This window comes from Schistocerca serialis, chromosome 7, assembly GCF_023864345.2.
Source record: "Schistocerca serialis cubense isolate TAMUIC-IGC-003099 chromosome 7, iqSchSeri2.2, whole genome shotgun sequence".
NCBI classification, from domain to species: domain Eukaryota; kingdom Metazoa; phylum Arthropoda; class Insecta; order Orthoptera; family Acrididae; genus Schistocerca; species Schistocerca serialis.
Window position 1 is genome coordinate 62,767,882 of NC_064644.1, and position 144,179 is coordinate 62,912,060.

General features: G+C 39.8%; 1 protein-coding gene across 2 annotated transcripts; it reads right to left on the minus strand.

The window, feature by feature from the left end:
* Window positions 1-39,819: 39,819 nt before the first annotated feature.
* Window positions 39,820-100,447, minus strand: LOC126412268 (dolichol kinase). Of its 2 annotated transcripts, none has more exons than XM_050081774.1 (8): window positions 99,969-100,447; window positions 99,601-99,858; window positions 87,896-88,116; window positions 83,693-83,881; window positions 50,799-51,008; window positions 42,705-42,966; window positions 41,992-42,069; window positions 39,820-40,395 (listed from the first exon to the last, which is right to left on the minus strand). In XM_050081774.1, exons 2-8 carry the CDS (start codon window positions 99,797-99,799, stop codon window positions 40,259-40,261), a joined length of 1,296 nt encoding a protein of 431 aa, XP_049937731.1. In that variant the 5' UTR covers window positions 99,800-99,858; window positions 99,969-100,447; the 3' UTR covers window positions 39,820-40,258. The 2 variants fall into 2 exon arrangements, with proteins under 2 accessions (XP_049937731.1, XP_049937730.1); XM_050081773.1 differs by having other exon boundaries at window positions 39,821-40,395; window positions 99,601-99,842.
* Window positions 100,448-144,179: the final 43,732 nt, after the last annotated feature.

The following is a 144,179-nucleotide window of genomic DNA, read 5'->3' on the forward strand; positions in this document are numbered from 1 at the left end:
CATAAAGACTTCCTCTTGTTCCCCTTTTCAGTTATTTTTAAAAACTGTGTACACAAATATTTGTTTTAGATTAATGATTAGCTCTGTTCCCGTGAGTCACTGTGCTTTATTGTTGACAGTTATGATAAATGTTTTTTCAGGTGCCTCAACATTGTTGGTTACATTCCTCACAGCGTCATATCATCTCCGTACAGTATGTTCTATTAATTTTCATCTGTTGCTTGAGCAAGCTAGATCCTGTGTATTTATGCGTATTTTCCTGGCTCATTTCATTTAAAATCAACCAAAATAAAGAAATCTCGTTGCCATCATGTCACAGATACTTGTGAAAATTTGGTGTAAGAAAGTACATAAATAGAAAGTTATAAAATAATTTTTTTCAGATTTTTAAGATCAAAACTGTAGTCAGGGGGCCATTTGGAAATGTCTAGCATTTTCTCCATCTGGCATCCATACGAAAGGTAGGTTGAAAGTTTTTAACTACTATAACTCCCTTATTTATAAAACAATTTTATTCAATTTTGTGTCATTAGAAAGATAAAAGGACCAACTATATCACTAAACTATAGAAATGCTGCAACTGTGCATATAAATGTGTGCAAATCTGTAATTAAAGTAATTTTTCAATTTTTTACAAACTTCATGAATTTTTTTTCGGCAAAATCACAAGCTTCACCATTTTAAATTTTGTCTCAAAGAATTCCTATTGTCATGCATTTCAACATTAAAAAAATCAGAAGGGTGTTTGTTCTGTTTAATCATTTAAAACAGAAAGGACATAAATAATAATACATACATTTCATTTTGTGACTCTTACCTAGTGGTCACAAATGATGATCAGTTCTCATAACACACATTCATAAAATTCTAAAAAGCATTCATTCTTTCGAACAAGTTTTCAATAGACAATATTATGTCTGATTCAAAAGTATATAAACAATGAGTACTTGTGCTTGCCCTAGGAGCAGGAAAAGTCATTAAAATGTTTTCATAAGGTATCCAGCAAACATCAGTGTGAAGTGGCCATGAATAACTTGAGGAAGGGCCCTTGGACTCATGAACTTCACTTCTGCATCTCTGTGTTCTTCACTTATCTCTAAAATTTTTCCAAGCCACCACTGGTTATCGTAGATAGCTGCAACAAATGTTTCTTCTTTAATTGTGTTAGAGGCAGTGTTTCAAATTCCGAGAGGAACTTGACTGAATTTAGTAGATCATGAAACACGCTTTATTAGCAACTTGTTTTCATTCAGTGGTTTGAAAAAATGATTCACTCTTGTCCCAAGAATGGTAGAACCAGTCTCATATCGTTTTTGTAACATTTTTGTGAACTTTGTTATCTCCTCTGTTGTAACATAAAAGGTTTCTGTTCCTTGAACATGAGTTTTGGTAAATGTAAACAGATCTTTTGGACTTAAAATGTGACTGTCATATGGACGCTGTAAACTTGCTCTTGTTGCTAAACATTTAATAGTACTATTGAGGTGTAGCGCCGTATAATGATCCTGCCTTGGAGGCGGTTAAGTGGGAGATGTGTCTCAGAGGTGGATAGTGACAGATGGTGACACGAGACTGGACGCGCATGTAGTTTATGTATCAGCCGATAGAGGACAATATTGGATAGGGGGACTGTGATTTTAGTTTCAGTTGTGCCCACTAGAGTGCACTAAAGTAATAGAATGTTTTTCATAGACTGTCCTAGTATTTTCATAAAGTGTTATTATGTCTTTTTGTGTATATAAAATGTTATAAATTTGTTTTAGCAGTATGAATGATGCATGAGTGTGGTTCAAGGTTAATATGAAGATAATTGTTTAACGAGTTATGTAGTAGGTTTTAGTGTGGGAACATTTTGAAGAAGTATGGATATGGAGAAAGGGGATTTTTGCAGAATAGATTTGTAAAGTAAGTTTAAGGTAAAGGGAAAGTTAATTCAAGTATAAATAACAATAGTAAATAACTTTATGCATAAGCAAAACTTCAGTATATTAGATAATTATGTTGGTAAAAAATGCAATCATTAGGTTTACTATTTTGCGATTGGTTACTGATGAAAAGCGTGGACTGACGTGGGAGAACGTTTTTTTGCTATTAGCTGTTGAGTAAACTGACCAATGGTAAAGCAATATTCTTCGCGCGCCTTTCTCTGCTGGTAGAGAAGACTTAGAGTATTCGAGGAAAGACTGGGAGCCTAGCTATGAAACAGTTCGGACGTGTGTAGTAGTAGTTCTGATGGAAACGATAAGTTGCCGGATCTAGCAGTGTTTCATACATCAAAAGGGTGGTAAAGTGACTGCATAATTATTCCGATGGGTGTGTAGAAATTTCGGAATTTTTAAATGAATTTGGTGACGAGAAAAGACATAAATTCCACGTGGCTTATTGAGCAGGTCGGTGGCTAAATACTGTGACTGCATTTGGTACCAACAGACTTAATATTTGGCGAGCATTATCAATCAAAAACAATCAGTATTTTTGTAGCTATTACGTTTTCGGGAAATGCAACACCATAAACTTGCTAATGTAAGTGAAAGGGATTGTGAGTGACTGTGTTAAGACTAGCATGGCCTTGGCAGTGATACTTGTTCACCTAAGTTTCAGAATATATTAATTGAGGACAAAATTTCCAACTTTTCATTTGAGTGAAAACTTTCTTCCAAAACATTGATTAGTGACTTTAATTGCAGCCTGGTTCACGTCGAAGTACAGTAGGTTTCGCTCGGCTTTCCTACTGATGATCTGCTGAGACAATGTTCACAGGTAGGTGCAGGTCCGTTGTAAAGGGACGGAAAGAACCGCGCCGCCGCACGTGGTGCATTGGTGCCGGGAAACACTAAAGCCGTAGTAGGGAGTTGCAAGAAAGAAGATGATATGCAACAGCTGCAGGAGCTACGGGAGCGCAGCGAAGCAGCAGATGGAATCTTAGCGGTGATGGCAAGCAGTACAATGGGGCAGCGCGGACAACCTACATGACGAGCGGGGGCCCGCAAACGGCAGCTGCAGGGGATCAGACTAGCAGTTTCAACACGCCGAAGCTGCAGCATTCGACAAAAGATAAGTCAACTTTGATACATCTGTTGTGTTTGTGTGCTGAAAGACTGAGAAATATGGCAAGTGATAAAGATTTGGTGAATAGGGTGAAGGAGGAAGAACTTTCATTCAGTGTTAGTGCTTCACACACTAGCACACCTGAACAGAGAGAAGGGGTAGATGTTAAAATAAAAGGGGATTTTTTTGATGATATTTCTATGCTATTTACAGACAGTGGAATTGAGTCTTCTTCAAGTATGTCTGTAAATGTAACTAGTGGGGATAATACTAATCCCAAAAGTGGCATTAAGCATGAACTCAGTAACAATCAGTTGTGTGATGATAGTGTTAGTAATGTTACTGAATCAAATGTGGATAACGTGTCAAATGTGGACACCAAATTTGGTATAGTTACGGTGGAACAAGGTAAACAAGAAACAGTGATGCCAAAAATGGAACTACGAAGTATGCAGGAAATGTTTGCCGCTTTAATGGGCTCTATACAAGGACAATCTAATGTGGCTGAAAAAATTAATAGTAAACTCAAAAAACTTGACAGTGGTTTTAGTGAACAAATTAGTAAACTTAATAGTGGGTTTAATGAAAAACTTGAAAAGCAGACTGCTGTTTTAAAAGAAATGTGGGAACATAAATTGAAGTCATTAGAAAATAAAGTAGATGACAAAATTTCTCGAGTTGAGAATAATTGCAAAAGATCTGTTAGCATTGTAAAAGGTGAATGTGTTACGTAGTTTGTGGTCAGATAAACAAAAAATAGGTTTTATTACGTCAAAATTCTTAGGAGAGGCCAGAACTTGGGGGGTTATTGCTACTGCTATTGCTACTGAACAGTACGATACTTTGGATAAATTTAAAGAGGCATTTTTGAAAGAATATTGGAGTAAGCAAAAACAGATGGAGTTATTAAATAGCTTCTGGGCTGAGGAAAACTTTAATCCCAGAAGGGAAAGTGTAAAAAAGTTCGCTTTAAACTGGATGACAAATTTGTCATACTTAAACAACAAAATCGAAGCAGAGCAAATTGTTATGGGTTTGGAAGGTAAACTGCCTGTGCACTGATGGAACAAATTTATTTCAGCGCCGAGGGATGATGTGCATAAGTTCTTTAGTCATTTGGGGAGGGTTGAGAAGTTATTGCATGAGGAGGAATATGCAGATCGTAATGACAGACCACCAAATGATGCAGGACCGTGACATAATGTAAACATTAACAGAATTGGCGTGTTCTGTGGAAATGGCAGGGGCAGAGGTGCCGGGAGGTGGCACTATCCTGCAAATGATAGGCGAAGTAATGGGGAACAGGTGCACGATTATCGATCATATTCTCCAGTGCGAGAGAATAATGTTGCACAAAGGCAGCAGCAGAGAGGGTAAATGTTAGAAAGGATACCAAATTACAGAATCCGTCAAACTAAATGCCGTCTGTGAAAGGGCTATCATTTCCCAGACAGGAAGTAGTAGTTCAAGCCCGCTAGCAAAACCTTTTGTATGTGTTAATAGGGACCAGACAGGGACTGTAAGGGAGAAGGTAGTAGCAACAGATGAAACAAGCTACGTAAAAATCTGTACGTTTAATGGAGGTTTAGAGGATTTTTTAGATAGACATAAACAAGATAAACACTGTATTGCAGACGAGAGGGATGGTATATTAGTGGACGTTGTGACAGAATCCGATTGGCAAGAAAGTGGTTAGCAACCAAGTTGGAGTCAAGTCATGTTCTGAGGAAGAAGAAAGTACAGAGGCTGCAGAATTACAGGAAATTAGTGACGCCAGTGTGGAGGAAATATTAGCGTCTATAAATGACGACTTTTGTGAGGCAATTAGGGAGAAGCAGGAGGATTGTGACCAAAATGGGGGTCGACCAGTTAATAGTGGAGATAAGGAAGAGAAGAGAGGCTATTATGGAGAATAGTGAAGCGCCAGAAGGGAGTTTTGAGTTGTCACTAGTGGATAGAATACTTAGTATGGGGGAGAAAAGTGGTGAAGCTGATTCTGCAAAAAGCTGTGTAATTTCCGGAAACAGGCAAGGTTTTGATAGAAGAGAGGTTGTGAACGACTTGTTGGAGGAGGGTGCTGATACTAGCAAGGAAAGGAAAGTACTGAGTCAACCAATAATTAGTCTGCAAGTGTGTGATGAAGAGGTGCAGTGTTTAGCAGATACAGGTAGTGATGTATGTGCTGTGAGTAAAGGTTGGTTAGAATCATTGCAAAAAGGTAATGATCTAGTAATTATGCCAGTAATGGGGGTACAGATTATTGTAGCTACTGGAAAAGTGAAAAACCTGTTAGACATGAAGTTCTGTTGCCAGTGAAAATAAATGGGGTGGAAGTATTCCATAACTTCCTTATAATTTCTGATCTGTGTATAAAAATGTTGATTGGTGTAGATTTCTTTAACCATTGCAAAGGGAGATTAAATTTTAAAGAAAGTGTGATAATTTTTGAAATAAATGGGAAAGATATGGTTGCGCCATTTTTTCGAAAAGACTACGAGATTATTGAAGAAGTAGCCAGTATACCAGTTAGGTATTGTAGAAGGACAGAGGATTTGAGGGACTACAATGAGTATGGAGATGATGTGAAGGTGGACCCCGAGGAAATGAGGGTGGTACAAGAAGCAATAGAACAAAAAGTGAAAGAGGTGCCAGTCTTCCTCTTCTGATCATTCTGAGCTGAATCTATCTTCTGTGATATTCTTCTCTATCAGGGAAGGTGTGTTTGTAGGTGTAAGATGGAGTCATGGGATTAAGATGAAGTAAGTTTTGTGGTGAGAGAGATGGGGGTCAGCTTGTGATTGAAGGCTGAGTGACATGTACAAATATGAGAGTAACCGGACGTGACAAGGGCAATTAGTAAAGGAGATCTAGGTGAAGAATATTTTTTACTTGTGGAGTATGAATGAATGTGGAGAATTTAGGTATATTTTGTAAACACAATTCTTGATTTCTGTTACACAGTGGTGAAACTATGAGGAAGAAGTGATGAAAAGAGACACTACATAAAAAGTGGTAACTATGTAGTATAAAATGTTTATAAATAATTGCTTTATAGGAAATGTGTTTTTTACCATTAAATATTTTCAAGTTGAGTGAAAGCAAACAGAAAAAAATTAATGTAACCTTTGCTTGCAATGGTAACTAGTTCTTTTAAATTCATCAAGTTTTTGCAAAAGAAGTAAATTTTAGAAAAGATTTTCGAATAGATTTGATCTTGCTGATTTGAGTAAGCAATGCTCTGTTAATTTACTTTCATTGGAATTCAAGTTAAACTAAATAGTAACAAAATGTAAATAATCTCCTATACTATAAGTAATTGTATATTAGGATGTATGTAAAGGAAGTAGGCTTAAACGGAAGTATGGTTTCAGGGACAGCAATACATGTAAACCATGGAGGGACCAATAAGTGGAGAACAGAGGTGTGTTATGGACGCTACAATGCAAGGTGCCATACTCAAAATTCACAGAAAAGTGTGTGATAAAGAGGCAATAGTTATGTGCAGTTTTTTTAAGGTAGGACAAAATACTATTAGGGCTATTAAATAGTAGGCCACCAACTGCAGTGCCTGAAAAGACATTCAAAAAGTAAACATAAAAAAGTTATTAAAAAAGTTAGGAATGTTTTTGAGAGATTTGCAAAAAATGTTTTCAAATAAGAAAGGATTATTATCAAAGAAATTAAAGATTTTAGACTAGGTTAGTTATAGACTGCCAAGTCCGAAGTAAGACATTTGTGATTTTAGACTGTAAGAATGAGAATATTTTGGTGAAATATTTTGTAATTTTAAGTCAGGATCGATATTAGTATAATTTTACAATTTTTTGGAATAAAATTTTATAATCATAGGGGGTGTGAGGCGTAGCACCGTATAACGATCCTGCCTTGGAGGTGGTTAAGTGGGAGATGTGTTTCAGAGCTGGGTAGTGACAGATGGTGACGCGAGACTGGACGTGAACGTAGTTTATGTATCAGCCGATAGAGGACAATATTGCATAGGGGGACTGTGATTTTAGTTTAGATTGTGCCCACTAGAGTGCACCAAAGTAATAGAATGTTTTTCATAGACTGTCCTAGTATTTTCATAAAGTGTTATTATGTCTTTCTGTGTATGTAAAATGTTATAAATGTGTTTTAGCTGTATGAATGATGCGTGAGTGTGGTTTAAGGGTAATATGAAGATCATTGTTTAACGAGTTATGTAGTAGGTTTTAGTGTGGGAACATTTTGAAGAAGTATGGAAATGGACAATGGGGATTTTTGTAGAACAGATTTGTAAAGTAAGTTTATGGTAAAGGAAAAGTTAATTCAAGTATAAATAACAATAGTAAATAACTTTATGCATAAGCAAAACTTCAGCATATTAGATAATTACGTTGGTAAAAAGTGCAGTCATTAGGTTTAATATTTTTCGATTGGGTATTGATGAAAAGCGTGGACTGACGCGGAAGAGTGTTGTTTTGCTATTGGCTGTTGAGTAAACTGACCAATGGTAAAGCAATATTCTTCTCGCGCCTTTCTCTGCTGGTAGAGAAGACTTAGAGTATTCAAGGGAAGAGTGGGAGCCTAGCTATGAAACAGTTTGGACGTGTGTAGTAGTAGTTCCGATGGAAACAATAAGTTGCCGGATCTAGCAGTGTTCCGTACATCAAAAGTGCGGTAAAGGGACGGCATAATTATTCCGATGGGTGTGTAGAAATTTCGGAATTTTTAAGTGAATTTGGTGACGAGAAAAGACATAAATTCCATGTGGCTTATTGAGCAGGTCGGTGGCTATAAACTGTGACTGCATGTGGTACTGACAGACTTAATATTTGGCGAGCATTATCAATCAAAAACAATCAGTATTTTTGTAGCTATTATGTTTTTGGGAAATGCAACACCATAAACTTGCTAACGTGAGTGAAATGGATCGTGAGTGACTGTGTTAAGACTAGCACGGGCTTGGCAGTGATACTTGTTCACCTAAGTTTCAGAATATATTAATTGAGGACAAAATTTCCAACCTTTCATTTGAGTGAAAACTTTCTTCCAAAACGTTGATTAGTGACTTTAATTGCAGCCTGGTTCACGTCGAAGTACAGTAGGTTTCGCTCGGCTTTCCTACTGATGATCTGCTGAGACAATGTTCACAGGTAGGTGCAGGTCCGTTGTAAAGGGACGGAAAGAACCGCGCCGCCGCACTACCAACTCCATCACATGCATTTTTGCCATGACTGGTGGCGAAGAAATTCCATTCTGCAGTTACTCCATGATCTTGCCTGTGATGGCACAAATTTAAAAAGTTCTTAAAGTTTATATATTGTACAGGACTGCCCTCACTGAAGTACATAACATGTTGGACGTGTGGTAATTTTTCCAATACATAAGTGGCAGCAGTTTTCTGGATAACATAGAATGTGTTTGTATCATGCTGCAAACAGTCACTTGTACAACACAATGACATTGACTTAATGCAATCATCTGTTTCAAAGTACACCACAAAAGAATGAAGGGTGACTTGAATGTTCCGCCAGTGAAATCCTTGTGCAGCATCCTGAAGCAAACGGGTATAGTTCTCTGCAAAATCAACTATGATGATGCATGTAGTATCAGGGAGGGTTTCTTTGCTTGATTTAAAGTAGTGACTCTGAGATTTTGATACATAATGATGTTAAGTTTTGAAGTTTGTGTATGAAATATTCAACAAATTCATTGGTCATCTTCATTAATGTCTTCAATGTAGGTCGATCAGTTTGCATCCATTGTTTGAATATGATATTTTTACAATCTTGTAAGGACTCCAGCTCCATTAAAAAATTGCGCAGATCATATTCGTCATGACACTGAGAACAGCGATGCAGCATGCACTATTCGTTTTCCAGATAGCACACAAGTTTCTGTAGAAGTTCAGTGTATGGTTCTTTCACATGTGCAGCATGCATTAACAGTTTTATGGTTTGGTGCTACGTGCATACATCTATGTTGTGCATACCACAACTGTTTACAATAACACATTCTTTTGGCCTAAGTTCACAAAATTTAGTAAAACCAATTTTATCTTCAGGATATTTTTCTCTGAAAGCTAAGTATACATCTTTCAGATTATGTAAAATTAGTCTTTTTGTCTTATTCTCTCTTTTGCCATTTTCTCAATGGACAGACAGTCTTTTTTATTAGCAGAAATGCAACTTACTTTTCCCACTTTATAACTCCCTTTTGACAAAATACCTTCTTCTTTTAGCAATACCCTTGATTTCTTTACCATGTATTTGGTAGTGTTAAAAAACATTTGGGTTTTTCCTTTACTCCGTGCAGCTGATGCTAAGGTAAGTATTTGTAGTTTTTCTTTGACAGAACTTCTGATGAATTTCTCTTTAAGTTTTTGCATTAAAATATTACAGTCTCTACATTCAGCACTGCCAGTTTCTTCAGACACATTTTTCACTGGATCACGTAGCACTTCCGATGCTGTTTCCTGGAATTTTAAAGCTAAGCGATGAGACTTGGATCGAACCTATTCTGGATGCCTGTCTTGTGCTCCGTTGGTAATCTTAAATGGTGAAATTTCAAGTAATTCACAACTTTCATTAAGTTTTTGAAGGACTGTAGATGGATCTGCTGTATATTCTTGATCTTCAACTTCACATTCATCCATCCCTGGAAGGTTATCCCCCATAGGAGATAAAATGTCCTTACAGCATGTTATGCACAGCTTGGTACCTGGGATAAGCCCAAGGGTTTTATATTTCCTTGCCATGGTTAAAGAAATAGGTTTCAAAGATTTCTTAGCAGTCTTTTACTATGCTTCTTAAAAGGGTCACAGCAAATTGTCTGTCTTCAAATGTTCCCAAATAGAGTCTTTTGTGAGAAGAACAAACACTCTCAATATTTTCATAGGTGCTTCTTAACTTCAATAATTCAGTATCAGCTTGATTCAGGCTTGACATGTCTATTAAATCAAGCTCTTCACTGCAACTACTTTTCTTCTGACACACAACTGCTGACACAAAACTTAAAAACATTTGTTTTCCATTGTGATTTTTAATCAACTATGTATGTTGCAGAAAAGAACTGGATGGTTTGAAACTTTTTCGTGTTCTCTAATTAGGCACACAGCCTGTGCTGCATGTGAGTGTTGCTACTAGGCTGAAGTTTTCTTTGTTGTTTCATGTATTGTTGATTAGCTATTTGGAGCAATTAATTATTACATTATTGAAAAATTATAAGATCTAACAATAGAGGACAAACACCCTTATAATTTTTTTATGTTGAAAAGTATGGCAGTAGGAATTATTTGAAACAAAAATTCAGATGGTGAAACTTGTGATCAACTGGAAAGAAAAATAATAATAATAATAATAATTCCTGAAATTTGCAAAAAAATTGGTGAGAAATTACATTAATTGCAAATTTGCAAACATTTGTTGCTTAGACATAGCACTTTAATAATTTTCATATTATAGCTCTGTTATTTTACTTTCCAATGACACCAAATTCAATAAAATTGATTCATAAATAAAAAAGTTATAGTGGTTACAAACTTACAAGGCACTTCGTTTCTCAACGCCAGTTGGTAGAAGGGGCCCACATTTCAAAATGGTCTCCTAATTACAATTTTGGCCAAAAAATTCCAGAAATATATTTTAACCCTAATTCATTATGTACATTCTTACACCAAATTTTCAGAAAAATCTGTGACATAAGGGCGACGGCCACTGGGTGATTTCACATGAAATTACCCTCCTGGCAATCTGTTGACATCTTGAGGTGTCGGGTATTCTGCCCAATATCAGCATCGTTCTTGCATGATATTTCAACAATATGACTTGTCATCCATCAGGTGCTACCTGAGACTATTCATCAAGTAAGATGGGTCCAATATTTATACCTATGCTCTTCCCCCTCCGTCGTTGGTTCTGGGTGTTCCATCTGCTGTCTCCTTCCACTAGCAGTGTCCCTAGTGTTCTCTCTTTGGTCTGGAGCACCCTTCTGTAGGCTGGTATCCCACTTTTGTTCTGCTGTGGTTACCCCTGTTCTCTCTATAGTCCACTCCCACTAGAAATATGCTTAGGCATTCTGTCTTTGGTCCAGTGCACCAGGCCAAGTGCTGGTGTTTCATCTTCAGTCTCATGCATCTGTCTGCATGCTGGCATTCAATTTTCAGTCCTATGCAATTCTAGGTGTTCCCTTTGCAGTCCGTTCCCACTGGAAGTGCCCTGCAACATCCCATCTTCAATCTAGTATGCCAGGTGACCTATATGGGATTCATTTCTCATATTCACACTCTCAGTTCTCATTTATGTGGAGTTCTGCTGCTGCTCCCATTGTATTTTCAGCAACTCCAGTTCAAGATCCCTGGCTCTATTGAGTTTGGTTGGTACTCAGTGTCACACTTCTTCAGGTTATTCATCACCTTTATCTCTATAGTCTCTTTTAAAACACTGTCCCAAGATCTGTGGGTCTGTGCCAGAACCCTCATTTCATCATAGTTGGTGGAAAGACTGCATTCCAACCAGTGCTTGGCAATGGATGATTTAATTGCCCATGTTAGTTGAAAGTGCCTCTGATGTTCTTTGCATCTGATGTCCACTGTTCTCATTGTTTGGTCAGTGCACAACATGCCACATTGGCAAGATATGTTATAAATTCCTGGTTTTCATAATCCCAGATCATCTTTGATATTTGCCAGTAGCCCTCTTATTTTGATAGATGGACAGAATTAGAGCTGTTGATAAAACATCAATATATTGATGTTTTTTTGAAAAATATATCGATAAATATCAACTTTATTTTGTATCCCAATATATCAATATTCGAATGGCAATATCGGGTGCTGAGATTTTTATTTTATATTCATATATGTAGCTGGGGCTCTGTTGGCTGTGGTTTTCCTCATGGTATGTACTTGGCCCCCTTCTCTTCCTCGTCTCCATGAATGACCTTCCCTTGTGTACTAGCTTTAAAACTCATTTTACTCTTTTCACTAATGACACCTCCATCCTTGCCAACTAAACTCCCAACCACACTCTTGAGGAATTGGCCAATATTGTCAATAATGAAGTACTTAATTGGTTTGAAAATGATGGGTTATCACTTAATGTTAACAAGATCCAGGTTGTTCATTTCCAAGTAAGAAAAAAGTGGAGTAGCAATTAATAATTAAATGTAATGGTAGAGAATTACAACAAATTGAGTCATCCAAGTTTGTAGGTGTACACACTGACAGCATTCTAAAATGGTCAGAATATATTTGACAACTTCTCAAAAAACTCAGCTGAGCAGCATTCGCTATTCATATTATTTCCACTGTCTGTGACCGAGAAACCACAAAAATTGTTTATTTTAGTTACTCCCATGCACTATTGTTGAATGGCATAGTAGTTTTCTAGGGTAATCAGCCACTCCCCCCCCCCCCCCCCCCAAAAAAAAAATATTCATAGCCCAAAAGAGAGTTATTAGGATAATCGGGGGAGTTCAGCCTAGACATTCTCATAGAAACCTGTTTAGAAAATTAGGGATACTGACAACTGCATGTCAATATATCCACTCCCTGTTACGTTTCATTGGTAGAAATGAGCAACTATACAAAATGAATGATTCATACCATACCCACAATACCAGGAGAAAGATGGACCTCCATAATGAATTAAAAAACCTTAGTATTGTACAAGATGGAGTCCATTACATGAGCTGCAAGGTGTTCAATGCACTCTCACCATCACAGAAATCACTTGTCCACATGCTTACCAAGTTTAAACAACCCAAACACTATCCAATAGATGCTTCTTTTTATTCGGTTGAAGAATATTTCAGTTGTTTTAACTCTAATTGACTTTTCTTTTATTTAAAGCTGATTTACTCTTATGCATTATGATAGTTGGAATCATTGTCAACATTACTATCTTTTATGCAGCTATTAAGATCTACCTTTGTTATAACTTTTGTAAGTGTAATTTTGTCTGTAACCATTAATGTGTACGTTGTCTTATATGTATATCTTCCCTTGCAAGATGGGTTTTTGTGTGTTCTTTTTTATAATTTGTAATAATCTGACACCTCCTGCATCCATGCAGATGCCTCCCTGTATTGGATTTATGGGATCTAAATAAATAAATAAAACTTCTCTTCTTCAGCAATAATTTTCTTGCCATTATGTTTTGTATCTTCTCTACTTTGGCCATCATCAGTTATTTTGCTGCCCAAATAGCAAATTTCATCTTTTTCCTAATTTAATTCCCTCAGTAACACATGATTTAATTTAACTGCATTCCATTACCTTTGTTGATGTCCATCCTACTTTCAAGAAACTGTCCATTCTGCTCAGCTATTCTTCCTAGTCCTTTGCTATCTTTGATACAATTGCAATGTAATCAGCAAACCTCAAAGTTTTTATTTCTTCTCCCTGGACTTTATTTCCTACTACAAATTTTTCTTTGGTTTCCTTTACTGTTTGCTCAACGTACAGATTGAGTAACATCGGGGATAGGCTACAACCCTGTCTCACTCCCTTCTCAACCACTGCTTTCTTTTCATGCCCCTAGACTCACATAACTGACATCTGGTTTCTGTACAAGTTGTCAATAGCCTTTCACTCCCTGTGTTTTACTAATTCTACCTTCAGAATTTCAAAGAGAGTATTCCAGTCAGCATTGTCAGAAGCTTTCTCTAAATCTACAAATTCTATAAACGTAGGTTTGCCTGTCCTTAAACTATCTTCTAAGAGAATTTGTAGGGTCAGTATTGCCTCACATGTTCTTACATTTCTCTGGAATCCAAATTGATGCCCTGGGGTTAGCTTTTGGCAGTTTTTCTTTCTTCTGTAAAGAAGTTGTGTTAGTGTTTTGCAACCATGACTTATTAAACTGATAGTTTGGTAATATTCACACCTGTCAGCACCTGCTTTCTTTGGAATTGGAATTATTAGATTCTTCTTGAAATCTGAGGGTATTTTGCCTGCCTCATACAACTTGCACACCAGATGGAAGAGTTTTGTCATGGCTGGTTCTCTCAAGGCTATCAGTAGTTCTGATGAAATGTTGTCTACTCCCAGGGCCTTGTCTTGACTTAGGTCTTTCAGAGCTCTGTCAAATTCTTCTCACAGTAGCCTGTCTCCAATCTCATCTTCATTTACGTTCTCTTATGTTTCTATAATACACACACCAAAAAAAGTTTTGCATCACCCCGGTTGTCAGAACATCTGAAGGTAGATATTGACTGTGGATATTGTATCACAGTCCCTTTGACTGTTCAGGGATGTCACTAAATCCACCCAAAGATGTAGACAGCCATGCATGAGCAGTGCCTATTAGACGGAGGGGGTCCAACAGCCGATCAGTTACAGTCATTCCATCAGGAGGGAGGTATGCGGCTCATATTGTCTGTAGTTCAACCATGTCTAGACAGTCAATACCATGGTTCGATCATGTCCGCATTGTTACTTTGTGCCAGGAAGGGCTCTCAACAAGGGAAGTGTCCAGGCGTCTCGGAGTGAACCAAAGTGATGTTTTTCGGACATGGAGGAGATACAGAGGCCAGGAACTGTCAATGACATGCCTCGGTCAGGCTGCCCAAGAGCTACTACTGCAGTGGATGACTTCTACCTATGGATAATGGCTCGGAGGAACACTGACAACAACGCTAACAAGTTGAATAATTCTTTTCGTGCAGCCACAGGACATTGTATTATGACTCAAACTGTGCGCAACTTCATTCCCAACATCCATGGCGAGGTCCATCTTTTCAACCATGACACCATGCAGTGCGGTACAGATGGGCCCAACAGCATGCCGATTGGACCACTCAGGATTGGTATCACATTCTCTTCACTGATGAGTGTCGCATATGCCTTCAATCAGACAATCATCGGGGACACGTTTGGAGGCAACCCAGTCAGGCTGAATGCCTTAGACTCACTGTCCACTGAGTGCAGCAAGGTGGAGTTTCCCTGCTGTTTTGGCGTGGCAGTATGTGGGACCAACGTATGCCATTGGTGGTCGTGGAAGACACCGTAATGTCTGTAGGCCATACAACATGTGAAAGCCATTCTCCAACTGATAGTGCAACTACATTGGCAGCATACTGGTGAGACATTCGTCTTCATGGATGACAATTCGCGCACCCATCATGCGTATCTTGCGAATGACTTCCTTCAGGATTACAACATCGCTTGACTAAAGTGGCCAGAATGTTCTCCAGACATGAACCCTATCGAACATGCCTGGGATAGATTGAAAAGGGCTATTTATGGACAATGTGACCCACCAACCACTCTGAGGGATCTACGACGAATTGCCGTTGAGGAGTGGGACAATCTGGACCAACAGTGCCATCCTGAACTTGTGGATAGTATGCCATGACAAATACAGGTAGGCATCAATGCAAGAGGACATGCTACTGGGTATTGGAGGTACCGGTGTGTACAGCAATCTGGACCACCACCTCTGAAGGTCTTGCTGTATGGCGGTACAACATGCAATGTGTGGTTTTCATGAGCAATAAAAGGGTGGAAATGATATTTACACTACTGGCCATTAAAATTGCTGCACCAAGAAGAAATGCAGATGATAAATGGGTATTCATTAGACAAATATATTACACTAGAACTGACATGTCATTACAGTTTCATGCAATTTGGGTGTATAGATTCTGAGAAATCAGTACCCAGAACAGCCGCCTCTGGCCGTAATAGCGGCCTTGATATGCCTGGGCATTGAGTCAATCAGAGCTTGGATGGCGTGTACAGGTACAGCTGCCTATGCAGCTTTAACCCGATACCACAGTTCATCAAGAGTAGTGCCTGGCGTATTGTGATGAGCCAGTTGCTCGGCCACCATTGACCAAACGTTTTCAATTGGTGAGAGATCTGGAGAATGTGCTGGCCAGGGCAGCAGTCGAACATTACAGGACCCGCAACATGCGGTTGTGCATTATCCTGCTGAAATGCAACGTCCATTGTTCAAAGTGCCGTTAATGCAAACAAGAGGTGACCGAGACGTGTAACCAATGGCACCCCATATCATCACGCCGGGTGATATGCCAGTATGACGAATACACACTTCCAATGTGCGTTCACCGCGGTGTCGCCAAACACAGGTGCGATCATCATGATGCTGTAAACAGAACCTGGATTCATCCGATTAAATGACGTTTTGCCATTTGTGCACCCAGGTTCGTCGTTGAGTACACCATCGCAAGTGCTCCTGTCTGTGATGCAGCATCAAGGCTAACTGCAGCCATGGTCTCCAAGCTGATAGTCCATGCTGCTGCAAACGTCGTCGGAACTGTTCGTGCAGATGGTTGTTGTCTTGCAAACGTCCCCATCTGTTGACTCAGGGATCAAGATGTGGCTGCACGATCCGTTACAGTCATGCAGGTAAGATGCCTGTCATCTCGACTGCTATTGATACAAGCCCATTGGGATCCAGCACGGCATTCCGTATTACCCTCCTGAACCCACTGATTCCATATTCTGCTAACAGTCATTGGCTCTTGACCAATGCGAGCAGCAATGTCGCAATATGATAAACCGCAATCGCATTAGGCTACAATCGGACCTTCATCAAAGTCAGAAATATGATGGTACGCATTTCTACTCCTTACACGAAGCATCACAGCAACGTTCCCCTAGGCAGTGCCGGTCAACTGCTGTTTGTGTATGAGAAATCGATTGGAAACTTTCCTCATGTCAGCACATTGTAGGTGTCGCCACCACCTCCAACCTTGTGTGAATACTCTGAAAAGCTAATCATTTGCATATCACAGCATCTTCTTCTTGTCGGTTAAATTTCGCATCTGTATCACGTCATCCTCGTGGTGTAGCAATTTTAATGGCCAGTAGTGTATGTTGATCTCTATTCCAATTTTCTGTACAGATCTATCTTTCACCTAGTGATATATGCTACTAAATCCTTACATTTATCCTCTGACCATTCCTGCTTAGTGATTTTGCACTTCCTGTCAATCTCATTTTTTAGACATTTGTATTCCTTTCACCTGCTTCATTTACTGCATTTTTATATTTTCTCCTTCTATCAGTTAAATTCAATATCTCCTGCTTTATCCAAGGATTTCTACTTGGCTTGTTTTTCTACCTACTTGATCCTCTGCTGGCCTCACTATTCCACCTCTCAATGCTACACATTCATGTTCTATTGTATCCCTGTCTTCTATCCTTGTCAATCATTGCCTAATGCTCCCTCGAAAACTTCCAACAGCCTCTGGTTCTTTCAACTTAACCATATCCCATCTCCTTAATTTCCCACTTCTTTGGAATTCCTTCAGTTTTAATTTTAATTACCTTCATTACCAGTCCTTTGGCATTCGCCAGCCATGGCTGGACAGGAAATGCCAATTTAACAATAACATTACCACATTAAAATTAATAAAAAATGCAGTTTAAACTATGATACTAAAATGGGTACTATAAAACATATATTTAAGAAGTAAAATTTAATTGAATAGACAAAAAATCTACTCACCGAGTTGCAGCAGAACAGGCACGTAAAAGAAGGTTATAATTAAGAAAAATTTCAGAGCAAGTGGATCTTTCTTCCAGCATAAGGGTTGAAGGGGAAGGAAGAGGGGTAAAGGAAATGACTGGAGAAGTCTATAGAAAGGGGTAGAATTCAGAAAAGTCATCCAGAACTGCGGGTCATGGGAGACTTAGCGTATGGGATGAGAAGTTTCCTTCCCTTCTCATCTGGTTCTGACAAGGCGTGTGCTCTGTGGACCAGTGTCTTCAGTACTCTGCCCTCCTGCACTGAGTGGTGACATCAGCTGGCTTGCAGGTATAAATTAGTGTGTATACGTCTGCAATACACATTGTGGCCAAATGAGCCACTTGCTCTTCTTTTGACAAGTACATCTAGAAATGGGAACGGTCCTCCTCCTCCAGTTCCATGGTGAACTTAGTATTTTGGGTGAAGTGAGTTCAGCTGTTCCAGAAATTCATTGAGCCTATTGCCACCATGAGGCCAGATCACAAAGGTATCATTCGCATACCTGAAGAAGCATGTGGGTTTTTATTTAGCCATCAAATGCCTCCTCTTCAAATCTTTCCATGAGCATATTGGCAACCACTGGACACAGAGGGATGCCCATGGCTACACCTTCTGTCTGCTCTGAATATTGGCCCCCATACAGAAAATAAGTTGAGGTCGGTATATGCCTGAACAGGTCCAGCAGACCTGTAATCAGTCTTATGAGCATTTCACTGGCACCCTAGTGAACAGGGATACCACATCAAAAGTCACCATTATAATCAGATTATGTGCTGTTTAGTTGCCTGAGGCATTGCAAGAAGTCCCCAGAGTTGTGAATGTGGTGAATACATTTCCCCAAATACGGAAACAGCAGTTTCTTCCAGTACTTGGCTGTTGGGTACATTGATGTGCTAATGTTGCTGACAACTGGGTGCAGTGGCATGCTGTCTTTGAGTACTTTTGTCAGCTCATAATAGTCTTCGTGGAACTAGCACTTACATTTGTAGTTTTTAATGGGCTTGTCAGGCATACCACTTTCCCTCAATATAGCACTCGCCTTCTTATCCACTCTGTTTGTAGGGTCACTTTCCAAAAGTCTGTATGCAGGGTCCTCCAGAAGTTGACATACTTTCTCACCATAATCATCCTACTTCAAAATGACTATAGAGTTCCCTTTGTCTGCTAGCAACACCATGATGTTGCTCTCTTCCCAGAACCTCTAGAGTGCAAGCCACTCATTACTTGAGATGTTCAGTTTTGGAGGCTTTGTCATGGTGAGTGCCCTGTATGTCTCCAGTGAATTTATTCTGCCACATTTGGTTCCACTGTACTGATGAAACCGGAAATGGGCGCATTTTTAGGAGTTGTCGCAAAGCTGAGCCCCCCTGCTGAGCACCGTCTACATGGTGTCACAAAATTGCTTGCCACTTAGGTTAATCGCAGTGCAAGTGTCTGCCATCTTACATGTTTTTTTACTCATGTGGTCAAACTACACAGCTTGGCATACTGAGGCATTCTTCTCGGTGCACTCCATTAGAGACCAAGAGGCACTTTTTATCCCGTCTCAAATGTCAGTTGCTAAGGATGCTTATGTGCAAATGAAGGTGTAAAAGCTCCCTGACTACCACATCTAGCCTGTGGCACATATATCGAATCCTGTCTCTCACAAGTGTCATGCTCCCCTGATGTTTTATCTCATTTGCCACTCTGGAGTTGATATGATGAAAACTATCTACTCAGAATCCTTCACTTCCTCTGTTGAAGCTTGTCCAGCTTCTTGATGTTTTGGTGTATCTCCTCCCTGTAGAGTCCTTTGCTGTGATTCTTTGGGCTTTCCCAGTGATCTGTTGACATCGTGAGGTGTTTGGTATTCTGCCATGTATCAGCATCATTCTTGAATGACATTTCAACAGTGTGAATTGTTATCTTCACCAGGTGCTACCTGAGACTGCTCATTGAGTGGAACAGACCTGCACTCTTCCCCATCCATCATCAGTTCTAGGCATTCCATCTGTGGCCTGCTCTCGTTTGCAGGATTCTTCTGCATTCCCTCTTTGGTCCAGAGTGCCTGCCTGGGGGCTGGAATTCTGTTTTCAGTCTGCTACAGTTCCAGCTTTCTCCCTGTGGTCCATTACCACTAGAAGCATTATTAGGCATTCCATCTTTCGTCTGGAGCTCAGGCCAAGCACTGGTGTTTCAAGCTGGAACCACACCAGACCAAGAACAGAACGTCAGAATGCAGATGGGTGCATAGGTTTGAAGACAAAGCAATTGGTGCTTGTCAGTGTGGCACGTCGGACGTTGGTCAAACAACTAGAACAGTGGACATCTGATAGAAAGAACAGAGGCACACCCAACTAAGATACATGACTAAATCAGCCATTGCTGAGCACTGCCGGAAATCAGTCATTCCATGTACTGTGATGGCACAGACCACCAGGTACTGGGCCTAAGACTGAAATCAAGACTATGAAATAAAACCTGTTGTACAGCCAAATGGCAGTTACATCTTTCAGAAAGTTTTATATGACTCTGGCTCCATTCAAAAGTAAAATCATTAATCCTATATATTCTTCTACATCTATGCGTACATCTTCAGTTCAGCTGCACGATGAATTTTGTTATATGCCTTGGATAGGTCAAGCTAAACTCCAGACACTTAAAAAATGTTCGGGGGCTGCACATTGGATTCCGTTAAATCTTAAATTGCTACTTATTTTGATTTTTCTTTTGGCTGTCCATACTGAAGTAATTACATTCTCTTTGTAGTAGATGAGTGCAGGGACTTGACTGTTCAGTATGAAATGTAAATTAAATCACCAGCAGCTGTCTCTTTTACATTTAATTTCTATATACAACTAGTTCCAGTGTTCCATCACACAACCGACAAAAGCTGTCGCATTTTCTGCTTCTTCCTCAATACACGGGAATGACTGAAGCTGAAGCATACAGATCCAAGCCATGACCTGTACCCAGCACATTTGAATCACATGCGATTTAGCCAGAGTGCTGATTTTCTTGAGCATTTGGCATCACACTGTTTTGGGGCCATGCTGCAGGCTGCAATAATGTGCTTTTACTGCAAAAGAAAGCAATGGGAAACATTACTTCAAGCGAAAAAACAGACCACTGTAGACCAATTTTCACCAGGTTAGGAGTTCTGACTGTTTACAGCCAGTATATATTGAACTGCCTCTTCCACATAAAGAGAGACCATGATATCTACAGAAAGAGAAATGAAGTTCACAAAGACAGTATCGACATGCCAAGGTGTCAATTAGCAAAGACACAAAACAGCTTCCCAATGGTGGCCCTAAAACTGTTTAATGCTCTACCTGATGACATTCAGTCTTTATCATGGGAGCAGTTTAAAGCTACTATTTTGTGTAAGTTAAAAGAGCAACTCTTCTACAATATTGGAGAATTCTTCTCTGGTAATAGCATAGTGTTTACTTGAGCTGCAGCTCAGTTCCATGACTCCAACAGCAACAATTATATTTAATTTCATTATATACTTCTATCTGTTTTGTTGTTGTGATATTATTGTAATTTAATTTATAACGTAAATTTGTCTTGTGGTATTAAATTACTATCATAGTAGAGTTGTATTCCTGTATTTTGATAATGTTGTATCTTGATGCTGTCTGTCCAGCTGTGGCTGGTGAATGACATAGAATTGGTAATAAAGGTAATAATAACATCCTCACACATGTAAGACCTGTAACAGAATATAATGACATCAAAGGAATGTTACACGGCCCAGAAAAATGGTGTTTAAATAACACTGCATGATGCAGATCCTGAACAGACATACAATAAACTTGACAACAGAATCAGTGGGAGGCCACAAACTCAGACACAGTCAGAGACACTGATACAAATGTAGACACAGAAAATGATACAAACACAATGACAACATTAGACACCGACTCATACACAAGGAGTGTAACACTTACAATAGATAAATAAGACAATTATAAAAGAGGTAGACATAGCACGTGATTGGTTCATGTATTGCAACTGCATTTTAAATGTGATAACTAAATAACGTAAAGGAAAATAACTAATATAAGCAATGAAACAATCATCTCACATCTAAGTAATAAGGGGAGGGGAGGCTCAAAGTTTAAGTTTCGAGGCTTCCCTCCTGCCGCCTGTGGCACTGGTCAAGGGAAAAAGCGTCATGCACACAAAGATACAACATAACAGCACACATGCAACATGTAGAACTACATCTAGTTATAATAACACAAGCAGTGCAAAGGGTATGTGCTACATAAGCACTTAAAAGATGTAATAAGTTGTACTAATTTCTTAGACAGTAGAAACAAGCACACAGAGTTACTCACAATGTACCTCAATTAGCAATGTAAGAAGACATAATTTTGTACACTACTTCAGATGAAACAGACTCTATGTTTTTCCCAAGGCCCTCCCAACTAGAATATCAACACGAAGTATAATCTGTATGTTGTCTTTTGTTTTAACTGTTAAAAAAAATGCAGATTGTCCCTTTCCTATCTTTCTATTATTTTCTTCTAAATTGCTAACATTTCTTATTTGAACACTCCATTTCCTACACGCAATTTAATTTTCTTTTAATGCGTTACCGTCACCCTTGTTTTATTGCTCAAAACAAATTTTGCTAGTAATATGGAACAATGTACTGTTACATGTAAACTTGTATTATGTACTACTGGCTTTTTAAAACATCAGGCAGCAGGTCTTAAAATATGCAGCAAATGAAATGAAATTAATACACCATCTCAAACCCTTCACCAACATTAATTGAGAGGAATCCAGTCTAGTGTGCAGTCATAACAGGAGCCAGTATTAAATAATGTGTCTGTAGATCTCTGGTTTACATGACAATATCCAATCTTTCATCAACCAATAACTGTCAGAACAACATTCAAGTTTTTTCATGAAAGCCAATGGTCTGTTAAGCATGAGCGAAAGCCTGACTACAGATACTGGTCTGTAAACGTTAAAATCACACACACTACCTTAAGCATTTTAAGTTGGTCGGGAACTATAATTTCTTGGGATCAACATTTCACAATCTCCAATTGTAGTACAATTATTTCCACTGCAAAGAATTTGTCAAATTATGATTACATGACAGACTAGCTAATCAAACAGGAGTGTTTGATTAGCTGTCATGTAATCATAATTTGACAAATTCTTTGCTTTTACCTTTTAAGTAACTTTTGCCAGCTCCATCTTAGTTATCAATTTCAATAAGCTTTCAGTTTCTGTGACTATAGACTGATTACTCCTTTAGGTATTATTTCCATACTTCAATTTCTACTGAATCTCTGTAGTTATTATTCAGGATATTGGCAATATGTCTCTTACCTCTGATGATTTTATTGCACACATTCATATTTTTTATTTAGTTTGTTCTATGTTTATGGTTTTTTTTTACACTTGGTGCTGATAATGTCTCAAGCATTTTTTTTACTTTATTTGTTGATATTTAAGCACTCACCTTTATTGATTTAATATACCAACAAAAATAATCAATTTTTGAAAATGTAATATAGCTGAATTAGACAAAAAAAATCTACTCACCAAGCAGTGGCAGGAGAAAGCAGAAATAAAACTTTAAGAAACATACAAGCTTTCAGAGCCAGTGGCTTCTTTTTATGGCAGAAGGGTTGAAGGGGAAGAAAGAAGGAAGATGGGAAAGGGCTGGTGAGGTTTAGGTAATGGGGAGAGTTACGTAAAAGTTGCCCGAAATGCTGGATCAGGAGAGACTTACCAGATGGGATGCAAAAGAAAGACTGATCAATCAGTATTATTGATTTGGATTTTGCTTGACTTAACAAATGTGTATACTATTGCTTCCTGTGTGCTTTGAATGTTCCAATACTTCTGTTTTATTCCTCATATGTAGCACTCTGTTCTACTAAGTCCTTTGTCATCCACTGTTTATTTTCAAGTAGTTTTCTTTTCTCGAAGTTCATAGAAATGCTGCTTTGACTCATTCCACATCATTACGAAATATCGTATTCATGATCCATGGAACTAGTATTAATCTAATCTAATCTAAATGAGGTAATGTGCTAAAGTACATTGAAAAGCATTGTACAATTCACTTGTCTACTGGGATTAAAGACTATTCATTTCTCAAAATTGCTTTTAATACATTGATGTTTTGTTAGTTGAAAGACCTGAGATCTCATCCTTTAATTTTTGTTTTCTGTTTACGAGTTTCCTGTTATGCATATTCTGTCACATTGTGCCACTGATATTGATGTCCAATTGAATCTTAATGAAACAAATAATCTTCTATTTCCATCCACTCACAAAAAGCTCATACATTATTAATATCCATAGAGCAAGATTATCAGATTATTTTATGGAAACTTAGGACACCAAGGTAAAAAAAAAAAAAAAAAAAATGTAAAACATTTCACATACCAACATGGTGGCGAGTGAGTGACGTGCGTTAGCTTGGCTCGCAAGTTTACGTGAAATCTGAAGGTGTTTTAAGCAGTTAGGCTAGTGTACATATACTAAAGCCGTATATCTACTGCCGAGTGTCGTATTTTACATCACATACTGAGCACCAATTACACGGAATCGCACTAAAAATGGAAAATCGCTGAACAACGCGCAGTGCAGCCAACGGCCAGGCCGGCGACAGTGCAGGCGTGGAGTCTACACCGGGAGCTGCGGCCGCTCCGCCCGGGATCGCTGACATCGCCGCACTCGTGAAGGCTGAGGTGAGTGCCGCGCTGCAGGCTAAGGAGACGCTCGGGCTCGTTGTTCAAACCATCACTGATGCTGTCACTGCAGCAGTGACGGACAAAATACAGAAAACTCTGGAGGCGAATGCGAGCGAGATCCGTGCACTGGACACATCGTTAAAAGCAAGTGAGGAGAAAGCACGACTGCTCGAACAGAAATTGATCGAGAAGACGGACGAGCTCGAACAATATCAGAGACGCAATAATCTCAGACTGTTCGGCATTCCAGAGAGCAGCAGGGAGAACACAGATGAACTTGTGATAAACCTTGTCCAAGAAAAGCTAGGCGTGCAGGTGACTCTGAGTGACATTGACAGAAGTCATAGAGTGGGTCGTAAGTCGCCAGGTTCTACAAAACCAAGACCTATAATAGTGAAATTTATGTCGTATAGGAAGAGATCTGAAATCTTCAGAGCAAAGAAGAATCTCGCCAAGTCGGGTCTGACAGTACGCGAGGATCTGACCTCTGAAAGACTAAACATTTTGAAGAGCGCAATTTCGAAATTTGGGCTACATAATGTATGGACAAATGACGGCAGGATAATGGTTAAGACCGAAAACGGAAAGAAAACAATTTGCAGTGTTAATGAACTCGAAAGCCTGTGCTTTAGAAGCTAAATCATGTCTAATCTTGCTGCCACTAACCTGTATGTTTATACTGTTTACACTGTCAACCATATCGTAACTAATGTATTATCAAATTGTTCGTTTCTCTAAATAGCTATTTTTTTTTACCTCTAATTATTTTTTCTCGTGTAATATTTGTTATTATTTGTATTATCAACTTTTCGTTTCTCCACATAAGTATTTTCATTTTTAATTGTTTTTCTCATGTAATTTTGTTAATTATTGCATAAGGTAGTCTCACTTCCATCCTTAATTAGCAACCCACCATCATACTTTAGTTGTTATCCTCATAAGTGCAATTAATATCACACTCTGTCATAACGTGCAGATTACTCCCGTTGTATTTAGCGAAATTCCTTCCCCTGCCAGCCCACGGCTACTTCCATAACCGTTGCAGACCTCGCTGACCTTGGCCGCAGATCCCGTTGCCTCCCCGGGGACCTACCCCCTCCCCCTCCCGGCCGCTTTCACTGCACAGAACTGAGAGGACACTCCCTCACCCCCCTCCTTCACACGCCTTCCGCATTCCTCATGCCAGACCCTCTTGTCACCGCCAACCACGACCCGCAAACATCGGTCGGCAGCCTCCTTGGGCAATCAACACCCGAACGCACCAAGCTGCATATTGTACATGCAAATGTCCAGTCTCTGCCAGCTCACTTCGAGTTCAAATATATATTTCAAACTGCTGATGTACACGTAATACTTTTGTCAGAGACTTGGCTCAAACCAAGTATTCCTACAACTTCCGTAAACCTAGACGGCTATATCTTTCTCAGGCACGACAGATGCAACAGACGAGGGGGCGGAGTAGGGGCGTACATACGCTCTGATTTGTCACCTACAGTACTACACACATCCGACAACAATGTAGATAAACAAGTGGAATATATGTTCATAGAGATCAAATCACTTAACAGAAAGTGCTTAATATGTGTCCTTTACAAACCTCCTAAAGTAGGTGGGTTCGCCTGCTTCGAAACTGCCCTCTCTAGTCTCGAATCGTCATATGAACATGTAATTATAGCTGGTGACACTAACATTAATTTTCTGTGCAATAGTCCTTCCACTGGGAAATTTAAGAGGATGCTTTCTTCCTCAAATATGACGCTACTTCAGCTGGCACCTACTCATCACGCGACTACCAGTCACACTTTCATAGATATATTCGCAACGAAATCCCCGAACAGAATAATCCGCACCTCTCAAATATCTGCGCCTGGCATGTCTGCCCATGACATCATTTCCATGACGTATTCACTAGAATGCCCTAGAAAGAAACAAAAACTGTCTACATACCGAGACCTCAAACGAATAAATTTGCCTGAACTTGAAACTGAGGCACAAGAAATAGTTTGGGGGATGACCTCTACTCCCCTCATGGACATAAACGACAAACTCCACGATTTCACTAACAAAATTACTCAACTATATGACAAATATGCTCCAATAAAGACCAGAAAAGCAAAAAGGCAACCTGCACCTTGGCTGACTGATGAACTAAAACAGCTCATGAATCTCAGAGATGCTGCACATCGAGCATACAAGATACACCCTACACCTGAAAATCACGCTGTATACAAGCAGAAACGAAACAAAGTCAGTCAAGCGGTGAGAAACGCTAAGCTCAGACATGCCCGTACATTAGCTGACAATAGATGTAGACCAGCTATCCTGTGGAAAAATCTCCGTAGTCTCGGTTTAGGCAAAATAAAAGTTGCAGAAAATCCCATGGTCCCAGCTGAAGAACTAAACCGATTCTTCACATTACCTGCAACCAAAATTGATCCGCAAAAAAAACAGGGAATCATTGATTACTTCATTGGGATGAACGACTGCAGCAAAGAAAAATTCTATCTACAGCACGTCACTTGCAGTACTGTCAAGAAAGCCATAATGCGGATTAGATCAGCATCTACTGGACATGATGGTATCACTATCCAGATGGTAAAACTTATTATTGACCAACTACTGCCCTCTATAACAGACATTTTCAACGATTCATTAATCACAAGTGTTTTCCCTGAGGCCTGGAAACTGGGACAAATTAAGCCACTGCCTAAAAAGGACATCGCCACAGCAGCCTCTGACTACCACCCCATCTGCCTTCTTCCTGCACTATCAAAGGCCTTAGAATATATAGTTCATGACCAGCTCACCAACTACCTAACTACTAACAACCTATTAGACGAATACCAATCAGGTTTCCGTAAACATCGAAGCACAACATCCGCTCTGATAAAGGTAACAGATGACCTGAAACTTGCCATGGACAGACAAGAAGCGACTATCATTTGTTTCTTAGATTTCAGCAAAGCATTTGATACTGTCGACTTCGACATCTTACTAGCCAAACTTAGCGGTCTAAATTTCTCACCAAGCGCAGTGCAATGGTTTCGCTCATACATGACGTCTCGTCAGCAACGCGTCCTGTCTGGGGATATAAAATCACAATGGCGGCAGGTAGTGTCAGGCGTTCCCCAAGGCTCAGTATTAGGTCCTATACTCTTCTCTCTTTATGTCAAAGATGTGTCATCGGTCCTGACCTATTGCAAATACCATATGTATGCTGATGACCTTCAGTTGTATCTAAGTGCGAAACCAAGCAATCTCAAGAAAGCTATTGAAAATTTCAATACTGACCTCAATGCACTGTCAAAATGGGCACAGGACATAGGTCTAAAACTAAACCCATCTAAAACCCAAGCAGTACTTGTTGGTCACTCTAAGCTTATTAGCCCAAAACATCGGGAATCCGTACCACCTCTTATCCTAAATGGAACAATTATTAACTTCTCGCCCTCAGCAAAGAGTTTGGGAGTAATAATAGATGAAAATCTAAATTGGACAGAGCACGTAACTGCAGTGTGCAAAAAAGCATCAGCATCCCTTCATGTCCTACAAAAATATAAAAAACTCTTCCCTTTCTATCTGAAAAAGAAATTAGTACAAACACTTATACTCCCAATCATTGACTACAGCGATATTATCCTACAAGGCCTCTCTCAGGAAAATTCCCGACGTCTAGAACTGGTCACGAATGCCTGCGTCCGATATATCTGTGACGTTCGACTTTTTGATCACATTTCACCAGCATATGCAAAATTGTCCTGGCTGCGTGCAGACAAACGCAGAGATTTCCATACACTCTGTCTCATCTACTGCCTTATAAATGTACACTGTCCCTCATATCTCTCCTCGTCCCTAACACTCATGTCGGAACAACATGACAGAAACACACATTCCCATCATAATAAAATCCTCTCCGTTCCACTGCATCGCTCAGTCACCTTCTCCAAGTCCTTTACAGTAGCGGGAACCCGACTCTGGAATAACCTCCCTCGTTATGTTAGAGAACTTAAAAACATGACCGGCTTCAAAAAACAATTAATGACGTATCTACTTAAGCAACAGTAATGCCTTCCTCTGTACATGAGTGCACTTCACCTCATTACTTCCCTCTCTCCCTCTCCTTAAACCTCCCTTACCCGAAACTCACTATACTAGTAAACATCTACTTTACACACCAAAATATTAATGTACATCTGCACAAACCTTCATTACTATTGCGAATCTTTCTCATGTTTGTCATTATTATTTGATTTTTTTTTACTGTTATTATTATTGCTTTCACCATAATCTGTATGTATAGCACCTGATGTAAAAATACTGCCAGCATTTACTTTATTAGGTCTTAGTCATGTTTATCATTATTATTTGATTTTTTGTTTTACTGTTATTATTATTGCTTTTATCATAATCTGTATGTATAGCAACTGTTGTAAAAATACTTCCGCATTTACTTTATTAGGTCTTAGTCACTAGTCTTTATTCATATTGTCACTAGAGTAAGCTAATTTTCTCATTTAAACTATGTTCATGATGTTACTCTGATGTGTGAAATGCTGCATGTGTGGAACACTGGTCTGATGTAAGAGAGGGCCTGATGGCCCTAATCTGATCAGGTTAAATAAATAAATAAATAAATAAATAAATAATTGTAGGACATTACTGGTCAGTACAAAAATGATGTAAAGTTTGAACTTAAATTCTATTTACATATACTCACAAGCATACACATTTATATTTTCTTAAAATCCTGACATGTAGTGTTCAATGTGATCATCAACAGCAATGATTTATACTTCTCTCAACTCATCTTGCACAACACATGTAGCCTGTTTGAAATACCATATAACTGAAGTTTTTAAAATTATGCTTCACAAAAACATTGTCATTGATTGAATTAATAGCTAATCTGTTCCTTTCATCTGTCCACTGCACACTTATTAATGAAAATACTCTCAACATTAGCATTTTTAGTTTAGTTTAGTTTATTAGCATCCTTTGCGTCACTTACATGATACAGAATTGACATAACACTATACAGCATAGGTGCAGCACAATTCTATTAATTAATATGAAATTAACACTTTACAGTGTATTAAAGAACTTATACAATGAACTAATGAAGTGGTATTACACATGTTCTCTGAATAAGTAAATAATAATTTGACATGCATGCACTGCACTTTGGTGAACACATTCATCACATCGCTTACACTTAAAAGAATACACAAAAAAATAAAAAATTTATAATGAGAATAGGATGATTTAAATAATATTGAAGAAAATACAAGTGTTTGTTAGTGATTTAGGGATTCAAAATATTCCTCTACATGATAAAAATATTTCTTTAACAGGCAATTCTTTTAATTCTGACTTAAATTTTCCATCATCATTATTCCCTTGATGCAAATTGGCAGAGTACAAAATGGCTTTATTCTGTAATAGGACACATTTTTTGGGTTTTTATTTTTCTTGCTCTTTCCACATGCAGATTCTTGCTGATACATGTATTATAGTGTTGGAAATCTGAATTTATATGTAAACTACTCAAGTGTGTTCTTACATACAGTACACTTTTGAATATGTACAAATATGGTACTGTAAGTATTTCTAACTAAATGAATAAGGGTCTGCAGTGTGTTTGTGGAGAGCTGTGTGCAATAATTCTAACAGATCTTTTCTGTAATTTAAAAATGTCTTTTAATTGAGATTTTGTAACATCCCACAACATTATTCTATAAGATACAATAAAATGGAAATTAAAAAATACTCTATTCTTGCACATTCTGTGCTACAGTTCTAATGCTACAAATTATTTTCAGTGCAAAACATGCAGAACTGAGTTTTTGGGATATGTAAATGACATGGTCTTCCCAACATTGTGTGCAGGAATTGGGGGGAAAAATCCTCAACTAGTTTCAGCAGTTCAGAGTGGCACTAAAATATCTAATCCACTTATCTATAAGGGCAATTTCCCAAGTTCAGAGCTATGCCAGCACAAAAGCTGGTTCACACTACACACTTTATCACAACATTTTACATCCTCTATTACAATTCCTTTATCACTCAGGAATTGCACACACTTTTGTACATCATCTGTGCATACTTTATCATTTAAGTTCACTAAAGCATTTGAGTTCTTAAAATGTCACACACCATTTGTCTAAGTAGTCTAGGCATTCACCAGAAAACGAAGTAGCCATCTGCTCAAAACTGTCAACTTTTTATCAAGGCTCTCCTCCCTAACATTTATCAATGTTTTTTCATCTCTAGTGGCATGAAATTACTTTCTAATCTGTTCTGAAGAAGGTGAGTTGTTAGAACAGAAGTCCTGGTTGCAGTGTGCAAATAAATGTGCACTGCCATGCACTGAGTCTCTCTCAAATAAATTGCATTCTTAGGTGACATGATACAATAATGATTTCTCAGATTTATGAACAGTAATTTCATTCTTTTCTTAATAAATATATTGCTGGAAGTTTGTATGAGGTCCAGTAGAATGAAAATTTGTCAGCGACAACGTTTTTTGCCACGTACAACAGTTTCACACCTATTATGGTATTTTATCTTTTGTTTCTGAATACTTTTATCTTTTCATTATGCCTCTATAAACTCAAGAATGTTCACAGTGCAGATCCACCTTACTTTCACTGATTCTCTCAGTGGTAGCACCATATTCAGGTTCATCAAGTTGCGGAGTTCCTTAAAGATGATGAACAGTGTTAGGTGTTTGTGTCATCTTCCCGGCAATGTCGCATGATTCGGCATATCCACCAATCCTGCTAGGAGATTTCCAGGATGAAGGAACTGGCATGCCACTGTGTTTACTGGCCTTGTATGTTCAATGATGATGTACAGGTGGGGCAGTTGTCAGGCACACTGGTCAGCTCCACTGCAGTTCTCGCCATTACCAGCTCAGAGGCAGCAGTACGACAGAGTTCACGCCAACTCCTTGGGACTCCTTTATCCACTTCATCTATGTCCTCCACCTCTAGCAGACAACCACAGTGGTAGTCTTGGAGAGGATCTTTAGAACAGAGGGTGCACCCGTGCACGCTGGTGACCTAGAAGTCCCCAATTCACAGTGTCAAAATTCAAAAAAGGTTTGCACCCACAATGAATTTTAGCATCTTACCACACCCCTCAGCCTCAAACAGGCTGGCAGAATGGTCCATGCCAAAGTGCGACATATACCGGTATGTCCTCCAGGGATGCCTCCACACGACATTTCCAGATCTCCTGTGCCTACTACTGAAAACACGAAGCAAATGCAATGACATTATTCTGAGTGGGTGCCCCGGAGGGGCCATGCATGTCTGAGCAGAATCTGTAATGGACCCAGGGTCCATGGCAAAACAGCAAGGGTGTCAAGTGTTATTGGTGGCTACAAAATGTAGGATGCTATATCGGCACCACAACCAGCTCTGGTTGCAGCATCCTAGCCAGTAGCCTCCATTATCAGGAAGCACTTCACTCTCCCATTGTAGCTTTCTCCAGCTGCAGATGACATGGGTGGCCACCTGGCCCTCTCTTACTACAAGCTACGGGACACACAGACATCGATCCAGCTTTAATCAGAGTTGAATCACTGGATCTGCCACATGCTGCAGGGATGCCTCCATTCTCAGAAGACTGAGCCTACACAAGAAACTCCACATACAACACCACTGTCACCAGCAGCCCTGGATGTCTTCCAGGAACCTTTGATCTTGACATCACCCAGTCTCTGGCCATTTCTGCTGCCTCTTCCTCCTTCATACTGGCCGGACAAGTACTGGAATTACCTGCCAGTGCAACAGGATGGAGGGAGTGGGTGGGTAGGTTAAGTAACCCTACCGAATGTATATTGGAAGGTATGGACATAGCAAAATGTGTAAAATCACCTATGTCTCCTTCTGTAATGGGCAGAAATATGACACCCCAGTGATGATTTTCCTGCTATCTGATTCACCTCCATCTGTGGACCAACTGCCGTGACTGTTTACTATGTCCATAGTGCTACAAAACAAACATTTTGGTTTCCATGACTGTTAGGTTTAATGGTACTTTGACTACTAAACACCTTCATATTGGCTAAGTAGTAATTGGACTTTCTGACACTTAACTAATCAGGAACTGTCTAGCTTTTATTTCTATTGTGGCTCAGAGGAACAGTCTGCTGAGAACTTCTATTGCTTGGTTTGTCAACACACACACAATTTTAATTTGTTGTTAAAGAAGCTACTTGTGTTCAACAAATGTTGTAACAACTTCCATTAGACTTTACAAAGATAATGAAAAATCCAGAATCGAAATAGGAGTCAGGCAACAGGTGTTATATCAAAACTATTGTCATTAGGCCATTTAAGTAGGTATAATATGCAACTTGTCACTTTTTGAATTTGATACAGTTTAACTAGTTTGTGAGACACTGTGGGCTCATGTGTTACAACAATACTACTGGACTGTGCAGCTACACTCTAAGGTTACCATTATTGTAATGGCTCACGGTATCCATGACAAATTCATTTCACTTTCAGACATCCCAGCACAACTACAACAATTTACAACTACAATTCCGACTGTTCCTTGATCCAAGCTCGTCCTGTATTTGCCATGCACCCTTTGAGATTGCAGCCCACCCCATACTTTCCCGAGGCCTTCTAACCTAAAAAACCGCCCAGTCCACACCACACAGCCTCCGCTACCCGTGTAGCCGCCAGCAGGTGTCCAATAATCTGGATTCTCATTTAACAAAAGAGTTAAATTATCTCTTCCCTCCCACTCTTAATGACTTCATGATCATGGAATGTAACAATACCAGAGAAAGAAAGTTGCTACTCACCATGTAGTGGAGATGCTGAGTCGCGATAGGCACAATAAAAAGATACACACACACACACACACACACACACACACACACACACACTAACAAACTTGCACATACGTCTGCAGTCTCAGAGAGCTGAAACTGTCAGTGATATTATCTGTCCATTTGGTTTTCAGAAGGGGCCTGTAACAGATCTCAAAAGAATTCACACACTCCCTTTCAATTCCCCAAAGTCCAGTTCTCATACCCATTCATTGCCCTGTCCAAACATACTTTTAATAAACTTTTGATGTTTCTTACACTGTATCATGCCTCAACTTCTGAAGTTAATATCTTCTTTTTATTGAAGTCATACCTCTAACAGTGATATTCCACTACCTACTTGACTTACACAGTATCCTAGCCCCTCCTTATTCAACCTTGCTCCCAACTGCTTGCCCCATAGCTTGTATCCCTGCAACATACCTAGATGTGAGACCTTTTCCATACACTCTCCCACTACCACCCATTCCAGTCCTGCCACAGGTATCTCCTACCCAGTCATGTGAACTACCAATGTAGACACAACCACTGTACGGCATTCTACATGGGCCTGCCAATAGCAAGCTGTCTGTCCATATGAGTGGCGACCACTAACTGGCAAGGGAGAGCTGGACAACCCAGTTGCTGAGCAGGCCATTCTACATGGTGGGCCTGGTTTCAACAACTGCTTCACAGGCTGTGCCACCTGGATTCTTCCCACCAAAACAAGATTTTCTGAACTGTGCACATGGTAAATCTCTATGGAACTTACCTTTCATTTCCAGGAAGCCCCCTTGCGTCAACCATCACCACTCCCTGATCTCCACCTGCCGGTATCCAGCCGTAAACATTCCTATCCCAACAGCATACCTGTGCAGTCCTTACCCCCCCCCCTCCCCCCCCCCCCACAGCCCCCCTCCCCCCCGTCCCCCCCCCCACACCCCCCCCCCTCCCCCCCCTCCCCCCCCCCCACACCTCTACTTCTCTCCTCGCACCTTTGCAGGCCCAAATCTTTCTCACCACAGTCTAAATATTTCCGTGATAGTATCCATGGCTTTAAAACTTCATTGTGGTCAAGAGCACTTTTAACACAGTTCCTTAAAGATAAAGGCCCTTTAATACCACACGCATTAAATTTCTCAAAAATATTGTTAAATGGTGAAAAATTGTAGTACTAGTAGTAGTAGCAGCAGCAGCAGCAGCAGCAGCACACGACAGCATGGTGTCACACACACACACACACACACACACACACACACACACTTGACTGCAGTTGTGGTTGTGTGTGTGTGTGTGTGTGTGTGTGCGCGCGTGCGTGTCCTATTTTTAATGAAGGCCTTGCTGGCTGGCAGCTTATTTGTGACAGTCTTTTTGTTGTGCCTGTCTGCAACTCACCATCTCCGCTATATGGTGATTAGCAACTTTCCGTTTCATAATATTGTTACATTTATGTAAGTTTGCTGTATAAATCAGCTTTTATATGTTTCACAGATTTTGAAAGTGAAATTATAGTAATTTGATTACAATAACATGTTTCAGGGATAAATTTTCACAAGCATCTGAGTTTTTTTTTTAAAAAAAAAAAAAAAAAAAAAAAAAAAAAAAAAAAAAAAAAAAAAAAAAAAAAAAAGAAAAAAAAAAAAAAGTAACACTAATCACTTTGATTATGGTTTTGGTCACTATGATTACGGTTTTGGCTGGGTATACTAGGAGCTGGAGATTATAAGACAAATCAACTTTTGATGTGTGTTGTACTTTTCTTAAAAGAAAGTTTTTATGTTCCCTAAAAAATATGCACTTAACGAAGTTATGCTATTTCTAAAATGACTGATTTAACTGCAGAGCTTACCTTATTTTTTTGGAAAAAGCTGGTAGTTAGATGAGCTGGGAAATGTTCTTCCACAAAGCAGAACCAAGCCACCCGCCATCTGAAGTATGAATTATGTTTGACCTAAATAAACTGTTTCTGATGTTACAAAATTAGATTGTTTTCTTTCATGTACTAGGCTTGGAAAAATTTTATAGTCCTTAGTCTGTACCTCCAATCTCTTAAATTTCATCCCAAGTCAGGCACATTTCTCCAACGAACCCAATTTCTGGGAAGTCTTGACAACATAAATATGAATCAGATGTATAGCTTTTACTGTTGCTATGAAAACTAGCACAGTAATAGCTGTCAAACTTCAAAATGCCATTACTCATTGTGACCCACACATTATTGTAGGTAAGTGTCCTCAAACCCAGATAATGGAGCTATAGTTCAATTCTTTCATCTTGGCGGCTCGCGCATGCCTGACCAGACGCGGGAGATTGCTGCGTTGCCAGTTGCACACGACGCATGCGCCAATAGAAGCAGTGCCATAGTATAGCATAGCTCCCAAACTTACGTTTAGGGGGGAGCACGCAGCTCATGAAGTAAAGCCACCACGGCCGCATTAACCCTTTCGCTGCTACAAAGACGTGCTCCCTGCCTTCCGCGCTGTGCGCGATTTTGTCACTGCACTGCTCGCCTGTGCAGGAACATCGTGTTACGACTGCTTTGACACTCTTATCAATCGATTCCACAAAAACTATTTGGCCCAAAAATTAGATTTTTACACATCATCTTGACTGATGCCTTCCCCCATAAATGACTTAATTTTGTTTCGATGTTCAACACAGTTATTATGCAGCATTAAATATAGTAAACCATTGCACGAAATTTTGAAGAGTTTGCAGAGGTAAAAGTCCATAGGGTATACTTTCCGTATGGTCGATTTTAGTTGCCACAATGTTGAGAATGAAATGTGGACAAGATACCTAAATTTCATACAAAATTTACTGTATAACAGTAGCTCATTTAAGTACCACATAGGTGTCGTATGTAATATTGAGAAATATTACGTCTTTCGCGACTGTAATAAAAGTTTTATTTACACTGAGCACGTTTGGCTTTATTTTAAAGCACTTCAATCAATCAAAAGGAAGTAGACAAAATACATTAAACAAAACTGTGGACTTACAAAAACATTAGGACTTGAATATACCGTCTATCAGTGAAGTGCTCTGAGCTATGTCAAATATAATTTTTGTGTGTGGCACACACAAACATCATTTATTTGCTAAAACACTGATCTGCCAACACAAACGTTGAATATTGTGTTACCGCAGCACAAAACTACGAAAGGTGACTTGGCAATGGAGGAGACAAAATACTGTCCACTGAAGATGCTTCAAAAGAGAGAAACGCGTCTGGTCTAAATAAGCCCCTTATTACAGTTGCAGAAGAGGAATATATTTCAGTACCATTGGTAAAACTGCGACTGTAGAACAAAAACGAGAAAGAGAGCATGAGTACCATTGTGTATGTGCCATACCTTTCCTTGATTGAAGTGCTTTAAAATAAAGCCAAACGTGTCCGGTGTAAATAATACTTTTATTACAGTCGCGAAAGACGGAATATTTCTCAATATTACATACGACACCAATGTCATACTTAAATTAAATGAGATATTGTTATACAGTAAATTTTGTATGAAATTTAGGTATCTTGTCCACATTTCATTCTCAACATTGTGGCAACTAAAATCGACCATACGGAAAGTATATGCTATGGACTTCTACCTCTGCAAACTCTTCAAAATTTTGTGCAATGATTTACTACATTTAATGCTGCATAATAACTGTGTTGAACATTGAAACAAAATTAAGTCATTTATGGGGGGAAGGTATCAGTCAAGAAGACGTGTAAAAATCAAATTTTTGGGCCAAATAGTTTTTGTGAAATCAAACGATAAGTGTGTCAAAGCAGTGGGAACACTATGTGTCTGCACAGGCGAGCAGTGCAGTGATGACAAAATCGCGCACAGCGTGGAATGCGGCGAGCACGTGTCTGCAGCAGCGAAAGGGTTAATGAAGAGACAAAGCACTAGAAATTTAAAAAATTGCATTCAAACGAATATAATTCGTGAAGTAAGGCCCTTCGATATTGTTTTTAAATAATGAAAATATTAAGCAGTGCACAAGGTTTGAAATCATAACCTTTCGCGTAGCAGCCCAACACCTTAACCGTTACGCTAACGTACCTCGTCTGACTATACTACTCCATGAGGTTTATAACACGTCACGCAAAATACTGACAAACACTGTTGGTATGACTATGAATTACTCACGCTTCGTCGAAGTACAATAGGAAATAAACAATTATCGCTGTTCTTTATTGCGAAAAAGCGGTTCGTGAGAGTGATACAAACACCTTTCCTTGCTATCGCCTGAATTAGGAGTCTTATTGCTTGTTTGTTTTAATTAATTAATAGAATATGAAGCAATTGGTATAAAGAATGCTTTTTCCAAACTTTCTATAAAAGAATGTCTGCTATCAAGACATTGCTTTTGTTCCATTACTTTATTTATGACTGAACGTTTCTAAAACTGAAGACACTCGTCCATGCTCTGCACTGCAGTCGAGATGTGGCAACGTCGTTCTCTGTTCATTGGCTGACTGTTTTGTGACGTCAGATGCGCAGAACGAACCTAAACTTGGCCGCCAACATAAATGACGCGCACTTTAGTAAACATTATGTTTGCCATTAAGGCCATCTCACAACAAACAGACAGTTTAATAGTTTCTTATAACTGTAGTATTTTTTACTTCAATTTCACAAGAAGTCCACTGATTTTCGCACACTGCTTTCCAAGACATCAAAAATTTAATTTAATTACTTTATCTCTGATACAGTAGCAACAATGGGGGAATTACTGTCTTTTGCTGTAAAATAGGTTTTCTCCTCGTTTAACATTTCATCATTACATTTTTTGTGGCAGTTTCCTCCTCGATAACAGTGTCTGCTGGTTAATTTTGTACAGTAATAATTTTTCTGCAAAATGTCTTGTCTTCTGCTACTTACTTGCCATTTCCTAGTCCTAGAAAGAAATGGCAATCTTTACTTAATGTAGGTTACATGAGAACTTTTATTGAACAATCTCCTGCAATGTGATGTTACATCCCCCTCAGAGCCATTACAAAACCTAAAGAATGACTAATGTGAATCCTTCGTTACTGTTGCAACTTTTGCATTACAATGCTTTTTTTGTAAAAAACAAAAAAAATTAGAAGTCAACAGAAACAATACTATTAACATTCACATGTAACTGTATTCAACTGGAACCTGTTATCCACTTGGTATGCTGCCATCACAGTAGATAACAAAAACTAGTAGGAGGGTCACTGATGGATGTGTTCTACTGTGTTAGTGTGATGATCACTGACTGTGATAGCTGGTTATAGTCTAGTTAGTCAAAGAAATTTTCATCACCAATGCTTGGTCAGGAATGAGGAGAACGAATGAAATGGTGATGCACATTTCTTTAGTATCAGCTGCTGTTTCAAAGTCCTAGGTTAAATCACAAATCTGTGCATAGTCTATTACCTATAGAGGAGACAGGATGCTTCTGGTGATTAACCCCTCAGATATGATACAAAACACACACACACACACACACACACACACACACACACTACACTTAGTTGCATTAAAACTGTTACTTCTTTGGCAACAGAAAATGTGAATGAATTTTACCCGTTGTGGATGGTTTTGAACTCCCTGACTGTTCCTTTATAGGGTGTAGAAAAATTTCCGCTACCAGTCACAATAAAAGGTTATCTATTTGTCATACGAGTTTCAGATTTCCCCTATCCTCAGGTGTTTATACATTCATGTACATGTTTATATTGAAAGCAGCGTTTGTGGAAAATATATCTGTAGTTACATGAAGATGAAGCATCATTTTTATGATGCTTCATCTTCATGAAAGATGAAGCGTCTTCAGGTAAGTACAGATATTTTCCACAAATGCTGCCTCGCCACTTACAATTGTCCCACTTGTATCTGTTTAGTCACCAGCAAATAATTTTTTGTATTTATACATTGATCTCCAGTAATATTAACGTGTACATGAATGTATGAACACCTGAGGATGGGCGCAAGCCTGAAACCGGTTGTGTGACAAATAAATAACCTTTTATTGGTTGGTTGGGTTGGATTGTTTTGAGGGAGGAGACCAGACAGCGAGGTCATTGGTCTCATCGGATTAGGGAATGACGGGGAAGGAAGTCGGCTGTGCCCTTTCAAAAGAACCATCCCGGCATTTGCCTGGAGCGATTTAGGAAATCACAGAAAAACTAAATCAGGATGGCTGGACACGGGAACTGTCGTCGTCCTGAATGCAAGTCCAGTGTGCTAACCACTGCGCCACCTCGTTCGGTAAACCTTTAATTGTGACAGGTAATGGAAATTTTTCTACACCCTAAACAGAAAACACGCCTTTGCATGTACAAAATTGTAAATTTCATGGAGTAGTTCAAAAAAACTCTTGGGGTCTTTAAACCAACAGAATGATCAGAACATTTGTGACAAATTACAGTGGTACTATCAAAATCAGAACAAAATGGATTCAGCAGAATATGGTTGTTACCTACAAGGCTTTGCAGCCTCTGTGTCAAACTGACGCTCCCATAACAGAGTACCCACAACCCTGCTTCCTATTCTATTGACTGCATGTCAAGAGGTACACATGCAACCAGTGCCAAGATGCCATTACGATTGTGATTTCCAATATTTTGTCTCCAGAATTCCCAAATATGTGATCATTCTACAGAATGATAGCGAGAAATATTAAACAATACTGGAAAGGTTCAAATATCAGAATAAAATTTATTGGCATGAAGCTATGATGTGGATACAGTGATTTTTCAGTCCCAACAAATGAAGATATAGGTGGTTGAAAATTTATCTTGTCATAAATCTCATTACAACTCTGTAAGAGAAAATGAGAGAAATGCGAGTCTTGAAAGTGTCATTTAATAACTTAAAAATACACTAACAAGTAATATGCAACAAATCTACATTTTCTAAAAAAAACTGTTTTTATGTAGTAACATGAAGGCACTTTAAAAATCTATAAATTATCATTATAAATATAAAAATACAGATTTGTATACGTAGCTCTGAAATTAATTTCCTCTATTGCAGTTACATTAATGTGTAAGATTGTAGACCTATATTCTTTGGCATACAGATATCCTCCGTTTCTCTATCTTTTTTGTTACATAAGTGAATGGAGCTATTATCAGTACTTCAGATCTTATGTGTTCTATAGGAATGAGCACAGCCAGTCACAAAGTTTGCAGTTTCTATTTCGTACCACCATTACAGTTCAAGAATGCAATACATAAATAGTGGAAGCACTAAATTGTCCACCTGATCTGTTTTTGCCTCAAGAAGGGATGTCAATACCACTGACATTACCAGCTTTGAAACAGATGCTACACTTGCATCAAGGTAACCTGGAACAAGACATTTTCAAAAGAGTTAGTTTACTCATGAACACAATGTCAATGTCTACAGTAGAACCCAACCTTTAACATGCAAGATACATCAGCTCAAGACTTACTAAGCAATAATTCTTTTCACACTGTGTAACAAAGTAAATGAGGGATGAATGAAGCAGAGGCCACAGATATTCCTAATGCAGAGGCCACAGATATTCCTAATATAAAGGAACCTATGTACAAAAGTGATTATAAACCACCATCACCCACAACTGCCACCTCACAGTTAATTTCTAGCTCAGTGGTGAATTTCTGGGGTTCGATTCCTCATCAAACCTAAGAATTTTATCTGTAGCTTATTACTTCTTTCACTTCTTATAATGATCGAAAATGTGAAAAATGCCAAACTGCAGCGTGGTTCAGAATCCACATTGAGCTGTAGGTCCCCTTATAACTGGCTGGGTCAGTCAGTTCAAAAATGGGAGGAAAGCAATGGTATACCACCTCGAACAGGACCAGGAATAGTAAAGGTTGGGTTGTTTACGAGAGGAGACGAAACAGCGAGGTCACCGGTCTCATTGGATCAAGGAAGGATGGGGAAAGAAGGCGGCCATGCCCTTTCGAAGGAAGCATCCCAGCATTTGCCTGAAGCGATTTAGTGAAATCGCGGAAAACCTAAATCAAGATGGCTGGTTGCGGGATTGAACTGTCGTTCTCCCAAACGAGTCCAGTGTGCTAACCACTGCGTTACTTCGCTCAGTCATGGCTAGTAAAGCACTGAAGTGTTCAAAACAAGCTTCAGACTGATGACTACTTCACTTTTAAACTATGTTATAAGCCGGGATTAAGTACTGATTCACCACCATGAAACAAACTGCAAATAACCTAGTCTTGAATGGAAACATCTGGAATTTGATGAAATGATGTTTTGGGACTCACAAGGCCAGTTATTTGTGATTATTAAGGACGACAATGTACTGTTAAAAGTGAGTGGTGTTCATACATGCTTCAAAACTAAGTGGAATCAGTGATAAGAATAAAATAACATGGTGTTCTTGGCAAAGGTTCCAATGCACAGCATCACCTGGCCCCATACTGAGAAACAAACACAATGATCATCAATAATCTGGGTAGAGCAGAGAGGAAGGGGGGGGGGGGGGGGGAGGGGGAGGGAGGGAGGGAGGGAGGGAGGGAGGGAGAGAGAGAGAGAGAGAGAGAAAAGCTGCCACATCCATCTTACAGTCCTGACCTTGTGCTGCTTGATATCCAACTATTCAACCAACACAATTTTATTACTTGTTCAGACACAGCAAAAAGATGAAACAAGCTGTACATGAGTAGTTAGAAACAAAAATTAAGAATTCTTCACCAATATCATTACAAAGCTCAGACTGATGATGATTATAATGGAAATTAGGGTAATGTTTAAATTAATTGTTTAGTTAGTTAATTCTCACTGAATATTTCTTTCTGCTTTCAAAATAAAATACCAACTGTCCCTTATACCTTTTGTGAATTCAAAAACCACCTCCTCTGCAAATGTACATTCATTATTTGCAAAGATACACTTACACACAAATTATGGGCACGAAATCACCAGCTGCAACTTACCCAATGCCATCAAACACCCACTCAAAAAAATCTGGCTCAATATACAAGCAACAGTTCCTTCAATTGTTTTCACCGAATCTGTAAAAGAAATTACATATGCTGTATAAGAGACCAGAAGGTGTGTGTTTCAATACTGACTTCTCCCAATAAAAAATAAAAAATCCACGTTGCTTCTTTCCGAAGAAGCCAATTATAATATCTACGATCATCATTACAACTGTGAATGTACCCACCCATGTAATAAACAATGCATTAATAAAGCTATTTGCACTACTGTCAAATTCGCTGTTATTTTCACAATATTATGAAAAGAATAGTTGGTACACACAATGTAGCGGAGATGCTGAGTCGCAGGTAGGCACGACAAAAAGACTGTCACAAACTAGCTTCCGGCCAGCAAGGCCTTTGTCAAAAATAAACAGACTGACAGACGGACACACACACACACACACACACACACACACACACACACACACGAGACCAGTGTCTGGCAGCTGAAGCCGGTCTTGTTTGCTGAAAGCTCATACTGTGACAGTCTTTCTGTTCTCCTTACCTGCGACTCAGGATCTCTGTGCTATGATGAGTAATAACTATCCTTTTCATAATATTGTTACATTCCATCCTGGATTTTCCATTATTTGATTTTGCTGTTATTTTCCATATTGATAATATAATTATTAATTATATTAGTAAGTGTGATGGGTGACACTCACTTGGCCACCTGTGACGACCTATCCAGGAACCAAATGCAGATGCAGCTGTATCTCCTATTCCAACAGCTAGAAGACCTGCTAGAAAGGATGATGGCAAATAGTTACTGACAGCAGCAGGGTGTAGCCACAATGGAAGTGACACACCCGTCAGCAGGTACATAGGTGTCAGTGCTCCACCACCAGCATCTTTCTCATCTGCAAACAGTTCAAAACCTTGCTGCAGGCCAACATGTAGTGGTGGTATATGCAAAAGACGCATTGCCTGGAAATAGCATTCAGTGTTAGTAATGTGCACATAATATTTTTCTGTATGTGTAAATGAATTTTCATTATTATTTATGAACAACATAAATATGCACTTTTGTCAGTTCACAATTTTGAGTACCACAAAACAAAGTTAAAAAATTCTTATTATAATAAAAAATTTTGTTTGTAGTGGGTAGAAAGAATGTAAAATAAATATGAGTAATAGCTTGGAACTTTTACACTGAGAAATTTAAAATTTGAGGCACTTTGAAGTTAATATTAAAGTCAGTACAAATAAATTATGGGATTTTTCTGCTTTTATTTTATGTGGTGCGATGTCACATTTATATATTACTGGCCATCCTGGATTTCAGTACATGCTGATAAGATATTTGAAACCATAAAATCATAGGTAGAGACCTTCAAAACTGTTCCTCTTTTGTAACCCAAAAATTTTGTCCAACTTTAATATTTATGGTTTGGTCAACTAGAATGCATGAAACTACATGTCTTTTCTCTCTGCAAAAACTAGCTGCCAGCTCAGATACTATCAAGATTTTTAGAGCAACATGTGCTAAAGCACAGTCTTTTGCAGTATATCACTTTGGTAATGCCTATAAGGCTTCATCAACTTCACATTATCAGTTTTAATATAGTAGGTATAAAACTTTCACATATTCCTAATACTTTCAAGGAAGACTTCCAAGCCAATAAGCCTGCTTATCACTAGTACTATAATTCTCTAATATTTAAATACATTAATTTGGAAAAAATTCTATTACAATAGAGCATTTTTAGTGCGTGCACAAAGGCTTGCTTCTAGTTTCATTTTTCTGGTTCTAGTCTGAACTAAGCCTCCTCTCTTTCCTTGCTGATTTAAGTGCATGTTGTGTCCAGCAAAATTACTCATTCCATAACTACTTATGTCCAGTAACTTTACGTTCAGAAATCTGGTACTAAAGATTTTTAATCTTTTATTAGGTAATCTAATTTCTCTGTTTGCACAAGACCGATGTGGTAGGTTATATGCGAGAGGCACAGTCATTACATCATCATTTGTGTAATATGAAATTTGCAGTACTGTGGTAAGTTCCCTCTTCATTTCTGTAGGTGTCATTTGCACCTCTAGTAGAGCTTCTCTACTTGAAGCTGGCATTACAATGTTTGCTCTTCATAGATCTTAGTGTAACACTTTCCTCAGCTGCCTCAGCAACCTTTTTGGAGACTTATTCCCAATATAACTCAGAATGACCTTGCTCAAGTTTTATTACACTGGCTACTCTTTTATTTTCTCAAGTTCTCCAGGTACTGTTTCTTTGTGGGATCATGTGGATCATCTTATTTTCGAAGAACAGTGGTTTCTTAATATTAATTATTTTCATAACTTTGGTGGTAATGATTTCTTTCAGACTATGTGTGGATATTGACATTCCTATGTGAAATTCTGCAAGTGTTCCGTTTGATTTTAGTCCTTTTGTTTGCTGACATGTTTTTACTAAATTCTGTTAGTTTTACACTGTTTCAATTTATCTTTTTCTGTGCAGCATACTCACTTGTATTTCAGAATACATTACTAAGGAGACACCTAAGGCAATAATTAACATTTTTACAGTTTCTTTGACAATCTGTGTTTATTATCCAATTTTATTTGGTTACTTCAGCGTCTTTGCCCCTTTACTGTTGAAATGGCTCTGAGCACTATGGGACTCAACTTCTAAGATCATCAATCCCCGAGAACTTAGACCTACTTAAACCTAACTAACCTTAGGACATCACACACATCCATGCCCGAGGCAGGATTCAAACCTGCGACTGTAGTGGTCTCGCGGTTCCAGACTGTAGCACCTAGAACCGCTCGGCCACCCCTTTACTGTGCATATCTACTTAAGGAAATAACTTATTTTTGGATACAAGAACAATCAATTTATAAAAATTGTAATATGAGTTTTGTCAATTTTACTGAACAGTCATTTATCTTCGGATTTTCTTGCATTTGGTGCTTAAATATAAGGTAGTATAATATTTTTCCCACTAATAAGTGGACCCCTTATGAAAATATATTGATGCAGTACATATAAACATTTAAGCCAGTCCAAAGCTGTGTGTGCATCATGAATGTTTACTGCACGTAGTGGCCACAATATGTATGCAGCGGGATGTAGGTGTAGCTGAATGGGGCAGTAATGTGTCACCAATTTTGCTGTATTACCCACAAAACTTGAGCATCTTTCAAATGTGTTCACAAGGAATAGCAGTCATGACATGGAAATAAGAGGAAATTATGAAAAACTCCAAAACACTGATACACAGGGACTGCAGATGACTTTAGTGAGAGCTGAAACCATTTTGGTACTACTAATTAGTATCTGGAAGTAGACACACAGTATTGGAGGCTATTAGTCACTTACAGAAAGTCATTAAGTGTGTTATGGCAATGAAAATCTTGCACCACCTCTTATCAATACATGGAGTATCAGTTCCTTGAACTACAGATGTTAAATCCTACCATGCAGCACTCAATTATTATCCACAGGACAATCTGGAATGGTCTTTTCATTATAAACAAGATGGTGCCACCTCTTTGTTAGGCACCATCTGTAATAGCTGGTTTGATAAAAGAAGAGTAAAACAACATACCAAACTAAATAAGCCTCTCTGGTCTCAGACAGTGAGGAATGGTAGCCAGACTATTAATAACTAGCTGAGAGACTGCGAACCACCATGACGGAGAAGTAGATAAAAAATACAGAATCTTGCCATAACTTATTTTGGGTGTTCTACAGTGAGGCTGGAAGTTTTATTAGATGCAAAAGGTATTAATGAGAATGGTATGAGATGCACATAATAATGTGCATCCTCAATAAAGAGAGAGACAAGCCTGAGCAAAAGTGGGTGTGGCTGACCAGCCCAGCGAAGTAACAGCAGACATTGATGTTGCTGGCCACAGACAGTGTGCGAGCCAGCACTGACAAAGCACGTGCCGGGTCAGCGTCTGGTAGAATTCCCAGAAGTTGCTGTCCAACACTACCTGGTGGCTGCCTCTGGGTGCTGCCAAAGAATGCCGCAATTTCAGTTCCTTATCAATATAAAGTTGCGATAACACTGTATGTAGTACTTATTAGGCAAAAACAATGTTACATTCGGAAAAATAAACATTATTTAAAACAAGAGTGCTTTTCATTGGATGATAAATGACCAAGTCATGACAAAAGTAAGTGGCATGTTTCAACATTTATTTTTGATACTTTCATAGCAAAACTGTCATAGTTGTACTCAAGATGTCATTCGGTGATGCATTTCATGTGGTAGTGAATGATGTACAAAAAGTTTGATATAATTGCAATTATAGTTAACTGATATTAGGTAAATGGACAGCAAATTACAACAGGAAATTTTAGAATACCTTAGACATTAGTAATATTAAACGTTTATCGATCAAAAACTGGATGAGTGCTCCCAGAATGAGATTCTCACTCTGCAGCGGAGTGTGTGCTGATATGAAATTTCCTGGCAGATTAAAACTGTGTGCCCGACCAAGACTCGAACTCGGGACCTTTGCCTTTCGCGGGCAAGTGCTCTACCATCTGAGCTACCGAAGCACGACTCACGCCCGGTACTCACAGCTTTACTTCTGCCAGTATCTCGTCTCCTACCTTCCAAACTTTACAGGAACTCTCCTGTGAACCTTGCAGAACTAGCACTCCTGAAAGAAAGGATATAGCGGAGACATGGCTTAGCCACAGCCTGGGGGATGTTTCCAGAATGAGATTCTCACTCTGCAGCGGAGTGTGCGCTGATATGAAACTTCCTGGCAGATTAAAACTGTGTGCCCGACCGAGACTCGAACTCGGGACCTTTGTTGGAAGGTAGGAGACGAGATACTGGCAGAAGTAAAGCTGTGAGTACCGGGCGTGAGTCGTGCTTCGGTAGCTCAGATGGTAGAGCGCTTGCCCGCGAAAGACAAAGGTCCCGAGTTCGAGTCTCGGTCGGGCACACAGTTTTAATCTGCCAGGAAGTTTGGATGAGTGCTATTTGCTAGAATCAGATTTTTTAATCTTAGATGTAGTTGGCTGGTTTGAGGGATAAAGGGACCGAACTACAGGGTCATCAGTCCCTTGTTCCAGATGCAAACAAGGCTCACGGTAAAACAACTCTCAAAGTATGTTTGGGAAAGTAAATGGGGGGAAAATGAATGTGGAACCACACCTAAAAAGAAAACAAATGGTACGAACAAAAAACAGGGAAAACATACACCATAGGGAAAAGTAGGAAGATTGTGTTAAAACTGAAGAGCAGATGGTCTGGGCTGGCTGATCGCACAAATAAAAAGACGATGAGCCAGCCATTCTGTAACACCTTAAAATGTTCACCCCAAACAGAGATGATTTACTGGTGGCCTGTTTGGGCAGGCGGTCCACAATTTCATTGCCTGGGGTCCTAATGAAGGTCACTAGGTGTCCACTGTTGCAGAGGGCATAAAGAGACTACTGGATTAACAGTACCAAAGGATGCCTATGGAAGCACTGGCTGAGAGCTTGTAGGCTGCTCAAGGAGTCACCACAAATGACAAAGGACTCACCAGAGCAGGAGCGGATGTGATTAAGAGCACAATAGATGGCAACCAACTCTGCAGTGAAAACGCTGCAGCCGTCCAGCAAGGAGTTGTTTGCAATGGCCAATGTGAGAGTAAGTGTAACCAACAAGACCGTCAACCACTGATCCATCGGTGTAGATTATTTCTGAGCCCTTGAACTAGCCAAGAAGAGATAAAATGCCGATGGAAGGCCTCAGGTGGAACTGAGCCTTTGGGGCCTTGCAATAGGTCCAGCCAAAGCCGTGGCCGAGGTATGGACCATGGAGGTGTACGGAAGTAGACCAGCGGGGAAGGTGGTAAGGGGGAAGCACCAAGTTCATGAAGAAGGGACCGGGTATGGATGGCAAAGGGAAGTCAAATTCTAGGCTGCCGTTGCAGGAGATGGAGCGCCGTGTTGGGGAAAAGAAGACAATAATTTGGATGGCGAGGCGAATTATGTTGTGTGGGCGGTATAATTTGCGAGCAATAGCTGCCGATGGAGCCGCAATGGAGGAATGCCAGCTTCCACAAGTAGGCTGTTCACGGGTCTAGATCGGAAGGACACCCATCATGAGGCGAACTCCACAGTGATGGATGGGATCTAGTAGACTCAGTGTAGAGGGGGGGCTGCCGAACCATATACCATGCTCCTGTAATCAGTATGGGACTGTACGAGGCCTTCGCACAGCTGCAGCAGTGTACGACGATCAGGACCCCAGTTGGTGTTGCTCAGGCATCGAATAAGATTAAGGTGCTGCCAGCACTTGTCCTTAAGCTGATTAAGATGGGGAAGCCAACTTAAGCGGGCGTTGAAGACCAGTCCCAGAAGCTGTAAGTCTCCACTACATCTAGTAGTTAGTCATCAAGATAAAGTTCTGGATGGGAGTGGGCAGTACGACGACAACAGAAGTGCATCACTCATGTTTTGGCGGCCGAAAACTGAAAGCCGTGAGTGAGGGCCCACAACTGCGCCTTCTGTATAGCTCCCTGCAGATGGCGTTCAGCTGCAACAGTAGAAGAGCTGCTGAACAAAATACAAAAATCGTAAGTGTATAGGACAATCCTACTGCTAATGTGAGACCATTGACGGCAATTAAAAAAGAGTGGGACACTCAGGACAGAGGCCTGCAGGACCCCATTCTCTTGTACATGGGATGCACTGATGTGAACTCTGATAGTGTTCTGCGACAAAAAGTTCTGTATAAAATAAATCGGGAGTAGGCCCTGAAGACCCCACTCACGCAGAGTAGCGAGGATGTGGTGTCGCCAAGTGGTATCAAAGGCTTTCATGAGATCAAAAGAGATAGCAATGAGTTATCGCCACGAAAAGGCTGATCGAATGGCAGACTCCAGGTACACCAAACTGTCGATGGTGGAGCATCCTTGGTGAAAACCACCCTGGGATGGAGACAGAAGGTCCTGAGACTGGAGCCAATACAACCGCCAGCTCACCATATGTTCAAACAGCTTGCACAGTATGTTGGGGAGGCTGATGGGACAATAGCTGTCAACGTCAAGTGAATTCTTCCTGGGCTTTATGACAGGAATGATTACACCTTCCCGCCATTGCAATGGGAATTCGCCATCACTCCAAATGTGGTTAAAGACAGCAAGGAGGTGGCGTTGGGAATCTGCTGACTAATGTTTTAGCATTTGTGAATGGATGCGATCTGGGCCAGGGGATGTGTCAGGATAGTTGGCAAAGGCACTGAGAAATTCCCACTCACTGAAGGGAGCATTATAAGGCTCAGGGTGGCTTGGAGCAAATGAGAGGAGTTGTCACTTCACCCTTTGTTTGACGAGACGAAAGGTGGGGTGGTAATTCTCCAACGCAGAGATGTGAGCATAATGCTCAGCAAGACTCTCTGCAATTACATAGGGATCGGCAGATGTGGCTCCTTGTTTGAGAATTCCAGGTACACCTGCTGGGTTCTGATAGCCACAAAGTCGGCAGAGCTTGGTCCAAACATGCAAGTGGGAGGTTCGTGTGCCATTGGTGGGGACATAGTATTCCCAACACTCTTGCTTCGTTTGTTTGATGAGGAGGCAAACCTGCGCTCGGAGCCACTTGAAGGCAATAATTAGATGTAGAATGAATATTCAACGAACACTATTAAATCTAGGGACAAACGGTTATCAGTGGAAAGAGCAGGATAAAATTTTCAGAAATCAATAGGCTCATGCTTATTTTTAATTATCTCTTAAGTGAATATAAATGTAGTTACATATGACAATAGAAATGTAATAAATTATTGTTGAAGCTGGTAGGCTTTGAAAGCGGCACACTGTGAGGTCGATAGTTTTGATGTAGGTTATAAGGCATAGTTTTTATCTTCATTATACTGTACTTGTGTAGTAAATGTAAAGGGTTTGAAGTCAGAGTGGGGATGTGTCTATATAGTGTTGGGTGTGCAGAGTGAGAACTATAGGTTACTCAAGTGAAATTCTCATGCTATTTGAGGTGATAAGTTTAGTAGGTGCCACAGAGCCAGACACTGGGTGGCTAGAATGCTGCAGTGTTGAACTTTGTAGAATGCAGTGCAGAAGCGCAAGTTTTGGATTCAGAGAAAAACAGTATGCAATGCATGTGGCACAGTGCCCCTTTACTATCTGTGTGGTACATCATGTCGAACTTAGCAAAACTTTCATGCAATGTCCCCAATCTTTAGTGATTTGGAATCAACAATCAGTACTCTGACCTTTACTGGCTAATTAGTGTTAATCTTGAAGCTCAATTTACAGTGCTGAAATCTGTGGAATTATTTGACAGAAGAATGCAGCTTGGATCTGAAAGATAACTTGACTCTAGCACAATCGTATACTCCACTACAAACACATGTGCTCATCCGGGACAGGAGGTTACTAATATTTATTGCTGAATTCTGCTGATCAAAGTAACATTGAGCAAATTCTAGTATGTAGCCTAACATTAGTGATCTCCCACTTCTTACATTTTAATAATAACTGGTATTAGAAGCAGAAATTTTGAACTTGATTGAAACAAAGTGCAGCTATGTGTTGTCGCTATGCTGAACAACCAACAGACAAACAATTTGGAGGCCACATATCATATTAGCATTCCTTAGTGCTGATAGGAAGCATTTATTGTAGGAAGCATTTATTGCAGGTGGAACTACGTCAATCATACAGCTCCTTATTAGCAACTTTCTGCAGATGTCTAATCAGTAATGACTATTAATAGATATATTTTCAAACACTACTGTCACTATAACTAAAAAATTCTCCATCTGGAAAAATATTTCAAAAATACATACCTCTAACATGACGAAGAGTGCCAACACAATGCCACTTGCTAAGTACAGGAGGCAGTATGTTCCAATAAGACCTGGTACATACACAGCAACAACCAAAATATGGAAGGACTTCCTGGTAGCTGTCGAAGCATGTTTACCAGCTTGTATTTGAACTGCTATTGCAGCCACCGCTACAGCGCAGCATGCAATCCAGTAGCATACCATCAGTATCTGTCTGACAGTTCCATCAGCTATTATTAGATCACAAATATTTGTACTATAGATACAGTGACACTGTACAAAAGTTTATCTAGTACTATAGCTCCAGCATACATCACACGTTAAAAACATTTTTAAGTTTACAGCAGACTTATGCAAGGAAAGCTATTAAATTGAATGCAAATATTTGTAACAAACCAGCTGTGAATGTTGACAAAATTGGTGACATTTCTGTAAGTTGTAAAACAAGAATTCAATTTATGAATGCCTCCTTTCCTGAAATTACACATAATTTTGGTTGCCATATCTTCTTTCAACACACAGAGTCAGGTTCATCACAAACAGCAGTTATAAAATAAAAAATCAGAATCCAGCTTTTTTTTAAAGATAATGGTTGAGTTTGTATGAGAGTTACTTATGATGGCTTACAAAAGCAGCTGGAAAGTAACTTGGTTTTGTGATTAAAAAGGGTGAAAACCTTTCCTTTACCGACCCAAACACCAGAAATATTTGTTATTTACTGTTTAAAATTTCTGGAAGGTTCTTGAAATTTCCTATGTTTATAATGTTTACATATTCTGGAGTAATACTGTTCATATAAATTTTTGCAGCACTTTCTATCCAGGAAACAGTTCTGTTCTCTACTTACATTTGCGTCTGCAATAAACATGCTTTCAGCACATTCAGTTTCATACTTGAATGATGGATCTGCTTTTGGTTTTGCGCTTGACTGCAGCTGCTATGTGACAATGGTCGGTGGAGGCATGAGGTATTTCAAAATGTCTACATTGCTCTGACTCCAATTACACAAGATAAAATTCATCGCCTGCACACACAGGAACCAAAATACACATAGCACACTGTTCCCAAAGTTCATTTATTCAGGAGATCAACAGATCTCATATGGCAGAAAGGATTTGAAAGAGTTGCCAAATACAAAGGGTGCAATGACAAGATGTGGTGGCAAATGTGTACTTTTCCTAGGATGGCACAGACCAACAGTGGTTCAAGAATAATGAAGGTAAGCTCTACAGCTGCAACATATTCCAGCACTAGCTGAAGAGAACATTTGGTAACAATCAACTACAAATCTGCTTAGCATGAAGGATAAGGATAACAACATGAGGAAATAAACAGTCATCCTTACAGCATATTTTGTCCCTGTGCCACATTGTGATTACAAGTATGACAGAAGCCAACAAACCTCACATTTAATTAGAGGAGTCACAGAAGATATGTACCAAGTGCTTATTGTAAAGGATGTTACAACAGAGGAATTCCGTAAGTTGTGCCAGCACATTGAGGAAATACAAGAGAAATAAGTCCAACTTCCAAATGTGGTCTATGCTGAATGTAGTAGACGGTCATGGCCTCGACTCTCATACAGCAAATACCAACTCCGCCAGCAGTCTAACACTCCATGAAGAATCGTCTTTCCCAATTTGGAGTTACAATGCGTGTGTCAAATGAAAACCCAACATCTGACCAATTTAAGTACAACCAACTCCACTGTTTAGTGTAATGCCTCAAAGAAGAATAAACATTTGGAGGACAGAGTGCAACTTGCCAGTATATTTTTACTGTGGATGCCTTGGGCACATTGTATGTTTCTATCTACAGAGAAAGAAGATGAGGGTTTGAAAACAATTATGTTGCAAGCTGTCAACCATTACAACAGTCCTACACAAGCCAGTCAATTGCAGCCAATCATAGTCTTTTCTTTGTCATTTGATCCGGCTCGCCACAAATTCCTTTCCTGTGCTAACCTCTTCATCTCAGAGTAGCACTTGCAACCTACGTCCTCAATTATTTGCTTGACGTATTCCAATTTCTGTCTTCCTCTACAGTTTTTGCCCTCTAGTACCATGGAAGTCATTCCCTCATGTCTTAGCAGATGTCCTATCATCCTGTCCCTTCTCCTTATCAGTGTTTTCCAAATATTCCTTTCCTCTCCGATTCTGCGTAGAACCTCCTCATTCCTTACCTTATCAGTCCACCTAATTTTCAACATTCATCTATAGCACCACATCTCAAATGCTTCAATTCTCTTCTGTTCCGGTTTTCCCACAGTCCATGTTTCACTACCATACAATGCTGTACTCCAGACGTACATCCTCAGAAATTTCTTCCTCAAATTAAGGCTGGTATTTGATATTAGTAGACTTCTCTTGGCCAAAAATGTCTTTTTTGCCATAGCTAGTCTGCTTTTGATGTCCTTCTTGCTCCGTCCGTCATTGGTTATTTTACTGCCTAGGTAGCAGACTTCCTTAACTTCATGACTTTGTGACCATCAATCCTGATGTTAAGTTTCTCGCTGTTCTCATTTCTACTACTTCTCATTACCTTCGTCTTTCTCCGATTTACTCTCAAACCATACTGTGTACTCATTAGACTGTTCATTCCATTCAGCAGATCATTTAATTCTTCTTCACTTTCACTCAGGATAGCAATGTCATCAGCGAATCGTATCATTGATTTACTTTCACCTTGTATTTTAATTCCACTCCTGAACCTTTCTTGTATTTCCATCATTGTTTCCTCAATGTGCAGATTGAAGAGTACGGGCGAAAGGCTACAGCCTTGTCTTACACCCTTCTTAATACGAGCACTTCGTTCTTGATCGTCCACTCTTATTATTCCCTCTTGGTTGTTGTACATATTGTATATGACCCGTCTCTCCCTATAGCTTACCCCTACTTTTTTCAGAATCTCGAACAGCTTGCACCATTTTATATTGTTGAACGCTTTTTCCAGGTCGACAAATCTTATGAAAGTGTCTTTATTTAGCCTTGCTTCCATTATTAGCTGTAACGTCAGAATTGCCTCTCTCCTCCCTTTACTTTTCCTAAAGCCAAACTGATCGTCACCTAGTGCATTCTCAATTTTCTTTTCCATTCTTCTGTATATTATTCTTGTAAGCAGCTTCGATGCATGAGCTGTTAAGTTGATTGTGCGATAATTCTCGCACTTGTCAGATCTTGCCGTATTCAGAATTGTGTGGATGATGCTTTTCTGAAAGTCACATGGTATATCACCAGACTCATATATTCTACACACCAATGTGAATAGTCGTTTTGTTGCCACTTCCCCCAATGATTTTATCTATCCCTTCTGCCTTATTTGAGCGTAAGTCCTCCAAAGCTCTTTTAAATTTCAATTCTAATACTGGATCCCCTATCTCTTCTAAATTGACTCCTGTTTCTTCTTCTTCTATCACATCAGACAAATCTTCACCCTCATAGAGGCTTTCAATGTATTCTTTCCACCTATCTGCTCTCTCCTCTGCATTTATAGTCTATGTGTAGGATTAAGACCATGACCTTACTCTGATCAAGGTCACACCCCAACACACTGCAGCCGTTCCCCAGTCACTGTACAGAAGCACCGGTCACTTTCCTAGCTGCCCAATTCAGGAAAACTATGCAACGTGACTGAGACCACCACAAACGAAAATGTGAACCACAAGACAGTTACACATACCTCAGGAACTCTCATCAAAGGCCAACCTATCTGGGTGTTAGTTGACTCATAGGTTCCTTTTTCTGTAATGTCGAATGCTTGTCACTGCCAGCTAAAGAAGAATATGCTCCACGATACAAAAGTGATTGTGTTGAAGGTCACAACTGGGAAATATGCCCACCTGATATGAACATGTACTGCAAGCATAACTATCAATTACAGATCACAATTCTTCAAATTTGCCACTTTCACAGAATGCAGAATACATATTTGTCAGAATATTCTAAGAAAGGACTTCTTGCAGGTAACACAAGCATTCAGACTGTGGAATATCAGAGCTCCAGACTGATGAAGCTATTTGACAAGCACATAAAGATTGCTCTGGATGGTTGTTGGCCATTTACGACACTGTAGGTGGTCAAGGAGAACTTTTAAGTGCTAACTGCCACAAAAAACCAAACCAGTCCAGAATGGGCAGCCCAGTGCCACTGATGTATCACTACAAACAACACAGAAGAAGAAATTACTATCTAACTTGTGGTGTCATCCGAACGTGGTCATATGAGAAGATAGTCACTGCAAGTCGCATTGACAAATGGGCAACACCGGCATAGTCCCACCCAGAAAAGTTTTGCTGTGTCGTTGCAACTATTCTGCAACACAGAACCACTCAGCCGAGTCTTTATCATCGACTAGGATAACAGCATCATCATCTAAAACATTCAGTCTAGTCAATGATCATCTAAGACAATGACATCGTCTTCTAGTAGGCCAACAGTGTAATTAATGTATGAGGCAGATCTCCAAGTGAAAGTTATTATTAAATACAGTCTGAGTCAAAGACTTATTTTGTCTGTCTCAAGCAATATGTCAGTGTTCAGAGATGGTTGTAAATACTCATGACATTCCATGCAAGTGGACTGTAAAAGGTTAAGTAATTCTTCTTATCTCTATTACAATAAAGGGAACTAATATTTTGTGTGTTACAGTATCCACTACATCTCCACCTGCAGCAAATTAACAAACTCTCAATTTTACGAACAAGTATACTTTCGTTCCATTAAGTTTCGGGTGTGCAGCCGCAAGAAATCTCCTTCTTCTTCTTCTTATATTTCGGCTGTAAAACGTTCAACCATCTTCAGAGTGAGCCGCAAGACTGCCGCTCCAGTGCTTGCTTCGTCCCTTTATACTGTTGTACCGCGCGACTGCGCATGCGGCCACAGATGCAAATGCGCCAGAGACGTTGGTCGGCGCATTTGATCAGCAGGGATCCCACTAATCGAGTGGCGAAGAAAACTGTTTCGCTTCTGAATGATTCTCCCTTTCCACCAGAAGTTGTTCGGAGATTGAAACCAAGTGGTCCGGTGCCTCCTAGACTTTATGGTCTACCAAAGGTACACAAGAAAGATGTTCCTCTACGCCCCATAGTGAGTAACATAGGCTCTCCAACCTATGACATTGCCAAACATCTGGCATCATTGTTGAGGCCTCTTGTGGGAAAATGTACTCACCACATAAGAAACTCGGCTGACTTCATTAGTAAACTGAAATCATTGAAAATGAACCCGTCTGATATATTAGTTAGTTTTGATGTGGTGGCTTTATTTACAAAGGTTCCCCTTCCAGAATCTCTGCAACTTATTGAAAGAAGTTTTGACAAAGAGATTTCAGCTTTATTTAAACATGTTCTGACCTCCACATATTTCTTATTTAACAACGAATTTTTTGAACAGACAGACGGAGTCTGCATGGGTAGTCCCTTATCCCCTCTGGTGGTCAATTTATTTACGGAGGACTTCAAGAAGAAGGCGCTTGAATCTGCTGACTTGAAACCCACAGTATTCTGGAGGTATGTTGATGACACCTTTGTAGTTTGGCCCCATGGTGAAGACAACTTGCAAGACTTTTTAAGACATCTGAACTCCCTCCACGATCAAATAAAGTTCACAATGGAAATTGAAAAGGAGGGATGCCTTCCATTCTTGGAAGTTCTGGTTCGGCGCAGAGAGGATGGCACTTTGGGACATGAAGTGTATAGGAAGCCAACACACACTGATCTGTATTTCTGTGCAAATAGCTGCCACCATCCTGCCCTGACAATGAGTGTTCTCCGATCTTTGACTCACAGAGCGCATATTATTTCTGACGAAAGCAGTCTGCAAGATGAACTTTCCCACTTACAAAGAGTGTTTGAAGACAATGGGTACTCTCCACAACAAATACAGAGGGCACTGAAAATGAAACCGAAAGAGACCACAAAGAAAGCAGATGATGATGAAGAAACCTTTAAATCGATGGCCTTCCTGCCATATGTGGGTAGTCTCTCATCAAAAATAGGACGCATTCTTGGCAGACGCAAAATAAAAGTGATTTTTCGTCCTCCACCTAAGACAGCTGCACTCGTGGGCTCCGTCAAAGATGATTTGCTGCTCCGAAAATCTGGAGTTTACAAAATTCCATGTGAATGTGGCCTCTCTTACATTGGAAAAACAACTCGTACTGTCCAAGAAAGATGTACAGAACACCAGAGGTACACACGACTTTTACAACCTAAGAAGTCGGCCATGGCAGACCACTGTATTGATAATGGTCACAGTATGTTGTATGACAATGTCGAAATTTTGGCAACTACATCGTCATTTTGGGACTCGATAGTAAAGGAGGCAATTGAAATTCGCTTGACGACGAACTTAATTAATAGAGACAGTGGTTTCAATCTTGATAAATCCTGGAATCCAGCACTTGTTGTAATAAACTTGCAAAGACGTTGTCACAGTGCAGCTCACAATGATATATCGATATGCCAACAAAGATCAACTGCGGAGTCATAGATACAACTCGCGAATTATGCACGTCTCTGCCGCCGACCAACATCTCTGGCGCACTTGCATCTGTGGCCACATGCGCAGTCACGTGGTACAACAGAATGAAGGGATGAAGCAAGCACTGGAGCGGCAGTCTTGTGGCTCACTCTGAAGATGGCTGAACGTTTTACAGCCGAAATATTAGAAGAAGAAGGAGATTTCTTGCGGCTGCACACCCGAAACTTAATGGAACAGTCTTTGTGCCACCAAAACCTGAAGATTCACAACAAGTATACTTTCATCTGGTACAACACAACTGCTAATACGATCTGGCCCAACCAAGGAATGATGGTGCCAATTTTTGGATGCTTCCAAATCTGGAAGAGGAGAAAATGTAGACTAAGCAATCTAATGTAGAGCACTGTATCAACACTGGGTATCATTCACCCAACTAACCAGAACTCGCAAGGGTGTCACTGGCTAAACAATGGACAATCTAGGAGGACATGAAGGAGATGCTACAAGATGACATCAATGAACTTTCAGAGTGTGCTTGATCCTCTCCTGGGGTCCTTGTGAAGGACGGCACATGGCATGTGTGTGTCAGTTGCTGAAAGATGTCTAGCCACTCACTGATGCACATCCATCCTAGACTGCTTGAAGGAATAAAGTATTTCATAAATACAGACATGCAGACAGGGTACTAGTAAACAGAAATGACAAGGCTGACCAGATAAAGACAGCCTCCGCAACACCAGACAGCCTCTATGAGTTTAAAGTTATCTGTTTGCTGCCCAACAACCATGCTGAAAACCTCCACCTGAACATCAGAAATTGCCTCTTGATCAACCAAGAAATAAAATTTTGGGATATCTAGGCTAGTTAATGGCAATGGAGTCTTTTCCAATCCAGAGAAAACAATTTGTCACTGGTTTTCCCGACTCCTCAGTACATTTGTGGCTTGAGAAAAATTCTCGCATTGTGCTTATTCTACCAGTGATTTATAATCGACTTCCGTACCACAGCATGTCCACTGCTAGAAATACTGATGGGATACATCAAGTTTTCCACGAAAAAGGTGCAAAAAAGATCTTTCCTTATCCTTAAATAGATGCTAACATTTTCTCGTCCTGGCATTCTATGAGAAGAGTGCAAAGACAGAACTTCACACCACCGACACTAGCAGGTAATGAATGGGTGCAGCTTTAGTACAAATTCAGCAAGGTGTTGAAAAGGTGACTGCTTAGGGTTCCAGAATTCTCTCTCTGTACAAGACAAACGATTCTGTAACTGAGAAAGAGTGCCACCCTGTAGTTATTACAGCCATCGACCAGTTATGACCATACTAATTTGGCAAAAAATTTACAGTTATAGCACACCACCATTCTCTACGCTGGCTGACTAGCCTGCAGTATCCATCAGGCCATTGGCGAGATGGATAATGAGACTTCAAGAGTACAGCCTCACAGTAATATACAAAAAAAGGACACAAACGCAAGTGACTGCCCTTCAAGGAATCCTTTGGTGGAACACTTCAGCACTGATGAAATCTAAGTCATCATTGCATTAAACTTCCTGGCAGATTGAAACTGTGTGCTGGACCAAGACTCAAGTTATTCAGAAGAGCTCCTGAGAAGTTTGGAAGGTGGCAGATGAGATACTGGTGGAAGTAAAGCTGCAAGGATGGGTTGTGAGTTGTGCTTGGGTAGATCAGTTGGCAGAGCACTTACCTGCAAAAGGCAAAGGTCTCGAGTTTGAGTCTCAGTCCGGCACAGAGCATTAATCTGCCAGGATGAGTGCACTCTACTGCAGAGTGAAAATCTCATTCTCAGATCATTGCATTAAGTGACATTGTTGCTGAAGAGAAGGAAGGTATAGCACTGCTGAAATAATACAAGCCTTGAAGAAGGGGTAACTGACTAAAGGTAAATTCCAATGGATAAAGAGACCGTTGTATGACATGTCCAGAAAGTAATTACCATTTTGGAAAAACACCAAAAAATATTTTTTTTCAACCAAAATTTATTTTTACGAGAAAGAGCATTACTTGAATTATTTTTCTACGTAGCTGCCACCATTATTCAGACATTTGTTGTAGTGAGAAACAAACTTTTCTGTGCCGCCTTCATAGAAAGATGCCACCAATTAAGAGAGCCACTCCTGAACATCATTCTTTTGCACAGCCATTGTTGTCTAAGTGCTATTGTCCAAATTAAAAAACAAGTGGTAGTCAGAATGTGCATGATAGGGGTTGTACAGCCTGTGATTGAACTGCACCCAGCTGAATTGTTATTCACCGTCATGATGCACACAATACCTTGACTGAGCATTCCCGTATCTTGCTTTGAATTGTGAGCCAAAGTTGTCTCTCAGTGTTTTGCAGTATCCTATCCAATTGAAGGTTTCAACCCTAGGAATGAACTCAACACACAGAATGCCCTGCCTGTCCCAAAACACAGAGCACATGTTTTTTTTTTTTTTTCAGCTAACATTGTTTTGAATTTTTGGCTTTTGGGGGATCATGTGCACCTCCACTCCATCAACTGTTTTGATACTGGAGTGACATGAAAAAACCCAATTTTCATCACTGGTCACAGTTCTTTTTAACAATTCATCTCTCTCATCCCTGTATCAGGTAAGGAATGTCAAAGCAAAGCCATGTTACTTCATTTTGTGGACACCCATAAGCATTTACAGGAACATAATTTGTGAAAAGTTTGGCTATTTGCGACAATCTCATGCAGAACAGTTTTTGAAATTTGTGGAAACTCATCACAAAGCACTTTAATTGTGAACCATTTGATTTCATGAATTTTCTAATTAACTTTCCCAACCAATTCATCATTGACAACATAATGCTACCCATCAAAATGGTTCAAATGGCTCCGAGCACTATGGGACTGAACTTCTGAGGTCATCAGTCCCCTATAACTTAGAACTACTTAAACCTAACTAACCTAAGGACATCACACACATCCATGCCAGAGGCAGGATTCGAACCTGCGACCGTAGCGGTTGCTCGGTTCCAGACTGTAGCGCCTAGAACCGCTCGGCCACACCGGCCGGCTGCTACCCATCCCGAGCTTCATGATGAACTGTGGTTTGTCATCACTGAACTGTGGTTTGTCCATCACTGAACTATCTCACCAACTTTCTCACCATTCCATCAGTCATTACACCTTCACCATAAATCTCTACAAGTTGCTGATGTATTTCAGCTGGGTTAACATTCTTTGCACTCAAAAACCATATGCAGAATTCAGTTCACAGTTGGCAGGCTCAGAGATTCTCTTGAACATTTTGAAGCATCACTAACACACACAAACAACACAATCCATCTGTAATGGCATTAGTGGAAGGACAGTGAACCAGAAAGAAGAGTCTGAAAGTGTGGAACTGTGACACTAGTGCTAGTGGTAGAACGAAATGGTACTTACTTTCTGGATGTGCCTCGTGTAAGAGGAATTACAATCTGGTGGGACAGAAATGACTGCTCAGCTGACAGCTCATCTAGGGACACCTATCCCAAAATTTTGCAACAATTCTGAGATTTCTGAAGACTAGACAGAATCAGATGTTTGAACCACTGTAAGGAATGCCAGTGACAGAAGCATGTACCACAATATGTGCAGTGCACCTGGTAACTATCTGTCTAGCAGTGACTTTCCACCAAATTGACATCAACTTCTTGGTGAGGTTTCTGGAGTCAACAAATGGCCTTAGAGAGCCTTTATCAGACAGATGGCTCACACAGGCTATGGATGCTGAGGAGGGGGACAGAGAGCACTCTAATGCGAAGTACCTACCAATAAGATACAGCCTAGAAAACTTGTTATGGATTTTTACGCCTGCCAGGAAAGTGGGATTACTGTAAAAGTTTTTAAAATGCTACTTTGAGCCATAATGTGCCCTTTGTCACTTGCTGGACATCACATACAAAGGCAAGGATTATGACCCTTCATCATTAAGCCAAAAGTGCAGAGAGATGTCCGGTCTTTCCTCCATATGAAGTCCTACTATAGTCCTGAAGTGCAGAATAATGATGGGAACTTCTCACCCAAGGAAACTGAAGGTCCACTCAATGACTGCCTATCTCTGATGGGAGGGGCTACCTCCGTTCTCATAATGAAGAGGATGTGACCGTGCAACCAGAATGTTACAATCCTTCAGTGCTGCCATACAGAGGATACCTCTATATCTAGGTCGATGGTGCTACTGTCGGCTCCAATAAGAACCTCTGAAACAGTGGTTTGCTGTTTCTCCAAGACAGGGAGCAACGCTGCAAGCTGTGGTTCAAATCCAATCACCAGCAAATATGTGTTGTTCAGTGCTTATTTCTGGTTGGTTCCAGTAATTCTGTTTATAATGTTTACATATTCTGAAGTATTCTGTGTTAGTATAAATAACAACACTCTTCATTCATGAATTCAGATCTGTCTGCTTGTGTCTGTATATTTGTGGATGGATGTGTGTGTGTGTGTGTGTGTGTGTGTGTGTGTGTATACCCGTCCTTTTTCCCCCCTAAGGTAAGTCTTTCCCCTCCCGGGATTGGAATGACTCCTTACCCTCACCCTTAAAACCCACATCCTTTCGTCTTTCCCTCTCCTTCCCTCTTTCCTGATGAGGCAATAGTTTGTTGCGAAAGCTTGAATTTTGTGTGTATGTTTGTGTTTGTTTGTGTGTCTGTCGACCTGCCAGCACTTTCATTATATATATATACATATATATCAGAGGGAAACATTCCACGTGGGAAAATATATATCTAAAAACAAAGATGCTGTAACTTACCAAGCGAAAGCATTGGTATGTTCATAGAGACAGTAAACAAACACACAAATTTCAAGCTTTCGCAATCCAAGGTTGCTTCATCAGGAAAGAGTGAAGGAAGGACAGAAGTATGTGGGTTTTAAGGGAGAGGGTAAGACGTACCTTAGGGGCCCCCACACACACACACATGGATATGTCACATCTACTACTAAGCAGGTAGAATTCAGGATGACCACCATTGGACTTAAATTAATGGATTAAGTTCAGCTGAAAAAAATTATTAATTTATAAAATCTGGTAGTGGAAATAATAAAAAATATTAAATATTTTTATTCAAATTTTAAAATATGAAATACCAATCAAATTCAATATTTATAAAAGGTGAGCACAAAGTTCCCCCCACCCCCATTTGGTACTCTAAGGTTAACCATCTCTAGTGACAGGAAAAAAATCATTTTAGTTTATGGCCAATGTTGGGAGTTATTTTTTGTCAAATTCGGTGTTGTTTTTGCAATGTCATTTATTATTTTTGCCAAATACACTGAATTTTCTGTCATATTTGATGTTTTTTTGTGACACTCAAGGAAATTGTCAAATTTGGCATTTTTTTTTACACCAAATTTACTGACCTCTGCCGCCAAATTTGGCCAAATTCGGTGCTTCCACCAAATTCGGTGCTTCCACTAAATGCAAATGCGTCCATGCATGCACTGTCTAATTTGGATGAAGGCCTTTTGACTGAAAGCTTACCGGCTTGACAGTCTTTTGTTGTGCTTACAGTCTTTTGTTGTGCTTACATGTGACTCAACATCTGCACCATATGGTATCAATGTATCCTTTTCATAATACTGGTGTATTTTAAACATGTTTAATATTGTGTGTGCATTTTTATCTAAAGTTTTGGAAGAATTAGTGTAAAGAATTACAACATTTACTACACAACATTACTGAAAGAATAGAAGGTCTGTCACTGTTGGGCAGCACCTTTGATGGTTATAGGCTTCATAAATTACACTTCCACATTTCTCCATATAAATATTTCTATCTCTACATCCGTAATCTGCAAACCACCATGAGGTGGATGGCAGAGGGTGTGTCCCATTGCACCAGTTATTGGGGTTTCGTTCCATTCCATCTACGTATGGAGCACAGGAAGAGTAATTGGCAATGTCTCTGTGCCTGCAGTTAATTATTCTAATCTTACCATCATGATCCCTATGTGAGCAATATGAGGGGAATTTTAGCATATTCCTAGTGTCACCATTTGAAGTTTGTTCTTCAAATTGTTAATAGACTTTCTCGAGATAGTTTACGTTTGTCTTGAAGAGTGTGCCAATTCAGTTCCTTCAGTATCTCTGTGACACTCTCCCATGGAGTAAACAAACCTGAGGCCATTCATGCTGCCCTTCTCTGTATACATTCACTATCCCTGTTAGTCATATTTCGTATGGATCCCACACACTTGAGCAATATTGTAGAACCAGTCGCACAGGTGATTTCTAAGCAATCTCCTTTGTAGACTGATTGCTCTTCTCCAGTATTCTAGCAACAAACCAAAGTCTAACACTAGCTTTATTCAAAACTGAGCCTATGTGATCATTCCATTTCATATCTCTACAAAATATTTCACCCAGGTATTTGTGTGGGTTGGCCGATTCCGAAAGTGACTCACTGACTTTATAGTCATCTTTTCATTTTGAGACATGCACAAATTTACATTTCAGAACACTTGAAGCACACTGCCAATCTTTGCACCACTTTGAAATCTTATCAAGGCCTGACTGAGTATTTAGTCACCTTCTTCCAGACTGTACTTCAACATAACTGCATCACCTTCAAAAAGCCCAATGTTACTATTAATATTTTTGCAAGGTCATTAACATTCAACATGATTAGCAAGAGTCCCAGCAAACTTCCCTGTGGCACACCTGAAGTTACTCCTACATCTCTCCATCCTCCCTACTAAAATGTCCTCAATCCAGTTACGATTTTCACTCAATACTCCATATGATCGAACTTTCAGCAGTAAGTGTAAGTTAGGTACCGAGTTAAATGCTTTTCAGAAATCAAGAAATACAGTATCCATCTGACTGCCCTGATCCAAACTTTCAGCATATGATGTGAGAATAGTGCGAGTTGGGTTTCACATGATTGATGTTTTCGGAATCCATGCTGGTTGGCATTGAGGATGTCATTATGTTCAAGATACCTCATTATGTTTTAGCTCAGAATATTTTCTAGGATTCTACAATGAATTGACGTCAAGGATATTGGATGGTAGTTTTGTGGGTCACTTCCACTACTCTTCTTGTAGACAGGTGTGACCTGAGCTTTTTTTCCACAAAATTGGCAGAATTCATTGTCTGACGGGCCCATGATGGATTATAGGCAGATGAATGCTAACTCAGCGACAAATGCTAACTCAGCGACAAATTCGGTATAGAATCTAATACAGATTACATTAGGCCATGGAGCTTTGTTCAGTTTTAAATATTTCAGCTGTTGCTCAACACCAATGACACTAATACTTATTTCAGCATTGAACTGAGGTGGTTCTCCCGGGTTTTTCTTTGTAAAGGAGCATTTGAAAATTGAGATAAACATTTCAGTTTTTGCTTTGCTACCCTGAATTTCAGTTCTTGTCTCATTCATTACAGGCTGGACACTAACTTTAGCACCACTAACAGCCATTACATACGATCAGAAATTCTTTGGTTTTGTGAAACATCAGTTGACAACATACTGCCATGGTAGTCACAAAGCATCACACATTGCTTTCTTGACAGCCACATGCGTTTCATTCAGCATATCTCTATCTTAAGTCCTATGCTTTGTTTTACACCTATTGCACATAATCTCTGATTTTTATAGCAGTAACTATATACATTGGGGGTGGTTGGGGGTGGGAGGGGGGGGGGGTGTCCTTCCCATTATGAACTGTTCTACTGGATTTATATGTATCCAGTGCAAGGTACACTGTTCTTTTAAACTTGAGTCACAGTTCCTCTAGATCAGGCTGTTCTAGCTCGTCGGCTCCGTTGTGAGCTGCGGAGCGCTCCCTGCTCCAGGGAGCCGTGTCGCTCGCTGTAACCAGTCAAGTGGGACGGCACGCGGCACGGTTGGCTGAGGCAGGCAGCAAGGCAAGCGTTTTGATGTGCCAGCTGCGTCAAGATCGACAACCTCATAATCTTAGCTGCTAAGACGTGGTGACATGCTACACCCGGAAATACGGTGTTCAGGAAATAAATAAGAAACAACTGTTTTACAAGAAATTGCATACTAACTTTATTGGGTCTCTGTAGCTTGACATTTTCTTTTCATTACAAGATCGGAAATATCGGGCGTTGAAGTATTCGCAGAGTTAATGCGGAGGATGGCCTTCATTGTTGCGTTCTGAAGAAACAATCGTTCCTTGCTTTTTACTTTTTACTCTTTTCATTACAGAGAAAAGCTGCTCACAATACGTAGATCCAAACATGCACATGATCTGAGCGGCATTGTTGTGAAGCTTGGGAAATGTTTTTTGCTGTAATGAACGATACCATCGTGACAAATCCAACGTGTTGTAGTACCTCTCTTTCAACAAAGTTGAATTTTGCAAATCAATGATCTCCAATTGAAGTGACGGTGACAAGTCATCGGGGGAAACTGAAAAAGGAGTGCTGAACACCTTAAGTTCCATTTCCAAACTAGTGAGGTCTCGGAATCGTGTTTCAAACGACGCGATGAGCTGCTTTAACTTTACTTGCTAATCGCCGAAAGTAGTACCTTCAGGTAGTTCTAAAGAAGCAAGACGACTGAAGAACGTTAAATGTCCATTACTCATCTGCCTCTCAAATAAACGTAACTTTTCCATGAATGCTTTGATCTGGTCGTGCATGTCAACGATTAGCTGCCCTTTGCCCTGCAGTGACAGATTTAAATTATTCAGATGCATAGTTATATCAGCTAGGAACGCCAGGTCTGATATCCATTTTATATCTTTCAGACAACACATTTCTTCCCCTTTCATTTCGAGAAAAAGGGATATTTCCTCACAAATGGCAAAGAAAACATTAAGAACTTTTCCCCGACTCAGCCAACGAACTGTACTGTGGTAAGGTATATCCCCATACTCCACTTCAATATCTTTCAGGAATCCTTTGAATTGGTGACGATTCATACCGTGACGCCGCACAAAATTCACACACTTCACGACATCTTTCATTACGCCACCTAGCTCTACTGTTTCAGCACACAGTGCCTCTTGGTGAATAAAACAATGAAGAGTCAAAATGTCTTTCCCGAATTCGTCCCTGAGTATTTTTCAAACGAGAAGCAAAACCTTGGTGACGCCCGATCATTTGTGGTGCACCGTCTGTCGCTACAGAATGGAGCTTATCCCACAGCAAATTCATATTATCCACTGATTCACAAACAGCTTCAAAAATGTCATGTCCTGTTGCGGTGTAATCGAGTGGTACCACATCCAAGAGTTTTTCAATTACTTGCAGCTCCATGTCGACACCACGCACAAAGACTGCAAGTTGAGCACAGTCCGATATGTCGATGCTTTCGTGAAGCGCTAGCGAAAATGCAACAAAGCTCTCCGCCTTTCTCCTGAGCTGTGTCTCTAAATCCGCTGCCATGTCCAGGATTCGACGAGACATTGTTTGCTTCGACAGGCAAACCCCTTCAATTGCCTGCACCTCCATTGGAAACAAACATTTTGCAACAGCTACCATGCACGATTTTACGAGTGGTCCCACCAAAAATGGCTTGCCACTTGTCGCAATGATGTGAGCGACCCTGTAGCTTGCTCAAAGTGCAGATTCAGTAGTGTTTTCTCCGCTCTCATTCACCTGAAAATTATAAGCGCATTACAGAACACGAACTATGTTGCATGTTTTGAGACCCTCCGTATTACGAAACTGTTTTTGAACTTACGTCTCCTGCTATGTCGTTCTTAAGCCTGGCTACCAGTTCTCTGCGTGCAACGCCTTCTGCCTGATCGTAGTGCGCAGCGTGAAGACGTGTATAATGTTGTCGTACATTGTACCTCTTCGTAGAATTGAATACTTTATGACATACAAGACATTGCGGACGACCATCCTTCTCAATGAATAGAAAGGTATCCTCCAACAGAGGTACAGGGCTCCCGCAGCTAGTCATAGCTGTCATTGAACAAGGATTATTGCGTCACTTGCGGCTGCATGCGGCCAGGGGGCAGGGAGTTCGCTTTCCCCCTCCACGCGGGCTCCGAGCTGCCGCAGTGAGCGCTCCGGCTCCCTGGAGCTCGGTTGGAACAGCCTGCTCTAGATGCTCCTGCTCTGTGATGAAAGTTTGAAGTTCCTCATTGAGATATGGCACTGTTGATTTTTTTATCTAGTTTACTGGATGTACAGGGGAACTTTGATTTTACAATCTCTGATTTTACATTTTTTGCAATTCTACACCATTAATTAGTGACCCCTATGAAAAATATATAAGACCAAAGCTAAAAATTCCCCGATTTTACATTTCCTCCTAGTAAGGTTTACCTTGATTCTAAGTACTTACTCAATGTCTCACTTGACTTCATCCCTTTTTCTTCCTATTGATATTTGATGTGACTTAACGATTTGTAAGTGGCACAAAAGACAGATGGTTCGCACCAAGGATGGTGAAGGATTTACGGGAATATTTATGCAGTTGTGGAGGGAAGATGTGAGAGAGCAAATACTAACATAATCCATGATCATTGTTGCCAACACAATTGCGCTTCACCACACAATTATGACACAACTACTGCATGGTTGCAGCAGTAATGGAAAAAGCGTTCTGGATTGAGCCAATATGTGACCATCTTATCTTGTGCCACTTATAACTTGGTCTCATATTTTTGCATTTATTTCTGATGTACTGTATTCAGCAACAATATCAATCATCAACTCTTTAATTTGAACATTGAGTCTCTAAGAACATGCTCAGTCATAATCGTGGAAACATGGCCCACTTCGGCTAGTGAACTCTTATTGCTTGGTGACTTTTGTTAAGTCACATAATAGCCAGCATGGCTACCACACCACACCAACACATGTAAAATGAGCTCACCTACTGGATGTACGGAGAGGGGGAGTGGCTCTTCAGTGATGGGAGTACTGGTAGGGGTGAAAGCATTTTGTGAAGTGCTGAAAATATACTTTTCATACAGATGATGTGTTACGACAGGGATTTCACATGGAAACAGAGCAAAGGTTTTGCGATAACACATTTTAAAGACTTTCGTGTTCAAATCTGATGTGATATAGTTGCAACAACTACATACACTACTCATGTAGACACTTTGCACCACAGGCTGTACATCATAAAGATTGGCTGTTGTGACTGAGGGAATGAAGCAAAACTGTAGCTACTCTGAAATGAAGAACTTGGCGCAGGGGAGGAATTCATGACAGGCCACATCAAATCAGTCAGAAGACTGCTTGAAAAAAGTTCACATCAGCTGTGACTGAGGGCATGAAGCGAAACTGTAGCACCTGAGCTTTCTTTCAAATTTAAATTTTACCAATGTGCAGAAATTCACTGAGTCCACTTCAGATAAGCTTGTAACGTCAATTGGGGAAGTGAACTCATTTTTTCACATCTACATTTCTCTCAGGAAGGTTAAAATAACATTTTAATGGTCATGAGCATATGAAGTGTGGCATGTAAGATACACATTACACAATAACAGCAATGGTGAAAAGTATGACATTAAGCAGATGTCTATACAGATTTTATACGAAGTATTGGAGAGGATTGAGATTTTTAATCATATATGCCAATTACATGTATTTTTGCTCACATTTTGGGTGGTTTTAATACTTTCCTTGATCCACCATTTTCGTCAATTTCAAGTTTTTTCAAGTCTGAACCTCATGAAAACGTGAAATATGGGTTTCACTATATGTATCTTGCTACTTGTTTCAGTTGTCCTTTGTACTGAGGTAATCATTGTTGCCGCAACTGCAATCACGGTCACTGATACCAGTTTAGCTGTGGACATTCTCAAAGGGGTCATGTCTATTTATTGCAGTTACTGCAGATGCAATATATTCTCGTCATGACCGGTGCTCTTAGCTATTTGCTCTAGGTAATGATTGGATCAAGGAACAGTTGGAATTGTAGTAGTAAATTGTTGTAGGTGTTCTGGGAAAGTCCCTGAGCTTCAAGCGCTAATAGAAAGCACAGAAGCTGAAATCGTTATAGGTACAGAAAGCTGGCTAAAGCCTGAAATAAGTTCTGCAGAAATTTTTACCAAGTCTCAGACGGTGTTCAGGAATGATAGATTAGGCAGAATTGGTGGTGGAGTGTTTGTGTCTGTCAGTAGTGGTTTATCTTATAGTGAAGTCTAAGTAGATACTCTGTGCGAATTGGTATGGGTGGAGTTGTGGAGTTTATACTTAACAGCCGAACTAAGATAATAATTGGCTCTTTCTACCGACCCCCAGACTCCAATGATTTAGTTGCTGAACTGTTCAGAGAAAATTTGAGTCTCGTAACAAATAAATACCCCACTCTTACGGTTATAGTTGGTGGGGATTTCAACCTTCCCTCGATATGTTGGTAAAAATACTTGTTCAAAACCGGTGGTAGGCAGAAAACATCTTCCGAGATTGTCCTAAATGCTTTGTCTGAAAATTACTTCGAGCAGTTAGTCCACGAACCCAAGCGAATTGTAAATGGTTGCGAAACCACGCTTGACCTCTTAGCCACAAACAATCCAGAGCTAATAGAGAGCATCATGACTGACACAGGTATTAGTGATCACAAGGTCGTTGTAGCTAGGCTCAATACCGTTTCTTCCAAATCCACCAGAAACAAACGCAAAATAATTTTATTCAAAAAAGCAGATAAAGTGTCGCTAGAAGCCTTCCTAAGAGACAATCTCCATTCCTTCCGAACTGACTATGCAAATGTAGACAAGATGTGGCTCAAATTCAAAGATATAGTAGCAACAGCAATTGAGAGATTCATACCTCATAAATTGGTAAGAGGTGGAACTGATCCCCCATGGTACACAAAACAGGTCCGAACGATGTTGCAGAGGCAACGGAAAAAGCATGCGAAGTTCAGAAGAACGCGAAATCCCGAAGAATGGCTACAATTTACAGAAGCGCGAAATTTGGCACGGACTTAAATGCGAGATGCCTTTAATAGGTTCCACAACGAAACATTGTCTCGAAATTTGGTAGAAAATCCAAAGAAATTCTGGTCGTATGTAAAGTACACAAGCGGCAAGACGCAGTCAATACCTTCGCTGCGCAGTGCCGATGGTACTGTTACCAACGACTGTGCCGCTAAAGCGGAGTTAATGAACGCAGTTTTCCGAAATTCCTTCACCAGTGAAGACGAATGGAATATTCCAGAATTTGAAACACCAACAGCTGCTAGCATGAATTTCTTAGAAGTAGATACCTTAGGGGTTGCGAAGCTTGATACGGGCAAGTCTTCAGGTCCAGATTGTATACCGATTAGGTTCTTTTCAGATTACGCTGATACAACAGCTCCCTACTTAGCAATCATATACAACCGCTCGCTCACCGACAGATCTGTACCTGCAGACTGGAAAATTGCGAAGGTCGCGCCAGTGTTTAAGAAGGGTAGTAGAGGTAATCCATCGAACTACAGACCTGTATCATTGACGTCTGTTTGCAGTAGGGTTTTGGAGCATATACTGTATTCTAACATTATAAATCACCTCGAAGGGAACCATCTATTGATACGTAACCAGCATAGTTTCAGAAATCATCGTTCTTGTGCAACGCAGCTAGCTCTTTATTCGCATGAAGTAATGGCCGCTATCGACAGGGGATCTCAAGTTGATTCCGTATTTCTAGATTTCCGGAAAGCTTTTGACACCGTTCCTCACAAGCGACTTCTAATCAAGCTGCGGGCCTATGGGGTATCGTCTCAGTTGTGCGACTGGATTCGTGATTTCCTGTCAGGAAGGTCGCAGTTCGTAGTCATAGATGGCAAATAAATCGAGTAAAACTGAAGTGATATCAGGTGTTCCCCAGGGAAGCGTCCTGGGACCTCTGCTGTTCCTGATCTATAAAAATGACCTGGGTGACAATCTGAGCAGTTCTCTTAGGTTGTTCGCAGATGATGCTGTAATTTACTGTCTAGTAAGGTCATCCGTAGACCAGTATCAGTTGCAAAGCGATTTAGAAAAGATTGCTGTATAGTGTGGCAGGTGACAGTTGATGCTAATAACGAAAAGTGTGAGGTGATCCACATGAGTTCCAAATAGAAATCCATTGGAATTCGATTACTCGATAAACAGTACAATTCTCAAGGCTGTCAATTCAACTACTACTTGGGTGTAAAAATTACAAACAACTTCAGTTGGAAAGACCACATAGATAATATTGTGGGGAAGGCGAGCCAAAGGTTGCGTTTCATTGGCAGGACACTTAGAAGATGTAACAAGTCCACTAAAGAGATAGCTTACACTACACTCATTCGTCCTCTGTTAGAATATTGCTGCGCGGTGTGGGATCCTTACCAGGTGGGATTGACGGAGGACATAGAAAGGGTGCAAAAAAAGGGCAGCTCGTTTTGTATTATCACGTAATAGGGGAGAGAGTGTGGCAGATATGATACGCGAGTTGGGATGGAAGTCATTAAAGCAAAGATGTTTTTCGTCGCGGCGAGATCTATTTACGAAATTTCAGTCACCAACTTTCTCTTCCAACTGCGAAAATATTTTGTTGAGCCCAACCTACTTAGGTAGGAATGATCATCAAAATAAAATAAGAGAAATCAGAGCTCGAACAGAAAGGTTTGGGTGTTCATTTTTCCCGCGCGCTGTTCGGGAGTGGAATGGTAGGGAGATAGTATGATTCTGGTTCGATGAACCCTCTGCCAAACACCTAAATGTGAATTGCAGAGTAATCATGTAGATGTAGTTTTCAGAGATGCTGTTTTCCCAGGATGTCTCATCACACCCATCACACACAAAACTAGTTTTCCCAATTAATTATTGGATGATTAAAGTGTCCATTGATGATTATGGTACGATTGGGGAACTGAATTCAAGTTATCTATGAGTCAACTGGGTGATAGCACGATCCAATTATCGTTTTATGCCCATCCCTGTTACTGAGTCTTGCCTTAACAATCTCACTTGCATCTGCAATTTCTGTGTCAATGGATTTGTTTCCTGTCTACAGTGACAAATACACTACCACTTTTTCCCATTTGCCTATCCTTTTGATACATAATCAAGTTTTTTCCAAAAATCTCACAGCTATCAATTTCAAGTTATACTTTGACGACTTCATAAAAAATAGCTATTTGATTAATTTATGTGCATTACATTTAAAGTAATCAGTAATGTGTCTTTTTGATCTTGACATAAATAAAACTTGCTGCAGATTTCAAATGAAATGTTTTTTTGAATTTCAAGTAACCACAGAAATAGTTACAAATTTCAGCAAGATGACTAACTTCAGCAGACGTATTTTATTTTTTTCTAGGACATCTGATTTTCTGACGGAAGTCACACTGTTACTTGAGTGGAAAAGTGTAGATATGTATTCATGCTGCTAGCTGCTCAGTATGCCATAATAAGCACTTGACCAAAGAGCATTTACCACCAAAGTCTGTATAATGTTATTGGTTGCAAAAGTTTTCACAGTTGCTCCAACATGATAATTACTCTCTGTAAATCTTATCGCTTTCTGAAGCAAAGTTAGAACCTTTGGGAAACATTTTTCCATATCTACACTTGTGTTACGAGATACATAGCCCATATGAGGCTTTGGGACTTAACCCTGAAGATATGCACAGTGAAAAAGTACCATAACACATCATGTCATTACAACTGAAAAACGCATGAAGCAGTTTCTTGTTATTGTCATGTGTCAATGCAACTGTGGAGAGCTACTACAGTGAGCCAGTTTCTATGTGTTTTCTTGAAATGCATTAGAGGAGAAAGGAATTACATATCCCTTACAGCACATCAAGCCCATTCACAACATTCAGATTCTTGCATGTGTAATTTACCTAGACAATATTTTAGCACCTGGCTAAATTTTTGACAAGACCAGCCGTACTATTTCGCATCGTAGGAAGGAATTTCTTCTATTCTTGACTCTTTTAAACTGTGACCGACTTTTATAGGAAGTAGCAATATTTATACTCACATTAGAAGAAGGAAAGAGGCATTTGACTTGATGCTGCTGTTGTGTTCAGTCCAAACACTGGTCTCATGCAGCTCTCCATTCTAGTCTATTCTTGATCTTTGATTAACTGCTACAACAAGACATTCATTTGCATCTGTTTACTGTAGTCAGGTCTTGGTATCCCTCTATCCCGTCAGCAGATTAATTTTCCATCAGACTGACGTGACCAGGGTCCTACATGAATGTCACAGTGGCACTGTCAACAGTGAGCAAGTGGTAGCTTTCTTGGACCCACTGCACAAAGAGATGTACACAAGCTCTGAAAGGCACAGAGAATAGGAGCATATGATGATAAAAAAAGCCTGTGGCACTGGTTGCACTGGATGGTCAGAGAGAGAGAGAGAGAGAGAGAGAGAGAGAGAGAGAGAGAGAGAGAGAGAGTGCAAAGAGCTCTGCTGTAAATATTGAGCAGTGTTCTGGAAGCCAATACCGATAATAGTCGGTTATTTATTTATTTTCTTTTTTTTTTGTGGTTTTAGGGCACACAACTTCAATGGTCATTAGCGCCCAGACTACGTTAGGAATGCACCGCGAGGCACAAGTTTAAAACAGCAACTAAAAGGGAAAACACGATAAAAGACAGACTGACAGGCATAGGATTAAAAAAAAAACAGCATAATCAAATGTACTTAGAGAGGTTTGTCAAATTGATAAAACGAAGAACGCGAGCAGCTGCTCGTGGGTCATCCGCTAAAATGGCATCTAGAGTACATGGCAGGCCAAGATCAAGATGCAGTGTGTTAAAATCCGGACAGGATGTTAAAATGTGGCGGACCATCATCAGCAATTGCCCAGATGGGCAGATCAGCGCCGGCGCAGCCGTCAGCAGATGGCGATGGCTGAACCGGCAGTGTCCAATTCGTAACCGGGCCAAAACGACCTCCTCCCGCCGAGAAGGGCGTAAGGACGACGGCCAAGCCACGGGAAGAGGTTTCAAGGCCCGAAGCTTGTTGTCCGTAAGTGCAGCCCAATCGGCATGCCACAGCGATAAAATGCGCCGACAAATGACCCTGCTACAATCTGATGAAGGGACACAACAAGAAGCTGTCCGAGGCTGGAGGACCACAGCCTTGGCCGTGGCATCTGCAGCTTCGTTCCCAGGGATACCGAGATGGCCAGGAACCCACATAAAGCTAACCGGAGAACCGTCGTCCACCAGCTGCTGAAGAGAGCGTTGGATCCGGTGCACGAAAGGGTGAACCGGATACGGATCACTGAGGCTCTGGAGTGCGCTCAGGGAATCAGAGCAGATGACATAAGCAGAATGTCGGTGGCGGCAGATGTAAAGAACAGCCTGGTAGAGGGCAAAGAGCTCAGCTGTGAAGACCGAACAATGGCCATGGAGCCGGTATTTGAAACTTTGTGCCCCGACAATAAAAGAACACCCGACCCTGTCATTGGTCTTAGAGCCATCTGTATAAATAAAGGTCATATTAACGGGAGTGGTATACCGAACCACGGGTAACCTCCTTTGGGAGCGAGCTGAGGTCAAGGTGAACGCGAACCTGAGCCTGGAGCCAAGGTGGCGTGTGGCTCTCGCCCACTCGAAAGGTTGCAGGGAGTGAAAAATCAAGGTGTTGAAGGAGGCGACGAAAGCGAACTCCAGGGGGTAGCAGGGCAGAGACATACAACCCATATTGACGGTCGAGAGAGTCGTCAAAAAAGGAACGATAAGATGGGTGGTCGGGCACTGACAGTAGCCGACAGGCATATCGACAAAGCAGTATATCGCGCCGGTAGGTGAGTGGCAATTCACCAGCTTCAGCATGAAGACTCTCGATGGGACTAGTATAAAACGCTCCGATCGCAAGACGTAAACCCCGATGTTGTACGGAGTTGAGGCGGCGTAAGATGGATGGCCGTGCAGAGGAGTATACGAAGCTCCCATAATCCAGCTTGGAGCGGACGATCGACCGATATAGGTGAAGTAGGACGGTTAGATGCGCTCCCCACGACATACCACTGAGAACACGGAGGACATTTAGAGAACGGGTACAATGGGCAGCCAAATATGACACATGTGGAGACCAGCTAAGTTTCCTGTCAAATGTAAGACCTAAAAATTTTGTTGTCTCCACAAATGGGAGAGCAACAGGACCGAGTCGTAAGGACGGCGGGAGAAAAACTTTGTAGCACCAGAAGTTAATACAGACCGTCTTCTCGGCAGAAAAACAGAAGCCATTGGCGACACTCCAGGAGTAAAGACGGTCAAGAGAACGCTGAAGACAGCGCTCCAGGAAACACGTACGCTGCGCGCTGCAATAGATGGTAAAATCGTCCACGAAAAGGGAGCCTGATACATCAGCTGGGAGGCAATCCATTATTGGATTGATCACTATGGCGAAGAGAGCGACGCTCAAAACTGAGCCCTGTGGCACCACATTCTCCTGGCAAAAGGTGTCTGACAGGACAGAACCCACACGTACCCTGAACTGTCGATCCATTAAAAAGGAACGAATAAAAAGAGGGAGGCGACCGCGAAGGCCCCATGTATGCATGGTGCGGAGAATGCCCGCCCTCCAACAGGTGTCGTAAGCCTTCTCCAAATCAAAAAACACAGCCGCGGTCAGGCGCTTCCGCAAGAAGTTATTCATAATGAAGGTCGACAAGGTAACCAGATGGTCAACAGCAGAGCGGCGCCTACGAAATACACATTGTACATTGGTAAGTAGGCGTCGAGATTCGAGCAGCCAAACCAAACGAGAGTTAACCATTCGCTCCATCACCTTACAGACACAGCTGGTAAGCGAGATGGGTCGATAACTGGAAGGCAAGTGCTTGTCCTTCCCCGGCTTAGGAATCGGTACAACAATAGACTCACGCCAGCATGCGGGAACATGTCCCTCAATCCAGATGCAATTATAAGTACGAAGAAGGAAACCTTTACCCGCAGGAGAAAGGTTCTTCAGCATCTGAATATGAATAGAATCAGGCCCTGGAGCGGAGGACCGTGACCCGGCAAGTGCGTTTTCGAGTTCCTGCATGGTGAATGGGGCATTATAACTTTCACGATTCGAGGAGCGGAAGTTAGGTGGCCTATCCTCCTCTGCCTGTTTTCGGGGGAGGAAGGCAGGGTGGTAATGAGCGGAGCTCGAAACCTCTGCGAAAAAACGGCCGAAGGCATTGGAGACATCCTCAGGGGCCACAAGGACGTCATTCGCGACCGTCAAGCCAGAAACTGGTGAGTGGACCTTAGTGCCAGATAGCCGGCGCAGGCTACCCCAGACAACAGAAGGAGTAAAACTGTTGAAGGTGCTTGTGAAAGCAGCCCAGCTGGCTTTCTTGCTTTCTTTAATAATACGACGACACTGTGCACGTAATCGTTTATAATTGATACAATTCGCCACTGTAGGGTGGCGTCTAAAGGTGCGTAAAGCATGTCGACGAGCATGTAAAGCGTCTCTACATGCTGCGGTCCACCAGGGGACCGGTACGCGACGTGGAGAAGAAGTAGGGCGAGGGATGGAATATTCAGCAGCAGTGAGTATGAGTTCCATGAGGTGTGCGACCTGACTATCGCAGCTTGTGAAGGTTTGATCCTGAAAGGTCGCCCTGGAAGAGAAGAGCCCCCAGTCTGCTTTGGAGATGTTCCAACTAGATGAGCACAGAGAGGGGGTATGCTGCAGGAGATGGATAACACATGGGAAGTGGTTGCTCGAATATGTATCAAAGTGCATACCACTCAAACTGGCGTGCAAGTTGGGTAGTACATATAGAGAGGTCTAAATGGGAATAGGTGTGAGATGTGTCCGAAAGAAAAGTAGGGGCGCCAGTATTGAGGCAGACAAGATTGAGCTGGTTGAAAAGGTCTGCTAACAGGGAGCCCCTCGGGCAGGATGCTGGAGAGCCCCAAAGGGGATGGTGGGCATTGAAGTCTCCAGTTAACAAAAATGGTGCAGGTAGCTGAGCAATAAGTTGCATCATGTCTGCCCTGGTAATGGCAGACGACGATGGAGTGTAAACGGTACAAATGGAAAATGTAAAAGTGGGGAGAGTAATTCGGATGGCAACTGCCTGCAGGCCGGTGTGCAATGTGATGGGATCGTAGTAAATATCATCCCGGACCAGCAACATAACCCCTCCATGAGTCGGAATACCTACCACAGGGGGTAGGTCAAAATGCACAGAGGTGTAGTGTGCCAAGGCAATTTGATCGCAAGGGTGTAGCTTCGTTTCCTGGAGGGCTACGACGAGCGGACGGTGCAAGCGGAGCAGCAACTTCAAGTCCTTTCGGTTGGAGCGAATGCTGCGAATATTCAAGTGAATAAGTGCCATCGTAAGAAGAAAAGGAAGATGAAAGAAGGGGTCACCTCGAAGGCCGCTGAGGGCCCGGCTTCGAGTGAGCACTGCCGCCGCTATCAGTAGGCGGACAGTCATCGTCCATTGGTTCTATAGGTTCATCGGCCATCTTGGTAAGATGGCCGGGAGGGGGAGCTTCCTCCGCCGGTGAACGGCCAGATGGTTGGCTACCAGCGGTGCAGCCAGGCGAAACGGATGACGGCCTGGGGTGGCAACCGCTGGGTGGCGCAGGAGAAGAAATGCGCCGTGGCGGAGAAGGAGAACTGTGCTTCCTATGAGCCTTCTTGGAAGGTCGTTTGGTGGAAGTACTGGTCGATGGCTGGGAGTTAGAGATACGTAGGAAGTCTGCACGGGACGGTTCCTTCTTGAAGGCCCGTGCATCTGACTTCTGGGTCTTCGTCTTGGCAGAAGCTGATGAAGGGGCTCGTGTCTGTGGGGTGACGGGAGGAAGAGGAGACGTCGACCGTGCGATCTTAGCACTGGCCGAACGGACGACCGTGGTGCTGAAGGTCAGATCGCATGTCTGGGTTGCCACCTCCCTGGTAGTCCGAGGAGAGGCGAGGACAGTACTGTATTTCCCCACTGGGAGCAGCGTGGGCTTCCTACTAGCAAATAGCTTGCGAGCAGCCGAGGTGGACACTTTCTCTTTGACCCGAATTTCTTGGATACAGCGTTCTTCCTTATAGATGGGACAGTCGCGGGAGGACGCTGCATGGTCACCCTGACAGTTCACACAACGAGGAGACGGAGGTGGACAGTCACCCTCATGGGCATCCCTGCCACAAGTGACACATTTAGCCGCAACGGAACAAGACTGGCGAGTGTGTTTAAAACGCTGACACTGGTAGCAGCGCGTAGGTGGCGGGACATAGGGGCGAACAGAAATAACCTCGTAGCCCGCTATGATGCGCGATGGCAGCTGAACACTATCAAAGGTCAAGAAAAGTGTCCGGGTCGGTACAAGGTCATTGTTGACCTTTTTCATGACCCTATGGACAGCCGTCACGCCCTGCTCAGCGAGGAAAGACTGAATCTCCTCGTCAGTCAATCCGTCGAGTGATCTAGTATAAACCACACCAAGAGATGAATTCAAAGTTCGGTGAGCCTCCACCCGGACAGGGAACGTGTACAGGAGTGTGGCTCGAAGCAGTTTTTGTGCCTGAAAGACGCTCTCAGTTTCTAGTAACAAGGTACCATTACGCAACCTGGTACAAGACTTAACAGTTCCGGCTATGGCATCTACGCCCTTCTGGATAACGAAAGGGTTGACAGAGGAAAAATCCTTTCCGTCCTCAGATCGAGAAACGACGAGGAACTGTGGGGCAGACGGTAGTACTTTTGTCACTGGTGGCTGGTCAAGTTTCTGTTTGTGGGCAGAAGTCGAGAGAGAAGAAGAAGAGAAATCCATTGCGGAGGAATCCCCCATGATTGCCAGCGTCTCCGATGGCGTGCTCCTTCCTTGTGGGGACCATCTCAGAGGGCACTCCCGCCTTAGGTGAATGTTGACACCTCAGGTCACACCTCCTGAGAAACAGAAGGAGGGACCAATCGGCATGGTCAGAAGGTATCAGCTCAGGCAATCACCCCTCCCTGGGCCTGGCCTTTACCAGGGGGTATGTGCGTGCCTTACTTGTCTACCCAGGGCGGGGAATTACGCGTTACCCCGTCATCGGCTACGCGTGCGAACGCGTGGGTCGGCCTTCAGGCGCGCACAGGGAGGAAGGAAGAAGAGGAAAAAGAAGAGAGAGAGGACAGACTGTCTCAAACGCCGAGGCGGAGACCAGAAAAGGCAAGGGAAAGAGTAAGGTAGACAGTGAGATGGAGAAGAACAAAGAAAGGAACCAACCAAAGGAAGGAAGAAAAGAGAAGTAGTGAAAAACCAGAATGACCACAAATATAGGTCGTGGAACCGTCCGTCTCCAGAGCAGGTGCTAACTACCCCCTTGAGGGGGAGGGACTCCTTTTAGTTGCCTCGTACGACAGGCAGGAATACCTTGGGCCTATTCTAACCCCCGGACCCGCAGGGGGGCGATAATAGTCTGCGTCAATGGCGAAGGCATACCCGACACCACAGTCAGTCTTAAAGCCATCAGTGTAGATGAAGATGAAGTTGCGTGCGAAGGTCAAGAAACTTACAGTGAGAGATCAAATCTGGAGCTGTTTCCTTAGGAAGCAAATGAAGTCCAAGATAAACATGAGCTGCCACATGAAGCCAAGGTGGTGAAGGGTTCACACACATCAGGCACGTGGTAGGTAACATGAAGTTAAGCTGCTGGAGTAGTAGCTGAAAGAGAACTCCTGGTCATAATAGAGAAGAAGGGTGAGCCCAATACTAGTGGTCAAGGGAGTCACCGAAAAAGGTGTTATCTGATGAAATGACTGAAGAAATAGGAGTTGACAGGGAAGAGCTTTGGATGACTTATGATCAAACAGGGCAGACAGGATAGATAACATTCCATCATAATTTCTAAAATCATTGGGGAAAATGGCGATAATACGAGGTCTGTTAGGAAAGTAATTGACCCATGGCCAGGAGAAACAAACTGGCTTACCTGGAGCACTGGACACCTAATCACCCTGAAAGCAGTTCCTTTGGGACTCCACACACTTCTCCCAGCAGAGCCAGCATGCCGAAAAAGCCTCTTTTGGAATGGAGTTTAGCTCAGCTGTTGTTGCTGCTGCTATAATGTCCTCCCTTTTCTGAGACAGCTGTCCTTTCAGTGGCCTCCTGAGTTTGGGGAACAGCTAGAAGTTGCAAGGGGCCAGATGACGAGAGTAAGGACCCTATTGAAGCACAGGATTCTGGTTTTTCACCAAAAACTTCTGAATGAAGTATGAGGAATGTGGTGGAGCATCGTTGTGATAGAGGCACCAATTTCCTGTTGACTGCAAGTATGGTCTCTTGCACCAAACAACAGAATGTAAGCAATGGAGGGCATTCCTGATGTACGGTTTGGTGATTGTTTGACCCTGTGCTGCGTACTCATGGTGATCTGATAGGGTTAGGAATGAGGAATCAAAAGGTAAAGAATATATGTAAAAACACTGACAAGACAAAGTGACAGGATGGTAGGACATCCACGAAGACATCAGGGAATCACTTCCATGGACTAGAGGGAGCTGTACAGGGTAAAATCTGTAAAGATAGACAGGGATTGGAAAACATACAAGCAAACAATTGAGGACGCAGGTTTGAAGTGCTACTACGAAATGAAGAACTTGGCACAGGGGAGGAATTCATGACAGGCCACATCAAATCAGCCAGAAGACTGCTTGAAAAAGTTCACATCAACTGAAATGAATTCCTCAGCAACACCAGGCTACACTCCGTTACCCTTGTTTCACTTAAGCTCATGTTCAACTCATAAATTATTTTTGAGTCACTATTTATTCCTTTCAACTAACTCTTGCAAGTCCTTTGCCCATCTGTGACTTAATTACAATAACATCCGGCAAACCACAAATTTTCTACATTTCTTCTCCATGAACCTCAATTACTTTTCAAAATGCTTGTGCATTACCCCTATTTGTTTTTCCTGCCACTGCACTTCACTCAGTCCCACTAACTTCATCCTAGCCATTTCTCTCTGAATGGTACTCCCAACGTAAGTCAAGAGAAGCCTTCCTCAGTTTTTTTTTCCATTTCTCTGGCTGCTCACAATGGTAAAGTGTACAGGTAGAAGTACACAATGGATTTGTCTCAGATACTTCTGTTGGTTTCGGGTGATCTTTGAACACCCAAATAGCCAATTGCTGCTTAGTTTGGAGCATGTATAAATATTGCCTCCTGTTATAATGTTGATTTTGGATTTCCTTGGTTGAATTTTTTGAGCATTTCCTAACATAAAATAATGCAAGTCCACTTTTGAGCGTGGTTGAATTGTCCACAACCCTCTGGGATACGATATTTTACACACCTATATCTCCTCACAAAACCAGATGTGCTGCAATATTCAATACTCCTAAGTATGTCTCTACCTCCTGTAATTCACATTCCAATCCTCTTCATTCCACACAATGTTGATGTTAATCTGGAAAAATTGATTTTGGTCAACATTCATGACTAGTATCAACAATGGCTCATCCAAAGCAACTACTAATAGTCTTATCTGAAGGTAATTGATTACCTGAAGGTGAATGAAGCTATTCGACTGCTGTGCTGGGCATGCATGAGAATCTTACAATGACAACCATATACCAAAAACCTTCATGTGAAATTCCATTTTTCACCTCACTGACCTGTGTTTGTTTTAATAATAAGAGACCTTAAAAAACTGCATTTACAATATGTGTGAATTCTGCCTCAAAATGGCGGAAAAATGTGAATTTATGTAATAAATGCTATTTCACAGAGATTTCCCCCCCAGATGAACTATTTTATCAGAGATAGTTTTAAAAAGTGTTATTTTTTGCATATAAAGATAGATGATGAAAGTAAGCAATTATTAGTTACCGGTATTGCGTAACATCTAGTGAACCAAAATTTGGAAAGAGAATGTATGTTTGCAGAATACATTTCACACTTGAGTGTTGACACAAGGATATAACAGTACACTTATAAGCTGCACTCCAATCCCACATCAAAAAATGCATGGTTGAATGATCTCTAACATACATGCTGCATATGGCAACTTAGGACTCAGCCAAAGAGACGGGCCTGTTTTGTCTACTAACTAAAGTTGGTATTATGCAAAACTGCAGTCACTGTAACATGGCAGCTTCTGGTGTGGGGTACATAAGATACCAACAGAGGTTGCACTGAACCGCTTCATTTACGAAGTTGCCAACCACAAAATTCAATTTCGTGCTAGCTGTTGCCAAATGCTTTGTGCACGCCACTTTATTCTTGTTTTGCACAGCATGTTATTTTCTGTTCTTATTTTGAAATGAGAGACGAGACTATTTCTGGTTCATCAAGGGATCAGAGTACGACTCATGACACCACAAGGTATTGGCGATCCATGTATCAATTCTCCTGTCACAGAAACACAATCATTGAAGGCTATTGAACTGTGAGAAGGAAGCAGGGCTCGTCTCTCACCTGCATAGCACTCCTCGCCAACTGAACATCTGAAATCATCTGTTTACTCTCACACTACATTGTAATGTCTGCACTGCAGGAACTGCATCAACAGTCTTCCTCAAAAGAATGAAAAAGAGTTATTTTTTCCCCTACATCCCCTATCTTGTCAGTCCTATATGGAGCATTGAAAAGGGCTCTACAGTATAGCCAAATTTGATTCCACCAGGAACTACCAAGTACACTGACTGTAGACTATAAGAAAGGAGAGGTACACAGTTGTCAGTCGAAATTCCATTAGTTTTTATCACTCTAGCAAATCTAGATTTTAGATATTAATAGCCATCTTCAATGTATTATTGTTACGATTCAATAGACTTGTGGCAGTTCATGTCACCATATGTTCTTAAAGGCGCACAGGCAGAAGGCCTGTACACCTATAGGAACATGACATGAACTCCACGAGTCTATTGAATTGCAATGAAAAGGCAACAAAGACTGGCACTTATAGTCAAAACATAGATTTGCAACACTAATAAAAACTAATAGGATTGTGACTGATTGCTGTGTGGCTCTACTGTATGCTAACCATGGATTAAATGCCACAGATTCAATAGTGTTCTGCAGAATTTGTAATTATTGAACTGGGCAGGAAAAGAAACAAAAGGTCAACATACACCTTAAATCAGGAAAGCACGCTGCTCACCAGTGAGAAATGCAGCTGTTTCTCAACAGCAGCAATCATTTGATGAAAGTTTAAATAAAGCCAAAAGAAGAAAGTAAGCAAAGACTATTCCAGAGAAATAATTGAAATTTCTGTAGAGGCAAACATTCCACTCAAAAACTCTTCTTACTGAGAATAAAAACTAGTTTGTCTCCTTATTACTGTTATTTCAATTCAACAATGGCTTTTTTTTTCTTTTTATCTTCTTTTGTGATCAACTACAACCTAGACACACAGCATGGCAAACAAATTTGTATGTCAAACAATTTTAAACTACATCAATTATGGGAAAAAATGCTAATTTTGCTAAAAATAAATGCTATATTTTCAGTTCCCTAACAATAATAAATGACAAATTTGAAAACAATAATATTAGGAGATTACAATAGCATGATCTAACAGATGTTTGTAAAAAAATCCTTCATATAATTTACCGTTTGCACATCTGCAAACAGCAACTGGATAATCCACATAACTGGACTGGCTCCCATGATAATGTGCAATGGGAAGATCACAAGTCCAATGAGTACACTTGCACAAATGCTGTAGAAGCCAACTGTTGCTCTCAAAGCTGGAACCAGCCACAGTCCTAGACAAATAACTGTCACACCCACCAGGCCAACCTGTAAATTTCATTTGCAAAAGGACTTAGTATATCAACACACAATTTCTCTGCAAGCTAGGTGACACTGACCTTCATAATATATTAACTCATTTTAAAAGGGACACAAAGAAGCAACCAACATTGTAACTGCTTCTCTCTCTCTCTCTCTCTCTCTCTCTCTCTCACACACACACACACACACACACACACACACACACACACACACCGATAAACAACTGGAATTGCTATGCATAATTTGTTTTGCTCATGATTCCCTGGCCTCATAACAGACATAAAAATATACAGTAAATTAAGCAGATTTATTCATTGTTATTCCTAAGAGAATGCATGTATTTTATTACTGGGTGAGTACACACCTTTTGTCACTTAAAAGAATTAACAATGTTTTTTTGTCAGCAGTCTTCCAACTATGCCACAACTGCCTCACCTGTGCCAACCTCTTCATCTCAGATTAGCATTTACAGTTAACAATTATGTATTACACAAGTAAGATCAGCTTTCAACAACTACTGTGGTTTGTCTTTATGGGGTACAATGTGACACAAATCTATGTAAAAAAGGATTAAAATTGATAAATAATAAGTAGTAGTAACAACAACAATATCAATAACAACCCAGCACATGAATGGATTAAAATCAAAGAATATGGAGGAAGAATAACTGTCTGGTGCAAGTGAGACAAAGGCAAAATGTGAACTGCAATACAGAATGGTCAATGATTTTAAGAAAAAGTTGGACCAACACTCAAATTAGTTGCTTAGACAACATTCGGTGTGATACACTGAACCATAACTCTGACAAAATATTACAGGTTGTTCAAGGTTTCTGAGTACTGTATTCTGATGTAAGGGACATGTGGTCTCTTGTGGCCTGTTACTGAGTGATACTATAATTACAATTCATTCAGTTTGTTCCTTCAGTTACCCATGTTTCTGGGCAAAAATCTTTGCAACAGTATAATATGCAGTCATCAAAACAGAGTAATGCAACAACCCTCAGAAGAAAAAACAGATACTTTCTTAAACAGAAAAAAATACTTCTGTCACAAATAATGATTTTTATTTCAACATACAATGCACTTTGAGCCCAAGGGGTTCATCCTCAGGTGCTTGATCAGCTATACATTTAAAAAAAAAACAGATTATTACTGGCCCTGTTAAGTGTACATGGGTGTATCACAATGTGGCACATTGCAGCTTTATTTTACAAAAATTGTAGTCACGATGTGCTGCCCTGTAGTATACCTATGTAGTCTTAACAGGGCCAGTAATAATTGTTTTCAAACAATGATGCAGACTGATGAAGCACTTGAATATGACTCCCAATCCTCACAATGCATCATGTATTGGAATAGAAATGACGATTTCTGACTGTAGACAGTTTGTTTTCTTTTTTTACAGAATAACAGTCACAGCAGCAACTCTGACAATGGTGGACAAAATTAAGACACACTTCTTTGGTTACTGTTTCTGCATAAACAGCTCAGCATAGCTTCTCTGTGCAGTCTCTCCCAATGCATTCAGCGAAACCATACACAAGGTGCATTCTGGACAACTCTTCAGAGGTAAAAACCATCCACACAAGTGTGTGACTTACCAGGGTAGAATAGGTGGACTTTCATTGGTAAATCATATGGACCACATGAAAATTTTAAATCAGAGAATCATACTTGCTGGCATTTGTTTGCATCTTAGAACTCATTATACTATACAGTATTCCAGTCACTGTGTGACCTTACTTCCCTTTGTGATGAATATCAGTAATTATTTCAGTCCAAGTAAGTAATAATCTGAATTCTGGGAATACTGAAAGCTTTTTGTCTTTATCCCAGTGCTACATATAGAGTTCCCATATTCGTTTTCTGTGCCAAATTCCACTTCAATTTGAATCATCAATCATTTTATTATTAATTTTTTTTAAGGAACACAGCCATTTCTTGTAGAAGTAATATTAGGGAGGCTCCCGTTTTGTTACAAGATCTATTAAACCTGTGATAATTCACACTGCCATCCTTTCTACAAGTCGAGTATCTCCTGTTATTTCTGTTTGGTAAGAGTCCCACACATCTGCGCATAATTCCATTAAGTAATGAGTCAAATTTGATGTTGGACCTCCAAAACAGTCAAGAAGTTCAAGTGTAACAAAATTTCAAGGTTTATGACTGCAGACCAAGATGTGGAACAATTGCAAATACTTATCACAGGCTCGCAAATGTGAAACACAGCATTTTGCCAATAGGCGGATAAATAAAACGTGCTAACAAAGGGAAAATTGGTATAGAACTCATGTTTTCACCAGAGATTACTACCAAAGCACAAAGGGACAAACTTGGGTTATATGCTTCCACTTAAGACCAATTCACACTGGCCATCATGTCATGTCTGCTACATCATGTCAAAACTTTCTCAAATGCATTTCAAATGGTGACACACATACTGGCTTTCCATCATGATATGGCATCATCAAGGTTTCTCTGGAAGAAAGTTTTGATGGTTGGCATCATCCAACCATTATTGATTACATGACCCCCAAGCTTATTTCCTCCCAATAAACAGCCGTATGGTGATCTTCATATTTTGTTTTGTCATAGTTTTCAAGGTTTATATCACTTATCTGTTTGCTATTTGTTATATGTTGTTTTGTTTCATTATTTCTTTTGTTAAAGCTTATAATAAATGATGAAAGATTAATTGAAGCAACGGGTTTGCAGTCTGAATTGTATGACATGAATGTACTGAATTACTTGCCCTTTACTATGTTTACAAAGTGAATTTGTATACATACCAGAACCATTTTAATATTTTACAATGAAATGGTTTGCAATATGGCTGCAACTTTAAGTGAGAAAGTACTTTGGGTAGAATCAGACTGATTAGCACATGTAATTTATTTTTGTGTGGTGTCAGGCATTTTTAGTGTTTCATAAAGAAATGAACTGAAACCTTCAGACACTGCAACAGTGGACAAAAGCTTCTTCAGTGAAGTATACATCAAGTAATGTATTAGAGTTGTTTGTTTAAATATGTTTTTGGCAGGCTTGTTCATTGTAGTAGCTCTCGGGAATGTGAGTGAAAGTTCTTCAGGCATCGGTGGTCAATATTTAACAATGTGGTTTCAGTGGGTAATGCAAGTACAAATAGAGCACTAACTATTAAAGCCAAATACACAATGTAAAGAAATCCTAGAAATCTTTAAGGGAAAGGTAATGAAAATATGACTACTGTGCAAAAATTTGTACACTGGCAACTAAAATTAATCTTAAACAAACCAGTTTTTCACGGATGTGATGGCAGATGTTCCTTTCAGTAATTCTGGGTGTAATTTGACAAAACAAATGAGAAAAAACTGTTGTTTCAACTTTCTAAAATTTGCAGCGCACGTTTCTCGTGCTTTACCTTCTTGTATTGTGTGAAATTCCCTTTCTGTTTCATGTAATGACATTTTTGAGACTATTTTTTGTACTGTTTTACACATCTGCCTTCCTTCTCCAATATACAAGCTACCCCTGCAAGCTGCAAACAATCTGAGTCCAATAAATGTCATTTCCATTATATAAGCTACCGCATTGTGTATATACACCTTGTGCTTAAAAACATTTGACAATCATCTTGCAAAAGTCACAATTCCTGAGAAAAAAGTTGAGGACAGCTGAGCAAGTTCAGATCAAGTGACTTGAATTGATTTGACATGTCATGACATGATGGACAGTGTGAATACACCGTGACGTGACGGTGCCATGACAGCCAGTGTGAATTGGCCTTCAGTGACGAAGTCCACCAGTTGATGTAAATGATGAGAGCTGCCCTGAGGAGGGTTGTTGCAAAATGTTTGAAACATCCATTACTTTGGGATTTTGTGTCATGAAGTAGCAGTACACCAGAAGGATTGGAACAAACCTTAATTTTTTTAATTCCATTATCTGAAGGAATTTTTGTAGTGAGTTATTACACATAAATCTCTTGTTATATAATTACCTTAAAATGCAACTGCACCTGTTCATTGTTTTAATTACCTGTAATATCACTGTAGCTCTATCAATGTCTTCAAGTGAAGTCATATTCCAGAAGCGAGGTATGTTGATTGCAGCAGAAAATAAAAATGTCAAGAAAGACTGCACAATAACCCCTGCTTCTCCATATGTGAAATATTTTGGGCAGTGTGTTAAAATAGTGGGAATGCCTAATGTATAGGCATATGAACCCAACACTGAACCAATAAAGCATAGTGGTACGCCTAAAACAAAGAACATGTATTATAATGTTGTAATAACTGTGCTAAAATATGCATGTCAACACATCAGGCCAAGAATGAAAAAACAGTAAGAGGAATGTGGAGTATTTTGGCATCCTGGTAATAACTGTACAATAGAGACATCATAACTACCAAGAAGCTTAATAGAGAATGCACCTGAAAACATGAAGTTTACACCACATATTCAATTCAGGATCAATGGAAACGTCCGATTCCACCCATCTGCTCTCACCCACGACGTAAGGGTGTTATGGTGTGTGACATCATTACGGCGTGGAGTTTATGAATTGGTTGTGTTTGTAGATTTCGTCTTGTGTCTGATGGCGCCTTCTGGTGGTGTGTGAGTATGTGCTGAATGTAGTGTGCAGTACTGGGTTCATTTGAGCCTTGGTGTGGGATGTGTGAAGTCACTGACTGTGTTTGTAGTTCGGATCTAAGGTTTGGAATTTTTTTCAATGGTTATCAATTTTTTTCTTTGTGTGTTTGGTGTTTTTGTTGAGTGTTATTGGTTTGCTGTTCAAGGTGCGGTAAGACATTTCATTTATTCTGTGGCTTCCATTGTCAGGTATGGATATGACGATGAAATGTAACAGGGCTATGTTGCAGGGCTGAAAGCAAGGGGAAACTACAGCCGTAATTTTTCCTGAGGGCAGCTTTACAGTTTGGTTAAATGATGATGGCGTCCTCTTGTGTAAAATATTCTGGAGGTAAAATAGTCCCCCATTCGGATCTCGGGTCGGGGACTACAAAAGAGGACGTCATTATCAGGAGAAAGAAAACTGTGTCCTATGGATCAAAGCGTGGAATGTCAGATCCATTAATCGGGCAGGTAGGTTATAAAATTTAAACAGGGAATGGATATGTTAAAGTTAGATATAGTGGGAATTAGTGAATTTCAGTAGCAGGAGGGACAAGACTTTTGGTCCGGTGAATACAGGGTTATAAATACAGAATCAAATAGGGGCAATGCAGGAGTAGGTTTAATAATGAATAAGCTACTACCAATAGCATAGTGAACGCAATATTGTGGCCAAGATAGACACGAAGCCCATGCCTACTACAGTAGTACAAGTTTATATGCAAACTAGCTCTGCAGATGATCAAGAAATTGATGAAATGTATGATGAGATAAAAGAAATTATTCAGGTAGTGAAGGGAGACGAAAATTTAATAGTCATGGGTGACTGGAATTCGAGAGTAGGAAAAGGTAGAGAAGGAAACGTAGTAGGTGAATATGGATTGGGAGAGAGAAATGAAAGAGGAAGCCGTCTGGTAGAATTTTGCACAGAGCATAACTTAATCATAGCTAACACTTGGTTCAAGAACCGAGGTAGCATACATGGAAGAATCCTGGAGATACTAGAAGGTATCAGATAGATTATATAATGGTAAGACAGAGATATAGGAACCAGGTTTTAAATTGTAAGACATTTCCAGGGGCAGATGTGGACTCTGACCACAAACTATTGGTTATGAACTGTAGATTTAAACTGAAGAAACTGCAAAAAGGTGGGAATTTAAGGAGATGGGACTGGGTAAACTGACTAAACAAGAGGTTGTGGAGAGTTTCAGGGAGAGCATAAGGGAACAAATGACAAGAATGGGGGGGGGGGGGGGGGGAAATACAGAATAATAATAATAATAATAATAATAGTAATAATAATAACACATTAATAATAATAATAACACATTCACATCTAACTAAATTATTTAACAAATGTCTGCTTGTGTCTGTGTATGTGCGGATGGATAAATATGTGTGTGTGTGTGTGTGTACGTGCGCGTGCACGAGTGTATACCTGACCTTTTTTTCCCCCTAAAGAAAGTCTTTCCACTCCTGAGATTGGAATGACTCCTTACCGTCCCCCTTAAAACCCACATCCTTTCGTCTTTCCCTCTCCTTCCCTCTTTCCTGACGAAGCAACCATTGGTTGTGAAAGCTAGAATTTTGTGTGTATGTATGTGTCTGTTTGTGTTTCTATCGACCTGCCAGCGCTTTCATATGGTAAGTCACATCATCTTTGTTTTTAAATATAAATTATTTAACAGTTACATTGCAGACCCATACACATTCCCTGATACACTTACACATGGAATAACTTATCTGAAACCTAAAGATCAAGAAGACACAGCAAACACAGCTAAATATCGCCCCATAACATGCCTACCAACAATATACACAATATTAACATCAGTCATTACACAGAAATTAATGACACATACAACACAAAACAAAATTATAAATGAAGAACAAAAAGGCTGTTGCAAAGGAGCACGAGGATGTAAAGAGCAACTGATAATAGATGCAGAGGTGACATATCAAGCTAAAACTAAACACTATGCATACATTGATTACCAAAAAGCTTTTGATAGTGTACCCCACTCATGGTTACTACAAATATCGGAAATATACAAAGTAGATCCTAAATTTATACAGTTCCTAAACATATTAGTAAAAAATTGGAAAACCACACTTAATATCCAAACAAATTCAAATAATACCACATCACAGCCAGTACATATTAAGCGTGGAATATACCAAGGAGACTCATTAAGTCCTTTCTGGTTCTGCCTTGCTCTGAACCCACTATCCAACATGCTAAATAATACAAATTATGGATACAATATTACTGGAACATACCCACACAAAATCACACATCTGCTATACATGGATGATCTAAAACTACTGGCAGCAACAAATCAACAACTCAACCAATTACTAAAGATAACAGAAGTATTCAGCCATGATATAAATATGGCTTTTGGAACAGACAAATGTAAGAAAAATAGCATAGTCAAGGGAAAACACACTAAACAAGAAGATTACATATTGGATAACCACAGCGACTGCATAGAAGCGATGGAAAAAACAGATGCCTATAAATATCTAGGATACAGACAAAAAATAGCAATAGATAATAGATAATACAAATATTAAAGAAGAACTAAAAGAAAAATATAGACAAAGACTAACAAAAATACTGAAAACAAAATTGACAGCAAGAAACAAGACAAAAGCTATTAATACTTATGCTATACCAATATTGATCTACTCATTTGGAGTAGTGAAATGGAGTAACATAGACCCAGAAGCACTCAATACACTTACACGATCACAATGCCACAAATATAGAATACATCACATACATTCATCAACTGAAAGATTCACATTAAGCAGAAAGGAAGGAAGGAAGAAGGGGATTTATCGACATAAAAAACCTACATTATGGGCAGGTAGACAATTTAAGAAAATTCTTTATAGAACGAGCAGAAACTAGCAAAATACACAAAGCAATCACTCATATAAATACATCGGCTACACCACTGCAATTTCATAACCACTTCTACAACCCTTTAGATCACATAACATCAACAGATACGAAGAAAGTAAATTGGAAAAAGAAAACACTACATGGCAAGCACCTGTATCATCTAACACAGCCACACATCGATCAAGACGCATACAACACATGGCTAAGAAAAGGCAATATGTACAGTGAGACGGAAGGATTCATGATTGCAATACAGGATCAAACAATAAACACTAGATATTACAGCAAGCATATTATTAAAGATCCCAATACCACAACAGATAAATGCAGACTTTGCAAACAACAAATAGAAACAGTAGATCACATCAGAAGCGGATGTACAATACTAGCAAATACAGAATACCCCAGAAGACATGACAATATAGCAAAAATAATACATCAACAGCTTGCCTTACAACATAAACTTATAAAACAACATGTTCCCACATACAAGTATGCATCACAAAATGTACTGGAGAACGATGAATACAAATTATACTGGAACAGAACCATTATAACAGATAAAACAACACCACATAACAAACCTGACATCATACCAATAAAAAGAAGAAATTAACATAACTAATCGAAATATCCATACCAAATACAACAAATATACAAAAGAAAACAGGAGAAAAAATTGAAAAATACATCCAACTGGCTGAGGAAGTCAAGGACATGTGGCATCAGGATAAAGTTGACATTATACCAATTATACTATCAACTACAGGAGTCATACCACACAATATCCACCAGTACATCAATGCAATACAGCTACATCCAAACTTATATATACAACTACAGAAATCTGTAATTATTGACACTTGTTCAATTACCCGAAAGTTCCTAAATGCAATGTAACATATACCGTACAGTTAAAAGGAAGTCACGCTTGATCAACGTCCGCGTCACCTTCCATTTTTAACCAGACATAACGTCTGAGACAAGAAGGAAACAATAATAATAATAATGGGTAGCTCTGAGGGATGAAGTAGTGAAGGCAGCAGAGGATCAAGTAGGTAAAAAGACGAGGGCTAGTCGAAATCCTTGGGTAACAGAAGAAATATTGAATTTAATTGATGAAAGGAGAAAATATAAAAATGCAGTAAGTGAAGCAGGCAAAAAGGAATACAAACGTCTCAAAAATGAGATCTACAGGAAGTGCAAAATGGCTAAGCAGGGATAGCTAGAGGACAAATGTAAGGATGTAGAGGCTTATCTCACTAGGGGTAAGCTAGATACTCCCTACAGGAGAATTAAAGAGACCTTTGGAGAAAAGAGTACCACTTGTATGAATATCAAGAGCTCAGATGGAAACCCACTTCTAAGCAAAGAAGGGAAAGCAGAAAGGTGGAAGGAGTATATAGAGGGTCTATACAAGGGCCACACCTGAGGACAAAATTATGTAAATGGAAGAGGATGTAGATGAAGATGAAATGGGAGATATGACACTGCGTGAAGAGTTTAACAGAGCACTGAAAGACGTAAGTCCAAACAAGACGCCGGGAGTAGACAGCATTCCATTAGAACTACTGACAGCCCTGGGAGAGCCAGCCCTGACAAAACGTTACCATCTGGTGAGCAAGATGTATGAGACAGGCGAAATACCCTCAGACTTCAAGAATAATAATTCCAATTCCAAAGAAAGCAGTTGTTGACAGATGTGGAAATTACCAAACTATCAGTTTAATAAGTCATGGCTGCAAAATACTAACGTGAATTCTTTACGATCGAATGGAAAAACTGGTAGAAGCCGACCTTGGGGAAGATTGGTTTGGATAACGTAGAAATACTGGAACACGTGAGGCAATACTGACCCTACGACTTATCTTAAAAAATAGATTAAGGAAAGGCAAACCTACATTTCTAGCATTTGTAGACTTAGAAAAAGCTTTTGACAATGCTGACTGGAATACTCTCTTTCAAATTCTGAAGGTGGCAGGGGTAAAATACAGGGAGCAAAAGGCTATTTACAATTTGTACAGAAACCAGATGGCAATTATAAGAGTCAAGGGGCATGAAAGGGAAGTAGTGGTTGGGAAGGGAGTGAGACAGGGTTGTAGCCTCTCCCCGATGTTATTCAATCTGTATATTGAGCAAGCAGTAAAGAAAACAAAAGAAAAATTCGGAGTAGGTATTAAAATCCATGGAGAAGAAATAAACACTTTGAGGTTCGCCAATGACATTGTAATTCTGTCAGAGACAGCAAAGGACTTGGAAGAGCAGATGAACGGAATGGACAGTGTCTTGAAAGGAGGAGATAAGATGAACATCAACAAAAGCAAAACAAGGATAATGGAATGTAGTCGAATTAAGTCGGGCGATGCTGAGGGAATTAGATTAGGAAATGAGAGGCTTAAAGTAGTAAATGAATTATGCTATTTGGGGAGCAAAATAACTGATGATGGTCGAAGTAGAGAGGATATAAAATGCAGACTGGCAATGGCAAGGAAAGTGTTTCTGAACAAGAGAAATTTGATAACATCAAGAATAGATTTAAGTGTCAGGAAGTCGTTTCTGAAAGTATTTTTATGGAGTGTAGCCATGTATGGAAGTGAAACATGGACGATAAATAGTTTGGACAAGAAGAGAATAGAAGCTTTCAAAATGTGGTGCTACAGAAGAATGTTGAAGATTAGATGGGTAGATCACATAACTAATGAGGAGGTATTGAATAGAATTGGGGAGAAGAAGAGTTTGTGGCACAACTTGACAAGAAGAAGGGATCGGTTGGTATGACATGTTCTGAGGCATCAGGGGATCACAAATTTAGCATTGGAGGGCAGCGTGGAGGATAAAAATCGTAGAGGGAGACCACGAGATAAATACACTAAGCAGATTCAGAAGGATGTAGGTTGCAGTAAGTACTGGGAGATGAAGAAGCTTGCACAGGATAGAGTAGCATGGAGAGCTGCATCAAACCAGTCTCAGGACTGAAGACCACAACAACAACAACAACAACATATTGCAATCAGAAATGGGGGAGGACTTGTCTGCTATTAACTTCCTCCAGTTATTTGGACTGATTGCTGGGATTGTGAAGTGTAGTATTTGTCATGAGAACATGACGTTGACCAAGAGTTCTCTTGTACGTATGGCGATATCGGCGCACGTGTGTGTGTGTGTGTGTGTGTGTGTGTGTGTGTGTGTGTGTGTGTGTGTGTGTGTGTGCGTGTTTTGGCCGACCTAGTCTGTAGTGCCAGAATTTGTTGGTGGCCAGTAATATATATATTTTTTATTTTTTTGGGTATCAATAGTTATGGTTGACCTATAAAGGTCATCATGAACAACAATAACGTAGCAACCTGGTTGTATGTTGTTGCTTTTGCTTCTGAATCCTGAGTCAGACACACTGTGAAGACATGCTGTGCATGAACCTATAGTTAAACAAATACTAACAAAGAGAGAGGGGCTGGCCAGTACTTACCTCAGCTCAGTACAGCTCATAGATACACAAAAAACAGAACCGAAAATTTACGTTCCTAGCTTTCGGAACAAATGTTCCTTCATCAGGGAGGAGAGAGGGGAAAGAAAGGGAAGAAGGGAAAGTGGATTCAGTTACTCACAACCCAGGTTATGAAGCAACAGGGAAAGGAAAACAGGGAGGGTAGCAATGTTCCTTCATCAGGGAGGAGAGAGGGGAAAGAAGGGGAAGAAGGGAAAGTGGATTCAGTTACTCAAAACCCAGGTTATGAAGCAACAGGGAAAGGAAAACAGGGAGGGTAGCAAGGATGGAGGCATGGTTGTCAGAGGGAAGCCAAAGATATCTTTGACTTCCCTCTGACAACCATGCCTCCATCCTTGCTACCCTCCCTGTTTTCCTTTCCCTGTTGCTTCATAACCTGGGTTTTGAGTAACTGAATCCACTTTCCCTTCTTCCCCTTCTTTCCCCTCTCTCCTCCCTGATGAAGGAACATTTGTTCCTAAAGCTAGGAACGTAAATTTTCGGTTCTGTTTTTTTGCGTATCTATCGGCTGTACTGAGCTGAGGTAAGTACTGGCCAGCCCCTCTATCTCTTTGTTGGTCTTTGTTTCACATCTTTATATGAGATTTTCCATTAATCATTTTGAACCTATAGTTAGTCTGCTCATCTGCACATTGTCTGAGTCCGCTGGAGAGAAGTGATGATGGCTCCTTGTGCCTGCAACAGTTTAACTTGTTCTAGTCTGCTGTTTAGCAATTCTTCGACTGATTTCACCTCATCTTTTGAAACACAGAATGACTGTATGCCAGAGATATTTTTCTGTACCCAGGTAAATAACTGAAGAGGTGTTAGAATGTGACATTCTGTAGGGTGCTGCAGACTAGCTCGTGTTGCCACGCACTTAATGGTAGCACCAATACCATCACATACATTTTTACCGTGACTGTTGCGAAAAAATTCCATTCTGTATGAATCTGAAAAGCATGGTAATGCATGCATAAATTTGAGATTTTTACAGTTTTTGTACTGACTAGCTGCCCCATCACTGAAGTATTTCACAAAATGTATGAGGCAGCTTGTTTTGCCAAGACAGTGCGAATGTGGGCATGAACTGCAATGGTGTCATGAATTAAACAGTCACTAAAAACGCACAGGTTCATGACAGACACATTACCTGATTCACCTCTATAGTAAATCGCAAATGGCTGGAGAGTTGCTAGACTGTTGTCCCAATGATATCCTTGGATGGCATCTTGAACTATAGGCCTAAATGCATAATTTTCAGAAAAGTCTAGTATTACTATAATTTCATCTTGTTTCAAATTATCCTTACAAAACTGGAGATAAGCCGACTGTGCTGTTGCTGTGAAGCTGTGTGTGGTCAGTTTATCCATTTTTTGACAACACATTTCAACAAAATCTTCCACTGTACTTTGCTTTGTTTCAAGACTTGTGCGATCCATGTGTGTCCATTGTTTATAAGAAACAAGTTCATTGTCATCCGCAAGGAGTTCACCATACAGTTTGTTATTCATGTATTCTGCAAGATTTGCCTTACCAGGACACTTTTCACACCTGTGTATCATGTACTGGTAGGAACTGATGTCACACACTAGCAGCTTCATTGCACCTTTGTAATCCAGACCAGAATCCTTTATAGCAGCAAACATCAGCTTAGCATTTTGATGGGTCTAACATAAACAAACATTGTGTGTGCCCCTTGCACTTACAGGCGCAACCCATTTCGGCCGAAGATTGAAAAAAAGATGATAAACCTACTTTGGTATTGGGATACTTTCCCTTGAATTCTACATACAGTTCTGATATGTTGCATAGTGACAGTATTTTTTGCATCTGTACAGGTACATTTCCCATTTTCACCATTACATAGTCTTTTTTCCAGGCATTATTCGGCTGTAGTCATTATTTTCATAGAACTCCGACACTAGCACCTTTATTTCTGAACTCAATTACTTACCCTGAGCCTGCTGAAGTTGTGGAAGCACTCCTTGGGTTGCTTTTATATTCCTAGCTTGCTTTACCATATATGTAGAAACATTAAATTCCTTAGCAGTGTAGTCAATAGACCAGCTGGGAGGTGCAAGGGCAAGAATAGCTGCTTTTTCCTGGTGTGTGGATATGGCACATTTTTCTGTCAAATCATGTAAAATTTTGTCCAAATCAGAGCATTTCTGGCATGATTTCTGTTCCTTTGGAGCAGATAGTTCTTCCTCTTCCACCATTAGTGTGTCAGCTATTTTGTGTTTTAATTCCATTTGAGCTTCTTGTAGTTTTCTTCTACCATAGCAGGGCCCGTCTATTCCCAACTTTGTGTGCCTTCATGGGAGACAAACCAAGAGCAGTCACTGAAATATTTAATTGTTCATCCGCTGTGGTTTTAGGTGGTTGATATTCTTCATCAGTCATGTAAATTATCAGAATATTCTTCATTTTGTTTTTAGCAGTGTAACACACCTGGAACATAACTTTTGTCCTGGTTTCATGTTAAGTCCCACACACTGATTCACTTTCAATACTGATTTTATATCAATTTCTCTGAGGCTACACTTCACTGTCTTCTTATGAATCCGAAATGGATCAAAACAACTTCTTTGTAGGAAAGAATACTTATCCAGAAACACTTTCATATGATGTTAAACACTAAAGTTTCCTGGAACTGCACTTCTTGTGCCCACAGGGTGTATCCCAGACCTCCATAGCAACAAATCTTGGTCCAATTCATCCAGATTATACAGTACAAAGTGAATGCCACATTTCGTTCCATATGTTGTTTTATGACATTCAGATGCTTGTGCTCTAGCAATACTGCAACTTGTTTGAACAACTCTGCCTCCATACTGACTTTCCATAACAGTACTGACCAGTCTGAACTAGAATCTTAAAAACATTAGTAACCTGCAATTGTTGCTTTGTTTCCTTTGTTGTTCCTGCCCAACAATGACTAATTCTGTCCCTGAAAGCTACCATTGTTTAACTTTTTGTTGCCTAATGGTTCCCAACAATTACTTCAGCTTTATCTGAAACAAGCTGTCTGCATCATCACTATTACTCGCTAAATCGCGTTAACAGCAACGTAACCAAATACATCTCTGTCAACTTTTATTGTACACTAATGCCTTGCAATAACAAGTTGAAATTTTGCCACATATTATATCATGGTCTACTTATGCAGTGTTTGAAATTTGGCTTGGGTATCACTTGTCCCTTTTGTGCTACCACACTTAGAAAATCCATGTTTTCAGGTAATTTTTCAAATTGTTGTATTTTCATGTGCATGTAACTTGGTGTGACTGATATGGGCAAGATGAGTTCTGTGTGTGTTTTGCCCACATTAAGCTTACCACAAAAAAATTGATACTCTTTTTGAGTGAATTATATTTGGCACAGAGGGCACCTACAATTTTACCTTTTAACGTATGACATTTTTTAAATCACATTTTGGAATTTTTTATTTTCCCTCAGAAATATGTTGTTGGTGTTTTGATTAATAGTGTGTTCTCTAAGTGGATGTTACAGGGTTGTAAAAATTTCACTGGACTGTGCGGAATAGTTCCTAAGTTATTAAGACCTGAAGTTGGGTCTGAAGATAGATTGCCAGATGCGGGTTGCAATTTCCGAGTCATGCCACTTTCTTTCACAAGCCATAATTCTTGAACTAATTGGCAGGAGACCTTAAAATTTTGTACATGAGTGTTCCACATTTGGTAGCATCGGTGTGCTGTATGTCAGCCAAATCTGAGACTATCAGCTGGAACATTTTCTCAAATTGGTTGAATTGACATGGAATGAACCTTGTCTTATCTATACGTATTTTCACGCTTGTGCCCTGTGTATGTATGGACGTAATAGGCACCATGTTGGAGACAGAATAACCATTGCCGCAATACTGATTACGTCATAGATCAAATAAGACGTGCACTTATGTTTCTACAAAAGCATATCGGAAATAATGATTATTTAAATGATTTTTGGTAATCGTGACAAATTTTGTTGTTCCGTGTTACAGAATACTACAGCACAAAGCTATTACAAATAGTATTGCTTCCTAATTAAGTATGACACCTAGTGGAAACAGCCAAACACATCTCAACCTTAATATCTACACACCTGACACCACCCCCAAAAATTAAGAGATACTGTTTGTGTAGTATGCACAAAGCCAACTTTATATTGCACGACAAATATTTCAGACAATGGAGCCAAAATCTTACTGTTTTTTTGATAATTACTGAATTACATGTGGGTAAACGCAAACAGACACTTCATAGACAGAAAATTTATACGCCATTTGGAAATGATCGATCGAAATAAAACTCTATAAGCAATACTGTGTGCTAAAGATTACTAAATTGCATACACAATGGAAGTAGCCTATTGAGGAAGCATGCTGATCAAGATTTCAAACAGAAATACCTTGTAATGAAACTTTCATAAACACAATATCCAGCAGGCTTTGCTCTGAAAAATTTCTCACTGACAATCGCTTGCAATTGTCAAATATAATTTTAGGATAAAACCAGTGTTGTATGTCGTCAGTGTTTACAGTTTTAGACTACAAATTGTTAAAAGCAACACTGACCACCTTCCAGTATCATCAACCAAGTAAGTATCTTTTAGCCGTCAGATTTATTGGCAAATAATAATACGGTAGCTTGTACTGCAACATTTCTGGGCCTACCCTCATGGACGAACTACGGGTGATGTACTTACTTGTTTTCTGCAACTTTAGAAGCAGAAAGATTACAGCGCCTGGTATCACATCATAAACATCGAAATGTTTCAAAGTATAATTTTCACATAAAGAAATTCTTATAAGTTTCCATACGGCAGCGCCTAGCAGACCGGCACTGAAAGTCATCAGCAAATAGTTTGGATTGTGAGTTTTTATTGTACTCAATACCACTGCCATTGGTAGGAGAGAAATCAGCCATTCTCCTGTTGACGCGCCGGGCCTGTTAACAGTAAAGGCTGAAACAATCCTTAAATTGACAGAAGCATCTGGCTGAAGGAAAACCGCATCTTGTCTGTACTCTAGTGTTTCACTGCATAATAATGTAGAGACAAGGTTTACAACTGACCTCGTGTTATACTTATCCCTCATTAAAATTGCCTGCAATCGACTGCCCATTATTTTGATTTTGCACCTCTGCGGTACTCTGTTCTCGGCCAACAAACAACCGCTGCCACCCGTCAAGGAAAGCAGCCTACGTACTGAAATCAAAGTTCAATCATCGTCAGCAGTTCGGAACAGATAACTCCTGCTACATCTCAGCTTCTTGCATTATTCCTGTCACGGCTTGTTTACATCAGATGCACACCACCACAGATGCTACATACACACGACTGACATTCCAAAGTCGAAGGAAATGTCACCGTCAAATAATCGGTAAGACTTCGAGCAACATCACTTCACTTAGTCCAGTCGCAAACGGTGAAAGTTTACAGCCAACAACACCTGGTATGTACCATCTACAAGACACAAAACTCAGAATATGTAATCCAAAGCAAGAAACTAAAAATAGGTGTTTATCAATGCCCAAGAAAAATTCGTAACAGATGCTCTTCACAAAGGTTGTACAGCAAACATCGCACAATGCAGAGAAGTGAAAGATGAGGAATACTGTCATCCAGACATTTCAGTTATTTTTTATTTGCCCCAGGAAAAGTAAATATACAAATATGTTTATATGGCAATATATACAGTTCTTTTACCTTTTCTTCTTTGTCAAGTACCAACCAACGACAAAAACAACGGAGTTTTTCTCCTTCAGTAGGGACAACTTTTCACTGTTAAATACTTCGTCTATTTATGTTCTTGTTTACGTGCACTTTGGACTGTTTCTTTGTCCGTGCATTGTAAAACGTAAACATTTTTTTCCGGTTCAGAAGAACACTCAAAAATAAAAAATATTCAGATCGTCATGGAATCTTTGTAAACAGAGCATGTAAAATACATTCCTGGAAATTGAAATAAGAACACCGTGAATTCATTGTCCCAGGAAGGGGAAACTTTATTGACACATTCCTGGGGTCAGATACATCACATTATCACACTGACAGAACCACAGGCACATAGACACAGGCAACAGAGCATGCACAATGTCGGCACTAGTACAGTGTATATCCACCTTTCGCAGCAATGCAGGCTGCTATTCTCCCATGAAGACGATCGTAGAGATGCTGGATGTAGTCCTGTGGAACGACTTGCCATGCCATTTCCACCTGGCGCCTCAGATGGACCAGCGTTCGTGCTGGACGTGGAGACCGCGTGAGACGACGCTTCATTCAGTCCCAAACATGCTCAATGGGGGACAGATCCGGAGATCTTGCTGGCCAGGGTAGTTGACTTACACCTTCTAGAGCACGTTGGGTGGCACGGGATACATGCGGACATGCATTGTCTTGTTGGAACAGCAAGTTCCCTTGCCGGTCTAGGAATGGTAGAACGATGGGTTCGATGACGGTTTGGATGTACCGTGCACTATTCAGTGTCCCCTCGACGATCACCAGTGGTGTACGGCCAGTGTAGGAGATCGCTCCCCACACCATGATGCCGGGTGTTGGCCCTGTGTGCCTCGGTCGTATGCAGTCCTGATTGTGGCGCTCACCTGCACGGCGCCAAACACGCATACGACCATCATTGGCACCAAGGCAGAAGCGACTCTCATCGCTGAAGACGACACGTCTCCATTCGTCCCTCCATTCACGCCTGTCGCGACACCACTGGAGGCGGGCTGCACGATGTTGGGGCGTGAGCGGAAGACGGCCTAACGGTGTGCGGGACCATAGCCCAGCTTCATGGAGACAGTTGCGAATGATCCTCGCCGATACCCCAGGAGCAACAGTGTCCCTAATTTGCTGGGAAGTGGCGGTGCGGTCCCCTACAGCACTGCGTAGGATCCTACGGTCTTGGCGTGCATCCGTGCGTCGCTGCGGTCCGGTCCCAGGTCGACGGGCACGTGCACCTTCCGCCGACCACTGGCGACAACATCGATGTACTGTGGAGACCTCACGCCCCACGTGTTGAGCAATTCGGCGGTACGTCTACCCGGCCTCCCGCATGCCCACTATACGCCCTCGATCAAAGTCCGTCAACTGCACATACGGTTCACGTCCACGCTGTCGCGGCATGCTACCGGTGTTAAAGACTGCGATGGAGCTCCGTATGCCACGGCAAACTGGCTGACACTGACGGCGGCGGTGCACAAATGCTGCGCAGCTAGCGCCATTCGACGGCGAACACCGCGGTTCCTGGTGTGTCCGCTGTGACGTGCGTGTGATCATTGCTTGTACAGCCCTCTCGCAGTGTCCGGAGCAAGTATGGTGGGTCTGACACACCGGTGTCAATGTGTTCTTTTTTCCATTTCCAGGAGTGTATATGGGCTGAGAAGTCACAAAAGCACAAATTCCTATACTATTCGTCTGATGACGATAGCACCTCCATGCCCCTACCTAGATATCATTAGTTTTTTTCCACAGAATCGTTGACGTTACATTCCATCCCATTCCGTCGACGATCGGTGAGAATGCCCCAATTTAAAATGCATTGTCGCACTGTGAATTGTTTTCACTTTCTGTTTTGCTACGTCCTTTGTGATTCAACATAAAGATTGGGGAAAGGTGCCTGTTGATGTAATAAAATCGAAAGAAGTAAATAAATCTAACTTCGATATATTTTCCGTTCTGTCCTACTGTAGCACCTCGCTTCATATTCTTTGAAACCCCTCTACTGCAAAACTGTACACTCTTAGTCTAGTTTATGCTTTGGCTTAATGTGGGCTGTGCAAGAACGGCAGCGACACAGGGTTTTGCACTGTCCCCACCACGCCGTCCCAGCTCTAACCAAGCAATCAATGAAAAATCAGAACTCGAAGGCCAATCGGAAAGTGCTATGTTATTCCCATGTGCCTGTAAAAACAAATGATTTTTGTTTATTGGCTACAGCACTGTTGCTTCTTCGAAAATGTGCCTACTTAAGGGCGAAAAATGTTTCCTCTGGAAATTATATTTATTTGCGATAATTTTACTTGTTTGTGAAAATTATGTTCATTGTTTTTTCGTATTGCTGTTTCAGAAAATGAAATCAGAAAACTATTCATGTATGACGTATAATGTGAAGTTTCTAGAATAGTTTCTGCCAGAAATTTTTGGTGAAGGTGTACTTCACACTTGAACGATAGCGCAGTGGTAAAGACAAGCCCTGTTTCATGAATGCTATGAAATGGGCGCCAAATAAATTACATGAGGTGCACTTATTTATACATAGTGTAAAAGCATATATCGAGAAATTGGTATTTTTCATAGCTGTTTGATACAGTATTCACACACAGCATATATTGTGCTCTGATACATTTGTTGTATCAAGCATTTTTACGTTTTGATTGGATGTTTGGTTAAAAAATTATTCTGCTATGAAATGTAGGTAAACTGGACCTCCTGAAGTTCCTTAAACTGGGCGCCTTTCTTTTTCATGATTAAAGTCTTCCCGTATTAGTGCATTACTGTTTCCTTGTAGTTCTCTTGCTGATTTCAAGAGGATAATAGAGAGGGTAAATCAAAGAAAGTGGAGTCTGTCGAAAATGACTAAAATTAATGATGTAGTTCAAAAACAGCTGAGTTAGAAGAAGTAAACAGTTCAATGGCACCAAAAAAAAAAAAAAACCTCTTATAAGGGTGTCCAGCAAGAAGTGCGATGCACCTGATCAATAGCAAAAACAAGAGGATGGAGACCAACACATCTTGGTAAAGATCTTGAAGAAGTGTCGATTTAGTGATGTCTTGCTATGGAAGCTTCTTCCTTCATGCTTAATCGCAATGAGTGTGAAGAATGACTTCACAACTGTAAGAGAAAAATAACGTTGAACACCCATTTAAAGACGAAACTGCTGGGAAAATGTGGGGTATTTCTGGAAGACTGGGTGATGTTTTCTCTAATTTAATACCTCCTCCTAATTTTGTTCAGTGTCATTTTGATTATTTGTACATGGGATCCGATTTAGCAGCTATTTTAGGAATTCGCTAAGTGTAAAGTTTTTAATAATATTTTCTTCCTGATAACTTCTCGTTTATTTCCTATTACTAAAATGTAAATGGCACATAATATTATAAATTAAATATTACATGCTTTTAAAGGATAATTTTTTAATATTTTCTATTTTTTAAAAATAAAAACGAAATGGGAGTTCATTTTTAGGCACTTTCCTCTCCAAATGCCACTGCTGTTAGTTCACTCACAGCAACGTAAGCTGTAGTCTTAGGTTGCTGCCTAACCACACTCATGGGAATTGTGACATAGTCACAAAAACTGTCAAGTATTTATAACAATAAGAGCCTAAATATAATTGCTGGTCTCAGAATCTGTCGCAATGGCGAGGATTTTAAAAAAAAACCTTTCAACAAGTTTTGAATCTGTGACACAGTAATCTGATGATTCTAAGTATATGACCAAAGATAACACTAGAGTTGCAGGGAAAAAGTTTTTGTTTATACTATAATCTTCTGCTGACTCTGACAATGTGTCGTTAGTTGATATTTAACTGTAAGAAATCCTATGATGGGTAACATATTTGTGACAAGTCTTCAATGCACCAAAAACAGCCTTAGTAGGGAAACAAGGAGAAACCTGCATGTGGGTGAAACATAGCACATTCCAATTGATCTCCCAGTTCTGACTTTTCATTGGTCAGTTGGTTAGAGCTGGGACAACATGGTGTGGTTAGTGCAAAACCTTGTGTTGTTTCCGTTATTGCTGTGTGCTGTAAATGGGGCAAAACATTTATTTTGGAGTAACCGTTATCATGGTTACAGTTATTTTTGTAACCATTACTTTTAAAGATCATATATAATTGGCAGTTATTTTTCACTACTGAATACGCCAGATGGGGTTACTGTTAAAAACAACTAATAAGGTGGAATCCAACAGTTTAGTTATCAGTATAATTATAACTGCGAGTAGTGCAAAGTGGCAGCAATGTCATATTAATTGTGCCATAAGCTTAGTAAATGAACTGTCTGGTACATTTCAGTTGATGAAACTTCCTGGCAGATTAAAACTGTGTGCCTGACCGAGACTCGAACTCGGGACCTTTGCCTTTCGCGAGCAAGTGCTCTACCATCTGAGCTACCAAAGCACGACTCACGCTCTGTACTCACAGCTTTACTTCTGCCAGTACCTCGTCTCCTACCTTCCAAACGTTACAGAAGCTCTTCAGTTGATGTCTGGATGGTTATTGGTGTTTCATATTATATGTAATTAGGTTATCGGTAGCTGTTATGTTATCCTTGCACCTGAAGCAGAAAGTACACGGAACTTCGCCACAGCTCTGTTTCAGTGAAACGTTAAAAACATGCTTTTTAAAGCACGAACTAATATGTAAGCTGAATACTGTAGATAAAATTCGAAGCTTAATTTCTTGTGCTGTTCACTTAATTGAATAGGTGGATGGTCCTGTAATACAACACAAAAAGATACGTAACATGGTAGATTCGTTTTCTCTTGTACAAGATAGTCCATTTGAGGAAAGTGGGAGTACTCTAACCCAAGTCTTACGTGAGATTTGAAAAACTGACCGATTTCTTCAGCTAGTGTGAGGGTCTTCACTTTTTGGTGGGAGAATGACTAGATTTCATTTCTCCAAGGCTTCAGTTTGTTGTGTATCTCTTATGTTTGGAATTACTGTACGCAGAATTCCAGTGGATGATTAGTCGTGTTGACCTCATAAGGGTAACAGATTTAAATAGCTCTGACGTCATTATGATATCTTTTTTACTCTGTTGATCTAATTCTTCTTTGGGTATCCAGATTGTGAGAGTATGAATTAATAGTATTGATGTTGGGAATACGCATTTGCATTAAGTTTTCAGAAATTCGTTAATAACAAAATTTCGTGTCCTGAGGAATACTTTACTTGCCGATTCAGTGTTTTACTTTTTTTCGTTCTATCACACATATGAGGCAATAATAAACACTTCCTCTGTAAATGCCAAGTGTCTGCTTTGACATTTTTCCTTTTCACTGTTAATGTCATGACAGTTAACTGGGGTTGGGTTGGGTTGTTTGAGGAAGGAGACCAGACAGTGAGGTCATCGGTCTCATCGGATTAGGGAAGGATGGGGAAGGAAGTCGGCAATGCCCTTTCAGAGGAACCATCCCAGCATTTGCCTGGAGTGATTGAGGGAAATCACGGAAAACCTAAATCAGGATGGCCGGACGCGGGATTGAACCGTCGTTCTCCCGAATGCGAGTCCAGTGTCTAACCACTGCGCCACCTCGCTCGGTGACAGTTAACTGTCTGAATATATAACAGACTAATTCATGAACGAGATTGGTGAGCACTTAAAATGAACAGCTAAGTTTTGCATATAACAGAACCCCAACATAGCAATGGGTGCACCTGACAAAGTTTTTTAGTGTTTCTTAACACAACAGAAAATAAACTGACTTGAGCTCTTTGAAAACAAAAAAAATATATATTATTCAAAAACGTTCATGTTGTATGCACAAGTACTAGTAGGCTCTAATACTGGTAAATCTATACTTTTATTTAAATACTGCTGAAAAAGTATCTGACCTGATTATTGTTGTAAGTATACCTGTATTCATTCCAAATATGCCTCCATGAAATGGTTAATTTGCCATACATGTGTCTGAAGTGTAAATATTTCATTGTACAATTTTCCTGTATAAAACTGATGTGCTCAATACTATGTAAAAGATGTTTCAAAGTCAATGGCCAAAAATAAATGAAAAAGCCCATTTGCAATGGATGCATACAAACTGAGAAAACTCATTTTTCTCTTAGTAAAGGCACAAAGCTATACTTCACCAAATTCCAGAAGTTTTTTTGTACTCTAGTTGATAAGACACAATTTAATGAGATTGATCTGATACAGCACTGGCACTTTTTTATCATGATAATGCCACTAAGTGTTAGGGTATGGTATACTATTTTCCGTTTTTAGACCACCTACGACACTCAAATATTTCAGTAAGTGTAAAACTCCCAAAAAATATTAACATGTTGCATACTCTTTACAGCGCCGGCCGGAGTGGCCGTGCGGTTCTAGGTGCTACAGTCTGGAACCGCGTGACCGCTACGGTCGCAAGTTCGAGTCCTGCCTTGGGCATAGATGTGTGTGATGTCCTTAGGTTAGTTAGGTTTAAGTATTTCTAAGTTCTAGGGGACTGATGAGCACAGCAGTCAAGTCCCATAGTGCTCAGAGCCATTTGAACCATACTCTTTACAATATTTCGTAGCTTTCCATGTATACGACTATTGCTGGTACTACTAGTCTAGTGTCAACAACACAGAGGAAACCAGAACACAAAACGAAAGTCAATACCCTCTATCGCAACCAAAGGCCAGAAAGAGAGTGATACCTGTTCCAGAACCTCAAGAAATGGAAAGAATAGAATCCCATTATTTGTCAACTCTCTGGAACCCTGAAGGCCAGCGATTATTTGCGTAGCAGTAAGAAAATATTTTGTTCACTCCAATAGCTATCCTTTCTGGAAATATCATCAGTTCTATGACTTTTAACTGGAGTTATGAACACAGTTACCATCTTCGAGGTACTGCCAAATAACAAGAACTGCGAGTGAATACGCTAACTGCCAAAGAAAAATACTGACCTCTGAGAGTTATTTCCATAGTCGCACGAATTCCTTACGGTGACCATTTGTACTACCCACACTAACTAAAGTGACACACAGAGTGGTGACTTAAAGAACCGTACATGTGCAATGGCTTTGCGGTCGCCCCTATTAGCCACCACTCTGACATTAACTTTATTTAATTGTTTGTGCTAAAAGTAGTGAGAGCACACGAAATAGTACACAATTCCATCAACAGATGGCGCACAGTCTCACAGTTATTTCCATGGCATCCAGAAAACCTTTCAGATGTTGTATTCTTTCCATTGTAGCCAGATCTCAGACGAGTTGACGCGAAAGCATAGCACGATCTTTGGTAAACAGATGGCGCGAGACACTAGTGGCAGTTATGGAAATAACTGCTAGTATCAGATGAGTGGTCATCAAAGTAAGTGCTACTTCTCAATGACCAGTTATTTCTATCAGTTACATTATTTTTTGCCACCTGTAATGCGCTGTTGTTTTGTGTATCTGTGTAGCTACAGGAAGTGAGCCTTACTTACTAAGTGTTTAGTTCATTTCTTGCTACAAAATGTGTCAAAGTAGGGCTCTAAGGCGAACTAGAATCACTGCCGAATGATATAATACACGATTATACGTGAACTGTTTTATTGAACAGAGCGAATTTACAGAGCTTCCTCAACCTTTAAAATGTCGAGAATGCGCTGCTCCTCTCATTTTCTCACAGGCGTCTGGAGTTACCAAGCAAGGCGCTAGATGTCGCTATGGTCGCGCTACTGTCATCCCTTACCGATTAATTAAAGCATTATCTTAAAAAAATATTTTAGGCTGTTCAAATTTTCGCAATATGTATTTTTCTGGAGAATATGTACCGGTATGTGTACAGTTTGGAAATTTACTCGGATAGCTCGCAGCTCCAAATGAATTCTGTTGCTGAAAGGAAGGTGCAGGAATGCGATTTGTACAAAATAAGGTTTCCCGATTTAAGCAAAACTATGATAATTAAAAGGGGATAGTGTGTGGTTGGACCCAGAACTGAGGTTTGATTGTGGTGACACACTGATGTGTAGCCTAGCCCAAACTGTAGTGTAGGGTAGGAGGTGATACTTTTGCCTGTGAGTTGGCAAATGTGATTGCTAAATAAAAGTAGTGGTAACAGATTGACATGTTACGTTACCTAAAGTTTACATTTACACTATATATAATCCATGTTTCCGTAGCTGATGAACCATAAAAACTAAATTGCAAGGTGAATTCAGGGAAAGTTTATTAGATCATGGATATGTTTCAGATATTTTAATAATAATACAAGCATTTCTGTTATATTTTCTGTGCCTATGTTTACTTTAAAATCATAGTGATAAACAGCAATTTTGAATATTCTTCCTCCTGAGAAATTTGTTCTGACTGCAGTGTTGTATCCTGTATTGATGCCTTGCTCATGCAGCTTGAGTAGTTCAGTCAATGTAATTTTCATAGATGAAATGCTCATCGTTTATTTGAAACATTCGATACCACCATCATCAAAATACATGTGTAACCATATAATAAGAATAATTATAGCTATTCTCACGAAAGCACATTCATTTACTTCTTGAACTTACCATCAAACTGTCACATTTAGCCTTCTCTAGACTTAGACTATTCCACATACCTATCTGCCAAAACTTATAACCAAAAAATACTACTGCTACGAAAGATCACTGAAGAATGAGTGTGAACATTTGATCAAGCCCCCTGTACTCACAAAGGATCATGGTAGCATGGCCATAGTGATATCTACTGGTCTATTTAGTGACTGAGTTACGACGTTGCATAGACCATATATAATACAGACCGCACATGTCCCCATCTCTGCTGTGTTCAGACTTGAAACCAACATCTAAGTCACATGACTTGAGGCAGAAAGCTGAGTTCGTGTCATTACTTGCTGTGTGAGGTGGAGCTGACAGTTAAAGCTTTTCTCATATACAGCTGAATTTATCAATTCATTAAACTGTAACACTACTGTTACATATATACACATATATACCAGTGCAGTTAACATAGTTTCTTAGAAATTACTGATAATAAAACAATGGTTATTGTTTTTACATGTGATCAAGCCCAAAAGTATTAACAGTTCTTTTTAACAAGTAACGGAATCCTGTTCATTAGTGAATCCTTTTCTTGCGCTGTGAATTCTTGTAGTTAACCGAAACGATATCAAGATAGGAAGTTTAATATATTACAAAACATTATTATACATGTGCAGCGAGCTAGATATTAACGATACATCATTTCAAAATCTTAGTCACACATCAAATTTAACATGAAGGGACCAGCACCCATCCTAACTTTCAACTCATGGGAATACCTCTGGAATGATTTTGATAATAGTTCCCTTTCACAACTGAGATTTTCGTCTGTTTGTGAAGTGTGTGGGGTAAAAAGAAGACTTCTCTGGGAATACATGAAGGTCATTAATTATGCTGCTAATACAAAGCAAAAAATTTGATCTGTAACAAAATTATATTTTAGATGGAGAACGCTCAGGGGTGTGGAGTCAATCAAGATTTACTGTAACAACACACAAATTTTAGATAATCTGTATTAACATTAATGCACCCACCTCTATACTGCATAGTTGTGTACATACCTACAGCACCTAATTGGTTAAAGGAAAAGAAAGATACTACTCTGAAAAAAAGCTGCTGCATTCACAGTTACACTAAATACTTGCTGCTTGCAACCCACTGATAGCTTAATACTAACTTCAACACACTTGAATTTTCCAGACAAAATACAAAATAGTTACTTATATCTGCAAAAACAGAGTTTTGCTTGCAGTGCACTACTATGTAATATATAGCATTGCAACACGTATTTGTACCTGCCAAGTAACCAACAGAACTTTTTAATTATTAAATCTAGATCGTCAAGTTATAAAAAGAGTGGCTAATTTAAGTACAGTTTTCTTTTGAATTAGTAGAAATTCCCAATTTCTTGCTTCATGTCAGATCACAGCTTGTTGGATACCATACCTTTGCAGCAGAATCTGTTACTCATCTCAGAACACTGGGCATGATTGCAAAGTGCACATGAAAATGATTTTGATTGCCTTCTATTGTGTTAAGTACACCACAGTTCAGCTGAAACTTGTTTTTGTTGTCAGTAAGAAAAACCATTAAGGAGTACAGGTATTGGGGTGTAAGCATTCCAAGAGCCTTAAAAAGCACTCTACACAATGTGTGGTTATCTGCTTTACACAATAATCTCGCTGCTCATTTCTGGTGATTGGACACTATATACTAAACACATGCCTAGTTACTTAAAGTGCTCTGCTCCAGGGGATTCATTTACAACAGAGTGAAAATTTGCCAACACCAATGCCACCCCCCTCCCCCAAAATCATCATTTACATGCACAGCAATGCACACCCAAAACACTTTGTACAGACATTAATCAAGCTTGACACCATTGTGTTTGTATAAATATTGTTCCATATTTCTTATAGATGAACTGCTCTTTCAGACAAATAAGTTAAACAGTCTTTTTTTAACAGGATCATTATCAGTGTCATAACTTATTTATGATCAGCAATGGGCTATATTATCTGTATTAAGGATGCAGCTTTTTCTAGTAAAGTGTCTCGAGGGGAGTACATTTCTGATGACAACATTTTCACTTTCTCACCCAGCATCAACATGTTGAACAGAATTCTAAAACGAGCACTTAAACAAAATAAAAATAAAAGTACTGATGATAATAATACAATTACTTAATCTGTCACAGAAAAACAGCATTTATGTAAGACTGACATCCCTTTAATGTGGAAGTTTATTACTCTAGCACTTAACACAAATCATTTAGAATCAACCTTATTTAACCCAATTTTGGAAGCTGTATGAGAGTGAAGAAGAAAAATTTGTTCAGTCATCTTAAAATTAAGATGATAACACAGTTTTAAGGCACATAAATTTGGAAACTGATATTCTGAATTACACACTGAAACAAATATAAGGCATTAGTTTCTCGCTTGTCAGCAACAGAGTTTAAGAAAAATACAGAGCAGGTCTACCGAATGAGAGTCAAATTCATTAATTTATTTCACACAAACAAACGAAAAAAACTGCAGTTCAGCTGTAAGTGACTTGACCTCTGCAACTATAGGTGCTACCACATATGTATGCAATTCTATTTTCAAAATCACTGAACATTAAAAAAACTATTTTTGTGTGGCTGCTTCTAATCAGGGAATGGTGTAGTTTCTTACTGTAGAGTCTCACTACAAAGTGTAGTCTTATTTTACAATACTCAATGAGTACAGCATTGTTTCAGTTGATGAATGTGATTATCAAGAGGAGGACTATTTGGACCATGTTTATTCAGCTGAAGGAAAACATCATTCCTTATGTCCTGCAAAACTAAGGTAACTAATTTCTTGAAAGGATTTTTCACATTAAAACTGGACATTTGAAGAACCACATCTTTTTTTCCGATCAGTGTAATGGAACTAGAAATTTTAGGATACAGTGAAATTTGCCGATTGTGGCACTCCAGTTCTTTGTTCAGTTTACTAGTCAAATACGAAGTGTTAGAAACTGGATGAGGTATGTAATCATAGTCGTTATTTATTACAATAGCAGAAAAATTTGCGCTAGTAGATGTACCAGTCTGAATGTGCACCAAAACTCCCTTGGAAGCAGCTTCAGACTGTTGGATTGATATTCTGCTCCTCCACGAATTATCACAGCATTAAATAATACTTCTACCAGTAGGAAAGTACTTTGTGGTGCAGATTCGCTTCTGACAGCGTCATACACAACTAAAGGTGAATGTAAACTGTTAATTGTACCTAGAAAATCTGTTCTTGTTGAGTGAACCAGTTAAGTTCCCTCAGGAGATTCTTTTAATATAAACTGGCAGTCCTTTACTTGCTTTACATATCTGCATCACTAAGTGGCAAAACTCAAAGAAGTGAATGCTTATGTTGCATAAAAACCGAACCTTATTGTTATAAAAGGATTTAATTTCTTGTAAAAGCACAACAAAACATCTTCCACATTTGTTGAGGGATTGTCAAAAAAGTAACTTTGCCTGCGAAACCCATGTTTTTGCTCCACTATTGTGGAAACGATGCGCAAAAAGACTCACAGCACAACAAAAACAAGTGTTCACTGAAGAACAGTAATTTCGTTGCTTGTAAACGGAACTGTCAGTATGTTTCACATCGCCACATACAAAAACGATAATCAACACATTAATATCTGGAATTTCGGAGAAACCAGATTAACTGCACTACTACATGTGTAATAGCAATAAGGTAAATTGTTTTCTTGTTAAAATCAATGTTTCATTCCAACAACAAATGAGAAAAGCTGTGTGAACTCTACTCCACACAGTGCTTAATAAGAGAAACTAGAAATTCGGGCTGTGCGGGATTAGCCGAGCAGTCTAAGGCGCTGCAATCATGGACTGTACGGCTGGTCCCGGCGGAGGTTCGAGTCCTCCCTCGTGCATGGGAGTGTGTGTTTGTCCTTAGGATAATTTAGGTTAAGTAGTGTGTAAGCTTAGGAACTGATGACCTTAGCAGTTAAGTCTCATAAGATTTCACACACATTAGAACATTTTTTTTTTAGAAATTCGGCGTCCTGTCCCGAGTCAGACGTTGATTTAAGTCTAATGACGTGACACGCAGTCTAGGTTATTTATGGTCAACGCGATGTTGGCTCCAGATACCTGACTTTTTTGCCGCCAAAGGTACTCTCCCTGGACGCCAGAGAGGTTTCGACCTCTCAACACTCTCTACGTTACCACATATATATTCGTAGTTCACCACAGCAGATTAAAGGTCCTGAGTTGAACGCAGTAGTTGTGGTAATTATAGTACTCATTCAACAGACTATTTGTCGCTTACTAAACTACACGAGGCAGCAAAGTTTGTGGCATAAGACTGACACTGTCCTTCAGCAGAATGATGACAGTAGTCATATAGAAATTTGCAAGTTCTCAAGTGAAGATCTGTGGGAACCATAGAAAATGGCAAGACCATTTTTGTTTCAACGAACATTGCTTTTGCTTCATTGTAGATTAATGGAAGGAGAAGAACCGTTTGACACATTTCGCTGCTTGCAACACAAGAATGCAGTGGCAGCTTTTGTCATCAGAATGTACTGGAGGAACTATCTGCTTTTCATGTATGATATAAGACTGAAGCAAAATAACTCTGAACAGCCGTTTATCAATGTTTGAACAATCTTCATTGGAGCGACTGTTAGTTTGAAATGACAGAAGATGATGTCACATTAGTAACAAAATATCTGTCACTGCTCCCAAACATTTCCGATGACTCATGCAATGAACAGAGAAAATTATGATGCAAATGCAATGCTACCTCTTTTGCTACTTTAGCGCCATATTTTCAAAACATTAGGTCCTGAATATTAATTTTATAGGTGGACATATTATCGTTTTTTTTTTAATCTGAACAGACGAGACGATAAAGTTTCTTATTGAGAATTCACCGGTTACATGTGAGAAGACTCAGGCAGCAGTCATTTTCTATGGAAAATCAAAATTGGACAAGCAACAGCGTAAACAGAAGAAATTGACAACAGAGTGGAATAAGACAAACAAACCTCACTCATAACTATACAACAATAAAACTGGACACATTACTGCAAACTGCTGAAAACCCATTGCTGCAGCTACAATATACACATCAAAAAAAGTTTTGCGTCACCTTGGTTCGAAGAGTTCTGGAACCTGTACAGAAAATTGAAATACAGATGAACATAAACATCATTCCCTCCCTTTTCACTGCTCATGAAAACCACACACTGCATGTTGTACCATGATACAGCGAGACCTTCAGAGGTGGTGGTCCAGACTGCTGTACACACCAGCACCTCATCAAGGGACTGTTAGTCCAGATTGTGCCATTCTTCAATGGCCATTCGGCGTACATCCCTCAGAGTGATTGGTAGGTCACGTCATCCATAAACAGCCCTTTTCTATCTATTCCAGGCATGTTCGATAGGGTTCATGTCTAGAGAACATGCTGGCCACTCTAGTCGAGCAATGTCGTTATCGTGAAGGACGTCATTCACAAGATGTGCACGATGAGAGCACAAATTGTCGTCCATGAAGACGAATGCCTCGCCAATATGCTGCCGATATGGTTGCACTATCTGTCGGAGGACGGCATTTATGTATCGTACAGCCATTACAGTGTCTTCCATGACCACCAGCGGCGTTCGTCGGCCCCACATAATGCCACCCCAAAACAGCAGGGAACCCCCACCTTGTTGCACTCGCTGTTGCACTCGCTGGACAGTATGTCTAAGGCGTACAGCCTGACCAGGTTGCCTCCAAACACGTCTCCAACGACTGTTTGGTTGCAGGCATATGTGACACTCATCAGTGAAGATAACCTGATGCCAATCCTGAGTGGTCCATTTGGCATGGTTTTGGGCCCATCTGTACCTCGGTGCATGGTGTCGTGGTTGCAAAGATGGACCTCACCATGGATGTCAGGAGTGAAGTTCCACTTCTTGCAGCCTATTGCACATAGTCTGAGTTGTAACACGACGTCCTGTGGCTGCACGAAAAGCATTATTCAACGTGGTGGCGTTCCTGTCAGTCTTCCTCCGAGCCATAATCTGCAGGCAGCAGTCATCCAGAGCAGTAGTAGCTCTTGGGCGGCCTGAGCCAGGCATGTCATCGACAGTTGCTGTCTCTCAGTATCTCTTACACGTCTGAACAACATCGCTTTGGTGCACTCTGAGATACCTGGACACTCCCCTTGTTGAGAGCCCTTCCTGGCACAAAGTAACAATGCGGACGAGCTCAAGCCACTGTATTCACCGTCTAGGTATAGTTGAACTATAAACAACATGAGCCCTGTACCTCCTTCCTGGTGGAATGACTGGAACTGATCAGCTGTCGGACCCCCTCCATCTAATAGGCACTGCTCATGCATGGTTGTTTATATCTTTGGGTGGGTTTTGTAACAGCTCTGAACAGTCAAAAGGACTGTGACTGTGCTACAATATCCACAGTCAACGTCTATGTTCAGGAGTTCTGAGAATCAGAGTGATGTAAAACTTTTTTGATGTGTGTAGTTCTAGTTCCAATTCAGAAGTGAACAGTAGTCGATAGTGCTGATAGTGGTGATTACTGGATTTCTCTACATTTCAGCAAACAGACTGTACTTCGCTATGTTTGAAAAGTTTGTGATTCTGCTATGTGTATTCTGCTATGTGTACAGACAGCTAGCAATAAAGTTATTTTTGAATGTGGGAGTGGCAATATTGTTACTGAAATATGCATGAACAAAAAGTGGATACCTGTTTCCCTAGATTATGTTTGGTATATACCTCATATCAAACACCAACTTTTCTCTTTTGGTCAAGATGAACAAAATAGTTGTAATATGAATTATGATAAAAATGGTGTTATCAGTCTGATGTATTAAAACAACTGCAGTGGAAAACTTGTTGATTCAGTGAACATTATGAATATGCATGTTCATTTTCCAGACTCACAAACACAGGTTAACTTAGCAGGTGCAAAAGAAAAATCACATGGCTGCAATGAGAGACCTTGCCTTCAACATGTACGTTATATATGAGATGTACTCTCTCGCTTTGGTATGTTGTTAAAGTGTACAAACTTGTGTTGTGTTGGATGTGCTCTTGGTAAACTTCAACACAAACCATTCAGTCCTAACAGAGATCATCCATAATCTGTCAATGAGTTGATTAATGCTAATGTTAATGGTCCAGTGTTTGTTGCTTCTATAAGTGATTTTCAGTAGTATGTGATTTTCAAAGGTGACTATTCTTGTTTTGCTGGTGTATACCTCATGTGAAATAATCTGAAGTAGCTGACAATTTGTAAACATTTTTGAAAGAGTGTAATGCTGCTAGTCACAAGGTAGAAGCGTTTCAGTCTGGTGGTGATAGATAGTTCAGTTGTAAAATGGTCACTCCAGTGTTATGTGAGCATGGTATTGAGTTTCATTTTATGTATCTGAATAAGTCTGAACGAACTGGTGTCGTCCACCAAACAAATCGACAAATAACAGAATTAGCTTGTTCCATAATATCATTTAGCAAGTTGCCAAAACCATTTAGGGGTCATGTATGTGCAACAGCCATTTGTCTACTCAGTCATACTGATAAGTAAAGTGTTAAAGGGAAAAAAACCTTTTGAGTTGTGGACTGGCAAAGTGTTTGAAAATTTTAGTTATTTATGCAAGTTTGGTTCAAAATCCTATGTTTATTTGCCAAAGAGATGTTGTTCCACATTCAGTATATCTTGCCCCTCCATTTTATTGGTTGTGTGAATGACAAAGATTGTCACAAACCGCATATATTATCAAAACATCGAGTACTGAAATTATGCAATGTTGATTTTTGACCAGAGATATTATATAAAACTGGAAATCAGCTTAAGCTGGAACTTATTTCTATACCTGGAGAAATACGAGAGGAAAGTGAAGAACTGATTAGCAATTCTCCAACAAATTAAAAAGTTAAATCTACTACTGATCAGACTGAAATTAGCAACCAAGAATGTTCAGATGATTTACTAAATCGTCATCCAGTTTAAAAAAAAGTACATCAACCAGTAAGTTTTAACGATTATGAATTAGGTTAGCAGACTCATCAGTCTCAAGAAATAAATACATTAGTCAGTCAGACAAAAGCAGTCCATGAATAGGTTGCACCAAACAAACCAAATAATTCTTAAAGTTGTACATATTTTTTATTATAAATGTTATTTAATATCTGTAATTGAATGACCCATCGTGCACATACCCAGAGAAGGCAAACTTGATGTATATATGTAAACAATGAGGAGGTGCTCCACAGAATTGGTGAGAAAAGGGATATATGGAAAACACTAACTAGAAAAAGGGACAGGATGGTAAGAAATCTTTTAAGATATTGGGGAATAACTTTCATGGTATTAGAGGGAGCTGGAGAGAGGAAAAACTGTGGAGGAAGACAGTATTTGAATACATCCAACAAATAATTGAGTATGTAGGTTGCACATGCTACTCTGAGACAAACAGGTTGGCACAGGAGAGTAATTTTTGGTGGGCTGCATCGAACCACTCAGGAGACTGATGATAAAAAAGTGTATATGTCAGTAACTGCGGTAAAAATCAATAAAATTTATTTCCGAATTTTTGTGAGTTGTTCACCACTTATCTTTAATAAAGTTTATCTCTTGTCTTCTTCTTGTGTTAGCCTACTCTCCTGCCTTGGTCATTTCTTCTGTAAGCATTTGTGATTATTATGTAAGAGTAACTGCATTAACCGGGAATGGTATGCGTGCATTTATTGTAAGACTAATAATCACCATTTTCACAGCTGACGGACCAGATGTCCCGGTTCCAGTAAGTAACCGTAACATTTTCTGGAGTAACATATTGCCGATGAACTATTAGCAGCCATTTTCTACATACCATGCAGATCATTACTAAAGGTCGCAAATTTTATGTTGTTTCAGCAAGGAAGTACTAGGCTGCATGTTCTCATTCTGAAAATATAGATAGTTTTCTTTGTCAATGTAACTGTTCTTCTCAGTCAGAGAGGGAGAACTACACTGGAAACATCATAAGCTGGACTTGATTTGTATGCTGTATATTATACTGCATAGCAGAGGTGCCAAATCTTTCAGCTTCCCTGGGCCACATTGGAAGAAGACGAATATTTTTGGGCCATACACAATACACTTAACATTACTAAACATAACTGAAAAAAAAAATGAACTAATGAGAGAGTAGCATCACATGGTGGGAGTTTTAGATTGAAAATATGCAGTTTATCGTAGTGGTACATACACAGATTTTTTTAAAGGCCACTTTGATACTTGTTTTTTGCCACATACAACCAGTGGGCTACAGGTTGGACACCCCTGCTGTATGTGTTGTAATAATTTAGTTCTTTCCATGAGAATAAATAATGAATGAAATCAATGGGCCAGTAATTAAATACACTGAGAAATTCAGACCTGACAAGAAACAGAGGATAAAATATACTGTCTCTATAAAAGGCAAGAAAATCTGGAAGGGAAATAATCTGAAATCAAAGAGTTACAAATATATTATCATAAAGGTTCTGGTGTATGCAGCACCAGGCAATGAGAACAGAACACTCAAAGCTTTTAAATTTAGATTGGCTTCAGTTAAAATAAATTTCCTGGGCATTGAGACCTTTTTTGCACTTAGTTATATTATTTAGAATTTTTTGTAACTAAAATTGGAATCTGTAGAAATTCCTCAAGATGGCGGACAATCATAGTTAAGTGCATGCCACTGATTAGTGTGATCACCATCTGTTACCAAAGATACGTTTTGCCACATTTATTAACAAGTGGCAAGTGATATTTCTGTAACATCTTTAATTCTGTTATATAAAAGTGATGACGTTTTAGGAAGCTACAATTCCTTGTGGTGTTAACTCGCCAACAGTTGCTGAAATTGGCACAAACTAATACTGTAAATGAAAATGTTCAGACAGTTAATGGTTAGTTCGCCAACGTAAACATAACTGCCAGTCCAGCTGTGGTGAGCAGCGTTAACATCGCCAGCTGAAACTGACATGCATACAGAATACAATATTATGATGTACAGTCCTTTTGCTGAAGTTAAAAGTATGGGTTTTCATCCTGTACCTGCAATTGATCCAGATGCAGATGCAATGATTTCTAGCCCTATTATGGGAAAAAACAATGTAACATCAGCCCCAAATACTGAACCTATAACTAACTATATTCTCTTGCACTGATTCTGCAAAAATTAGAAAGCTTTACTAGTGACCTATCAACACTAAATCAAAAACAGGAAGCTGTGAATTGCGATCTATTCTCTATGAATCAAAGAATAAACGACATAGATCATAAGCAAGACACTATGTCTAATAATTTTTCTACTTTGAAACAACAAATGGAGCAAGTCACTAAACAAGTGTGGAAGCAAATTAAGCAATTGAAAGTGCAAGTGCCTAACAATGTAACAGAATTATTGAAGATTTGAATCATGTAAATACCGAAATATCAGGTTTGCAGGAAACCATTAAAAGACAGATTTGTCTGAAAGTTTTACACTTTACAACTAGATGAAGATATCTAAAGCCCATAGTGAAACAAGCAGAGTCACCCATGGAAAATCTATCTGCTGAGCCTGAGAGCAAAATAGAGGAATTTCTAAAACGAAAGAGTGATCAAAAATTACTGAAAAATTCGAAGTAGAACTAAGGCAAGCGACAGATGAGACTCTCACTGAGGTACATTCTGAACAGGGTACTGCAGTGCAAGCTGTCAAAAGTGAACTTAGTTTTGTGAGAAAAACATTGACTCAAGATCTGCCCAAAGGGCAACAAGAGATTTAAGTTAAATTAACTGATCAACTCATAATGTGGAAAAGGAATTACATACTGTAAAAGGGCATACTGGTGATAACACACCAAATATAACTCAAATAGATGGAGCCAGTGACCGGCATTAATGACATATTTTCAGGTGGACAACTGCCACAAAACTATACCAGTAGGAATTTAGTGGAAAGACCCAACCATACTTCTATCTTGTTGGAGGAAAGTCTTCCCAGACACAGAAAGTTTCACATGATCATACCAGACAAGAAACTGTGCATCCATGTTGACCGGAAAGAAGTCAGTGTGGATTAAATCAAAATTCCTAAGTACCACGATAAGTATTGTCGAAACATTCGATTACATCTTGTCAAAATGAGATGTATTGACTGATGATTCGTTGGATCATAGCACTTTGAGTTATGAAAATGAAAAATTAGTTCAGGATAAAGTATCAGAGTCTACCAATATTACTCTTCAATGACAGGAGGAACTGAAAGATTTACTATCAGAGTATATTGGTGTGTTTGACAAGAAGTCTGGAATAATTAAAACAACAAACAGCATGTGGAAGTGAAACCACATGAAACCTTAGTAAAAATACCTAATTAACTGTTTGATCTAAGAGAGAGGTTGTGATTCAAGAAATACGATACATGTTAGAGAGGAGGAGGGGGGGCTGTCATCAAGCCTTCATTCTCCCTTTACTGCAGTCTTCTTCTTGCAGCAGCTAAGCCTAGTGTGAAAGTACAACTCGTACTCCACACAAGGGAAATAAATCGCATAATTGTGCCAGTATGAACAGGTTCTGAAAACTCGGAGGAGCATCTACAGAATTTTTTCAGCGATAGCACTTATCTAGCTTCAACGTGCAACCTTCATACTGATAGATTTTGCTGTCAAAATACTCGAGGAAATCTACTGCATTTATCTGTGCTGTAAGATCTTACCAGTACCACATGTTGTCCTTTTGAATTAAACATTAGTTTAGGAGGCCTTATAGCTTCACTTGACATGGTGCCTGGATCAGAATTACTGGATAAAATAAATGTGTGTCTGTGTGACATCCTAACTGTCATCCCTGTCTGGCAAGAACATAATGAATTTTTAGAAAAAATGTTGCAATAATTTTATCTGCTGGAGTTACTACAAATTTATCAAAATACAAGATAGTGCGAAACGAGGGCAAATTCCTAGGTCATGTAATTTCATCTGGATGTGTAATACCTGATCCTGAGAAACTGATCGCTGTTAAGAACTTTCCACTTCCAAGGAACAATGACAACTGAAACCCTTTATAGAGTTACATCCATTTTTAAGTGACTTGTGCCACATCAGTTATTGAATAGCAATCCACATAAAATATTTTAAAGAACAGTCAGTAGTGCTGTAAAGTGCATTGCGAGAAGGATTTTGATGCTACAAAGCATGTGTTACTTCATTCTGATGTATTGTTTCATTCTGACATGCCGAAAGACTTTTGCTTTGCGTCTGATGCCCAATAAAGGAAAAGATGAAAAAAACGATAATCATCTTCACTGGTAGGATCTTATCCCATTGGGAAAGGGGATATTCTGCAACTGAACTACAGACTTTGGTTACTGTCTGGGATTAAAAAAAAATTAACTATTATTTGTTTGGGAGACATGTCAAGGTTTACTGTTATCATGAAGCCTTGAGTTTATTACTGTCATGTTAATGGCTAAACAATCGTCTTGTTCGATGGACAACATTTTTTCGGTTATAATTTTGAGATTGTTTACAAAAAAGGAAGTGAGAAAATAATTGCTGGTGCCTTATCATGAATACCTCAAGGATTACCCGAATTTGAACATCTGGTAGAACAAATCTCAGAAGTCAAAATAATGCTGATGAAAGATTCAAAATATAAGCAATATTTTCTAGACTTTTGTAAGGAAACGAAGAAGTTACAAAATAACGACTCCAGGTGAAGTAAAGTCAAGCATCTTCTACAGCAAAAGAATAATCCCAAACGCAACAACATAATCAATTATATGAAGGTGCTTTCATTTGCAGGTGAGACATCCTATGTGAAAGTGGTGCATGTGTGTTCCTGTTGGCTATCGAAACGCCCTTGTATGACATTCAGGTGCAAGAAAATGCTGCAGGAAATTGAACCTATATTGCTACTTCACAGATATGTTTCGGCACACACAACAAATTCTGAAAGGTTGTGTGCTCTGCCAAAAGACAAATCCTTGAAACTTGGGTAGTAAGACAGAAATTCATCTCATACTACCTTTAAAATCTTTGAGTATGGTTTGTATTGACCTTTCAGGACCACTACCTTCTGCCTGAGGAGGCATTAAATATACTGTTGGCTTGTATGACATCTTTTCTAAATATGTTAAGTTCTATAGAGTGAAATAAGGTGCTGCCATGGCAGACATGAGAAGAAAGGTAAATGACTATCTTTCTATGTTAGGCAAGCCTGAATCGATTTTATCTGACAATGCATACAATTTCGATTATCGTAAATGGAGGGAATTTTTGAAAGATTATCAGGTTAAGGAAATAATGGTCTAGTGGCTCATTCCAGAAGACAGCCCTATGGAGAAGATCTTTCTTGAGTTTAATCGTTTTATCTCATAAACACACCAAATGGGTAGAATATTTAGGTGTGTTCGAAGAAATAGTGAGAAATCTTCCTGTATATTCCACCTCACACACTCCAGCTGATTTAGTGAAATGGGGGAAAGAAAAGAATATGTGGCTAAACCCCATTTCCCATGTGCCACGAGCAGAGGAAACCATGGAAGAAAACATAAAACAAGTGTTGGTCACTAACATGGAAAATGCTGATTTGTGAGAGGACAGCATGACAATAGGCTAGGCAGAATGCAAGTATACCCTACAGGTGAGAAATTGATGTTGAAAACCCACATTGTTATTAAGAAGGAATAAGAAATGGCAACTAGTATGTATTGTACCATTCAAGATAATGCATATTTCCCTATTGGCCTACCTGATTACGAGGAAAATTAAAGGTCTGTACACTTATCACGAGCTGAAGAATTATTTCCAATGGCTGGATGCATATATTGACAGAACCAATAAAATACAGTGAGCATAGGCTTCAGTAAAGCAGTTGGGCTAATTACAGTGAATATAATTTACTGCTGATCTGATAATGTTAAGAAATTGGTTTCACTCGTTTCAAAGTATTCCTAAAAAAAAATACTGAGAACCGATTTCCGCGTACTTTAGATCTCGGTTTTCGCACAAATATAAGGCGTTTGTGTAAGTATTAAGTGATGAATTAAGGTTGCTTTTGTTACACTTATACAGAGTGTTTGAGAATGAACATTCTAGTTTTAAGTATTAGTTTAATGGTGAAATGAATGAAAAATTACATCAGTGAGTACATATCATGAAAGAGAATTCCTTCAAGTTTTGTTTAATGTTAGTAGTGGGATCCATTTGTGGCCTTGCACACATCGAGACGATATACCGCGCAATTTAAGTCTTTTACGCACAACATCATACATAGTACCTTTAGGCACTCCTAATTGTAGACTACATCAGGCCAATGACTTCTTCAGGCCCTGAACACAAAAAACATGGACCTGTTCAACATCTTCAGAAGTCCTCACTCTACCTGGTGATCTTGCTTTTAAAACTCTACTGGTTTCCTTGAAAAACTTTAGCCAATGACGCATAGTTGTTGCTGTAGGTTGTTCACGACCATACTGATGTCTAAAATTATGTTACACTGATATACCTGACTTAGTTTTCAAGAGCCAAATAAGACATTGCACTTTCTGCTGTGGAGCACTCATTATGGCTGAGTTTCTCTGCACTACGCTGCATGCACATCTGGATTGAACAGAGGAAAAAACAGAACTGGTGCCATCTCAAGGTTAAGCAGACCTGCAAACTGCAGGGGAGCCAAACTTGGAGAGTTGATGAATCAAACACCACATACTGGAATAGTGTATGTCACTTTGTACAGATTCTAGGATACAATAAAACTATGGAGTTCTTTTTCAAACACCCTCTGTTTAACAGTGCCATATCTACTTGAAGAATCAAAGGTTTTAAGCTCTACTTTTAATTTTTTTTCAAAAATCGTAAAGTCCATATCGCGCAAATGCGATTTTAAGCCTAATTTTTCTCTTAATTGCGTTATGTTACTATGTTAATAGTATACACATATGTTAGCGTTGCACATAACTCTATTGACTGGTGTGATCTACAGCTAACAGAATATTACTGTTATTGGTTAGATAAATTTTGTAAAAAGATTGTAAATAATTGTGAGTGAGAAGTGTTTGAGCTGCTATAGGAAAGTTGGTTGTGGGGCACTCTGCAGCTGTTGTGACAGATGGTTACATTGGGGGGAATGTAATGGAATGGGAATTTGGGAATTAAAGGGATCTGTTCCATGGTGTTGCAAAGTATGTTCAAGGGACGGGAAAATAGCTGAATGGGAAGGGAGGATTAGAGACCTGAAGGTTGAACTGTATAGTTCTAGAGGGTAACTGGTGACGTTAAGGGGCAGATGGGTGACGACTGGTGGGAAGTGGTAGCAAGGAACAGGGGCCACAGAAGGAGAACAGTGACAGTTCCATCATTGGGACAAACAATAATTGGCCTTGCTACCTCAGTTGACTAAGGAAGGGGCTAAGGCAGATTTAAGTGTAGTTAATACTCAACAAATGTTCACTGGAAAAACAACTGTTTAAAAAAATTAAAGTAAGAGGAAAGTTGTGTTGTTAGGTAATAGGAGCTGTGGAAGAGGTTTGGCCAGATCTTGCAGGAAAAAAATAGCTGAGAGGTGCCAGGTGACAAGTTTTTTCAAGACCAGTGCATGTCTTAGCCAAGTGACAGAGGATGTAGGATCATTGTAAAAGGCATTTACAAAGCAGGATCATGTTGTGATAGCGGGTGGAGAAGGAAACATCACTGACAGAGATCAAGGCTACAGTATTAAATGCAACCTGGCAAAAATAGTATTTGCAACGAACCATGCAAATGTTGGCTTGGTTTCTGGTTTCATGCAACACGATCGGCCCCAACTGAACAGGTCTGTCAAGAGGATCAATATGGGGCTAGATCAGCTGCTCTGTCAGGCACAGTTTTGGTTCCTGTTAATGCTATTGGTAGGTGGGACTTCACAAGACATGGCCTGCATCTCAATAGGAAATGGAAGGATAAAATGGGCAGGAGGATGACAAAATCTTTAAGGGGGGGGCACTAAAACTCATATGAGTACCTCTTTTTTTGGGTAAGATCAGAATCTAATAATTCAACATTGAATGAAATTAAGCTTAATGAGAAGCTCAGACAGGCAGGTACTAGAGATGTTAAAATATCACAATATTCTCATAAAAGTACAGTGAAAAATGATGTTAGTATATTGCATCAGAATAAGGGTATTAAAAGACAAAATAGATGAGCTTCTTCTCTGTTTATAAGATTTAGTAACTGAGGGTGGAATAGATGTACTACACCTGTCTGAACATCACACACTCACAGATATGGAAAAGGTAAATGTAGGTGGATATAAGCTTTCAGCACATGTAAGTAGAGATGCTATGGAGAGAGGAGGAACTGTCGTATATGTTAAAATTAATCACAGTATGAAAAATTTAGAAACTAAAAACTTTTGTGCAGAGGAACATCCAGAACCATGCATGTGCGAGCTTAAACTAAATAATGATACTTCTCTAACTGTAACTGTGTATAGTTCCACATCGAAATTTTCGACTATTTTTGAAAAACTGGGATTTTTTGTTGAGCTGTCAGACAGAGGGAAGCTAATTATTGTTTGTGAGGATTTCAATGTAGATTTTCTGAAAGAGTCCAACAGAAAGCTTGACTTTTAAATATTATTTGGTTCTTTCAATCTGACACAAGTTATTGATTTTCGTATGCAGGTAGTACCCAATAAAATAAAGAAATTTCCTGTTAAGAATGATCTGTGGGATCATTATGCACAGCTAGTTACAGTATATGACATAGCTGCATACAGTAATGCAAAACAGTCCTGCAAAATAGTGGATTCAATTAACTATTTAACGACTGCAAAGTATAGGAAAAGCTTTCAACAGTTAGACTGGGGTGATGCGTACAGGGTATCCAATGCTAGTTTAAAGATTAACCTATTTCACGATACATCTTTGAGTATATTTGAAAACAGTTTCGCTAACAAAAGAGTGAAACATAATTCAAACAAAGCATCTAAAAAGCCATGGTTTACCAAAGGATAAAAAATCTTGTAAGCAGGAAAGGGAAATGCATCTTAAGCTAGAATCCAGAAACTGTCAAACATCATAAAAACTACTGCACTGAATTAAGAAAAGTTTTAAAGATGTCCAGAAATATGAGCATTACGTCTGAGATTAGCGCCTCTGATGATAAAATTAAAACAATTTGAAAGTTGTTAAAAGGGAAACAAGGCAACCAAGAGCACAGGAAAACTATATTTCTATCAACCTCAATGAAGAGTTCGTTATGAAAAAGCCTTAGGTAGAAAACATCTTTCATAATCATTTTTTAAGTGCTGTAGAGAAACTTGATAAAATTGAAGTTCAGCCCCACACTCTGACTGAAATTAGGAAATTAATAAATTCACTCAAAAGTAAAAGCTCGCATGCAATCGATGGCATTTCCAACAGAGCACTAAAAGCTTGTTCTTAACAGATAAGCAGGATTCTCAGCCACATATTTAGTAGCCCATTGAAACAGGGCATATTTCTGGATAGACTGAAATATGCTTTTGTTACACCATTAGGTTACAAAGGGGATAGGTCTGATGTCAACAACTACCACTCAATCTCACTTCAGACAACTTTATCCAAAATTCCAGAAAAAGTAATGTATTCAAGTATAGCTTCATACATTTATAAAAATGAACTACTACCAAAATGTCAGTTTGGTTTTCAGAAAGACTTTTCAATAGAAAATGCTATATACACATTCACTGATAAAATATTATGGACATGTGAATCATGAAATTTTTCCAGATAAACTTAAATGTTGTCATATGAGTGGAAGTGTGCTCAAAGGGTTTAATGCATATTTAACTGGAAGAATGCAATAGGTTGAAATTAACAGTACAGATTCTATGCAAAAATCAGCAGAGTCCTCTAACTGGGGGGGGGGGGGTGTATCAAGAATGTTTTACCACATGGGACCAATCTTGGGTCCGTTATTGTTTGAAATATATATTAATGACTTGCCACTCTATATTCATGAAGGTGCAAAGCTAGTGCTTTTTCCTGACGATACAAGTATAGAAATCACAACCAACAAACAAGAATTACCTGAGGAAATTGTAAGTAATACATTCCAGAAAATTATTAAGTGGTTCTAGCAAATGGTCTCTCATTAAATTTTGAGAAAATGCATTATAAAAATTCTGTACACTAAATGGCATAATACCATTGATAAATATAGACTTTGAACAGAAGCCTAGAGCTACAGCAGAATGTTTCAATTTTCTGGGTGTGTGTTGATGAGAAATTGAATTGGAAGAAACACATTGATGATCTGCTAAAATGAGTAGGCTCAGCTACTTTGCTATTAAGGTTACTGCAAATTTTGCTGATTAACAGATCAGTAAATTAGCCTACTATGTCTATTTTCTTTCACTACCTTCATATGGCATCATATTTTGGGGTAATCCATCATTAAGAGAAAAAGAATTCATAGCACAAAAGCATGTTATCAGAATAATAGCTGGAGCCCAACCAAGACCAATTTGCAACCATTTATTTAAAAAAACTTCCTGGCTGATTAAAACTGGTTGTCGGACCGAGACTCGAATTTGGGACTTCACCTTTTGTGGGCAAGTGCTCTACCAACTGAGCTACCCAAGCACGACTCACTACATGTCCCCATTGCTTCAGTTCCACCAGTACCTTGTCTCCTACCTTCCAAACTTCACAGTAGCTTACTTGTGTACCTTGCGGAACTAGCACTCGTGGAAGAAAGCATATTGCGGAGACTGGCGGAATTGCAGCTTAGGGGATAGGACATGAGTCGGGTCTCGGTAGCTCAGTCGATAGAGCACTTGCCTGTGAAAGGCAAAGGTCCTGAGTTCGAGTTTCGGTGTGGCACACAGTTTCAATCTGCCAGGAAGTTTCACATCAGTGCACACTATGCTGCAGAGTGAAAATCTCAATCTCGATTTGTTTAAGGAATGTGCAATACTCACAATACCCTTGCAATACATATTAGCTTATGAAATTTGTTATTAATAACCTATCCCAATTCAAAAATAATAGCAAAGTGCATAGCTACAACACTATCACTATTCTGGGTAAAATCTGACTTTGGCACAGAAAGGAGAGAATTATGTTGCCACAAAAATCTTTGGTCATTTGCCAAATACCATAAAAGTCTGATAGATAGTCAACCAGCATTAAAAACCAAATTAAAAGAATTTCTGAGTGACAACTCCTGCTAAATGAATGAATTTTTGGATATGAGTTAGTTACTATAAAAAAATTGTGTAAAGAAATCTTTCATTAAACTGGCACACTCTACATCATTACGAAGCGTCAATCTATGGAACAAATATTAATGTAATGTAATACAACAACCCATTAAGTTTCAGTTTTTGTAGATAAAATGCTTTGGCTGCAAGTAAGTCAGAAAATATATCTAATCTACGTGACCATGTTATTGGTATACCAACAGGAGCTAGGACATAGACAACTAGTCTCTCATTTAAGAGAATACATGCACTTGATGTGTCAGAGCAAAATGTTTGCATAGTATGACCTCTGTGACTTTAGGTTAAGTATTGATTAAGGGCATTGGAGTCGATGGACATGACACATGTAGTATGTAAGTAAAAGCAGTTTGGTGATACAACTATTAGTTAAGAGAGGATGAGAAAGTAATGGCCCTCTACAAGGTATGAAAGTATTTTGTATAATATCTGAATGAGTGCATGTAAGAATTTCATATGTAACACATATAACCAGCCAAATGCGATATTCCTGCAATATAATTTACTAAAGGATACAGTGTCAGTAATCAGAAAGTTTACACAAAAAGATCATACTGTAACCTTATCTGCCATCTGTAGCTAAGATCTAATGCAAAGGTGTTAGGCTATATTACAAGGATTTTACTTAACCATCAAGTAGCTGAATTTGGGTCAACGAGTGTTTTGTCTGTGTTGTAGAATAAGTTTTGTGTCATGTGATTTTGAATCTGATAAGCAAAATGCAGTAAGCATTATATGATTTCTAAAACGTAAGTATATGAAATGACTAATAATTACAATAAAAGGGTCTAGATAGCGAAGGTTTCTAATGATGGAATGACTGTTATCAAAGTAAATGTCAAAGAAATATTTCTTAGTAGATAGTGATGAGATAAATCATGCAGTAGAGACTTTTACAGTGACAATATGGTCAAATAATGTGAGAGTATTGTATCAACTAAATGATTTAAGTAAGTGTCTACTTTGTCGGAAAATCGGTAAAATTTGTTACTGACACAGCATTGTGTGAGCCCATGAATAAAATTAACTGCACTACCAATAAGGGCAGAATGCAGCATATCACTGGACTGTTGGAATAACAGTGGTAGCAATAAATTTTACTTTATTTATTTCATGAATTACCGTGTGTGTGTTGGGGCTTATAGGCGCTCAACATTGAGGACATCAGCACCCATCATGAATTTCCATGCCTAAGCATGTTAGTATAAGTATATATGTATATATAGTGGCAACAAGTTTTATTGGACACAGTAGTAACCAGGTACCTCATATAATGGAAAAAAAGCAAGAGACGAAAGTAATGTCATACAGCAAACACTTTAGAAATGTTTCAACATGAGTATTTTGTATGAAGAATTGCGTTACCTGTGTCCAAGGTCGAGGACTAATCTAAAACAACTCTTAAACTCACGAAATGTTCCTTTTCCTTTTGTAAAGCAGTTACATGGGTAGTGATTTTACTCCATGTTTCTGATGTTGAGGTTTATTTCTTGTAAAAGTATGATGCTATTCATAGTATGAATAAACTGACTGAGTAGTCAGTGATGCCAAACATTACAGAGTGATTCTACACTGTTAGGGACAATTGACGGGAACTCTATCTGTAATGAAAAATGTGTTTCCATAAAACGAGAATGAGATATGCAGCCAATCTGTAAATGTGCCAATTGTTGTAATGAAATGTTAAGGAACTATACATGTCAGTAACTGTATTCTTCTTTGTAATAGGATTTCTCATGAGTGAAGTCTAGAAACATGTATGTAAACTACAACATAAGTAAGGCAACGCAGACAGGAACCACGATAGTAATCAATTTCAAGCAGCCAGCACTAAAAGGGACTTGAAAAGCTGACAGTGTGACTGATACAGGTGTAGACAACAGTAAATGGCAGTAATGTACACTTATTTACCTGTAATATGGTGTGGCGATCTGGAAATGAATTCTCATTGGCCACTCGGAATATTATTTCATCCAAGAGATAATTGGTGTTGTAGTAAAAGCTGCAGCTGAAAAGTGCATACACAAAATTGCTCAACTATTTCATACCGTCTGTGTGCTACTATTGACTAGCAATGGAGTGTTGTGAGAAGCGAACTGGCTGCTGAGGCGGTTTAATTCTAATTATTGGCGGTGATTTAGACATAGAGTCCACAATCTTGAAGTTTAAATGGATGACTAGAGACAACTTTTCAATTTACAAGATAATGCATAAAGACAGTGCCACCTGTTGCATCTGTTTTGCTATTTTGCATTTAATTTGTATCACATGAATGAACTAGTTCAAAAGCTATTTGCATCACTTTGTAAGCAATGTATGTACAGTGTAAGACCACAGCAATTGCCTAATGGTAACACACAGCTTCTGTTACTCTCATGGGAATTACATGCAAATCAATCCATACAATAAAAACGAAGTCTAATGCGTAATATCCTTGAAGACCAAACAAACAATTCGCTAGGTGAATTCTGGAAACATCCCCCAGTCTGTGGCAAAGCCATATCTCCACAATATCGTTTCTTCTAGTAATGCTAGTTCGGCAAGGTTCGCAGGAGAGCTTCTGTGAAGTTTGAAAGGTAGGAGACGAGATACTGGCGGAACTGAAGCTGTGGGGACAGGTAGTGAGTCGTGCTTGGGTAGCTCTGATGGTAGAGCACTTGCCCAAGAAAGGCAAAGGTCCTGACTTTGAGTCTTGGTCTGGCAGACAGTTTTAATCTGACAGGAAGTTTCAGTTCAATAGGTATATGTATTTAGTCGCATAAGCAGTTTATTTGCTTGTGCAATCACTATACTTACTATTTATATGTCTTTTCTATGTAAATCACCAATTATGGAAGTCTAGCAAAAGCTGCCTGGAGGTACCTAAAACGACTGTGCAGATGACAGGTCTGTGGATGTTCCATCATTGTACCTGCGCTTCGCCATTCCTAATCTCCTATCTACTGTAAGTATCACACAATCCAATATGAATGAAGTACATTTTACCTGAAACAAATAATAGAGTGACTATTTCTCAATTTTTTTCAGAAAAAATATGCGAAGTAACATTTTTGTAACTTTCTATTATATGAGGTGCATTCAAGTTCTAAGACCTCCGATTTTTTTTTCTAATTAACTACTCACCCGAAATCGATGAAACTGGCGTTACTTCTCGACGTAATCGCCCTGCAGACGTACACATTTTTCACAACGCTGACGCCATGATTCCATGGCAGCGGCGAAGGCTTCTTTAGGAGTCTGTTTTGACCACCGGAAAATAACTGAGGCAATAGCAGCACGGCTGGTGAATGTGCGGCCACGGAGAGTGTCTTTCATTGTTGGAAAAAGCCAAAAGTCACTAGGAGCCAGGTCAGGTGAGTAGGGAGCATGAGGAATCACTTCAAAGTTGTTATCACGAAGGAACTGTTGCGTAACGTTAGCTCGATGTGCGGGTGCGTTGTCTTGGTGAAACAGCACACGCGCAGCCCTTCCCGGACGTTTTTGTTGCAGTGCAGGAAGGAATTTGTCCTTCAAAACATTTTCGCAGGATGCACCTGTTACCGTAGTGCCCCTTGGAACGCAATGGGTAAGGATTACGCCCTCGCTGTCCCAGAACATGGACACCATCATTTTTTCAGCACTGGCGGTTACGCGAAATTTTTTTGTTGGCGGTGAATCTGTGTGCTTCCATTGAGCTGACTGCCGCTTTGTTTCTGGATTGAAAAATGGCATCCACGTCTCATCCATTGTCACAACCGACGAAAAGAAAGTCCCATTCCTACTGTCGTTGCGCATCAACGTTGCTTGGCAACATGCCACACGGGCAGCCATGTGGTCGTCTGTCAGCATTCGTGGCACCCACCTGGATGACACTTTTCGCATTTTCAGGTCGTCATGCAGGATTGTGTGTAAAGAACCCACAGAAATGCCAACTCTGGAGGCGATCTGTTCAACAGTCATTCGGCGATCCCCCAAAACAATTCTCTCCACTTTCTCGATCATGTTGTCAGACCGGCTTGTGCGAGCCTGAGGTTGTTTCGGTTTGTTGTCACACAATGTTCTGCCTTCATTAAACTGTCGCACCCACGAACGCACTTTCGATACATCCATAACTCCATCACCACATGTCTCCTTCAACTGTCGATGAATTTCAATTGGTTTCACACCACGCAAATTCAGAAAACGAATGATTGCACGCTGTTCAAGTAAGGAAAACGTCGCCATTTTAAGAATTTAAAACAGTTCTCATTCTCGCTGCTGGCGGTAAAATTCCATCTGCCGTATGGTGCTGCCACCTCTGGGACGTATTGACAATGAACGTGGCCTCATTTTAAAACAATGCACATGTTTCTATCTCTTTCCAGTTCGGAGAAAAAAATTGGAGGCCTTAGAACTTGAATGCAACTTGTATGTTAAGTGAACAGATTAAAATCAAGCTATCTCTATGAGCGAGATTGCCAACTCAAAACTGTGCAGTGGCGCTCGACAGAGGGGTGACCAGTTCGAATCCTAGTAGTGGAAAAAAATTTAAACTCTCAGTATTTGGCCAACAAGGGGAGGAAAGATGGTGGCATACAGATCTTGTCACCAGACTTGACAAAAAATGTCGTAAACTTAGCCACAGTGTCTCATGAAGTGAGAGCGTGTGACACTGTTGATGGTGATCCATCTGTTGGGTGGGGATGTTAAGCTTGGCAGTCCCCCTTGGTGCTATTCGCAAGGAGCTGGCTACTTACAGGCACCGAGTTTCACCCTCACCCTTCTCTCAGCATCATCGGTATGCAACACAAACATTACACTGCTCTACACACACACACACGCACACACACACACACACACACACATACACACACACACACACACACACACACACACACACTGGAGCAAGTTGTAAATAAATAAAATAAAAAACAAAGTAAATTCGAATGAAATGCATGAAACTTATATTTGACAAGCATAAAGTGACTTAAGTTCTACTGAGATGAAAACAAATAAACTGAGAGAAAAAATAAACTGTGAGCTTAAACTAAAACGATCTGGACAAAATGAATTTAAATATTTATATTGTACACAAATCATTACGCAAAACTTATAAAACTGATGTTAAATATAAAATAAATGTCCTATATAGACACTCCTGACAGTTAAAGGAACATTTAATTTCACTGTGTATTTTATAAAGAAAATTTCTTACCTCAATCAAAGTGGTCGATGTAACGATACATCAATTTCTTTTACTATGTATGGTAGATGATTCTTAAAGTTGTGTATATTTTGTGTTATAAATGCTATTTAATATCTGTTATTGAATGACCTTTTACTCACATGGCCAGAGAAGGCAAACTTAATGTATATATATCAGTAACTGCAATGAAAATCGGCAACATATTATTTGAATTTTTGTAAGTTGTTTATCACTCGTCTTTAATAAACTCTCTCTCTGGCCATCTTTTTCTATTAGTTTTTATCTCCTTCCTTGGGCATTGCTTGTGTAAATATTTTTGATTATTAGATAATAATAATTGCAGTAGTTGGGAATGGAGTACTTGTATTTTTCGTAAGGCTAATTACTAGCATTTTTACAGCTGACGGAATAGATGTTCAGATTCCAGTAAGCACTTGTAATGATTTCTGGAGTAATGGCTTGCCAATGAACAACTAGCAACCATTTTCTACATCTTAAGCATATCGCTACTAATGGTAGAAAACTTCTTCATAGCCTGCAGACATTATTTCATTACAAAGTCCAGTGTCCAAGCATGAATAAAGCTGGTGCATCTATAATAATTAATATTCACATGATCGCACTTGAGGTGTTGCAAGCCTGTTGTTCTGGCAATGGAATACTAGTATCGATACTCTCATTCTCAAAAATATAAATAAATTTTTGACAATATAATTCTTGTTCTTGGTCAGAAAGGAAAAGTTATAGTTTGATCATGTATATCGCCTCAATAAATCATTATATACATATAACCAATCACCTCAGTGCTGGAATACTATGTTTGTCTCATTCACGAAGAAAAATGGAATTATTCATTGTATTTACATTTGACAGAACAAAACGAAAAATTGCTGATTGCTATTTACTTTGATGATAGCCTCATCAGAAGATCAACTCAAAGTTCAGTGAATTCGTTAGTAGGTTTGTTAATGTCAGAATTCAAATAACAGTGAGTTCGCCAGGCTTATTTTTATGAAGGAAATAGAACAAAGAGAGTCTCATCTGTTTATTTCACAATGAGTACACACAGAGAAGTTTCTACATATTTCTAGCAGCATTGATTCGAAACCATGTCCGCCCCGATAGCTGAGTGGTCAGCATGAAGGACTGTCGTTCTAAGGGGTCCGGGTTCGATTCCCAGCTGGGGCGGGGATTTTCTCTGCTCAGGGACTAGGTGTTATGTTGTCTTCATTATCATTTCATCCCCAACCAGTGCGCAGGTCGCCCAATGGTGGCGTCGAATGTAGTAAGACATGTGCCAAGGCGGCTGGATCTGCCCCGTAAGGGGCCTTCCGGCCAATGTCGCTGAACGCTCATTTCCATTTCCATTCGAAGCCATTAAAGTCTCTGTGTGATAGCAACCAGTGACAATTAATCTAACAACACTCTCGACAGCACCGTTCATTCCTTATTGTTCAACTGTAGGACCATTGGTATCTGACATGTTCTGTTCATCCAGATCTCGCATATGCTATTTTGAAAGCTACTTGATCAGTGGCTAAACCTACTTCCTCTGTATGAAACGAGTTCGCAGTGGCCAATACGACCAGACTCCTGCTGCACTATGTATTGGTGACAACGAAAATTTGTTCCAGACCGGAAAGCATATCCAGATTTCCCGTGCTATACGCGACTGGTAGCCCTAACTGCCTTGACCAACAGAAACACCCAAGCAGGACTGACCCAAATATCAGAATGTCACTGTGTGTCTGTGTCTTGTACTCGCACTACTGCTGTGACTTCCACACAGGGAGAGAGTTATGATTATTGTTGTGGCCCTGTCTTGGCATGAAATAATGTGTTATGCTGCAGTGCATCATTATTACACAACACGATGTACTCAGCAATGTCCATAGTATCATTTATTATGACTGGAAACCTGTAAAAGACATTTTCAAATATCGTTGTGATAAACTTTGCGGTAAACTTTGTGTCTATACCGATGCTCACTTTGCAGGAACATTACAACTAGATGATCAACTAACTGTCTCGTCGGCGACGAGGTTGTAACGTGGACGACTTTGTTGAAGAATCCAGTCACACTATCTCTCAGTGACGTGAAGTCCATTGCTGCCAGTAAAATAACCGAGGAACTGGTATGGTTTGAAAGACTCTTTTTGTAGAAACAGTAAACCACCAGTCAGTTGCAGGTTGGAATGTTTATTAAAACCCCTTTACTATGGTTTCACGTTTATAAAAACGTCTTCTTCAGAAGAAAATGTAGAGAGCTGGATTAAATGTTGTGGTAGAGGTATATTAAAATATTGTAACATGTGATTCAGCTGTCTAAATATCTTTTTTAAGAAGACGTTTTTATAAATGTTGAAACCATGGTAAACAGGTTTAAATAAAACTTCCTATTTGCAATTGATTGGCTGTTTACTATTTCTACAAGATGATTTCATTCTACAGTTTCTGCTCCAGCCATGACCAAAACTTTAAAACGTTTGAAAGATAGTTCTTGGAGATTAGTGAGAAAAGGGACATGCCCATATAATTCATTGATTAAGCAAGTGGCATTAAATCCAGGATTCCACAACCATTCTAAGGATATAAAACTACTTTGTTATTTTGAGTGTGAATTATAAGGGCCTGTGGGCTGTGACCCTTGTGGATACAGGATGACGAAGTATGGAGCACTGTGGTGAGAGCCTGTCATGTGCCATGGGGCGCTAATGAGACAGCGTTAGTGGATTAAACATCGATTAGCTTTAGTGTACAAGTGAACTGTCTTCTTCAGAACAGCAGAGAGGAGGGGTGTGACACAGTACACAGAGTGGAATGTGCTGATGCGCACGACTCAGTGGTTTCTGGAGACCGTCAATGGGGTTAAAGTAGCTCATGCAGGGGAATAGCACAGTGCTGGCTGCAGGCATTGCTTGTGCGATATTGACGCCGAACTGGTCGCTGAATCTCTTGACTATGGCACATGCAAGGCTTTCACAGGGAGTGCCCAATCAGGTTCCAACAGTTCTGCAAGGACTGTGATGGCAGTGCAGAGTTACAGCACGCCCTCGCTACCAGAGGAAAGCTGTGGACACCTGTGTCAGCTGGCAGATGCGACTAAGGGACAGTGATAACTTGCACTCCTCTCAGGTACAGCAACAGTGTTGTAGTGTGTCAAGCACCATCAGTTCAGTCCCCGTGAGACAGTGGTAGAAGGCTCCAAGTCTAAAGTCCAGCAGACCAGGCTGGTGGTGGTCTCGAAAGTAGCAATAAAGTGGTAAAGGGTAGAAAGCACATCACAGGTTCTGCCTCGTTGCTTGCTGGCTCACTGCAAATGGAAGACAGAATGGCTTGGGAGACCAAGTATTTATAATTGTCTGTTGTAGGCAATGATATTATGTCTTGGCAAGGATGCCTCAATGTGGCCTCATTTTCTAGGTTTGTCAGCAGTCTTCATCACACCACAGTGTCACAAATGTGATTTTCAGCTCTAGAGCTTGGTGCTTTTTTGGAGTGTCACCAGGATGAAAGGCGTTCTTGTATAAGTAGTTACAGCACCTTGCAGTGCTGTCAAAATGACGCCACGTTCCATTCACAGTGAGGTCATGTTGCTGAATTGATGAGGCACACCACTAGCTCAAGTTATGTGCGGCAGTGACCTCTGTTGTGTGCCACAGTATTGCAGTATCGGCTTTTCTGCCTGTTTGGCATTCCAGTTGTGACACTGCACTCGTAACTGCCTTGCCATGGCTCACTGCTGGTTGAAGAAAACTAATTTTTTTTGCATTTGCCCAGTATATCTTCCTGTGGAGTAACGCTCCCGTTCCCTTTAGAAAATTCGCCTCCAGTTTTTCTGTTTGCTTCTGAAATAATGTTGTTACATATCTGTTACATGGACAATTATGCACTCTAAAAATTTTCTCATTTAATTGTTCTTGGAGACTGACTCACAAAGTGCTTATTTGCGTATTAATTCTATGTTGTCTCTATTGACTCCATATACACTAATATAGTTTACTATTTTATTACATTACACTTTATGTTCTTTTATTCGCTCCAGTTATCCACACGATAGGTATCTCATGTTCTGGCAACTCAGACAGATGGGCAGCTCTACATTTGAAGCAAAAGTAGAGTTCACAAACTGCTAGCAGAAACATGGCAGCACAAGTAGTTGTACTACCTATAGTCATGATGGTATACTGTTCTGTCTATTGCTGAATATACTGGAATATTTGTTTTGGAGTAATTCTTTGTTTTTGCGATACTGTAAGTTTGTTCAATGAACAACAGATGATTTCATTGGCAATTGTAATCTGGCATTAATGACAAATTCACTTCAATGACATAGTATGGACCATGGTGTTTCGTTAAAAATTTCTTAGTACTGCGAATTCTGTTCTGTGGCAGTTTGGCTACACTTTGCCCCACCCATTCCTCACATTCTAAGGCCTTCCTGGAGGCTCGTTTCATTCTTTGCCAAACTTAATGTAAACGTTTTGCAACCTCCTTTTCTGATTCACTATTGGCTTCAAGTTTAGGCACTATCATACCAAAGGGAGATGGCATCTTCCTGCCATAAACCACCTGACATGGCGAAATATTGTTACTTGTATGGACTTTGGAGTTGTATGCCAAGACTATGAATTCAAGATATGTGTCAGTTTCTTGTATTGTCTATTAACGTAGTGCCTTAACATTCTAGCAGAATGAGTTCTATGTTCCCTGTCTGTTCATCCATTTGCTTGCAGATGAAAAGGACTTATTCAGAGTTTCTGAATGCGAAGCAACTGACACAATTTTTCATTAACTCTGATTTGAAATTTGAACTCTGATAAGTAATTATGGTATCTGCTAAACGGAACTTAATGATCTGACTATTTACCATAGCCTTTGCTATGTGTTAGCTTGTTGGTCTGCAAATGCTATCATTGTTATGCATCACGAAAAATGTTCTATTATCACTAGTATGTACTTGTTTCCTGCCAGTGCCCTACTGAATGGTCCTCATATATTTAATTGAGCCATTTAGAAAGGTTTAGATGCATCTGATAATCTCTGTAACAGAATTTTCTTATGACTAAGGTCAACCCCAAATTCACAAGGAATATAGTCCTACATATATTGTTCCAAATCTTGTTTCCCAACTCTCCATCAGATCTTCTCTGCTACTAGTCTATCCATCGTCCTGTGACCACTATGGTATGCCAACATGCAGTCATGTGCATCCCTGAACACTGCCGGAACCACCACACACTTTGTCGATCTGTAGAGTAAGACATCATGCAATACAAACTGTGTCTGTGACCTGAATGTCTGATAGTCTGTGTCAGATGCTCGTGCCGTTTGCTGTTCAGTTGCGCTTTTGCCCAGTACCTGGAGCACTGCAATTTTTTTACTTGAAGTACCTATATTTGTAGGCTTAATACCCAGTTTATGGCCGGCCGCAGTGGCCGAGCGGTTCTAGGCGCTTCAGTCTGGAACCGCGTGACCCCTATGGTCGCAGGTTCGAATCCTGCCTCAGGCATGGATGTGTGTGATGTCCTTAGGTTAGTTATGTTTAAGTAGTTCTAAGTTCTAGGGGACTGATGACCTCAGATGTTAAGTCCCATAGTGCTCAGAGCCATTTGAACCATTTGAACCCAGTTTATGATTAACTCCATAATAAAATTAATGCACTTTGAATGCTCACCTCTTCAGTCTACTAGAAGGATCTTTAAATCCCAACAATCACTTCTGTGATGTGTGGTCAGTTACCATCTTAAATTTTTGACCATACAAATAGCAGCAAAAATTATTGATCCTGTACATAACTGCTAACAACTCCTTTAAAGTAGAGGAGTAATTTCATTCCGCCCCGTTTAGCTATCCAGATGAATAATCCACTGGATGTTTGATCATCTTACCATCTGTGTTTTTACTTAAAATACAACCAATCGACTGTTGCTGGCAGCACATGAAAAGATGAACTCCTTCCAGAAATGATGAAATATAAATACTGAATCTGATAATAACATTTTTTTATGTTTCAACAGCCATTTGACACTCTATCAAACACCTCAAGTTTTAGATATTTCTTTAACAAGTGACTGAATGGTTACACAATTTCAGCGAAGTTACTGAAGAATTTCTGATAATAATGTAAGCCAATGAATGATTATAATTGCTTTGTAGCTTGTTGTGTTGAGATGTTATGGACTGCTGACACTAACTGGGGATAGGTTTTCACCATCTCCACAAATCACAAGTCAGTGGTGGTTAACTTCAACCTCTGAAAAACGTCATTAATCTAAACTAAGCATCAGAGATGCTTCTTCCTAATGTCTCACTTGTTCTTATATACCTTTCGAAAACACTATTACGTCATATAAGTAGACCACACATTTCTTATGCTTTAATTCATGAAGTGCTATGTCCAGAAATATCTGAAACGTAACTGGTCCATTCTTACGTCAATATGGGGTTATACAATACTGGTAATGAAGGCAGCTTCTGGCCTGTTTTATGGGACTACTTCAAGTTAGGTCCATCATTGACAAATACCCACACTAGCCGAAATTGCCCAATGTGGCAGTAATATTAGGGATAGAATATGTGTAAGAGACAGTTTTTGCAATGTTGGTAATTCCAGCAGAATCTGTATTTCTTCGACCCATCTGATGATTTGTTCAGAAAGATGACAACACTTGCGGCCCATGGACTATCGCTATGTTTTGTTCCATCTTCTGCCAGCTGCTGATGAATGAATTCCTCAATTAATGGTGCAGATGCCTTGGGACATGGTACAGGTTCCTATAGACTGGAATGTTGATAACTATGAGTATATATTGTGTAACAGCCGTCGCAGGTAGCAGACCATTTATACAGGATGTTCAGGAATTTCCATTGCAAATTCCAGGAGTTTGGGAGTGAGTATACAATATTTTTTTATTGGCACCCAGACCCATAAATGTACCGTTTCTGCACTATGGCTACTTGATAACATGTTTCCTAGATAGGTATGAACAGGGCACTCGTAATCGAGGGGGGAGGGGGGGTGGTTACATCGGATTGGTTTATGTTATTTGATAGCTTTCGTACCTCTCTGACCTGCTTCGAGCCTTATTCACGTATCTGTGTGTTAGAGCAACAAGGCTGAGTACATGTTTGCAGAATACACCGACATGATACTTCTGAATGTGGAAGCACATAGTGATAGAAGAGCTGCTCATTGTGATTATCAAGACTGTTCTCCACAATGATCGACCCTTTTCGCCAAAACTACTCAATGGCTTCGAGAAAGGGTACCTTCACCATCAGCAGGCGTGACACTGGCCCTCAGGGAGGCGCCACATATCCGAATTGAAAGAGATTGTACTGGATGATGTTGAAGAGAACCTGTCAATGAGTTCACATGCAGTTCCTCTGGCTATTGCTGAGTGGAACTGTAAAACAAACGATGTACATGATCACACCTAATCAATTACCTGTAAAAGCGTTTGTGTTATTAACATGTTTTCAAATGGTTGTAACCCAGAAAAGGTATTTTTTTCAGACTTGGGCTCCAGTTCAAAGTATTATCCACTCACTCCCCTCTACAACCCATAGAAGACTGTATTGGGGATTTCCGAACACACTGTGTTAAACAAATCCATGAACTGTAGTCGTAAAGCTTCCATCAACTGACGATCACTCTTTTGTGAGTGATTCAAATTTTTGTGTAATGCAGAGACACTAACGGTTTCCTTGTGACTTTGATCATCATCTATCAGTACCTTCATTATCCAGAACATCTAAAGTGGCAATCATTAAGCCTTAGGCACACTAAATCCTTCAATCTCAAAATTATCTAGGATAACAGGAACCACAAATACAATGTTTATTTTACTAACACACTCTCTACATGTGTCTGTGTAGGATTACGTTCTACTCGGAATGCTTTCCGACAGGCGATGCATTCCCGTTTTCGTTTAACAGAATTTTCGGTTCCTGCTTCTCTTACAGTCTACTCCTGCTTTCCAGTGTCTTATGACAGACTCAACCATACTCATAGAAATCTGGTTGGCGATGCTGCTGTTGCAGGTGGTCCTTATGTCCAAATCTATAACACATTACTTCAGATGCGAAGACCCAACAGTCATTATATCCTTTTATAGCAATATAGATTTCCTCCAACTGTCTGGCGATTCTGATGACTATGGCCAGATCTGATGGGTTCTCCACCCCGAGCCCGCGTGATATATCCATGGGAATACCGTGCAAGAAGACATGATGAGCCCTGTTCTCAGCTTCATGTAATGTGACTGCATCAGCCTCTGCATTCCACATCAACACATACGTTTGTGCATTGATATTTCGGATTTTGTACGAGGAGCGTTCCATCGATTCGTTGTGCTTCTGTGCCAGATCATTCAGTTTTTCCCTGGAAAATCTCGTGCTATTCTCTTTCCAGTAGCGCAGGTGCCGGTCTTCATTTAGTTCCTGAAACGTTTCTGCCTTGCTAAGTGCTTCATGACACATTTCGTGTGTTTTACCCTTGCCAAATAACTGTAAGTTAACCACCTATAAACATGTTTCACCCGTACAATTACTCAGTTTGGTGGTAGCTATGACATCATTAACAAATACAGTTTCATCCTTTGTTGATTTCTGGAAAAAGGCGTTATCACGTTGGCTGCTCACGGATCTGTGGAAGGATGGGATATGTTCAATACTGAGTTTACTTCTCCTGATCCCGATTGTTGTAATTCTTGCAGTACATCTACTTGTCTACATAATTCCTCATTATATTTTTCTTGCTTTTATAAAGCGGCGACAGTCTCACCGTGGGAGCTGCAAGTGTGTCTGGCGTTTTGTGTATTCTACAACTGTCGTTTCAATAACAGAAACAATGGGAAAATCTGCACTTATAACACGCACGAAAAATAAACTACATTAATTTTTACGCCTGGTCGTGGCCCAATACTCCTGTACTAAATGACCAGATCAGCAAATGTTGCAGTCCGGAACCGCGCGACTGCTACGGTCGCAGGTTCGAATCCTGCCTCGGGCATGGATGTGTGTGATGTCCAAAGGTTAGTTAGGTTTAAGTAGTTCTAAGTTCTAGGGGACTGATGACCACAGATGTTAAGTCCCATAGTGCTCAGAGCCATTTTGAGCCAGCAAATGTTACACGTAGCTGGTACTGATTTAGTGCACGGTAACTCATGTCCCAATGAATTAAAAAATTTTCACCTCACCAGCGTTCAGTACTCTTCCTTGCAATTTCCCTTAAATAGAGACAAGTCTGTAGGCTCCTGCGGTTTAAAAAGTGACACTGAGAGTATTATTGAAGTCCCTATGACTGGACATGGCCACACAAAAATAAACGCAACCAGAAAGGCGACAGAAAAAGACTCACCAAATGACGTTAAGTTCCTTCCACACTGAGGTCATCTCGCTGAATTTGTAATTCATATCTCTCACTCAAGTGATGTGTGTCAGTGACCTCTGCTGTATTCCAAAATGTTGCAGTGCCGACTCTCATGCCTGTTTGTCATTCCAGTTGTAACCTGCCTTGTCATGGCTTGAGAATGGCTGAGGGTAACAAAACAATTTTTACATACGCCCAGTATATCTTTTAGGGATGCAACATAACTCTACCAAATATCAATGTGGATTGCGTGAGTTCTGAATATCAATTTGACAACATATTTACAAAGTCTTTAAACTAAAATCTAGAGCAACATGTAATACTGTGGGACTTTGTAACAAATCTGCTTTGTTTCCTTATTATTTCGTGTTTCTTACTGAGAAGTATTTTGTGCAGCACAGTTCGATTTAGGGGGAAATACTGACGTAAATAAATGAAACTTTGATGTGTTTGCTATTCCTTCCTACTACAGCACCTACTGTAGTTTTGCGTTCTGTATTACCTCTCTGCTTTGAAAGTGTGCATTCTTGATTTTTTTATGCTTTGGCTGAGAGTGTGTAGTTAGTGTATGTAGCCATTAGTGATGGGCTAAACTACGATTTTCCGATATCAAGGATTTCTGTGAATGCTACTTTTCAGTATCTGTTATTCTCAACTGTGATTTGTCGCAGTTACGAATAGCAGTTAACGAATCCAGGTCTTGTATCTGTCCGCACTCTACCACTGCTATTTCTGCGACTCCTGCTGCTTCTGCGATTTCTGTGACTCCTGCGATTTCTGCGATTTATCGCTGTATGAACAAGTTACACTTGTCCACACAGAAAACTGCATCTCAACAAAACTGTCCCGTTCACTTCAATTTTGTATTAAAGAAACAATTGTGAAAATATTAATAGTGTAATTAATATATAAGTAGCCATACAGTACCATAATAGTTCGTGTTCAGAAAACGAATTCTAACATATTGTTATGTTGACAGGTACTCGAAATACATTTCAGTCACTCTGTATAGCGATAATTCAAAATATCGTTGTCAACAGATCTGGAGAAATTGCCACTGTGTCCTTAGACTGTCTTTGCCAGACAAGAGGTTAGTTTCTACATGTTTCGATGAACTTAATTAATTGAGATCTTTCTTGCAAATGTGAAACATCCCCCATTCATTGGCTTTCATTACAGGACATTTTAACATTCCTACGCTGTCAATTACATTGCTTGTAATTGGTGACATAAAAATGTTTAATAATTCTTGTCAATTTGCAGAAGCAGTTCCGACTCTGATTACT

What these genes read in the sequence shown, in the direction of transcription:
- LOC126412268 (XM_050081773.1), bottom strand. Translation starts at nt 100,018, where the DNA reads ATGGGCAGTCGATTGCAGGCAATTTTAATGAGGGATAAGTATAACACG. An exon ending in TGTTTGCAGATGTGCAAACG is followed by an intron (nt 51,009 to 83,692) that starts GTAAATTATATG and finishes ACTGTCAGACAG; the next exon opens with ATACTGATGGTATGCTACTG. An exon ending in TGGGTGTTTGATGGCATTGG is followed by an intron (nt 40,396 to 41,991) that starts GTAAGTTGCAGC and finishes GTCTTGTTCCAG; the next exon opens with GTTACCTTGATGCAAGTGTA.